The following is a 144,179-nucleotide window of genomic DNA, read 5'->3' as shown; positions in this document are numbered from 1 at the left end:
AAAGTTTACTCGATGAAGATTTGAAACTTAAACCACCTGAGAGAACGCATTACCACTCAGTGTGCTGAAATAGACGGCAATTCAGACCTATTCCATCGAGTTCACCTTAATCTTGCAAAGCGAATCAAATTATGCATTAAACAGCACGTAAATCATGTTGAAAATATTCATTAACATTAAATTAAATAAATGTGCTTTCTTCCATGTACCCATACTTGATGGACACCCTGTATATATGCATAACTTAATAACTGTTATCTTCATTTACAATTAAACGGCTCGGGCTAACATAACAATACGTCACATTTCTAACTTTTGAGTAAACTTGTAACTTTCGAGTAACTTTCGAGTTGAAAAGAAGGTTGACCATTCCCATGTAATTCAGTATAATGACATACACCAAACTAGCTCATCCTGTCTTCTGCAGATTCATTTGTGAAATTAAACTACCTACATACTTTTTTCTGGTTTGATCACAATCCATCTCACCTAATAACTAAATTTTACCATAAGTGATAGTTATAATTATATTTCAAGTGAATCATAACGTTCTCTTTCTACTACAGTTCCTGAAGTAATCACTGAATCATAATGTATCCCTTCCAAAATAATTTTTGAGACCATATAAGTGTAGCAAGGTATGCAATTATGCTCTACTAAACTTTGAGACAGGTAGGTGCACAACGGTAACATGTTCTGTTCAAGACAGTGAATCCAAGGATATGTTGCAATGAAACTTCACCTTGGAGAACAAATTAGGACAACACTCGGTCGTATGATAGAACATATTCCATACGTTGATATTTTAGGCAATTCTTCTTACCCATGAAAGTTGGAAACCCAAATTTACAGAGAGATATATTTAGTTCTATAGAACAATTACCAACTTCTATTTTTGTTTTTGACAATTTCCAAATTTGAGGGTGGCCCAATGTACTTCTATCAAATTTTAAGATGTGATGCACTAAGATACAACTGTTTTATATGAAAGAAAGCCTGTATCCAATTATACGAAAGTATCCCTTGACCGAGGGCAGTGGTTCAAGGTACATAGAATCCCTCTCAATTTTGGCATATGTGCATTGGTTTTCCCCTTAAATTTTCGGGAGTGGTGTGTAGGAATTGCCAAAATTTAAATTTTGGAAATTGCTGAAACTGAAAAATGGTAGGGTGGTGTAGGTGGTATGTACAGTCTTGCTCATAAAATATTGACCACAAATCTTGTTTTATAAGTTGATATTCTGACAACAACACGTCAGACATTCTAATACATTAGTTTTAATCAAAGATTCAATTGGCCAAAGAAAGTCCACATTTGTTTGATTTAATTCGAACTGTGAGGAACAAGACTTTCGAAGTGAGATGAGTGACCAGTTTTTTTTTTTTTTTTTTTTTAAATTCTGATAGTTTGGATGGGCTATTTCGTTTCCGTCTATCGATAAAAAAAATCAAAATAGAAATTTGAAAGATTGCATGTTTCATTATTTGTTCCCTAAGATGAGATTTTATTGCATCATTTGATCCTAGGATAGACACATGGATCAATTTTCTTTATTATAACAGGTATACCTTGGTGCACCGTTCCTGAAAATTCATAATGCGGTCCTATATAACTTGAGCCATTGCTCCAGGGTCAGAGACTACTGCTTTTTGTTTTTCTTTCTTTCTTCTTTCTTTTTCTTTTTCTTTTTTCCTTTTTTTTTTTTTTTGAGTAATCAACCAACGGCAGGTGAATACTACTACCTTTTAGAACAGTAATGACGAAAATAAGACTATCAGATCAATGCACATACAAAGTTCCTTGGTATTGAATGATTCGATCACTACATGACTATTTCAAATATATATATTGTAATGATTTTTTTAGAGTCAATAATGGACCGAGATTTCCCTTCACCAATTTAATATAAAATTTGATAAATACAAAACGTCTTTGATTACAAAGAGAATAATGCTGTTTCCTCGTTAATGTCAAAGTAGAGGAGTATAGGTGTTTTGCACGGTGCCCCTTCTCTCAAGGCAGTCTCCAAGGCACCTGCCGGTTCGGCGAGTTTGGAAGAATAGCCCCTTCAGCTCAAGGCAGCTTCGCAAGGCTTTGTTGTTGAGTGGATTCCTAGTAGTGCGACCTCGGGAAGAATGGGTGTACCCCTAGTCCAGTGCGACCTCAGGGCGGTGTAGATGATTTGATCAGTTAGACGACTGATGCTGGGTCCCTCGATGTTCCTCCTTTTATTTGTCCTCTTCGGGTCCTTCCGTGAGGTCCGTCTGCTTTCGGCGTTCCTCGGTGTTCCTCTGCGTTGGCTTGCTATCTGCTATGTTGTTTATAAATAATAGCACGTGTTGAGTTGACACGTGCGTCTGTTGTGATGTAGGGATTCTTGCAATATTAATAAAGTTACAAGGAACTGCATACTTATTATTTTTCATAAATCTTTACTTCAAAAAATTGTTTAGGTAAGTAACATGCCATAACGCAGATTGTTTTTCAAAGATGTAAATATCATAATGATGTTTACAACAATTTAATTTTTCAAACCGTTCCATTAGTAAAGTTTGCAACGCATATTTAAAATACGTGGCCGTTATTTCTTTAATACATTTTTTTCGGGGTACACTGGAAGTGTTGAAATTTTAAAACAAAATAAAGCATCATTCCCTATGAGTTATACTTTCCAACACAACGCAGTTGTGTACAACGGTTGTATATCTCTCAGGAATTTGTGTTATGGTCAAATGATAACGAAATACGAAGGATAACCATTTCTTCAGGCTTTGTCCAATGAACACCATATACCATTGACATTATAGTAAATTGCGTGTGTAATGTATTTGCTTATTATATGCGGCATGCAAACAAGAAAGAAAACACTGATCATACATGAATTAGAAACTCCAACCGGAAGTAGACTCAATCTTGCAAACGTTGCGATATTGAAAAAAAATAATCGAAAAATCTCCCATTTGTGGTACTCTTTGCCGATTTTTATGAAGACGCCTTTCCCTTGTGTCTGTAAAGGGACATGTACAGATGTTGTGAGAAATGATAGTGAGATTCATGCTCATATGTGAATAATACGCTGTGTAGAGAGCGCTGGTTCAACTAGTCATTTTTAAAATTCCATACAAATTCGCCATTTAAAGCTAAATAGTACTTGTTACAGATGATAAACTATATTTAGGCCCATATTAATGCATGGGACACAAGGGCATATATACTCAAAGCGGCATACTTTAAAAAAAATCGAGAAAGAAATATACTTTAAGGAAAAAGGAAGCTGTCCATAGGAGAGAAATTCAAGAGAGATCTTGTATTCTTATTATGCAGCTACTGGCGTCAGAAGGAGCTGGGTTATTGCTTATTGTGTGTTAGTGTAATCCATGCATTTGCATCTGTACGCCCCACCCTGTTGCCGCTGGATCAATTGTAAGAAGATGAGTCCACATTGTTTAAGACTACACTGAATGCAAACGATTGAGGAGAGGTGAATGCCAAATTTTCTTGAGCCGAGGCACATAAAATCCGCTCATACAGGCCTGTCTACAGTAATATTATTTTTCTTACCTCACACAAACCACAGAGCAGAAGAATATTGCAAACAAACGAAACGCCTGCTGCAACCGCAGATATACCAAGTATTATCGACATACCTGAAACAATTAATACATGTCAATTATTAGAGTTGCATAACTTAAGAAAATATAAATATTTATATTTGTGGTTCTGTTAAACAACTAAAACAAAATTCTTGGAGAAGGTTGATAATTCTTAAACTTTATCACACGGACCACTGTAAATGGAAAAATGTATAGTCAACACATTATCAGTAGTGGTATGTGTCAAGTTGTTTCCCAACTGTTCTTACGACCCTGGGTGCACGCAACACTGCTGCTATATTTCTCCAATGGTAAATCCAAATTCCGACCAGACCCATCGCTGATTGACTTTCCTGATCTTACAAGTGATACTCGCAAAAATATTGAATTTCTGTTTCCACGAAATGTTAACAAGCTTGCAGTATTTATTTATCATATATAATACAAACTGTGGTAAAGTGTTCCTACTTTACAGGTTTCTTGTTATCAGTAATGCCAAAATAATGATCGTCAAGATAAGATCTGTTAGGTGCGTCGTTACCATATTATTGAAGTTATGTCACTTCAGTCAACATTGTGTAACAAGTGAAAATTTGCCTCTAAAAGCATCAGATTTTCGCCATTTCTTATCTTTCCCTCTTCATCAGTGAATCGATTTGTTACATTTACTCAAGTAGATATCTCTCAAGTGTAGAAGTTTATGCAGGATGGGTGTGAATTGAATAGGCAATAAACATTTGATGTTCGCTTTTATAATGATAACAATCATAACGAAAGTAATATATGCAAGAGTGGTCAAGGTATACTTGCCTCATATTGTATATTGTAAATGCATCCAAAACTTGAGGTCGCTTGGGACACCATTTCATATTATTCAATTGAGTTAATTTTTCTCATGGGTTACTTTGGGCTGATATGGAATCATTTTATGAAGTGAAACAGAAAAAAAAAACTTTGAAGATGAAAAATAAGGACTACTGTTGTGCTTATGTACGTTACTAAGTAGAATTTCATCATGCTCTGTTCTGGTGAGAAACAGCAAATAAACATGGCGGACTGACTGACAATTCATGATTAAATTTACATTGTTTTACGTTAGATAAGTATGCGAATCAATGATCAATCTATTAAAATGCTACAATAGCAATTATAAGCGCCTGAGCTCCAACCTATAACTTTGGCTTTCAAATATTTCATTTACGGTTATGTGTGATTTCACGTTTAACAGAGACAAACATTTTAAGTATTTGTACTTTAAATAGTCTAAATTAGTTAAGTATATATTTTTCCTAAAGTTTATGATATAAAATTATTGTTCAAAGCCTATGTATTTTAATAAGCCTTCTCTAAAATCAATGCATGTAAACTGTGCTTCCACCTTTTGAGTTCTTTTAAACTATGTTTATATGTTTGTGGTCAATCCTCTCGACAATGAGATCTCGGAAACTACAGGCTCTAGAAAGATGACGTTTTCACTGATCAATTGGAAATTTTGCGTAGATTGTCCAGTTCTAGTTGAATATTTAAAAAAACAAAGCCATTATTTTTTATTACATTTTTTAGAGTACGCTGGAAGCATTGAAATTAAAAAAAAACTAAAGCATCATACTCTATGCGTTATACATTCCAGCATCACAGTGTTGTATATTGGGATTGTATATGTCTCAGGCGTTTGTTCCATGGCCAAATAATAGAGAAAAAGGAAGGAGAACCATTTCTCGAGTCTTAAGATAAATCTTTATTTTTTGAGTGTTTTGCCCCATGAACACCATATATAACTGACATTATAATTAATTGTATATGTAATGTATTTGCTTATTACATACTGCATACAAGAAGAAAGAAAACACTGGCCATACATGAATTAGAAACTCCAACCGGAAGTAGGCTCAAATCTTGCAAACGGTGCGAGATATTAGAAAAAAATAATCGAAAAAATCTACCCTTTATGATACCCCTTGCCGATTTTTTTAAAACAAGACGTCTTTCACTTGTGTCTGTAAAGGGGCATGTATATACGCTGTGAGGAATGAGAAGGAGATTTATGCTCATATGCGAATGATGCGCTGTGTAGAGAACGCAGGTTCAGCTAGTTAGTGTTAAAAAATTGTAGGGTACATTGCGGGGTAGAAAAGCAGTAATCCATGTAGGGACACTAAGTCTTGTTCAAGACAGTGGCAAAGTTATTTAGCGCCTCTTTTGTGACGCTTACTACAAACAAACAAAAGAATTGAGTGAGATGTTTCTTGATCTTAACAAATTAACAAATATGTGAGAAGGATAATTCTCCATCCTGTTCATTCAATGCTTACAGCAAAGCATTCCATTGCACATGTTATTTCTTAAAGTTATTAATCCAAGTTTCTATAAGGGATTATTTATTAGTGAAAAACTAAGTTAAGTCTTACTGCACTGTGGAGAAGAGGAGTTATAATTTTTGTCTGATTCGGGAGGCAGATTGTTAATTAGAGAGTACAACAACTATAGTGCTAGAGCGTTGTGTTGTTACGTAACAGGTAATAGTGTTTTTGTTTTTTTTATGTAAACCACAAATATTCCAGAAATTTCTCTCCAAGTGAAAGTATAATAGCACAGCTCCGAATTTATAAAAGTGATAGTAGCTATGGTAAGAGTAGGTATGGTATTCCGTTTCTACCGTTTTATCTGTAACGTAAGTAGTGATAAATAAATGGAATATTAGATTGTCTTTCAGAAATGACTGTTATTTATTATATTCTTCTTTCTTATTGTAATAACTGTTGTTCAGATTTATAAAAAAGGTGCCCTGTAGTGTCGAAATTATAATAGTTCAGGTCCCGAAGCAGGAGCAGCGAACCTAAACATGTGGATGCTTGAAAGAAAATGAGTTACTTGGTAAGGATTCTTCGTTTAATAAGAAGTAGCGACCCATGCTAAAGGTATAAAGTGTGTTTTATGTTTGAGATAGAACGTTCACATACACTAAGGAAGGCAATGCAACACAGAATATTGTCAAGCATTTTCCAACATATAAATACCATTTCACTACAGGTTTCTGCATTTTCTTCTATGTTTGGCTGTGATATTTATTTGTTTCCTTTACCCTAAACGACATAATGAGAGGACGTTATAAGGATCTTATTTCGTTTCCTTAAAATATTTTCAGTTTTCTGAAGATGATCTTATGTGACTATTTGGAAACAGTCAAATAAAATTTAAAATTCTATGTAAATTGTATTTGAAAGTATATGAGAAAATGCCTATCTACGATTTTATTGGCTTAATTTCTGGCACAGATAAGACTGTATATACTTTCTTAAAGTTTCCTATGACATTCAAACATTGTGACGTAGAAGTTCCTGATCCAATCCCAGTGATGTGAGTTTATGATGGAGAACCTAAATGAAATATATTTTGTTTCGTTCAATTTCTTACAACAAATAAACAATAAAATGGATGAAATCATAAAACTATTTTCTCCCCATTTTTTCTCTTACAACTTAAAGGTATAAATATCCCATTTCTAATGTCATTTTCGTTTTCAGCACTCAAAGTATATACGTCTTCGTATCATGGCCTATGTAGAACAGCTATTGGAAAATCCATACACTTAACTTACCATACACAATTGTCAACTCCTCAGGAGGGTTAGTTGTAGCTGATAGTGCTGCTGCTGTTCCGATAATAACAACTAGGGATAAAACCTAAAAAAAAAAAAAAACCATATATATATATATATATATATATATATATATATATATATATATATATACACTGGCGTACAGACCTTAAGGATACGATAGATAAAGTAATATAAAATATTGCGTAGTCGTAGAGAAGGAATGAGAGCCAGGTAGCATGATGTCACGTGCGAAGAGAGCAAAACGTTGGATAGTATGACGCAGTGTGACTGTAGTGTCGGATGGTTCTGCTTCCCAGCACGAAGCAATTGAATTAAAGGGGTGAGACGTTGTGTGCCGGTCACTGATCTCATAAGGTGTACTGTGGTAGTGATACTCATAACAATATGGTCCGGATACAACATTTGGATGATTTTACACAAGGAAGAATGATCAGGAAAACTGGAAGAAGGATGATGTGAGACAAGCGGTGTTCCTTTATGTAGCTGGAACGTGTCAACGGAAAAAAGCAGCAGGGTATCACAGGCGTCATCCAATTCAGGAAGCACCATCCCATCAAAACAATTCAATATTCATCGCACAATTCAAAGCCACAGGTACCGTGGCGGACAGGACCAGTAATGGACGACCATGTTGTGCAACTTCATGCGCCGTGAGTATTGATGTGATTGAGCAGATGATAGTTTGTCCGGAACGATCAATATGGAAGGTTGCACAAGAGGTTGGCTTGATAAATATGTCTGTCTCCAGAATTTTATCACCTGAACAACATTATCGTTCACCTGAAGATACATTTGGTAGAAGAGTTACATAGGAATGACATAAACAGAAGAAGAGTTCTGTGTATGGTTCCAGTAGACACGAATACAACATCCTAATTTAGAGATTAACATTCTATTCAGGGCTGAGGCTACTTTTCATCTTAATGGTGCAGTCAACAGGCGCAATGCTGTCTACTGGTCTATTGATAACCCGCATATAGTTGTGGAAGCTCACTATCAAATTGATCGTCGAGTGACTGTGTGGTGTGGGATATACGGTAATGTTTTATTAGACCCTGTTTCCTGCTTGACAGGTTAACATTAGACCAATAGCTATATCACCTGGAGACAACATTGCAGCCGTATCTGATTGACGCCCTTGACGTCGAGTCGTTTATTTTATTTCCAGCACGATAGAGCAGCACCACATTACTGTCGTGCAGTACGATAGTAGCTACAAGATGTGTTTCCTGGTCAATGGATTGGTCGCAGGAGTTCTCTGGAATTACCACCCAGGTCACCTGACCTAATGCCACTAAATTCTTACTTGTTAAGATATCTAAAGTGAGCTGTGTATCGAACCAGGCCCAGAAACATGAATCACCTAACGAAAAATGCCAGGCACGTGCGTAGAGAAATAACACCTGAAAAACTGCAGAATGTAAGTGGTAGTGTACGACACTGTGTCTATGTACTACCAGCAGGAGGGGAAAAAAATTAACACAAGTTGCAATAGTGTCCAGGAGTTTTGTGTCTGGAAGTGTGTACTGTGTGTACTTGAGGTACGTAGTATAATTTTATTTTCAGTAACATGTCAGTCTGTTCACTAATCTTGAAAGCAACAGTATGAGATGTAGTTTAACTGCATCATGTATTTCGCATCTTAAACGATTTTCACAACCAACTTTTAACTCGTTACGAACTTTGTTCCCCTAACCCTGCCCCGCCCCTACATCCCAAGATGCTAATTGTTACAACCAGGATTTGTAACATTCTTGTTTCTTTCCCTACGGCATAATTTTTTGCTTATTTTCCGTTCAATTATTGCGTGAACTAATGCTTCTATTATAACACTATAACTGGCAATGTTGCTTTTTCAATTACTATTGGGGTGACTACGAGTGTAGATCCAAACCTGTTGTCTGATATAAAAGGAAATCCAACGATCCAACACTTTAGATTGAAAACTTAGCATTTACAGCAACTTTGCTCGTTTTTCGTATCTGTACTCATAACAAAGTTGGCCTATGGTAAAGAACATTTGAAATCTAACATCTGTCGCTGTAGAAAATTTGATTATTGTATGACGTCGGGAAATGAGGAAATAAGGTAAACCAAGGTTTCAAAAGATGAAAAACATGGTCTGTATGATCCATCCGGTCCAACTAAAATTATTCTTACTTAATCCTTTTAGGATTCATGGTAGTTTTTCGTACCACATTGCAGTGTTGTCTTTATCCGCTTGTTTAGGTCCTATATAAGCCGGTTTTCTTTTATTGGTCAAGTCAGACATGGACCAAAGAATACCCCCAGATGCGTTTTGGAACCAGATAGTCAACTTGGTGGCACCTAAGAGAGCGAGGGACGTGACATCACCTTTTTTCTTGAGGGAATTTTCAAAACTTTCTCCCGCCATTAGCTTTCAAGATATTATATTAAAATTTTGCATACGCATAGTGCACACCTCTAACTATTTATCAATTTCTTTAAGATCTCTACGTCAACCCTGGCTTGGGCCTGAGGAATTCAAAGGTTTCCAAAACGGGATATTTTAGGAAATTTTCCCGGATTTCACCTAATTTTCAGATTCTGGTGTGTGATATTGGAATGTGAGTGGTGCTCTGTAAAAGTTTGCATTATTCTGAAGACTTTCTGCATTATTCACCACCCTGCGCTATTAATTAAAATCAAACAGAACAATAAGGTAAAGATAAAAAGTTAAAGTAAAGTAATGGGTTATAATTTCAGTAAGGCAAACTACAATCAACTATATCACGAATTGGGAAAGGTAGAGTGGGAGGTACTGGGTGAACATACTGACGTTGATTGCGCTGTTGAAAAGTTTTATTCCACCTTATATAATATATTTGACAAATGCATTCCGAAAAAGAAACAGAGCACGGGAAACTATCCTAGCTGGTTCACGCTAGACATTATAAATAAAATTAAAATGAAAGCTCGTCACCGCAAAGCGATAAGACTCGGAAAGTCAAATATAGATTTACATAAACGCGAATTTAATGAACTTCGAAAAAGGATTAAGAAAGATATACAAGTCGCTTATACAAACTTCGTTAAGGGAGCGGAATATTTAATACAAGAGGACCCATCTACGTTTTGGAACTTTATTAAGAGTAAAACAAAACATTTAAATGGTAATGTATTGTGTTATGAGGGTAAAGAGTTAGCATGTGATAAAGATATAGTAAACGCATTTGCAACCTACTTTAAATCAGTGTATACAGACGGAGCACCACTGCTAGTTGAAACAGATGATTCGACATTAGTTGAATTGTATGAAAAAATTGATATGTTGCAAATAGCGGTAATAGAAGTGGACGAGATTCGAATGGCAATCAGAAAACTAAAATCAAAGTGTTCGATAGGTATCGATGATGTACCATCATATGTAATAAAAGGTTGTGAAGAGAGTTTCTTATTACCTTTACACATGCTATTTAACCTAATACTCCAAACCAGCACGTTTCCAGCAAAATGGAAACTTACAAAAGTTTGCCCTATTCCTAAAAATAATGACAGTAAAGAAATTCAAAATTATAGGCCGGTTTGTATTCTAAACTCATTTGCAAAGATATTTGAAAGCATAATTTATAAGCGTATTGAAAATCACATTAAACCAGTAATATCGGATTATCAACATGGATTCGTTCCTGGCAGATCCACCGTAACAAATCTCGCTGTCTTCACTGACCATCTAGTGAATACATTGGAGAGTAATAATCAAATAGATGTAGTTTATACAGATATTGCGAAAGCATTTGATAAGGTAAACCACACGTTGTTAGTAAATAAACTTAAATTTCTCAACTTTTCTGATCAGTTAATTGCTCTTATGAAGTCATATTTGATGGACAGAAAACAATATGTGGTTTATAAATCCTGTAGATCATTTGAATATATTCAATTTTCTGGAGTCCCACAAGGATCTAATTTAGGGCCGTTGCTTTTTATAATATTCATTAATGACCTTCCTAATTGTATTAAAACATCACATAAACTACTCTATGCAGACGATTTAAAATTATATAGGAGAATTACAACAGCACAGGACTGTGTCAGTTTGCAGGAGGATCTAGACAGAGTAAATGAATGGTGCAAGAGCAACTTGTTAAACATAAATTCAGATAAATGCAAAACCTTGTCCTTCACTAAGAAACGGAATGTTGTTAAATTTCAATATAAGATAGGTGGTAAAGAATTAAAGGGGGAACAAACTATCAAAGATTTGGGTGTAATATATGATAACAAACTATCGTTTGAGCATCATATAAATCAAATTGTAAATGACGCAAACAAAAATCTTGGATTTATTTTGAGAATGGGAAGGGAATTTAATAAGTCGAATGTTTTACTGAAATTATATTTTTCATTTGTTAGATCAAAATTAGAATATGCGTCTATTATATGGAACCCTCACACGAAGAAAGACTCTATTAGAATAGAAAGAGTTCAAAATAAATTTCTGCGGTTTCTGGTGTACAAGAGAACAGGCATCTTCCCCACATATGAAAATAGTACTTCTCTTAATGAAAATTTTAACACAATGTCTCTCAATCACAGAAGAGTGTTAAATGACATGATATTCTTATACAAAATATTAAATAACAAATTAAATAGTAAGGATTTGGTCTCTGCCTTTCATCTCAGGGTACCCAATGGAAACATACGTGTGAGCAATGGAAATTTCTTTTATTCTAAGAAATCTCGAACAAATGCAACAAAACAGTCACCAACGTGGAGGATGGGTGCAGTCTACAACAAACTGAGTAAATGTAAAAAAGTTCTGGATATACACAGTATGAGTCAGAATAGATTTCGCAAATATATTATAGATATTCTATGTAACTCTGATATGAACACTGTAATTGGGTAGAATAACCTGTTGTGTTCTTCTTCTTAAATAAATAAATAAATAAATAAAAGAGAATGGGGTACGAACCATGACCCAGGGACAAATAGTCTTGTTTTACGAAAATTTTACATTACGTGATATATATATATATATATATATATATATATATATATATATATATATATATATATATATATATATATATATATATATATATATATATCGGGTGTTGCAAAATAAGTGTTACAACTCTTGGGAGGTGACTCCGGCCATTGAGACAAGAAAAAAATTCTCTTGAACTTTCGGCTATCGGATATAGTTTCGGATCTACAAGGTGCCGAAAACGTGGGAAATCGACATTCAGACGCCAATAGTTCGGAAACTATCCAACGTAAAGAGGGCGGGTAAAAATTCACTGAAGAAGTCATACCTGCTGTATTGAATTTTGGATGTTTCACAATCCTACCATGCACGCGCAAGGGATTCCCCAAAGGAACGTAGGGACTCCCGCATAATCTGCCAAATAAAAATTGGTCTAAATGGATATGAATTGATAAGGTTTCTACTAGGTAACAATAATTCGCTTGTATTAAGTCAATATCTGGAACAAATACAAAATGGCGGACACCTTCATGGCCGTTGTGTGTGGTTGCATAATCGCCAGGTATGGATGCTGGCCAACAGTGACGTTCTGAGTATTAAGTGTGGCGAATTTGTACTCAAATGCTCTAGAAAGACGTCTGGAGTGTCGGTAGAGCATAACAGATGATGCAGGGTGATTCACATGTGTGGAAACACTTAACGAAAATTGCCCAGAAATGCACTCACACTCAGTAAACGTGAGTTCAAAGCGTCGGAAATGTAAGGATTAGCGTCAAGAACATGAAAGCCATTGCCAATTCACCAATAACATTCCTTCAAACCAATGTAATATGATGTGCACTGTTGCATACCAATAAGGATGCAACAACTGAAGCCAAGTTGAAATTGTGCAATTGGAATCACTAAGAAACTGGGTAAACTAAAGGAATATCACTAGTGGGATCGCATGATCGATATTGAAACGTGGCCAATGAGTGTGTTGATATCGGCATGTAGCCAATGGACAAATGTCAACATGTCCCACTACTGCTGCACACTGTCCCACGTGCGAAAAATAGGAAAATAAATACTCGGGTCTTGAATCTGAGGCCGTTGGCTCCCAGTAGGATTGGAAACTGCGAGCACGCGAGCGAAAGCGAGCGCTCTAGCCCTGAGACTCGAGGGATCCTCACTTTCTCTGTATTAATTTCTTTGAGGAGTACCCATTTTGTTTTGCAAGCGCACTTGTACAGCCTCCCGACATGCTTATGTGTTTCATTTTGTTACTCCTATGCACAGTTGTAAACAGTCAGAGCTTTAAGACGTTTTTTCCTATTTCTCATGTCGTTTTATTTTCCATATGTATTGTTTTCCAGCTGTAGTGTTACATGTGCCAAATTGGTTCATTTTCGTATTTGTTGAGTTGAGTTGATTTTAACGTCCCGTTCAGCAGCCAGGCTATATAAGACGTGGACCTACTGATTAACGTAGAATCCGAACCACATGAGCTCCCGCCGGGAATCGAACCCGGACCTCCCACGCCAAAATCGCGTACGCTAACTGCTTAGCCACGGAGGAGCTCTATTTTCGTATTTGTCTTGGTATGTGCACTGTGTGTAGGATACGAATTTCTGGAGGTATTTTCCTATATTTTGAGTACGTAATATGTCCTAGAATACGTGGGACATGATACAAGTTTGTTACCTTCACGCTATATCAGAATTTGAACTATGGATTAAGAGATTTCTATTCATATGTGTCGACTGTGGGACAATGTCCCAAACAAAGAGGGACATTGATAAAATCGTGTTCTAGTTACGTTCTACCGAAAAGTGCACCAGATGTAACAGCAGAATAAACAACATTATTTTCCTAGTTTTCGCACGTGAGACGGTGTCCCAGTAGTAGTGGGACATGTTGACATTTGTCCATTAGCTACATGTCGATATCAATACACACATTGGCCACATTTCAATATCGATCATGCGATCGCACTAGTGACATTCCTTTAGTTTACCCAGTTTCTTAGTGAGTCCCCTTGCACAATTTCAACTTGGCTTCAGTTGTTGCATCCTTATTGGTATGCAATCGTGCACATCATATTGCATCGGATTGATGAAATATTATTGGTGAATTGGGAATGGCTTTCTGTTCTTGATGCTATTCCTTACATTTCCGACGCTTTGAACTCACGTTTTCTGAGTATGAGTGCAATTTTTATGGGCATTTTCCGTTAAGTGTTTCCACACAAGTGAAACTTCTTGCTTCACCTGTTGTTCTCTACCGACACTTTAGAAGTCCTTCTAGAGCATTTGAGTACAAATTCGCCACACTTAATACTCAAAACGTCACTGTTGGCCAGCATCCGTACCTGGCGATTGTGCAACCACACACAACGGGCATGAAGGTGTCCGCTATTTTGTATTTGTTCCAGATATGGACTTAATACAAACGAATTACTGTTAGCTTGTAGAAACCCTATCAATTCATAACCATTTAGACCAATTTTCATTTGGCAGATTATGCGGGAGTCCCTATGTTCCTTTGGGGAATCCCTTGCGCGTGCATGGTAGGATTGTGAAACATCCAAAATTCAATACGGCAGGTATGACTTCTTCAGTGAATTTTTACCCGCCCTCTTTACGTTGGATAGTTTCCGAACTATTGGCGTCCGAAAGTCATTTTCCCACGTTCTCGGCACCTTGTAGATCCGAAACTATGTCCGATAGCCGAAAGTTCAAGAGAACTTTTTTTCTTGTCTCAGTGGCAGGAGTCACCTCCCAAGAGTTGTAACACTTATTTTGCAACACCCGATATATATATAAGATTGGTCACCTTGAGATTTTAAAAATAATTCTCCGCCCTTGGCTTTAAAGATATCACATTGAAAGTTTGCACACGTATTATGTGTATAACTACGTATATTCCAGTGATTTTGAGATCCATACATCAACCCAGGCCCGACCCAGAAAAGCGCAAAATTTTTGAAAAAGTTATTTTCGAAAAACTCATGCTTTTTCCAGATTTTCCCGTTTCAGGTGTGCATTGGAAACGTTGGTCTATTGAGAAAAAAGAAAAACGAGGTATGTACCACTATTCAACGAAATAGCAATAAGCAGTATCTGCTTAACTGAAAGTGTAAAATTTACCTCCAAAAGCCAAGATCGTAAAAGGGTTAAAAATATATGCAGGGTGTTTCAAAAGAACACCGACAACGTTTGGGAGGTGATTCCTGACACAAAGATAAGATGAAAAAGTGTAAACACACCTGGGTGCACAAATGCATCCTTTCAAAGTAATAGGCTGCCGAAACCATAAAACAATGAAGTTTAAAGGTCCAGAGTTCCAAAACTACGGGACCTATCAAAGTCGAGTCAAGAATTCTCTTAGGAACTAATATGCGCTATCCAAAAATACATGTTTCTGAACCCTAAGGTACTCATGCAACAATTTTTATAGAAACAGTTTCGCTACGGGCATATAATTTGAAGAGCTCACCAACTACTTCTATAAAAATTGGTTCGGAAGTACCTCAGGATTCTGAAACATGAATATTTGGATAGGACACATACTACTTTCTAAATAAAGTCTTGACCCGCCTACGGTAGGTTCCATAGTATTGCAGCTATAGACTTTTAAAGTTCATTTTTTCATGTTTTCGGCAGCCTGTAACTCCGAAAGGAAGCATTTGTGCACTCAAGTTGGTCTATAATTTTCGTCTTATCTTAGTGTCAGGAATCACCTCCGAAACGTTGTCGGTGTTGTTTTGAAACACCCTGTATATAAATATTTAGAAGTATCTGAAAGTCATAATGGAATATTGTATTGTTATCCGATTTCTATCACAGTGCTAAGACTCATTATTCTATACCGTCGGGAAATGAGTTAAATCAACGTTGCAAGGTTTGAGGACATTCTTCAACCATCGTGAGTTAAAGAAAAGTGCGTAGAAAGAAATTAAAAGAGAAAGTTGTACTAGGCATTGCAAGGTCCACACGGTATGAGAAACTCGAGTTTTGGCATCAACAGTCAGATATATTTAGTCAGTTCATACGGCTTTGACTGATATCGTATAATTGTGTAAGCAGCATTGATCATGCACGTTTTGTCTTGATCAGTCAAGTTTGCCGTTATACGAAGATTATTCTTGCTTCGTACAGATAATATGGTTCTTGTGCAAAGAAATGAACTTGCCTATGTCCTGGAAATCCTTCCGTTGAAAGTATGTGGGTACTCTTAAAGGATTCAGACTGTGTATGTATAAATTGGAGATATTGAAGAAAGATCGATTAACCCATGGTCTAGAAACTTGCAAAACAGGTAAAAAGTCAGTAATATTGTAATAGTACCTTGATCAAAAAGTTCCCGGAATTCACTCACAAAATTAAAAATACAAGTGTATTCCTGAAAATTGATGTTGCCCCCTGTGAAGTAATCCCCATCGACTGCAACGCACTTATGCAAGCGCTTGATCCAGTTCTCAAAACATTTGTGTTAGTCGATTTTCGGTATGTCCATCAGAGCCATCTTCGATTTTCGTATTATCTCCTCTCGGCTGCTAAAAGCGTGTTTCGCGTAATGGTTATTTGAGTCGATCAAACGGTAAATGTAGTACGACGGTAAATGCAGTCCGGTGAATTCCGCGCCTGCGGAATGGTATTTGTTACGTTTTTGGTGAGAAACTCGCGGATAAGTGTAGCATTTGTCGACGCTCCGTTATCATGGTGCAAAATCCACGAGTTATTTTTCCAGAGATCTTTTCTTTTTCGGCAGATTGCTTCATGCAAACGCTTCATAATTCCTAAATAATACTCCTTGATGGCTGCCTGACGTTCTGGCATGAATTTATGACGTACAACACCATTGTAACTCATGAAAACCCTGAACATAACCTTTTACGACAGAGTTTTTCTCCTGGCTCATTGGGTGCTCTCCACTAGTAAAACACTGTTTTGTTTAGAGCATCATTGTCGAAGCACTTTTGCAACATTTCCAAGCTCTTTGCACTATTGAATCAAATTTTAACACAAAATTTAATACACGCTCGTTCTTGGGAAAATTAACTCCATTGCAAAAATCGAAACAACCACTCAAACAGATGTATTCAACACTGCGTTACTTACACCAGGGCCGGATTAAGGGAGGGACTTAGGGCGGCTATAGCTCCGGGCCTCCAGTGGATAGGGGCCTGCAAACTGATCAAAATCTCGACTGTCTATCTAAAACAAATCATGAAGATACAATCATCAACATAAAATAAAATATGACCAAAAATATGAAACATATTCCCTTAACTTTTCTATTGTACTTTGACAGAAATATAGTAGGTGAAGTCAGCAGGCGCCACATATTTTTTCTACCCCGGACCTCCAGATGGGTTAATCCAGCCCTGGCTTACACAAATGGCAAACTACGATGTTCAAATTGGGAGCGCATATCACTGATACATGTGGCAACCACAGAAAAAGAAAATATCAAGTCATGTGACTGAGAGCACCACACGGTGGTGATTTCGGGAAGTTCTTTATCAAGGTAGTATGTATAAATTTTACTCTACAGTATAAATAGTTCTCTCGCAATTCTTTTCGAGAACAATTCGTCTAGGTTTAACACCATTTTGATACAGTAAACGGAAGCAGAAGAGGAATGTTTCCTTAGTAAGATTTATATTTGGAAATTGTAAATCTTTTTGCTCGTATATATATATATAGAACTCTTGAGTATTTTCCAAGTGACCGACAAGGATGATATACAAATGTTTTAATAGTTTATTCCTGTTTGACCCACAGTCCTGAAAGTAATTTATATGAGTATCTATGCCTCATCTAAGATGTAGACGAAATAGGAAATTAATGTTTGCCCTTTTCGTAACTTGGTTAATCCTTTGGCATAGAAAATGTTCAGTATTCATTTTTTTCTGTTAATTTTTTTTACTGAACTTCTGGTACTCAGTTTCCAAATGAAAGATACCACAGATTAAAACAAAAATAAAACATATTCCCTGTGCAGAAAAAAAAATTCAATATGTCTCACTCGCTACGAAGAGTCACCATTATGGTAAAACAACTCTTCAAATGTCTTCTTAAATTTGCTCCTACACAGGTCTATGCATAGTGGAAATATAACCAAACGCAATCACACAAAGCAAAATATTATAATCAGCAACTTCTTGGGAGTCAGTTGGTGCAGTTCGATTTTAGCTGATACCCATGAAGATGTTGGAAGTAAAGTTATCGGACAAGGTGTTAAAAGTTAGTAGAACGATTATATAAACAAATAAAGAATGTAACTAGGTTGCTAAGCTTAAAACAAGAATTGATGGTGAGTTCCGCGGTGCACGTGTTAGTGTCAACATCTCTTAAAGTGAGGTGCAGAACAGGAAGTGGATAAATCGAACATTTCTCATCGTACACTTTTAATACACTTTTACAAATACTCATGAAAACATCTGCATTCTTCTACAACTACTTTACAGGTATTAATTTCATTGATTTTTCACTTTTTCCAACTGTTACACCCTGACCATCTGGGTAACTTGCCCTCTTCTTCCCGTTGGAACTCCTTCACAATTTTGACCATTATTACTAAAGCCCGGAATTAATGGCAAAATAAAAGTCCGTAAATGGCTGGCAAAATTGCAAAATAAACACCCAAAAATGGCAGGTAAAATGGCAAAATAAAATAAACAAACAATCACAAACTTAGGGGAAAAATAGATACTGAAATATGTAAAAGCTATAATAGGCTATAATTCGTTTACTAATCGAATAAAATCTTTCATTTTGCACTTTGTACTTACCACTTAAAATTCTGAAAATTTGCGCAAATCGTGAAGGGACATCTAACAATTCATTCGCCATTCTTCAGTAGTAACAATGAAACAATAACTTGAAAACACAATCACATTTTATTCACACGCGGTTACATTAGCACAAACATTCAAAGCACAAGAAATACTAAAGTGAAGTCATTTTACACTACACCATCAGTTATTTTTCACTTACGAAAGGTGTTTCATATTTTTGTCCTCTGAAATTATTAAGATTTTTTTTAAGATTTTCAAAGGAAAGACTTTGTCTCCTGTCAGAAAGAATTTGCTTTAGATGTGAAAATGATCTTTCCACATCTTCAGATGTCACTGGAGCATACTTGAAACATGTAATTTGGGAAGGATCCATGTCCCTATCAACAGTTGTATCAGCATCACCTTCCATAACACTAGCGATGTCCTTCAAGTTTCCCAAATCTGGATTAGCACTTACAACACGATCACACTTACGCCAAATGCACTCGCCCTTGTCACCAGGTACAATACTCAGATCGTAGGGAGTATCTTTGAGGATTTTCAGAGAACTAGCGAGAGTCTGTTCCTTTTTTTCAAGATTGTCAATAGGATCTGGTAACTTTGCAAAATGTGTTGCAATGAAGACTAAGTCCTTTTTTAAGGAATTCTTCTCAAGCAAACTTTGAGCAACCTTAATTGAAGACGCATCATCCTCATCAAAAGTATCAATGATTCGTTTGATGGATTCAACTCTTGTTAGCATAATAGATAACAGCTGTAGTCCATGTACCCCATTTCGTTAAGACAGGCTGTGGTGGAAGCGGAAGTTCAGTGGCTAATTCGCGAAACGGACATGTTCGCGAGGGACCTTTCAGAAATACCTTTTTCACATTTGCACAAGGTCAACGTCAGGAATATGAGAACGAACTTCTTCTGCAATTCTATGTAGCGCGTGTGCTTGACAGGTGACATGAAGCATACGTGGAAATAGAACCTTAAGGGCTTTTGCTGCACTTTTCATGTGTGCAGCTCCGTCTGTGACAAAAAGGGACCTTATCGTATTTTACACATTCTGGCCACAGAATACTCAGCGATTTTGTAAAAACCTGTGAAATTGCCGTGCCATTTACTTTTTCCAGAACTTTTGATGCAATTAAAAATGTTTGTGTGCCTTCTTCCTTTCCCAAAGTTCCAATTACAACTTTGGCAATGGAACGTCCTAGAATATCGCAAGTTTCATAAATTGAAATCGATATATTTTTGTCAGCAACACTTTTATGGATATCGTCAATAGTTCTGCTGTACGCGCTATCAACGTAAGTCTTTCTCGAAGATGATTCACTTGGAACTTCTTGTTTTGTGTATTTCTCGAGAAAGTTTCTAAAGGAAACATTTTCTAACTTCCATAAAGGAATTTCCGCGTTAATTAGAGATTCACACAGATCATTCGCAAAATTGTTTGTAAGTGAAGCGGGGTTCGTGACTGTTCCAAGAAGATTTTGATCCTTTTCCTCAACTGATTTGCGTGTCCTTGCAGAATTGAGTTTTATAGTGCTTATATGGTGTGTTACAAAATAACGCTTTTCAGCGGAAACTACTTACAAAACAGTACATAACCGTCTGTTGAAAACACAGTACGCTCAAACTCACTCACAAATTTTTCCAACTTCTGTTGTCTAGGGAGACCAACTTTCGACATCTTGAAATTCTGAAACGCACATAAACACCTGTTCTGTATCACGCATGCCTAAGATTCATAATAACTGCCCACCTGGCTATTTTTTGAAAGTAAGCATCTTCGTTTGTCATTCCAAGAACCGAACACTGCTTCAAAATTCCAAGAACTGGATACGCACTAGCATCCCCGACCCTCTACTTGTCACATTCCAATGGGAATAGACCAGTTAGTATTATCAGACACCGAGATCGCTTGGCCAGATAAGAGCAACTCAGATCTGTGGTATGCTGTCATTCATGAGTAAATAAAGAGTAGTGGAAGAGAAAACCTGTGACAATAGCAATAAATTGTTTCTAAATTGTGAAACTGCACTTTTCTTGAAAATATCATGAAAATTGCAATAATGGCATTATGGCATTTTGCCATTAATTCCGGATTTTAATCATTACACCCCATTGTGACTATATATTTCTTTAGCTGACTTTTACAAACTGTTTTTCCTGATCTTGAACTTGCACAATTACAATTTTTACTCTACTACATTCTCCTTACTACATATTACAGGAAATTCGACTCGAAAGTCGACCCAAAAAATGCAAATGGTGTATCCGTCATTTGTAGACTTCTTTACAATTTTTAATCCAAGTAATTCAATTTTCGAATAAGTAATTCAAGTTACAATTATAGCATACTTAGCCAATAAGGCTGATGCGCCTATTAATTAAAAACACCGTTGGTGAAGAAAACAAGACGAGAATTGGTGGAATGAAAGAATTTTATGTTCAGAGAATTCATGTGCTGCGGACAGATTGTCCAAGAGTTATGGGATAAAATGATGGAAGGAGATCAGAGATTACGAAGATTAGAGTTAAAGAAAAGGTCAAAAAGGAACAGAGATTTCTAAAGGTGAAGAGAGAAAAAAAGGTTGTTAAGTTATTATCGTAGTAAGTTATGGGAAGTTGTTTACTTCCAAGTTATTTATTGTCAATTGAATGTTAGGTTAGGCTTTTTCAGTTTGCCGATTGAATGTTAGCTTAAGCTTTTTCAGTTTTTTTATTTTAAAGATGTACCTCGGAGGATGTTGGAGTCAGTTTGTACAACTCGTTTTTAAGTGATACTCAGGAAGATGTTGGAAGTGGAATAATCGGACAAGGTGTTAAAACAGTATAGCGATTATATAAACAAATGAAGAACATAATTAGGTTCAAGGATGTTATAAATAGAGGATCTGCCCATATGTATCTTCATCCTATTAAATCGATGAAGCCAAAAAACAATCGAGCATCAGCACGTCTGATTGGCTACTCTCGTTTCTCCCATCGTCTGATTGGCTACTTTCGTTTCCGACATGATTGTTGGCTCAAAACATTGCGATCCAACATTATTGGGCGGAGTGGGCAGAGTAGGGGTGGAGAAACTGTAACGTATGGCTTCAAGATTTTGTTGTAAGAGCAGATCCTCTATTTTATAAGATCCTTGATTAGGTTGCTGTTTTTGTATATGAAAGAGTTTGGAATATACTAATGCCAAGAGTGGCTTAAGCTAATTAAATAATGTTTTTAATATAGGAAGGTTCAGGATCATGTTGACAGCTATATTTATAGGTGATTGGTATATAGTAGCTCTAAAGTACAAATAAAATTGGAGTGAAAAGAAACTGGATTGACATTCTTGCGTGAACTCTAGTAGTTAGGAAAAGTTTAACACACTGGCATCATTTTTTAATGTCAAACCTTAAAACCGAAGCATACGAAAAGGCAATATTCTCATTAGAAGCATAAATAGCCTACTTCCATTTCCATTACCTCAAGAAAGCTAAATTGTTAATATTTAAATATAGATATCTAACATAAATAATTTCGCTAACGAAAAATCTAAGAAGAATCCGGTTATTTGGATTTTCATTACGTCATTGCTTGTAAACGACGGAGAAACATTCAAAATAATAATTCATATAATATTGGATACACATCTCCCGGAAGATTAAGTGGAAAAGGAATAGGTCAAATAGAAATTCCGGTTTCGCCTACATCTAAAATGGCAACAGATAAATGTATAAATTTGCTTGTAGAACTACAGGCGAAACAGGAGTAAATTAATCAGAAAAACGCAATTTCAAATGTGGATAAATAAATATATTTCAATATACGTACCAAGCACAAGCATCCAGTCGTGATACTTCCTGCTCTCAAAAGACAGCAACAACATCTCCCAACAGTACATACCATCTCCGTCTACAATCACACATTCTTGATATGAAGTACTTGTATCTTATGCATGATTCCTGTGAAAGTATTAATAAATTTTGCATCATTATTATTAAAATAATGTGTTTCGTTTTGCACAAAGCATTTATGAAACTATGATAACAAATTGAAAGGGAGATTGATAGCTCTCATCGAAACAACTAAAACTAGTATTTTGAGTTTTATTTTACTGAATTTAACAAATGTTTCCTTTTGTTCCTCTTAGCCTAGTTGACTACTGTGTCTAAGGAACTTTGAAGGCAATCTACAACATTATAATTTCTAAAACCTAGTCGGATTTTAGATCATAAGAGTAGAAGAGGATATCTACATAATTTATTAATCTAGGCGAATTGTTCATTAATATATATATTATTAAAGGTCCCGATGGAGGTCCTTCTGGAATACCTTTCTGAAGTGTACTGAGTTCGAAAATGTAACTATTTGTACTTTAGAAGTTCCTCCTGTCAATAAAGTCACAAATTATTTATGAAACCTTCGAGACAACTCTAGATAATAAAGTTCAGATGTGGCATCGAACCCCTTTCAGTAAGTGTTAGATGAAATGAAATGAAATGAAATCTTTGAGTTTTACGTCCCACGGTTATGCCGGTTAGGCTAAAGGAGACGGTGATGATGAGTGATGAATGAAATGGTGGAATGAAGAAAGTGGGAGGAAACGGGAGAACCCCGAGAGAACCCACGCACACGGTGTTTGTCCACCACAAAGTTCACTTGGCGGGGGCTGGGATCGAACCCGGGACCCCAAGCACCAGAGGTGAACTCTCTATCACTGAGCCACCGCGCACCCCTAAGTGTTAGATATCAGTAATGCATTAATAGGTGAAAAAAAAACATACATTGAAATTATTTCATAGTTCCTCAAAGTGTAAAGTATTAAAAACACATTAAACAAATGCGGCACTTGGAATCCAATTGGTGTAACTCTAAAATTGAAAATTTGAAGGAGAGAACTTGGAACTTGAAAGTCTCATAAAAATCGCATAAAGAGAATGTTGAACTTTCTAAGTTCCTTACTGAAAATTATGCATTTTTGAAGTTACACCACTCACGGTAACACATCGCCTATCTGTAATTCCAATGGACACCACCAAAAACGTTTTTGAGTTTATGTAACTACTGCGAAAGTTTGAGCAGAAGAGAAATTTTGGTATTAAAAAGTTATCGTATGCCCTTTTCAAATCCGGGATTGTTTTCGTGCTCACCCTGCATGATGTGTGAAAAACAGGCCAATTTATTATTATTAACACTTAATCTGTAACAATTTATTTCGTCTCAACGAAAAAAAAAAAAAATACTTAAGCAGAATATACACATTTCAATTTAACGATTTGGTATTTTACTCGCACTGTTTCTCGAAAAGAAGGTGACAGGTTATTTATTTATTAATTTATTTATTTTTAACTTGATGAATTGTGGAGGTTTCTGTTCTTATCAGCTTAGACCAGTGGTTCTCAAACTTGTTGTTACTGCGACCCACATTAAATAATAAAAAGTATTCTATAGCCCACCTACTTTTATTCAAATACACATTCACATTCTAAAAACAGGAAAAAAATATACATGATGTACAAAAAGTTATTGTATAGCAAAATATTTGTACTGCTGTTCATCATGAGACGCATACGATGCATGTACTTGTCTTCGATATTTATTAATAACTGCATTGACATGCACGCTGATACAAGTTACTTTCAGCCGCAAGGAATTGGACACTTGCAGTCGGTTTCTCTATTTAGTCTTTATCCCCACCATTGCTGAAGACCCAGCTTCAAATAAATAGGAAGAACTAAATAGGAGTAGCACTTTCAAAGCTTTAGTAGAAAGTTGTGGATAGGTTTGCCGAACGGACAGCCAAAACAGTGCCAGCTTCTTGGGGTTGAAATTCATATGAAGTGAGCTATCTTGTGATAGGACGATTAGTTTCTCATCAGCCTTGACTGATATTCAAGTTGAAATGCCACTGACAAATGGATTTGCAATCCTCTTCTGTTGCTTACATTTTTCCATATCTTCAAGGAAGTAACATTCAAAATTTTCCTTCAATGCCTGCAAATGTGCGGGTACTACAGAAATGACGGAATCGTCTGGATTCACTTCTTTTTTGATTACGAATCTTTGATATGTTTAGAAACAGTCGTAATTGTTGTTTTCAACCTTACTCTTCCACAAGACTTCTCCAGGAAATTAAAGAACATTGAACTACTCATTTTAAAAATTAAAAGTATTTTGTTTTTAGAAACGTATCAGGAGGTACAAGGAGACAGCTGTATTTATTCCAGTTAGTTCAATAACAGTCCGTATGAAAGATTAACATGAAATTTATTTTGGAATGTTGTAAAAACCCCGAGCAACCACGAATGTTACAAAATTAAGATCAATGCTTATTTTACTAAAGCAAAATTTAGTTGGTTTCTTTTATCATATTGTAATATAAATTTTTGAATATAGTGGCCATGTTGGTGGGAGAATATCAGTCGGGGATGGTAGAGCAAGTGTAACGTAAATTTCTTTTTCAATAACTTTATCTATTATATGAAATTATACTCATGCGCATAGATGGTTAAAGTGTTTCCATGGAAAGACCTAACACTACTTCCGACGCAATGCCCTTCCATGTGACAGATTTTGACTCACCCACTTTCTTTCCATCCTAACACAGCATGTCTACTGACTATACAATAGGGCAGGGCTTTGAGTAACCACTTACTCTACAACTCATTAACAAGTAGTTCCAATTATCATTTTCTAAGTAGTACTTTACAACATATGTTTCTCCATCAAAATAAGATTTTCATCATTGAAAGGAAAAACTTCTCGCGATCCACTAAAAAAACAACACGCGACCCACCAATGAGTCGCGACCCACACTTTGAGAAACACTGGCTTACACAATGATTCTTGGCAACACTAAAAGAGGGAATGGGATGCATTTAGTCATTTCTCGTTTTCGGAATTTCAAATATTTTGTCGGAAGCGACGTTTTGTTCATTCTGCTAGTATGACAGCTTCAGTTTTTTTTTTTTAATTATCTTTTTGTTTTATTTTGAGAACACGGTAGTAAAGTGGTAGAGCGTTTAGTTCTGGTGAATATGGTCTCTGGTTCAATCCTGGCTAAGTAAGATTGTGGTGGACAACATCGTGTCCTCGGGTTTCCTCCCACATTTTCATTCTACCAATTCTTCCATCATCATCATCATCATCATCAATTTGCGTTAATCATCCGCCTCCCTTAGCCTAACAGGAAAAATCATGGGACGTTAAACTGAAAGATTTTATTTCATGTACTTTACTTAAAAAAAAAAAATGGAAATTCCGGATGATACTGTCTTGTGCAATTAAGCATGCTTTACATTTAGTTGATAGACTTAATCATTAATTTTGAAATCAATTTTCAATTTTCAAAACCTGCTAAAGTCACATTAAAGTGTGCTCCTTGTTTAATTTGCTTTAAATGTTCTTGTTTCTACGCAGCTTATTTAGTAAAATTTGTATTTCTTAATAGTAGTAGACAGGTCTATAGGGGCTATAGCCCCCCTTGACGCTCAGGTATACACTGGATAAAATGAACTTCAACCCTGCTTTACACTGGATAAAGCGGCAAATTATGGTTTAGCCCCTCCCTTTATAATATCCTGGATCCGCCACTGGTAGTAGGCATACTGATTACTAAGAAACTAAGAGGGTAAAGTGAATTCAAGTTTTAAGATTTACTCTATGGTTTTGTTTGTTTTCAAAAATATAGCTTTCCGAAATCGGTTGATTCTCTTTTGACACACCCTGTAGGTCTACACTTCTATTTTCGTTAATTATACACCAATAAACAAACTGACCAATGTTTGCAACTCAAGTTAATATCGTCGATTTTTGAGTTTAGGCCTACTTTCTACAGTTATACCGACTGGGCTAAAGGAGACGGTCATGATGAGAATTAAATGAAATGATGGAATGAATAAGTGGGAGGAAACCTAAGAATCGCGAGAAAACCCATGCAGATGTTTGTCTACTACAAGGTCCACTTGATCCAATTTGGGATTGAACCAGGAACCTCAAGCACCAGAGGTGAACGATCCACCACTGTGCCACCGCGGCCCCTGCTGTATCGTCGAGTCAAAATATTTATTGCCTCACTTGTAATTTGGTCATGACAACTCCTAGTTCTAATAATAATAATAATCGATTAAAAGTATAAAGCTAGTAATTACTATCTTGATTCCATAATCTTCAATTGTTAGCGCCAGAATATGTCAATCAGGAAATATCAATCACTTGAATTTTTCTCCATGGACTACGAGCTTGCTCCAAGCGTGGCATTGCAAATCACATTGCAGATCACGTGAGTTTTTGATTTCACGTCCCTGCTGTATGATTATGTAAACAGTCGGTTGACAGCGAAGTTCCTAGTCGTTAAATAGATAGTATTCGTGATTTTCTATATCTGAAATCCGGCAACAGGCTAGAAACTAGAACATTAAGATAAGGGTAAGGCGAGATAATTTTGGGCGAGTTAGCTTCAATTAACCTAATCTTCGTACATAATTATCAGTGCTGTGTAGTAAAAAATCAGCGCCCGGGGGAGAGTATACGACGGCGCTCCCGTACATATGAGTGAGGTCGACAAAGCAGCGGCGAAGCGTAAGAAAATTTTCAAAAATAAACCCTGCTTTTTCTTGATTTTGAGCACTTTTTAGTACTTTTTCCTTCCATTTTATATATATATATATATATATCTTTTCTTTTCCCTCCCGAATTTTGCATACTTAGGCGCCCGGGACCATCGCCCCACTCGCTCCCCACGGCGCGGCACTAATAGTTATCAACAAGTAACTGGAAAACGTGTGTGGGTTTTCCCGTTTCCACTCACTGTCATCATTTCACCATTTCACCATTTCACCATTTCGTTATCACCAACCCATAACCTCGGAGCGCAAACGTGGGACGTTAAACTAAAATAACAATAAACAAAGTTTCAGGGAGCTGAAGTTGCTTGCAAAAGGGCTGAGCATCCCTGGCCACCCGTAGCTACGGACTTACCCGGCAGTTCGAGTACTAATGGTTTGGGTCATATGTTATATTGTGACTCCATAGCCTAAAAAAAAGATTTATAATAAGTAAAAAAAAAAAAAAAAGTAGCAAAGTTACCACTAACCTCTCATATTGACAAAATTTGCAGTTATTATATTCCTTGTATATAAAACATAGCCTAGTTGGAATTTGTTTTGAGCAGCAGCCAGCACGTGTGAGTGATATAACTGTGCGTAGTGTGTGATTTCTATTTATAACATGGAGAAGTGAACATGTACACTAAGGACACTTGGTATATTTTTGTTTTCAAACTTTTATACGTTACTACGGAAACCGTCTAGCCTACCTTGTTTACTAAAAGCAATAACAAGTTTCATATCCTAATTTGTGCTATTTTTTTAATTCTCTAAGCTATTAGTTGTTGCATGCTAGTGCAACGGTTTTCGTGTCATACACAGCACGTGCTATTTCTATTTTGAAGGCATTAACTTCGAATGTTGGATTGAAGGACATGTAAACAGTGGTGATGGTTAGATGTTTTACCATTAGAGAAAGATGCTTAGATTTCCTTGTTCCAGCCTTACTAGCTCTACACTAGATGGCAGGGGCATCATTTAAGGGAAGTAGAGAATTAACTTTCTCTCCTCTATATTTTAATCAATAATTAAAATAGTAATGAAAAATATGACTGTACTTACGTTATTGAAAGATTTTGCCTCTTCCTGGTGACGAAACCAAATGGGGGCAAGTGAACAAACGTCCCCTGTGGCTGTGCCTGCTTCTTGATTGTCTCTCCACGCATGGTATCGTAATAAAGGGCAACTAGTATAAAATTATCCTTTACGATATATAGAAAATAGCTGTCAGTCAAAAATATTATGTGCTCCTCCGTTTGCCTTCCCCCAAAATTAAAGATGGCGTTGTCACTCATAAGCAAAAACCTGAAATGACGTTCTTGCTACAGATCAGGACCTTAAATCAAACGTAGGAAAGAATTCATATGAGAGCTCCACATGTATACCAATATTCTTAAAACACTTTGACAAATGTTTCAACTCGATTCTTTTAATGGACCATAGTGGCTCAGTGGTAGAGCGTTCACCTCTGATGCATGAGGTCCTTGGTTTGATTCTAGCTCGCGCCGCCAAATGAACTTTGTGGTGGACAAACACCGTCTGCGTGGGTTTTCTTGGGTCTCTCCCGTTTCCTTCCACTTTATTAATTCCTTCATTTCCTCCATGTCTCATCATCACCGTCTCCTTTAGCCTAGCCGGCATAACCATGGCATAAACGATTTTATTTTGTTTCTTTTACCTCTTAAACAGGGTTTGCCAAAAAATGTATAGCACTCCTCGTATTTACATCTGTCGTCGTCAGCAATACTACAGATATGTATACAGGGCGTTCAGAGCAGAAGAGAATCGAGTTCCAGCACTTGAGTTGTGAGAAAAAGAAATGAAATTTGTACAATGTACTTAAGCCATAGGAAAGTTAATTATTTTTTTTTACATTTAAAAGTTATGTATAATATCTGGACATCAATCTTTTAAAGATATCAGAGATCTTAAAGATGAGTTCCCACGTCGCTACGCGCCTTTGGTGTGCGAGACCCGGGTTCGATTCCCTGCGGGAACTCATGTGGTTCGGATTCCACATTACGCTGTAAGTCCACGTCTCATATAGACTAGCTACTGTAGAAGACCTAACTCAAAATCAAATCAAATTAAATTAAAGATGTCCAAAATAATTTTAAAAAATAAACTTGATTCTCTTGTGCATTGAACACACTATATATGGCAAAACCTACAGTTTAGAGTGAAGTCTGAATAACTGTCACGAGTTTGATACTTTTTTCGCCCGTAATTGAACCTGGGGTCACACACACCGGACATATGAGTAATTATATCAGGGGTAATTCTATAATTAGAGAAGTTTTCGAAGTCAAAGGATTATTATTATTATTCTCTACATAAAGGCAATTTGTCCAGCATTACATTTCTTTTTCACGTACTCTATATGAGTAATGCACACGGTAGACATCTAGATAAACATATACAGGTTGTCCGAGAAGTCACCATGTCCCTAGTTTTGAGGGAACAATGTTAATTTTAATTGTGATTTGGGTAACACTGCTTTCATAGATGCAGACAGCACTGTCTAGTATCCGTATTGCGGCCCATACACGTAAACACATGCCTGAAGAAACAGCCCGACTTGCATGAAAAATGATAAAACCACAGGCAAGTTAATCGTGTATGGCCTCGTTCATTCATGTTGAAAGTTTGCAAAATCTTCTGAAAACATGCTTGATGTTTTTGCCTTTCTGCATGCATGTTTACCGTGTATGGGCTCGCTCATGCAAGGTGGTGGTTTTATATTTTGGTCCGCCAATCACGACAGTGGAAGAAATCACGTGACTCTCTCCTCCGTCGCATGCCAAGGTCGTTGAAGATGAATGGTCTGCGTTGACAAGGTCGTTGAAGATGGATGATCTGCGTTATATAACAAGCGATTCTGTGCGTGAATTTATTCAGGTATACAAAGAACTACCATGTTTGTGGAAAGTAAAATAAAAAAAAGACTATCTCTGAGCTGTATCTGGTGATTATTAATAAAAAAAAATTAAAAACAAAAAATCACTCAATTTCTTTAAGATTTCCTGACAAAAAATATTTATTTATTATTCTTGACTAAAAACACCATAATTATTTTATTAACAGCTATATCTCACTTTCTGTTTCACACCAAGTAGAAAAAAAGCAAATGAAATCCAAACTGAAAAACTGAATAAAAATTTTTTTCACCATATTTTCCACCTGATAAAAAATGTATTTTTTTAAAAACACTTGACAGCATATAAAAATATAATGTACTTACAAATCAGTTTAGTGCCATTGTTTTGTAGCAGTATTTATAGTACATTGTTAAAATGTTTGTCTTCAAACTGACAAATATAAATCACAGTAGATTGTGTAATTTGCTGTTAAAAATTCGAAGTCCATTTGTTTATGTAGTTTATATTGACACAAATCTAAAGAAGAATCACACACACAAAATATTATAAATGGTGTATAATAATATAGTTCCATTATCGAAACCTTTTTAATTCAATTTGGACATGATCCGCACAGGAGCACTAGAACAATCGGTTGTAGCATACGTGGTAGCAAGGTTGTACATTTGGTTATTCCTTACACGGGTAAGAGAGCACATTCGATAGGTAAAAAATTTACCGTAAATTATTAATTATTGTAAACTTATTTGGTCTAGGAATTAATTCGTGCGGGTGGACAAGAGATGGCGCAACGAACGGAGCGTCCCACAGTTCCGTGTATCCACACATGTGTTGCAAACCCCTGTCATCGCGTATCGTTCGCAGTATAGGGCAGTGGATTAAAGCGTCAACAACACCAGTTTGTAGTTAAGTGAACATGGCGCAATTTGTGCCTGATAAAGTGTTTTTGTGGGGTGTCCTGCTGCATTACTTTAACATGAAGAAAAGTGCGACTGAAAGTCATCGTATTTTGGTGGAAGTGTATGGTGACCATGCTCTAGCTGAGCGAACGTGTCAGAAGTGGTTTGCACGGTTTAGAAGTGGTGATTTCGGCTTGGCAGACCAAGAGCGAGCTGGACAGCCAAAAAATTTCAAGACGAAGAATTGACAGCATTGCTCGAGCAGGATTCGTGTCAAACGCAGGAACAACTTGCAGCAGCATTAGGCGTTGATCAAACAACAGTCTCCAAACGCTTGAAAGCCATGGGAATGATTCAAAAGATGTCACATTGGGTTCCACATGAATTGAAAGACAGAGACGTTGAAAGACGAAAAACCATTTGCGAATTGCTGCTTCAACGACAGAGCAGAAAGGGGTTTCTGCATCGAATTATTACGGGTGATGAGAAGTGGATCCATTACGAGAACCCTAAACGAAAAAAGGCCTGGGTGAAACCAGGTGAACCAGGTCCATCACAACCAAAACGAGATATTCACTGTGCAAAGGTTATGCTGTGCATATGGTGGGATATGAAAGGTGTGGTGTACTATGAGCTGCTGCAACCGGGTGAAACTATGAATGGAGAACGTTATCGACGACAATTAATGCGTTTGAAGCAAGCTCTGGCCAGAACACGACCAGAATGGGAGAACAGACATGATAAACTTATTGTTCAACATGATAACGCTCGCCCACATGTCGCAAAACCGGTCAAAACCTATTTAGAAAATGTCGGATGGGAAGTTTTACCCCACCCGCCGTATTCACCAGACGTTGCTCCTTCGGACTACTACTTGTTCGATTGCATGAACAACGATTTGATTGGACAGCGGTTTACTTCTTCAGAAGATATCGAAACATGGGTCTCTGACTGGATCGCTTCCAAGGATGAGGACTTCTTTCGCCACGGAATCCGTACATTGCCTGACAGATGGGCGAAAGTGGTGGCTAGCGATGGACAATATTTTTCTTAAGGTATTTATGTATTTTGTGTTTGTACTACAGCTTCAATGTGTGCGTACCAACCGCACGAATTAATTCCTAGACCAAATAGTTGGTTTTAAATGTCTGAAGTGAGGTAGTCTTGCGATGTTTTAAAAGCTGGTCATTTACTGAATCATTTTTTGAGGGACTAGCCCTGATGGGTTCCCCGTGGCTACACCTCTGTGGTACTGCGATGAACTTTCATTTTTGTCGGATCAGGAAGAAACACAGAAGCAATCTATAAGCGAGAGAGAGAGAGAGAGAATCATTATTCCAACTACGTTTTCACACTTATTCCTGTGTACTGGCATGTAGAATTAACAGACCTCGATGGTTACCACTTGTTGATAGAATCATATTGTCTTGCCATTCGACTCTTTCTGGTCCTCCACATTTCTCTAACTACTAGTAAGTCGGACAGCATGTTGGTACGTGTGTGGGCAAAAAATTCTTCCAACATGTATGATGAAACAAATCTTTCATGCATGTTGGTCATGCAAGTGTGTACGTGTATGGCCCCCTTATGTTCTAGATCACCCGAAGCATTTCAGTTGTAAGACCATAGCTGATGTGAATGATTCCAGTTACATAGTTGAGGAACCGTTAGTGTATGGCTCCCACGGAGCACGAACCTTACAACACCAGATAAGGCATTGTGGGAAATAGTGAAGTCACATGTCTCTCATCGTCGGTGCAGGACAGACGAAGAATTGTGCGAAAGGGTGGAGGAAACCTTTCGAACGATTACTTCAAAAATGTTGCGCAACATGTCAAGCAGAGCATGGAGACGCATACGTCTGTGTGTACAGCATGATGCAGATTCACTGGTTCGTATTTGTAAGTACTATACTTTAATATAGTAATATGATACTAATATTGTTCTTGTGGGCCTGCGTAGCGTAATCGCTAATTCTCTCGCCTTCGGTGCGAGCGGTCTCGGATTCGATTCCCGGAGGGAAACTCGGTCGAAAAATTGTAAAAAGCTTTTTCAGATCAGCTATTCTGAATGAGGTTTTCCTCATTTACACCAGGCAAATGCCGGGGTAGTATCCAACATACAGGTCCAACTTTAGACGTTTTCATATAATTCCATAACATAGTAATACATTTCACCATCGATTTACTATAGAAACAGGTAAGCAATAGCACAATTTCACCGGTTGTGTAATAACAATCTTCTATTATACAAAACCATGGAATCAGGAATATACAGAAAATACCTTGGACATAACCCTTCAGTATGGGTAGTTGAAAAGAACGGGAAAAATAATAATTAATCATTTTACTCTAATAATTCCTTATTTATTCACCGAATAATAAACACCTATCTTTTACTTCACTTTTGTTTACTTATATGCAAGCGGAATGATTTCAATTTGTATATCAACCACTCTCTACTCGCGCTTATTTTTTTTTGAGAATAACTGTTTATCTGATTCACTATATACTTGGTATGCCCAGAAGGGTACTTTGGCCCATCGTTATACTATTTGTCGGTGCCATAGATGTTTGGCACTGTTTTACGTCATTTCTAACTAGAACTTTTAGACGTCATCCCCACCAGTTTCATATACCTTATTTCCTGATTTCCGTTATTTGCCATCCACTAAACATCTTGCTGTTCTTTTTCTTTTTGCATGTACGATTGTAGGGCAGACCAGGAGACCAAGCAACAAAAACTAAATTCCGAGAAATCGAAAGGTAAGGTTGAGAACAAATAACTGCAAATTTTCCCTTGTGAAGGTAATTGTTTTATTTCTGCATACCATTCTACAGACATCTTTGCAACTTTTAATCTGTAATACATGATGAAAAGTGTGTTATATTAACAGTAATAAACGAATATTACTAATGTAAAGGAAATATTTTGAAGTGATGATATCTGACAGTTTGGTTAATACAATAGGTTAGGTTAGCTTTCTAACCTAACCTAACCAAATTGTCCATGTTATGGTCTGATTTCAGATTTCAGTAGAATGGCTGTTACACGTGGAACAAATGTCATCATTTTTATCAGATCACTAGACTTCAAGTCGTTGATCTTCCTATCATCAGGAAAGTTGATCTCTCATCCATCCAAGCTGTCCAACAGAGGCCATAAGATCATCCGTAGTGAATACAATACATTTGCGTCCTGTGCTTGGAGTTTTTGGAACACATGAATATTTTTCCATACCTCAACAGATGAGTAGATGAACTTAACCAAGATGAACCCAGGTTCAGTAGCCTACAACGATAACATCATGTATATTTGGGCAGAAAGTGCTTTAATGTATGCACTGTCCCAAGAAAAGAAGAAAAAGAAAAGAAATAGTTAATAATGTATAACTTACTTGCTTATACAGATAATTACAAAGGAAAGCTGAGATGGTGATGGAAAATAAACGTTTCCTGTCTACAAAACGAGGTTTGATTAATTTAGATAATACGAACCAGGTAAATAAAACGAACATTAGCAATTGTTTTCGTTTTATATGGTGCCTTATTACCGGGAAATGGATAATCTGAAGTTTAGTATAGATTACCAATATAACTTTGTGTGATTTCTTTAAATAAATTCCGTCAGCACGGATTATATATTATTAAGAAATAAAGAGAAAATATATGTTAAAGTGGATGGTAATCGTCAATCTGCGCCAACAGGTGCTGAATGTGTAGAAAGTGCTTTAATGTATGCTCTGTCCCAAGAAAAGAAGAAAAAAAAAAGAAATAGTTAATAATGTATAACTTACTTGTTTATACAGATAATTACGAAGGAAAGCTGAGATGGTGATGGAAAATAAACGTTTCCTGTTTACAAAATGAGGTTTGATTAATTTAGATAATACGAACCAGGTAAATAAAACGAACATTAGCAATTGTTTTCGTTTTATATGGGAACCATATACAACGATAACATCATGTATATTTGGGCAGAAAGTGCTTTAATGTATGCACTGTCCCAAGAAAAGAAGAAAAAGAAAAGAAATAGTTAATAATGTATGACTTACTTGTTTATACAGATAATTACAAAGGAAAGTTGAGATGGTGATGGAAAATAAACGTTTCCTGTTTACAAACTGAGGTTTGATTAATTTAGATAATACGAACCAGATAAATAAAACGAACATTAGCAATTGTTTTCGTTTTAAGCCGATAGTCTGACAGCCGTCATCTTTTGCATTTTCACCTTGCTGCCAGTTCCATTCACTGTGTTCTTTTTATAACGCTTTGGAAATGGACTGTACATCTTTCATATCAGATGACATGCGTATTACATAAAATGGATCCTGCACTCTGGCTTTTCCAACAAGATCACACCAGTGTTCAGGCATGTATATATTATGACTTGTTTTCCTAATTTTTCCCCATAACCCTAAAATCAGATCACACGGCATAAAGGTGTGGCTTGGAACCGGATAGTAGGAACATATTTTGGATATAGTATACGTAAGACCGTCTGAGTTCCAGAAGAAGCTGGACGCTCATACTTTTAGGGATTATTCATTGAGTATCTACGAACTTAGAAAGGGGGTAACAAACCCACTTTCATTTACTTATCCACTGATACGAAAATAAAAAAGAACGTACCTATTTGCCCTTGTACTTTATATGCTATAGCGCATTACATTATATGCAACAAGGATTTTGGTCTGCATCATGATATAAATTTAAAAATATTTAACATTTTTCGAATCGAAATCAACAAAATTTATTCTAGAAAGTAAAAATAAAATGTTAAGCACATATAATGAAGACAACGCAGTGATTTAATTTGGTAACGTATAAATATATAATATGAAGTATCCTCGCGCACGGAAGACAGGGGGTTCTCATGTATACTATTACCCATATTTTTTTCAAACTTGTGTGAATGAACCAGAATGTAATACAACAAGAAAATGGTAAAGTTCTTGTTTTGTACAAAACAGCAGTCTGAAAAGAAACATAGTTCTGTCTTGTGTAGAACATGTCCCAGATTCAGAAGAAATTCCAGCAAGCAGGATCCGATTTCAAGTGAACCAGGGGATGCTACTGTTTCTAGCCACATACACATGTATACATTTTTCATATTGCATTGCTATCCACTATTTCATTCCTTTTTAGCAACATTTCGTTTCCGCATTTAATACATGTTTACGAACTTTTGTTGCCGTTGTGTTTGGTAGCGTGCTACCAGGCTACGCCATCTTTGTTTATAAGCAGACTTGTCTTCTGATTGGCCGTTCTAGCTGGACTGTGGTTTGAACCCTTCTCCCAGGACACTAGTTGTTATGCCGCAAACCGTCACATATTTTCATTCCTATTTTTGAAGACACAGAGAACAAACCACATACACACTTAGTTCGGAATCTGATAGACAGATGACAAAGCAATGCATTTCGACCATAATTTCATTTTTCGTCGGCGTGTGGGTTGCCCCCGCCCCCTATCTCGGTCAGCCCTTCATATATACATCGAAATGCCTTCTTGATCTATGCTCATAGCTATTTGGACTTTCTGAAACGCACCCGTCGTAGGTTATTTTCCCGTATATAGAAATACGGTATATTAGCCGATTATTAGAAGTAGTGTTGCAGTGAGCTCTCTCTTCCTCGCAATTTCTAGCAGAGGGATGGCACTTTAGCCTGATGCCGATTTTTGTTTTCCCTTAATTCTTTGTGTTTTGTCTCTCAATGTGTTGGTGAACACATTGTAACACTCGGTTAGAAAATCACTCCAGGCGAATTTCTCTTTCTATGAAAGGAGTGTATTACGTCACGCTAGCATTGAGTTGAGAAAGGCTGCTTTATACAAGGCAAGGATAACAGAAGGAATTGAAAATCAGGCGCAATTAATCACTCTAGGACGAAAGTTGGGTTACCTAAGCACCTGCAAAACAACATGTTGCACCAGTTTAAATGGCAGTCTTCTATCATTTTCAGTGGAACTGTCTGTGTTCAAATTCCTAATCAAAAAAGTTTTGTTTTGTGAAATAGTTTAGGAACCTCCTTTTGTTTCAAGAGATCTTGGGTTTGATTCGTGGTATATGCAGTAAAGATCCACTTTAATAATGTTTCAAATAGTAAACATTAAACATTGGTAAAGCTTGCAACGTTGTTTAAAATTATGTAATAGCGCGAACTTGTAATTACAGCCACCGAAAGCTATAGCTGTAATATTATAAAAGCAAAGGAAAGCCACAATCGTGTTTTAACATTTTCCATAAATACGTCTTTTTATGTAGTGTTGGAAACTTCACCAATACCCATCATATATCCATAACGGATTGAGATTTCAAATTGTTGTAAACAGCAAAATTGTTTGTTCGTTCGTCTATTGAAAACCCTGCTTATTAAAATTTTTCGTTCGAAACCTTTCTGAAATGTTCTAGTCTTTAGCAATGTTTGGTAATACATTTCATTGTTTATGTCTTCCAGAAAATTAAATTCCAACACACTTGTGATTTTAAAATTTAAAAAAAGTTATCACGGTTTTGACAATTGATTTCAAAGTTACGAGAGCTTCTTTCAAAAAGGACGGTTTCTGTTTACCACTTAATTGGCAATTTTTTAAAATAAAAAAACACAAAGAAGAAATATTTCATGATTTGGAATTATATAGGAAAAAAGAAAGGTAACCACATCATGGTCTTCACTATTACTTAAGAGGAACTTGAAACGATATTCTGCACCAAAAATATTTTTTGACTAAAGGAATATATAGCTCAAATCTTGAGCTCCTTTGTGGCTAAACAGTTAGTCTACGCGCCTTTGGCGTGGGAGACCCGGTTCCGATTCCCTGCTCGAGCTCATGTGGCTCGGATTCCACGTTAATCAGTAGGTCTCATCTGATATAGCTTCTCTGCTGAAAGGGACTTTAAACTCAAAATCAACTCCTCTTGTACACAAATAGCAATCACGTGATTTATATATATAAAATGGATTACGGAAGCACCGATCCTTTCATTTGATTCAAAGAATCAAATAAAATATACAACTTCATTATTTCATATTATTATTTTTCAGTTTCTTCTCAAAATAAGACTTTGCTTTCGCTGTTTCAATAAACTTATCATTTAAACATAATTTACAGTTCAATTGATTAATTAAGTAAATAAATATTCTTACAAAAATTCAAGTCTTCTTTATTTTCCTTGAAAACCAATTCATTTTCTTACATTTCGAACAAAAAGTTTCAGTCCTTTGTTCTTTAAAAAATATGACAAACACGAGAACAAATAAACACAAATACTTACACGATAAATATGTTAAAAATTAGCAAGTTTTGTTAATTTATTCAAGTTCTTGTTGTCTCACAACTTGTGACATTTTGTCACTTGAAATTTTAATGATGGACTACATCAAAATATAATAAAATTAATGCTTTTAACAGAAAATACATTTAAAAGTCTATTTCCACTTAAAACACTTACTTTTTCTGAATTTCGTGTTAAATTATAATGTTTCCAAGGTACTGCTTTTATTTCATTTTCTAACATATTCATTTTATTACCATTTGCAGTTAATCCAAATTTCCCAACTTAAATTGTATTAACTCTATCTTTTAGTTTTAACTATATTGTTTCAACGTTAATCTTTATGGTCTTTATAATTCCAATCTGATTTTCTTAATTATAAATTTCATAACATATTTGATTTTTCTCATTTTCTTGTCTATCGACACAATGAATATTTTTTTTCCTATTACAACAACAAATTCTTCAATTATTTATCCGTCACATTTATTTTCCATTTAAAAAAAAAACTTTATTGCTTATTGGTGTTACACAATAATTAGTATCTTCAGAATCATTTGTATGAAATGTACGTGTAATAAGTTTTTCATATCTACATCAAAATATCCAGTCTTCATATAATGAATTATTGTTTCGTTATCTATTTAGGAACTTCAAGTTTGTAATTATTGTATATCTTGGTTTCAGAATATTGCAGTGAAAACGTATATTATATAGTACTTTTCGATGTGTATATATATTATATTGATATTCCAATGTGAATGAGTTCAGTAGAGAGAACTTTAGTTTCATTCGTACAAGTAGCAATCAAGTTTGCATTAAATTTTATTCTGGTGGCTCAGTGCTAGAGCGTTCGTCTCTGGTGCATCGGGTCTCGGGTTCAAACCCTGCTCCTGCCAAGTGAACTTTGAGGTGGACAAACACCGTGTGCGTAGGTTCCCTGGTGGTTCTTCCGTCTCCTCCCACTTTCTTCATTCCATCATTTCATTCATTGCTCATCATCATCGTCTGCTTTAGCCTAGCCGGCATAATCGAGGGACGTAAAACTCAACAATTTCATTTCATTTTGATTTTTAAATACCTAGGTATTATTCTGGTTTTATAATTCCAATTTACCACACTTTTTTCTCACAAGAAATTAACTCTATATCACCTATTGTTAGTGTAAATAAAGTTGTTTATTAATTTGTTAAAAAAGTCTCTTACGAAATAATTCTTTACTATACAGTAGTAACGGTACCTGCTGTCGTCACTAAACTGTAATCAATCAATTAATCTTTTACTTTCATACTCATTTTATTATTCAACTTATGTTCCTTTGTAGCCAGTGAGAAGCTTTAAATTTTAAATTTGTGATCTGTAGTAAATTTAAAATCTAAGGATTAATACAGGTTGCACGTAAACTCTCTCCCTGATAACAAACATTAGTAACAAGAAAAAAAAAAGAATGATAGAAGCATGCGGTCTGAAAAAGTCGCTTGTTTGATAGTTTAAGATTTTGCCACAGCCTCTGCTGCCATCTACTGCAGCCGACCGCAGCGCGACAGTTATTTGTTTAAAAATGGCGTCAGCATAGCTGAAATCGAAGTGTATGTTGTGGTATCATTAAAAAATCTACGTCACAGTGCAACGAACATTCAGGAGGGAGTATGGGCAGCAGTCGCCAGATGTTAAGTGCATAAAGGAATGTTATAGAGAGCTTATTGCAACAGGTAGTGTCTTAGATCATGATAGAAGCGGTAGACCGAGTGTTAGTGAGGAATATGTGGAAGCTGTTTGTGTTGCTTCAACTTCACGATCCCCAGGCATAATTCCCCTTGACTTCTTCCTGTGGGATTTTGTTAAAGACAGAGTTTACGCAACACCTGCCCATGATAATCCAACTCTCAAAAACATAATAAGGGTCGCAATAGATACAGTGACTCCTGAAATGTTGAGTAACACATGAATGGAAATTGAATATTGCTTGGATGTCTTGAGGGCAACTAATGGGGCACATGTGGAAATTCTCTAAATCAGGTGTAAAACGTTATGAGTTTTCCTATTATTTACTGCAAACAGTATGCTTCTATCATTCTTAGTTTTTTTTTTTTTTTGTTATTAATGTTTGTTATCAGAGAGATACTTTATGTCCATCCTATATTGATTTCAATTATGTAATGCAATACTGATGCATCTTTATGGTAGAAAGTTTGTAATAATTTTGACACATTTATTGCATGAGTTAACTTAGTGTGTGGTGTTAGTAACATTTTTAAGTAAGTTATGAAATTGTATTTTTTTTAGATACTATAAATTACCTTTTAATACAAATCCTATTTGAGAATGTAGTTAGCATATACTTCTGTCGACGTAATATCATCCAAATTATTCAATAAAAGTTCATTTATTTTTCTTCATGTATCAATTCAAACTCCCTTTATGCTAATTATTGCTAAAATATGTGCATCTAAATGCATTAAGTAATTTTATTCTTAACTTTTATAAAATTATTCTAAGCATTATTTATTTTTGCATACTTTTAAAATGCTGAAAATTTTACTCATTCATATTTCAATAAATAAAACCATACCATAATCACATAATTAATCTAATTTTACTTACATTATTTTTCACATTAATTTCCAACTTAAGCTTGAAAGTATCAGATTAAATTTCATGTTTCATAATTACCATTAAAGTTTCCTTTATAGGTACGAAAACTGTAAAATTTCACTTTGGATGATGGCTTACATTCTTAAAATTTGTTCAGTTATTTACGAAATTTACAAGAGTAAACATTACTATTATAATAAAATTAGCCTTGCTTTGTAGAAAGATTTTTTGAAAAATGGCTTTCCTTTGGTATTTCTTTAAATTTTATAAATAACACCCAAACTACTAGCTCATAAATTTAAGAGCATCTATAAATTGCACTTTCAAATAATTAATTGATTTTAACTAATATATTTCTCTTCATTATTTGGAACTAATTTCATATTCTTAACATATCGTAGTTCTTATAGAAATAAATGTAAAACATAACCAAGTGTGTAAATGAATTCTGACAAAATATCGAGTTCTAATTTTTACGTTACTCTAATTGTCAAAGCACAATACATAATCCATAAATGTATATTATAACATTCAACTTTTTTCCTATGCTTTTAGGTTTTCTTATTTTTCAGTAGGTCTAATATCTAAATTCCTAAATTCTTAAAATAATACCTTTTAGAAAGGTTTTTGTTTTTTTTAAGATTTTGAGTCTCCTTTCATTTGTAACATTTCTGAATAAATACTTCTAAATCTAAAACTCCAGAAAATTCTTCATAATTTTGTTTACAAATATTCAATTTCAAAATAAATTCAAATTCTGCATAAATTTGAATTTTAATTGAAAATTGGTAATTTTTGCTAAATTTACATGTAATAGATGTAATAGATTTGAATTTTGTATCATTTGTGCTGTAAGGTATTACCAAAGAAAAAAATCAAAAGAGCGTGACAGCTAACTGATCGGTTATTAAAATGATAACCAACCGTCTCAGGGTTATTAAAAGTGAAGCACTACACGAAAAAAGAACGTGTCTTCATTGCTCATTAATATTTTTAAAATAATGAAGGTTTAGCAGCTACGGTTTGCAATTATCGTATAAAATTTAGTCAAAACACTGATTTACCTTAATCAACTCTGAAGATATTAATTTTAAAATTTAGGGAGACTGGATCAATTTGTGATCTTAAACGTTCTGACCGTCTTTCAACAAGTCATTCAACACAAAACAGCGAAGCAGTTTGTGAGGGTGTTGTTGCTGGGAGTCCAGGGATATCAATTCGGCACCGTGTTCAGGAAATGGACATTTCAAGAAACTCTCTACAGCGTATTCTCACGAAAAATTTGCTTTCTTGATGCTTACAAAGTTCAATTTACTCAAGAACTGAAGCCTATTGGCCACGTACAGGGAATGGACTCTGGTGCAACAAGTGGATGCTGATGGTATATACCATACAACCCGAGAAATAATTCAGTTACTGCGTGAGTCAAGTAATTTCCCGTTATGGTAATCAGATTGGGCCGAGCAGATTATATGATTTAGCTGTTTTTTTTTTTAAGTCTAAGGTTTATGCCTACAAGCCCACGACCACCTACATTTTGAAGAAGATATTGAGTGATGTATCAACGAAATTCAGCCATATTTATGCAAAACAGCCACCGAAAATTTCAACCAAAGATTGCGTATGTGCCAGCAAATCCGTGGAGGCCATTTACCCGATATCCTGTATACTGTATAATTTATTAATCAATAAAAAGAAATTACAATTTTTAATTATAAACCTGTGTTTTCTATCAAAATTACTTCTTGCAAGAATTTTGGAACATCCTTTTAATATGTACGTAACCGTTAGGAGTATCGACTATAAACAGAAATGAAAATTTAAGAACTAATGATAGTTTTGGGCTCATTCTTATTAACCATACTGTATACTGTCCTGTTACATAAAGAACAGTATGATAAGGATCAAGGGCGCCGATCCTGGCGGGCCGAGGGGGCCTGGGCCTCCCCAAAGCTGATGTGCGTCCCCCTTTTGTATTTAAGAATATACAATATTTGGCTTAATTTGAATGCAATTTGTCTTAAAATACTCATATATGCCTTCTGCGTCTGAATGGGCCCCTCCAAATTTACAGAGAAATCGGCGCCTTTGATGAGGGTAGACTTCAGTGTTCGTACCGTTTAATAAATTGAGTATTTTCTTCCGTTTTCTCGGAAACCACACATGTGCTTTTATACTCACCAATGACATTTTGTTGTGTTTAATAGGATCTACCACATTGGTATATATTACATCTTTGGACAGGTTTTTATTTTTTTGTTAAATGCTAATAATATTCTGGAATTTTTTCTTTACCTTTGGTAAAACAATTTTTAATATATATATAGTTATAGAAGAATCCTCTAGTTGTTTGAACCTATGAGCCATTGAAGTGCAATACATAAAGCTCACAGATCACGAGAAGAACCCTGAAACATGGGAAGAAGGGAAAGGTCAACGACACGGTCAAGTCCATTTTCGATTTTTGAGGTGTGGTCTATACTTAGATGTCGTCTGCTACTCCGGGTAGTTATGTATGTGTTATTCTGTGGTGTCATTTAAAACCCCTATGCGAAAAGTGGGCGAGCCCACACTACTTATGCTAGGGCTGTTCTCGTCATGTGTGAGCTGTACTCGTATATACAAATTTTCAAAGTTATTAGTACAGGTGAAATGGGTCCCTTTCTTTTTATATTAAAAGCAAATGTCCGTTTTTGTTCAGAACATGATACGGTGTCGCAGTGAGTCACATAACATTATTAATTCTCCAATGCAGTGTTCATAGGTTTCCTTAAGAAAATTTCCGTTTTCTTATCAAATCTTCCCGATTGTTGAGTGGAATTCATTTTAATTTATCTTTCAGCAGCAAGGCTATATGAGACGAGACCTACTGATTAATGTGGAATCCGAATCACATGAGCTCCCGCCGGGAATAGAACCTGAGTCTCCCACACCAAAGGCCCTAGATTCTTGAGTATCCAAGTCCTATGGCAGAAGTTATGTGATAAGATCAATTAAGATGTATTAAAGGAAGTGCTAAGCTCATTTGTTTTATTCATTTGCCTTCCAATTCCATTTTTTTAAAAAAAATTTCCTTCACTTTTTTCACTTAAAAAATAATACAAATTCATCCAACCACCAATGGGTGATAATTATGCTACTTTCAACAGATACACACGAATTATCTCTCAAAACGAATGAGAAATTTAAGCATTTATATTGGTCAATCAGTCAGCAGAAAAATTTCCTTCAATTTTCACGTTTTATAAAAAAAAATCACTTTTTCCCTTTTGGGGGAAATTTCCCTAGATTAGCGAAATTTCCCCCAAACTACGAACACAGCTCCAATGTCTATATTCTATGATGAAAACCCTTTCAACATCATTTGTAATCATTTTACATGTTTAATGTTTTGCATAATTAAAAAATGTAGTCATGCTTTATCTATTAGTGCCTTTAGAGACAACAATTACCCCATCTTTGTCTGTCTGCTGTATTATTTGATCGTGATCAATGTTAATCCGTGAATAACAAGGAAAACAGCACAATATTTCAAAATTACTTAAATGTAAAATATCAACACTTAAAATACAGTCTTCTTTCTCTGTGAGTCGTTGAAAATCTTGAGGCTTCAATTCGTGTAAGGTAGATTCTGAAGTGAAATAAAAGCTGCTATTCATCGAGAGGCGCTGTTCTCACTAGAGGCCCTTTTAATTCCCTGTAATGACTGTAGACTACTAATATACAGTAGGTACTGAAAACTGTAAAAATAATTTAGTAAAAAAATATATTAAATATTTAAACTTTTTATATACGGATATAAAACATATGAATCATAAAACAATATACGTAATAGTTATGTGGAGTGCTGTAACTTGTTGAGGCAAGGGGAAATTACTTCCTCAATTGAGTCCACGCCTCTCGAATGGGACCACTTCAACATTTTATTCTATACGATAAGATACGAAGTTAATGTGTAAATGAAGGATGGAAAATATATACCCTTCCCCTAAAGAAACTTATTAACCCTTTAATTGCCAAGCATTGATATACCATTACCATTAAAACATTTAGTTGGCTTTTATGGTTGAACCATGTCTTTCTGATCATAATTTCGTAATGTTTAAAGTGTTTTTGTACTTTGGTTACAAAATAAAGGATGTTTATTTCAAAGCAACATTGCCATAAAATAGGTCTTATGTGTTGCTACTGAGCAGCATTGCCCTAGTATGGTCAAATACCATAAGAATACTTTCAATAATTAGCAGCAGTTTCGTTGAAATATCTTCCTACAGAGCAAGAAACTACAAATTAAAAAAAATAAATTTCGCGGAATGTAGGAGATAAAGCTTCTACAATATTAAGTTTGTCTGTCCCCTGTTGACGAAGATTAGAAGTATCTAAACAAGCAACCCGTAAATCATGTATATGAATATTGTATGAAAGCAATAATGCCAATTAAATGATCAGTAAAGTTATAATTCGTGCGGATAACGCAATAGAATGTGATGTTGCTTGAGAGCAAACGTGTCAAATAAAGGGTTAAGTGAAATAAAAATGTAACCTGAGGCCCTTTCAACAAAATGTCAAGTATTAGGAATCCCAGAAATAAGATATATATTTCTTAACACTTTCAGTTGTATCAAATATTGACTCCTAAATTTAACTTGTGAAGCATGGAATTGGCCCACTATAGCAATTCATAAAAAAACTTAAAATAATTTAATGTAATATTGCTCAGAAGCGGATCCAGAAGCTAAGAACTGGGTGGACCAGCCAGATCTCAAACTATGATAGGTATATCATGAATTTATTATAAATTTCCAAAAATACATAAATATTAGCTTAAATTATTTTTGTTACTGTAAAAACTGGGGAAAACAAGGCCCCCCAGGCCCCGGGCTAGATCCGGCTCTGCTACTGCTGCCCACTATCTGAACAAAATCTATTTTCCTATGTTGTAGCATAAATGTAATTTGCACACTAAATTAGTAAAATTCTAACAGGCCTCTAGAAGTAATAAAATATTTATTTAGGATTTTAAATTCTAGGGGTTCCGAATTTCATAGTTTTCTAGTAGGGGCAACTTCATATTTTTCTAGGATGGTACAAATATAAAATGCTTGTCCTTACAGGCAAAGTTCCAAGTTGTGGCACTGGTTTTGGGAGACACTTTAACCAATATGGTAGCCAAAAAGGAATGATAGAATGGTCTATAGTAATTGAACTAATTAAACAAGGCTTTTTAAGTTTCACTTGCGTCTTTCTTGGGACAAGGCTCCTTCTAGGCCTTTTTAAAGGTGGACAAAAAACTCCTTCGTATACTTATAAGGTAACATTTGAATGTATTGAGAAAAGTGGAGGAAAAACTCTCTCGTACATTTATAAGGTAATATTTGAATGCATTGAGAAAGTGGACGAAAAACTCTCTTGTACACTTATAAGGTAACATTTGAATGTATTGAGAAAAGTGGAGGAAAAACTCTCTCGTACACTTATAAGGTAACATTTGAATGCATTCAATCTGGGTATCATTAGTTAACCAAAATCTTAGCTTGTCAGGTCATATAAGAGAAATATCCAGAAAAGTTTATTCAGCCTAACATTCACTACAGTAATTCAAAACAATGCTATTTAGACACATATACATTACACTAGTCCACACGTTACTTCCGTAGTCTTATCTCATGTTAACTATTACGGTACTGTCTATCAAGACTTCACGGAAGTACTTGGGATTCGAATACAGAGAACTTAAAACCACTGGTTACAATTTATATTATTTAACACTAGATCCAATACCCGTTCGTCGTATGGGAAGGACAAGATTTACAAAAAATATTTTATTGTAGAGTATAAATAGCGAAGAGCAACACTTTCGGTGTTGTTCCTATAAATATAAGTTAAATAAACAAATAACGAAGTGCAATGACAACAGAATAAATAATTCTCAGGCCAGCTTACGTGTCCCTTCTTGCAACGGGACTATTACCAATCTGCTTAACGACCAAAAACGTATAAATTTGACACTAATGCCGTCATTTTGGACATTACTTTTTACCTGGCCCTCGTGACCATGAGGGCTAAATTTGGACTTGAACGATGTCGAGAATGTCACTATTCATCTCTGCGTCACCAAAAACTATGGGACTTGACACTAATACCAGTCAAATTGCTAACGCTCTTGTCTTTGGTGTGAATGGTCCTGGGTTCGATTCCCGGTGGGGACACTCGGTCGAAAAATATAGGAAGCCTTTTCAGGCTTGTCATTCTGAGAGAGGTTTCTGGTTTTCGTCATTCATATCAGGAAAATGCCGGAATGGTACGTACCAGAATGGTCCCTTAGGTCACTTTCTCCTTATCTATTTCTTCCTTCTTTTCCAGTTCCCCGGGTAGTGTGATCACCGAGGGATGTTACCCGACAGATATGACACGCCGAAGGTCCAGAAATTTATTTCCTAATTCTAATCCAAATATCCGTCGTTCTATGTATTTGAATCATTTTTTGTAAAACGACACATGTCAGAAAAACCAAAATTTGAGAAAAATTAGGAAAACTATACTTCATAGTATAGTTTCTCCAAAAGCGTCTATTTATTTATACTATACCAAGTGTGCAGCTTGACCTAAGACAACAGTTTGACAGGTGCAGATATCTCAAAAAATGTGTATCTACGCGTAAGAAACACAATATTGTTAATTTCGTGTCTGACAAAACCTGACATATGTTTTGAAAAAAAAAAGAAAGAAAGTAGTATAGCATTCACATCTGGTGCATCCTACGTTCAATTCCAGCTCGCGCCAAGTGAGCTTTGTGGTGGGCAAACACCGGGGCATGGATTTTCTTGAAGTTCCCTCGTTTTCGATTTCCTCGATTTTCTTTAGCCTAGCCGGCATAAGCGTGTGACGTAAAAGTTAAAGATCTCTCTCTCTCTTCTGTTATTTAAGCCCGCATGTCCAGTATATTATGTTGATTGCATACCGTACTTTCTATTGTTCTTAGAAACTATGAGAAACGCGCTTACGTTTCGATATGCTGCAAACCCCCAGAACGGAATATAAAAAGGTTTTGTACGCAATTATATATATGAAAATGAAATGAAATTTTTGAGTGTTAGCATACCATACCCGTTGATACAAGGGAAGTGCGCGTGGTTTATCTGCTTGACTTTGTATACGCATTTGGGTTATGATCGGGTTCCATATATGCTGCTGTTGATTTTTGGCATCATTAGTGAAAGTAATACCAAGAATTTTAAGAAAGGAGACCGACTGCACGTTCCAAGGGTTCGGCGGGGAATCCGGACATTGCCAATTATGAAACAATAATTGCTTAGATCTATGTGTATTGAGCATTTGTCCACTGAGCAAGGAATACCGCTCAATATGTTGCATTGCTTTCTGAAGATGAGAAAATTCAGTACAGAGTAGTGTAACATCATCTGCGTATGCTTGGATATTAAGCTTGTGAAAAGCATGTAATAGTGGATCTTGATCCCTCGCAATTTTTTGTAGTAGAGGGTCAAGTCCGAGACTGAATAAATACACCGAAAGTGCGCAGCCTTATCTGATACCACGTTTAAGGTCTATAGCAGGTGACAAATGACCATTTAAATGAATTTTGGAGAATGCATTGTTGTATAACGTAGTAACAAGGCTGATGAAGAATGGAGGAAATGCATATGCCTTAAGTACCGCGTAGATATATTGATGGGTCATACTGTCAAAAGCTTTCCGAAAGTCAAGTGAGACTACACAGGCTGGGAGACGTTTAAACGGTAATATGAAATAATATCTCGCAGTTTGGATAGTGCTGCTTGCATATTATACGTAGGATTGAGTGCAGCTTGATAGGGGCTGATGAGCTGACTACAGATGGCTTTTAAGCGGCTAGCAATCATTTTGGTCAATATTTTAAGATCGGTATTCAGAAGCGTAATGGGACGAAAGTTCTCAAGAGAAAATCGTCCGGATTTTTTAGGAAGGAGTATTAAGATACCATCATTTTGTGGAATATTAGAGGCGTGCAATAATTCATTCATTATTTCAAGTACTGTCTGACCCACAATATCCCAATATTGCTTATAGAATAGGTACGGGAGTCCATCAGGCCCAGGGCTGGAGATATTATGAGATTTCTTCAAAACACTCATCAATTCCTCGATCGAAAAGGGGTGTATGAGGGAATCCAAGGCGTCGGGAGGGGCATGCGGTAAAGGAAAATCTATAAAGTCTTGTATGTCCATCAACGTATCCTGAGGTGTGTCATACATTTGCTGATAATAACGAACAAACCCATTTTGAATATCATCAAAATTGTAGAGGGTTTGTTCCCCACCTACATTAAGACAATCTATATATTTGGAGGTATTACGGTACACATTACGCATATAATGATAAAAGGTGGTCTTTTCATTTTCCAGTTGTTCACCAAGATGTGTGTGGCTGTACAACTTAGAAAAAAGTTGATGTTCCACTTGACGTAATTTTGCTTTAATGTGATTCATGAGAGTAAAATTTTCCGGTGTGCTCGGTTGTGACCATATGTCATGCAGAATTTTGTAATAATATTCCTGGGTATGGAGAAGATCGGTCTTTGTTTCGCGAGCTTGCCATTGAAAGAATGAACGAATTTTATGTTTTGCGTAAGCTACCTACCACTGATTAAGGCTGTGATAATAGCGCTGTTGTTTACACCAATACTGCCACTTACGAAGGAACAAGTTTTTAATATCAGCGCGGTTTAAAAGTCGAGATGGCAATTTCCAATATGAGCGACCAACAGATCGACTCACAGCTTGTGGGAACTTGCAGGTAATGTAGACGGCTACATGATCAGAAAAAGAGGGGATGCGCAAGGCCGCTTCTGTAATATGTTGCCGGCTTTCTTCTGATATATAGATCCTATCTAAACGTGATTGTACTCGGGCGGAGCGGTACGTCATTTGTCGTTCTGCATGACATAATAACCAAACGTCTCGTAGGTGAAGCTGTGAGATAAGAGTTTGCATAGCCTTACATGGTATATATTGTCCTGACGTGTCTAATGGTGATTCCACCGCATTCCAGTCTCCTGCCATGATAAGTTTGTCTGGTACTACTGGTAAAAACGGCACTATGTCTTCATTATAAAACTGTTCCCTGCGTAAGCGGTTTTGCGTCCCAGATGTTGAATAAATGTTAATAATTGTGAACCCCTTTGAGCGGCAACGAATTGCCCGCCCGGAAGGTAAACATCTTACGTCGTCCACTTGTATACCTTTCTTGTACAAAATAGCAGTTCCCGTTGATGTTCACCTTGATTAATAATAGCAGTATATGCCGGTAAAAAGGAAAATGAGGAGAATGCCACTTCTTGAAACAGAAGAAAATCGGCATCAATTTGTGTTACAAATTGTTGCAGTAAGCACTGATTCGAGAAGAAGCATATAGCATTTAAATTGAGTGTACAAAATGACCGCGCATTAGGCAGAGGCATATTACTGTTGGAAAGAATAATACTACAACTGCAGAAAAAACGATAAAGGCAGACAAATGTCTGAGGGAAAGAAAGTACAAGGCCAATCAACATATCGATGCACAATACTTAGAAATATGCTATGGAACTGACTCTGGACCCAGACTATTTTGTCGAGTAGGTAAATTCAACAGGCAACTGATTGGCATGTTTTTCTATTGTTTCCACTGATGATACTGTTTCTACTTGGTCATTAGATGTTATGGAGGAAGTATCTAAATCATAACAAAAAGTTCGGTTACAGTTTCACACACACATCACTCGAATGGGGGAATCAGCAAGATTTGGCTTTCGTTTCTTACCTAAAGGCAGCGAATCAGCTTTCTCGTCTAATACATGCGTGGCACTTAATTGCTGTTCGTGAGTTTTACTATTTACTTTGTTTACTCGCTGGGAAGACGACTCACACATTTCACTTGTTTCAGAAGCGCGCACTGGCGAAGGTAGTTCTTGAGTAGGACTAGAGATAGCAGAAGGCGTCACTTCACTCGCTATCGCTGGAGATGCTAGGGACGAATGAGATGCATCAACGGGTTTGAATAAAGCCGGAAATGCAACTTCATCATTAAGAGGAGGCACACTATTATCACTTCTCGGCAGTTCATTTGGCGGGGTTCTCATTGGCGGTAGAGTCTCAGCAACTTGCACATTCGCATATCGCCTAGTAGATGGAAGTGTTCCTTTAAATATTTCCGTCATCCGGAGTTCCTCAGCATATTGCGATGCGGGTGGTTTTACATTTCTCTTCTTTGGGCAAAAGGACTGCCGGGGGAGGCACATATCCAACACGTTGTTTGTTGCCCCTGGTACATCACCGTGGCTTTCTGGTTGTCAAAAAACACTTTGCAGGGAACGGGTTTTTTCAGTTCCATGGAAATAATACGCACTCCATTATAAATAGAGTATGGGAGATATGCAGGCCATTTTTCATGAGTAACGTTATGTACAGTTTCATATTCATTTAATACATTCACTACCATCTCATCCGGCAATTCCATAGGCAAATCCAAAACGCGTACACGAGTCAAAGCAGAGGCGGCGTCTGTAATTCGTACTTCACTTATCATTCCATCACTGTGGCGGAAATTCACTGTTCCTGGATTATTCGACATAAATACGTTAAACTTATGCACATCATCTATTTTCATATATATACAATATTCCTCATTATGCAGTTGTATGGCCGTTGCCTCAGTTAATAAGGGTGCGAAGTTCTCACTTAGCCATTTATGTATCTCAAGTACTAATGGCCGCCTGGATCTTGTACTCTTATCGAATTCGAATTTCACAGTATTCGTACGAATATTCTGGGCCATATTGATATCAATGCAAAAAATGAAATCTTTGAGTTTTACGTCCCACGATTATGCCGGTTAGGCTAAAGGAGACGGTGATGATGAGTAATGAATGAAATGGTGGAATGAAGAAAGTGGGAGGAAACGGGAGAACCCCGAGAAAACCCACGCACACGGTGTTTGTCCACCACAAAGTTCACTTGGCGGGGGCTGGATATCAATGCAGTATATGCAGTATCAACACAGAAACAAATCTATATATCACTTCTATTTATCTATCTATCTATCTATCTATCTATCTATCTATCTATCTATCTATCTATCTATATATATATATATATATATATATATATATATATATATATATATATATATATATATATATATATATATATACAGATAGTGAAAGGCACTAATAGTATATCAATAACCAGTACTACGTAGTTCAAACACTCACACCACAAAAACCGCACCAGCGACAAAGCACGTTCTCGCGGTATGAAGGCTCGTAGCGAACTCCCCACTGAGCCACCGCTAATATATATTAGTAGGGCTATTATTAATAATAATAAAGCCATATGATCATTTGCTTTTTTAGAGGAATTAATTAAGTTAACTTGGCAACAATTTAGTCTTACCAGAGTTGAACTACGTTATACAAAGGACTGAAAGTGAACAAACCTTAGTATTTTTGTAATTGATTGCAATTCTTAGGGACCTCTCACTTAAAAATAGACACTTTTTTTATGAGTCTTTAAATTTACATTATATAAAACATTTTTCTAGGCAAATACTTTCATACGAATACAGGTAGACAACTTAGTCCTTGATACTATCAAAAATAAGCCAGTTATTTTCTATTTGAAAGAAAAATGAAAACTTTTTAATAATGAAACAAATTACCAGTTATCAGCACTACGTAACTTATTCCTTTGTGCATTTTCTTCTTTATTTTTTTTGTCTTTCCCTTTCATCTTAGTTATAATCTTTTTCTTCTGTGTATTTTATATACTATTTTTCTTGAATTTGCTGCCAGTTAGTTCAGAATGTAATCACAAGAGGTCACTAATAGTCTCAATGTATTTTCTCCACTCAAACTCTTGTCAAATACCTTTGTATCTTTACCACTAGATGGCAGCATGTTTCCCACTATTTTTCCAATATATTTTGTAAGGAATAAAAATATTCACAATAATTCATTCAAATTCAAGAGATAAATATTCAAACTGTTTGCAAAGATAACTTGAATATACAGTATATTCAGAGTTTATTTCGTGCAATTTTTATTATTTTTATTTTATTAATAGTTGAGAGAGTTATTACTGGGAGCATGTTTCTCAATGCTCTAAACCAGTGGTTCTCAAAGTGGGGTCCGTGGGACGTAGCCAGGGGGTCCGCGACGCATAAAAATTGAAATATGGTATAATAAAATGGAACTCACAGCTGTTTTGCAAGAAGTTTTTTTTTTTTCCAGTTACTAAAAAAACAATTAGAAATTATACTTAGGTTTGTAAATTTAAATGTTTTCCTACTTTTCTAAATTTCTGCCGTGTGAGTATGAAGAGTTGTCTAAAAAAGCATTGCAACATTTGATGCCTTTCCTTATCACTTACTTATGTGAACAGACCTTTTCTGCTCTTTGCAGTATTAAAGCCTGAATAGAAAGCGAAATCGTCTTAATGTGGAATCGGACCTAAGATGACAAAATTTATTCCGGATTTCAGTGCAATTATGGGAAAACAGAAAAAATTTCATTCCTCATATTAGTGACCCCACATTTGAGAATATTGTTTATCAAGAGTTTTTTTTTTTTTTAAGTACATTGATTTTCAGTCTTGAAAGTTACTGTATTTTCATTTGGAATTTCGTTCACTAGGAAACAATCATATATCTTCTTTAGAATAAATTATTTATTGCAATATTTTTCTTGTCAGTCGTAATTCTAATCAGTATAGTTTTTAATACCATGTGAAATTTCAGATAGCATTGCAAGGGGGTCCGCGGATCACTTTCCGAATGAACAGGGGGTCCGCGGATCACTTTCCGAATGCACAAGGGGTCCGCGTTATCGGAAAGTTTGAGTACCACTGCTCTAAACGATTAGAACGGTGATGCCATGTGTTGGTGATAATAGAGCCTTTATAGTCGTTTAAAGGAATGCAATCTTATAACGATAGTTATGCAAGCCCGCCTAAATAATAATAATAATAATAATAATAATAATAATAATAATAATAATAATAATAATAATAATAATAATAATTTCTTACCCCTTAACAATATAATAGTAACTAACATGAAATAAATGAGTTACAACTAGATGTGTCATCTTGGAAGTTAAAACATGCAAGTTAAATGCAGACAAAAATGCAAGTTAATACATTCTTTATGATTACTAGCTTACATTAGCATCAACATTAGTTGCTAATCGAAACTTTTACACTGAATTTGAAGAATTTACTATGTGTTATCAGGAACATGAAATCAATCATCCTTGTGGGGAAACATGACGTTGATTTGATCGTGAATATCATATCGTCCCTCTCGAGACAAAGGGGCGTATCTCATTTTTTCATCTTTCCCACGAGACAAGTTTAAAGATTATCGTGTTCTGTCAAAATGTGATTTGATCTCGTAAGTTACATATCTGACACGAAGGACATCAAACTAAATTTTAAAATAAGAACGATAGAATAAAGAATAAGAAATAGTTCAAGCTTGTCTCCTGGAAAAGTTAAGAAAATGAGATACGCCCTTTTGTCTCGGAAGGGGCGATATGATCGCCCATATCAAACGTTCAGAAATCGAATCATAGATTTTCTCTACAAGTTGCGATAGTTTCAATCTTTTTTTCTTTTCTTTTCTTTTGTAATCAAATTTTTACTGAAACAAGAAAACATTGATCCCGACAAAGAAAATAAAAACATTGTTGTACATAGTGAATAAACTAACTACTGAACAGCTTGTTCTGTACCAGCTTTCAAAAAAAAAAAAAAAAAAAAAATTGCATAACGTAATGCAAGGCAGAATTTGCAACCTCAATTATAACTTCTATGGCTATTATCGCAAACTAAAACGCAGATTTTGCGTTGTACCGACGCAAACCGTTACGGAATGGGGGTATTGGTGATCACGAAGAGTCGTGAAGCTTGATCTAGATTTACTAATTTTATCACCCAATAGAACGCAAGAGTGTGTCGCGGTCGTCAACCACCAACCATGAAGTTTTGCCAGTGCCGTTTCTCGCGCTGTACGGAGAACATCTGATTGTAGTGTTGTAGGAATGCTGCTAAGTTTCATTTTGTTCTTATTCTTATTGCCATTATTTTATATGTTTGCTATTATTATTGTTAGCATTTAATTCGAATAATTGTTAAGGGTTCTTATTATAGTTCGTTACGTAAATGTTTAAAGCTCGTTTTTTATGTTTTCTAAATTTGGTAACATTACTGGTGCACTTCTCCTGTTTCATTTATTCTCAAGTGTGCGTCCGGAAGACTGCTTCAGGAATCGTCCCGAATTCTTCTGAGGTACCACACCTACGAGAAATAAGCTATATGATTTGTGCAGAGTCCAGACTTCAGAAGTCGTCGCTATCACTATAGTAAACAATGAATGGTAGCTTCTAGAGCGACCTGAGTTTCCATATGGTGCGACAGTGGCGTATTTGGCGTATTTAGGGGAGCTTCCGGGCTTAAGCTCCCACCGAAATCTTACTTACTATAGTAAAGTATATGAAATATCTTGCAGAATTTTCATATTTTCAGGCAAAGCCCACCCCCCACGAAACAAAATCGTAAATACGCCACTGTGGTGCGAATAAGTACTACTTTTCAGAGATAGTCGAATCAAAATGCGGTTTGACCTGGGCAAAATTGCAACCTTTAATTTTACACCTGTATTTTGTTTAGGTACCTCACCTGATGAAAATATCCAAAATCCGACAAAATCGGACCACGGGAACACCCCCAAAAACGGTTTCAAAATGGCCGACCATGTTTTTTTTGAAAAAATCGTAGACCTTTACGTTGGCGGCTCTAGTAGTCCTCTTAATTGACACAGAGACATGAATGATACCTCATTGGAACGCTCATAGACCACAAATTCCAACGAAGTGACTTTTGTACTCATCGTGCCAAACCCGTAGAAGAAAAAGAAGAAGAAAGTTGATTTTTGTTTTTTAATTGATATTTCTTGGACCCTGGCAACACTGTACGTCCTCATACGCCGGCAGAAAAATTCCCACGCGCAGACCAGACATCGGTAACAATAATATAAAAAATGAAGGACGTAGGTTCAACAGTAAGGGAGATAAAAATTCGGAACCGCGGACAAAGAAGGGTCACTGTGTATATTTTTTACTGTGGTCTAACTTCTGTTCCTTAGATCTAGCATCCTCCCTAATTGTCACAGAGACATGAAGCATACCGCGTTGGAAAGCTTATGGAACCCCCTTGCTCCCTGTGCCCAAGCTGTAGAAAAAGAAGAAGAAGAAATCTTTAAAAATTGGGAAAATCTACACTTTTACCTTTCTTGGGCTCTGGCAACCCTGATAATCGTTCTACGCATGAAAAAATCTTGTTTCTTTCTTTAAATCAAAGGTCGCTTTAATATAAGTACTATACATAAAACAAAAATATTCTTAAGGAAAAGAATGGGAATAACGAAAGACTTTAAGAGGCAAATTACACATCGACATCGTCATTGCCTACGCTAACACTGTCCTCACCATTTTCATTTAAACAGTTAAGACATTCAGTTTCTTGGCATACGCCACAAGCAATAGCAAATAGAAGGTCATACCATAATACAGTGTACAAGGCAATTCGTTTTATAGAAACATAACACCTATATATAAAGCAAAAATATTCTAAGGCAAAAGAATGGGAAGACGAAATACTTTGGGAGGCAAATTACACATCTACATCGTCATCGCCTATGCTAACACTGTCCTCACCATATTCATTTAAAGAGTTAGAACATTCAGTTTCTTTGCACACACCACTAGCAATAGTACATGGAAGGGCATGCTTTCTGCAAGTATAATACGTTCTTGCACACCCGAAATTACAGTTGCAATGAACAATGGTGAGCAAATTCCATACCCATCAAACACGACGGTTGATGTGCCATATTTACGAACCGTATACTCAGCAAATGATGCAGCGATATTGTCGTACGAACTGCCTTTACACCATGGTAGTCTATGTAACAGAGATCCTCCGTCTAAGACATACAGAATATTGTCTGGCTCCGTTCACTCAAACTGTGCGCTCTGCTGCTTGCTGAACTCTCGTATCGCATAGGCCAGTGGGGCTTTGTCTGCCTTACGCATCATGCTGGGTGACTCAAATAAAGCCGGTGGGTAGGCACATAATTCATGCGCTTAGGTCTCCTCTAAAGATGTGCTGCCTGCATTAGCGACAACTAACAGTCTTTGAAACAAAATATTCGAATCGACGGAGATATTGCTGTTGCTTTTAACACTGCTCGCGGATGCTAGAGTTTTGACTTTATCTGCACGTTTCCCCTTCACAGTGAACAGGTCTTTACAAGATAGTTTCTTCGCATGGTCTGCCCCAACTGAAAATAAATTATGAACGTTGACCGAGGAATCCGGTGTGACGCCAGTGGCAATGTTTCTCAACGATTTGTCTCCGTCAAATGGTGAAATGGGCTGCAGTCGTGCAAGCATGCGACGTGTGTCCTTGATATCACGTGACATTCTTGACATTTCGGCTCCTTTATGTTGTTCGCTAGTGACATATGCTGTATGAGTAAGAGTTTGCATCGCCAGATTGTACTCGGAGCATGCTGGCATTGAGAGCATCCACAAAGATCGTTGCATCTCCGACATTCCACTCCCATGGGTTAGATAAACCTCCAGTGGATTTTAGCGATCTCATCAGAACCTGCTCTCTGACTAGATCAGAGGACAACCCAGCCCAATAACGGTTGCTTCTTCTAATAACTCCGAACCCATTTTGAAAGCTTTCGTGAACGTTGGATTAAGCGATGGCAGCGTTAACATTGTTTGCAGGTACAAGCAAGTCGACTTCAAATAATTGAAGTGTCCTGCTGCAGCGAAAATGGGAATGCACTCTGCTATAGCATCAAGCTGATCCTCCCAGCTTCCTATTAGGTCTGCTGCCACAAGTTTCCTTGCTGTAGTCAACATGCGCTGGTATGCAAGAAACAACTGACTTTTTTTGATGTGTTAATAAGTTCTGACTTTCGTGCTTCTATTTTTTCTCGGGCTTCTTGAAGAAGATGTGAAGAACTAGCTCCAGTTACAGTAATCTCACTCGACATCAGACTCTGATAGAGAGAGTAAGCATCGTTGATAGTTCTGTGTGTTCCGTTATCGGTCTCCAGAAAAACATTCTGCACAAGCAATGCACTTAATGCGAGGTCAACCATCATGTGCGCACGGAAGGCTCTTGCTACGGACTTGCCACTTAACATATGTACAACCGAATTTTCTCCATAAAACCTCATGCAAGATTTCAAATAAGCCTGAACCATCTATCAGGGAACCAATTGCTCCTAGAAGGTTCATGAGAGTATGAAATAAGCCCAACAGGACAACCGTGCCCTTAATACTGGTGTTATGTGCTCTGTCATGCAGGATACGTGAAGCTTTCCTAAACAGTGGTTGGTCTAAGATGATGATTGGTGTGACTTCATATTTTCTCGCAAGATTATTCAGGTACACTAAAGTGGAATAGATGCATGGCATATAAGATGGATGGAGGTCAAGAATCGGTAAGCAGAGAACAGTGGATTTCCCTAGATGATGAAGAGATGGATCTGCGTGAATGGCCTGCATCATTCCTGACCAGTTTGGTGTGCGTGACGGAAAGTGCCAGGAAAGTTTCCACAAAATATCCAGGGAGCTTTCTTTCGGTGATGGTGCTGTTACCAGTTCACAGTTGACCTTTTCAAGAATAGCCCTGGCTTCAGTGTAGGCGTGAATGGGAACACTGGCAAGGGACTTCACATCAGCATCAGAGACGGGCTTCCGAAGAATGGTTAGACTGGTAGTGGTGGATGGAGTAATGGCCGCCAACATTTCTATACCATGGAATGTGCCTAAACCACTCAGCGTTTGGAGATTATGGTCTACATTATCCGCTTCAAAGAGGAGAGTCTGGTCTGCTGGCATTTCGATCACACGATTACCAAATGTACTTGCAGCACAGCGTTCAAACCGCTGCACTTCCGCATATGAAGAGCAAAATCCCAGGTGATGCAGCCTGTCAATCAGGTGTTTCTATCGATAGTGGTGGTGCAGCTGCACAGCAACACCTAACTGCAGAGGAGCTAACATATCTCTTGGTCTGGCTGTTTGCATCAAACACTGGCCAATCGATGTTATTTTGGTTTCATTGCCCTTTCCGGCAAAAAGTATGGCATAGAATAGTTTAAGGCTAGGTGGAATGTACTGAAGAAATTCCTGAATGCTCAAGTCGCTGGGTGAACGATATGTAGTTTGGATTTTATGTCGCTTTTGATCAGTCGAGCTACGGTTTCTATTATTCTATTTTTTTCCTTTTCTTCATCATATTCTCGTGGTAAATCACGATATGCCCGTAGAATGTGATTGGCAGTTTCTCGAAGTGTAATGAAGTCGTTTTTTCCACTGTCAATAGAAATTATATTTTTTTCACCGAATTACTCCATTAGTTGACGCTTCATGTGTCGTCCGTCATATGCAATGTGATTAGTCCCTACAAGAAATGTGCCCATTTCTGTAACAAGTTCTCCCACAGTTAGTTTCTCATCATCGTGCTCTTCCAAATAACTACAGATGCGCTGAAATGCTCGGATTCTCTCATCATTTGTAGGTCGGCCAGCCCGAAATTTTTTTGATGCTGACTGATTGTCGGTGCAGTATTGTTGAGGAATTGATTTACCTGTTCGAAAGTTGATACTACATGATCTGTGATAGACACAATCTCCAGCATGAAGATCAGATGAGAAGTACTCAATTCGACCTCGGACAGTTTATGACCCGGTATCGTTTCGTTCATTGGAACACTTTAAAATGTTGTGTGGCAATGCTTGTGTTTTCACTCGCACATTTTCTGATTTCAACACGTGACGGTCATCAAATAAGACAGGCGTTCCGCAAAACAGGCAGTCACTGTTGCTGTTGAAAGACCCATCCGACGAGCGAGTAACTCGTTTTTGCATTGGCGATGACGTTTTTCTTTTTAGGGCAATCGCTATATCTTTTTATCAATGTAACGTTTGCGATAAGAGACATGAACCACCATACTTGTAGCGGCGAGAATGTTACTACCGCGAGCCTTACTGGCATTGTTCACACCTTCAGCTCCCTTTTCTTGAAGTGTGATGAGGTTATCGTCAGGATCTAGGCTTCAGTTCACACAAACAGATGATACACAAACGTGTAAGGGAATCAGCCATGGCTCTTCAGTGTCTAGGTTCATGCAAGACTATGATATGTAGAAAAGCTTACGGAACCCCATTTCCAACGACGTATCGTTTGTGCCACCTATACGCAACGATTATCAGGGTTGTCAGAGCCCAAGAAAGGTAAAAGTGTAGATTTTCCCAATTTTTAAAGATTTCTTCTTCTTCTTTTTCTACAGCTTGGGCACAGGGAGCACAAACGATACGTCACTGCAAGGGGGTTCCATAAGCTTTCCAACGCGGTATGCTTCATGTCTCTGTGACAATTAGGGAGGATGCTAGATCTAAGGAACAGAAGTTAGACCACAGTAAAAAATATACACAGTGACCCTTCTTTGTCCGCGGTTCCGAATTTTTATCTCCCTTACTGTTGAACCTACGTCCTTCATTTTTTATATTATTGTTACCGATGTCTGGTCTACGCGTGGGAATTTTTCTGCCGGCGTATGAGGACGTACAGTGTTGCCAGGGTCCAAGAAATATCAATTAAAAAACAAAAATCAACTTTCTTCTTCTTTTTCTTCTACGGGTTGGGCATGATGAGTACAAAAGTCACTTCGTTGGAATTTGTGGTCTATGAGCGTTCCAATGAGGTATTATTCATGTCTCTGTGTCAATTAAGAGGACTACTAGAGCCGCCAACGTAAAGGTCTACGATTTTTTCAAAAAAACATGGTCGGCCATTTTGAAACCGTTTTTGGGGGTGTTCCCGTGGTCCGATTTTGTCGGGTTTTGGATATTTTTATCAGGTGAGGTACCTAAACAAAATACAGGTGTAAAATTAAAGGTTGCAATTTTTCCCAGGTTGAGGGTAAAATTGCTCTAGATTTCCTGGACTAATAGCGTATGTAAATAGTATTTATCTTCCTAAAAAGCTAAACTTAATTATTATGACTATTTAACATTGTAAATAGATGTAATACTCACTGGTAGTTTAGCTTTAATAAGTTTTTTATTTTTTATTTTCATTATTATTATTATTATTATTATTAGGTATTATTATTATTATTATTATTATTATTATTATTATTATTATTATTATTATTTCACTATGCAATTTTAGTTTTAACTCTCGAGTCCACTTTCCGTAATCAACTAGCACAACCCCCCTTTTTGGGATCCAAATTCTTCCTAGTTGCAGAGTAGAGCTTAGCTCTGGTTTTTAAATAAAATGTTTTATTTTGTTATTTTTGTATAGAAAAATGTTTTATAACTGTGGTATGATACCTACGTTATCTGTTTTTATTTTCTTTAAACAAATAGTATAAATATTGTTTTTTTTACAATAAACAAAAAATTTTTACAAAATACGTGTTAAGATTTTAAATACTTTACAATACTATTACTACTACTTTGGCTTCCACATCCCTATAATGGGGCCGACAAGCGAACCTATAAGATTTGATTTCAGATATGAGCTTATTACGTATGTTCTTGTACCCTTTTGTTTTACAATTAATTAGCATTTCTCAAAAATACTGTAAGTTGTGAAATTGGTTTGAAGAAGAGGTCTTTTAATTTATTACATCTGGAATTCAACGTTAAACTTTAATCATAGCAAACAAAATAATGAACTCACTCTGGATAATAGACAGTGTAAGGCATGCTATACACTATGAGACGAATCCTAGGAAATCTCTTACGATTTTTCCTAGAGTCAAAATCGCAACGTGTATAGCATTAGATCGTATGTTAAATCGTATGTTCTGAACGATCTTATGAGATTTCTGTTGTTTATAGCACGCTGTATTTCGGGAAGATTTCGATTTAAGCGATATCAGGTGAGAAAAAGTTAAAACAAATTTGTTTTCTCCCCGCCAGCAAGGATGCCATTTGAGCACTTACTTATGCATACGAGGAGCACACATTTTTATATAATACAAAGTCAACGCTATATCACAACAGACATGCAAGGCATAAGACACTATAAAACATTGCTGGCCGTTGTGTGACCTGGCACATCTTCGGAGTATTTGAAACAGAATTTTAATAATCCTCGGCCATCATATGTGGGTGAAACAACAAAAATGAAGAGTGGTACAAGGGCTGTCCCCCTGTATTGCTAATTTATATTGTGATTTTTTGTTTTTCTTTTTTTGAGAGGAGTGTAATTTAACAATTCAGACAGGGAAAATTTTCACAAAAGAGTAGGATTTCCTACGAGATATGTCGTAACATTTTTCCGAAGATAAATCCGAAGATATTTTCTAGGATGTATCTCAGTGTATAGCATGCTTAATTCGCTCTTTATTGAACTTCCTCGTTGCTACGTGGTTAGTGTATGTGCTTTCGATAGGGAGACCTGGGTTTAATTTCCAATGGAAGTTTACGTGGTTCGGACTTCACGTTAAGCTCTAGATCAACATCTCATAAAACCTCGGTGTTGAAACAAATGCTACTCTCCAATCTCACTATCCAATCGCTCTTTGCTTCAGCACAATCTACATAGAATATACGATTCTAATAAGTAAAATCAAATAGGACTTACCATCAATTAATAACATAATGATTATAAAGACAACCCCTGCTGCTTTGTATCCCTGATTGAAGACAATCACAGCCAAGATAATTAAAAGAAGATCGGCAATCACAACAACCATCAAATGCCAAGCGAGCCAAGGAAGAATTAAAAATAGCAGTTCCTATATAAAAAAAAATCATTCATAAATATAGGCTACAATAACGAACAATAATATTTAATTTGCATATTGTAAAATTCATTTAGTTTATAAGGGTAGAGCAATTAACACAGTCGGGATTTTGGACTTTCCCTTCACCTTTTATTACAAAAAGTCTTTCTTAAATACAAAATTATAATAAGTAGTTCCTCTAATATATTGGGTAAAATTAAGATAGGAACCCGGTGACCAAGCGTCGTGGGTTTTTGCAGGTGAGTTTTCTCTCGATGACCAAGCGTCGTGAGAGGGGTTAAGATGAGGTCTCTCTCTCGGTGACCAGGTGTCGTGAGAGAGGGCAGGAACCCGGTGACCAAGTGTCGTGGGCTTAAGGATAGGTACCTGTCGGTGACCAAGCGTCGTGAGAGGGGTTTTAGGTGGTTCGATCAACCTGGGCAGATTGATGCTCGATGAGCAATGAGCAATGTTGTGGCTTGTAGGTCAGAAGTACCGGGCCGAAGCCCTTGCCTCCCATCTGAAGTGTGTGTTTGTTAATGGTGTTGCAGCGTTTCTGATGTTGGAGTCTGCTGCTGTCGCAGACTTTGGCTTGTGAAGATATGCTCAATTACTGGGGTTGAGGCATCCTGTGGGATCTCCTGGCTGGAGGCAGTGGTCTCGCTAGGTCGGTGACTGCAGGGTTTTCGTGCTGTCGTGTTTGGGCCCAGAAGGTTGCTGAAAGCTTTCGTCGGGTTTCGCTGAGGAGCGGTAGATTGAGGTCCTCGTGGATCTGGTCGATTCTTGTATAAATCGTGTGTCCTGTTATTGCCATTGCTGCCCTATTCTGGACAACTTGTAGTGGTCTATGATGGCATTGCGTTACGTGTTCCCATGCTTGGTGGGCGTAGAGCAGGAGTGGGCGTATGTATACTATGTACACATTCCTTCTCGCCTCATGGGACAGTTGTCTGGTGAGGAAGATAGGCAGCAGGGCACGGAATCTCCGGTTCGCCCTGTCTGTGGTATCTGTCAGGTGCTGCCGGAAGGTGAGTTTCTGGTCGAGTACCCAGGTATCTGGCACTTTGCTGCAGTTGGAACGGTGTCCCTTGGTACCCAATGTTGTATTCCTTCGGGGCACGTTTCCTGTTGAAGTCCACCAGGGCAGTTTTGTCCGTATTGATCTTTATCTTCCAGTTCCGCGTCCATGTCTCCAGGAGAGTAATGTGTCTCCTAAGAGCTATTTCCGCGTACCTGTGGTTCTTGTTGCTGGCCAACAATGCAGTGTCGTCCGCAAACGTCGCTGTCATCTTTGCGGTCGTAGTGGGCAGGTCTGCTGTGTAGATGTTTACAGCAATGGTGAAATTCATGACCCTTGTGGTACTCCTGCTCGTATTAGCCTCGGATCAGTGTTTGCTCTGGAATGACAAACTCGGAAGCTCCTGTTAGAGAGGTAGCTCTTCACTATTCGGGTGAGGTATCTCGGAATGCCAGCTGAGGTCATCTTATGCAGAAGTTCATCATGCCACACCCGGTCGAAGGCTTTTTCCACGCCCAAAACCAAGCCTAGCCTATATCCACCTTCGTTGAATTGGTGGGTGATTGTTTCTACTGCTCAGACCAGCTGCAGCGTGGAACTGTGACCAGCTCGAAAACCGAACTGGTGGTGAGGGATGATGTTCTGGTCTGCGACGCACTGTCTCAGTTTCTTCTGGAGGATACGCTCCACAACCTTGCTGAGATGACTAAGCAAGCTTATGGGACGGTGGTTTCTGAGGCCCGTTTTTGTCCCTTTCCATTTCGGAATCATGATCAGGCGAGCTTCTCTCTAGCTGGTAGGATAGTGGCCTGTTTGTAGTATTGCGTTGGTGATATGACACAGGAGTACCATGACTTTGCGCGGAGCGTATTTGATTGTTGCTGGTGGAATTCGATTAGGACCTGATGTTCACCGTGTGTTGAGCTTCCTGACAAACTTCTGGACTTCTCTGGGTGTCACTAGTTGGTCTGCTGGGCACGGGGTAGGTTGTTCTAGCTCCTGTATGCTTCTTTCCACGATTTCTACTGTGCGTCGGTCGGGCTGTATATTGTGCTCCTGGAAGATATTCTCCCAATGTGTTGCAAATAGGTCTGCCTGTTCCTGAGGTGAGTACACCATTCCTTGAGGTCCGCGTAGAGGCTGAGCACGGGGTGGTCCTGAGGGTCTGCTCAATGAGCGAAGGAGTCTCCAGAACTCTGGAAATGGCGTACCCATTTCTAGGATTTTCTGGTGCCACTTTTCCATGTTTCTCCTCTGGAGTCTCTTCTTGACTCTGGTGGTAAGGTCGTTCCAGAGAGCCTTGTATTGTAGGTTTCGAGTTGTTTGCCACCTCCATCTGACCCAGCGCTTCATATGGATGAGGGCTGTGGTCCTCAAGTCACCAGGATCCGGCTGGGTTTGGGGTCTGTCCCTTGTGGTGGTAGCCAGAGTAAAGGCAGATTTCATCGCAACAGTTGTAACGTTCCTCTTTGAGCGTTACATTTTCTCAAAGAGATTATTTGTGGAAATGTTTAATCAGCTCTTAGTTAATGTTATTTCTTTTATATTTCTCAATTCTCGACTCTCATGAAGGATTCAAGATGGTCGACAATTGGGCCAGTGTGTGTAGCTATAGTGTGCTACTTTTCTTTGTATGTCTATGTTTTGCGTTGAGCGGCTTTTGAGAATAGCTCTGACTGTTTAAAAATAATTTGAATTTCGTGTTTGTTTAAACAGAGGGATTAATTATAAACATACATATATAAACGTTTATTTATATAATTTTTATTCCCACTTAGTTATATGTGTTTTATTATTAAAGTTGTCGTTTCCATACTATGCTCTGATGCGCAGTATGGAATGAACAATCAGGAAGCGAGCGGGCTGCGGAGCCCTCCCTCCTTTTGTCTTAGCTTCTTGTAACGAACATGGCGGAAGTTTAGTGAGAAGAATAATTTGTCCATGTCTTTGGACATAAATTTACAGCGAGTTGTGCAGTAAGCGGTCGTTCTTTCTATTATCAATGCCCTCTTAAGCATTGCTGTGGTCGAGTAGTGTGTTGGGGGAGTGAACATGTAGTGGACTATAAAGACTTCATCTAAACCTGCTCAGCATGTGCGTGTCTGACGTATTACTGGGATTGGTGTAATACTTGTTAATCACTGCTGTGATGAGAGTTGAAGTTCAGCGAGCTCTCCAAGTTCGTCTCTAGGACTACATTTAGTCGTGCGTAGCCTCGTCCTTTGATGTAGTGATTCTGTGGCATCAGATTTCTTAATAAGGGACTCCGTCCTATGTTACTGGTTATTGGTCATACCTGCTTCTGTGGAATTTAAACGTCCCTGGACTGCCAATGGACAAATGGTCCTCCTCCAATTTTGTTGAAGTTTCTTGAGTGATTCGTCGCCTATTCACTCACCAACAGTGTTGTGGCGGCTTCGTAGCGAACTTCTGTCTATCTGGCGAAAGTAGCGGTGAAATGTGCTTACTTGGCATTAACTAAGGAGGTTTCATCCTTTGGTCAACCTGCGCCGAAGTTATGGTTATGACTGCTATATGGTGAGATGTTGGAGAAGTCATTGGGACCGGTCTGGTAAGGAGATATTGGTCACTGTTTCCAGGTAACTATGTTTACTGTTCTTTATTCCGTCCTGTGAAGAAACCGATATCGTCCAGGAAGTTAAAAAAGAAATTTGTCCACCGTTTATACATTTGTTCAAGTCGCTTTTGATCACAATATCTAATGTCATAATATTATTATCTTCGTGTGTTCATTTTATTGCTACAGATCGTTATAAGCAAACAATAATATACATTATAAATTTCTTGGTTCTCCAGTGCATTCACATATTATCTGTGTGAATTCACAATGTCTATAATATTGTCAAAAATGAGTCTTGTCAATAACATGTCCGAGTAAACGAAAGTGAGTCTCTATCCAGTAAGTCGAACCATACGCCGGCGGGGTAGTCTGATGTCAACACCGTTTCTTTCTTGCTTTGAATAAAATCATTTTCCAGAGTTGCCTAGGTATATAATGTATTACTCGCTACCATCTAGCTCATGTTTGTCCAGTAGCGGGCATTCCGTATTGTTTATTTTCTTAAATGCTCCGTTTGATAAAGTAAAGAGAGATTAGTGATGGCTAGCTCATGTCTGTCCAGTAGCGGGCATTCCATATTGTCTATTAATATATATATATATATATATCACAATTCAAGTATTAAGTCGCCGCACTATAAATTTTGTGTAAATCCTCTAGTTGTTTTCGTGTTATGTTTAGCTGTAATGCTGCTCACTAGTTCAGTGAGGCTCGCCAAGACGGTGGGTATACGATACCGCTCGTACTTCGATGCGATAGTGTCAGGAGTTGAGTCTAAATTTCATTGGCTGGTCTTGTACTTCCCATAATGTTCCTACAGTGTGTATTGTTATTACCGCCGCTGTTGATTGTAAATTATGTTGAGGGACATGCCCTCCAAACAGCTGGGTGCGGACGAAGTGGAAATGTTATGTACAAAAAGGGGGAAGGTCAATCGACACAGCCGTAGGTCTACTCTCTCTCTGCAATGAGATGTTTACGAGCAATAATGTAATTGGTAATTTTCTCTCTGTGAAGTAACCTACCGAGGATCTTGTGCTAATATTAAATTGGAAAATGTAAACAACTCTCTCACTGTTATTAAGGGTACTGTTTAAACCTTGTTATTACTCATCTTTGAGTTGTGTTGGCGTTAGAAGTTTGTAGAGTCCTTTAACTGAATACAGATGATTTTTTTTCCAACTGAGTCTAGCTATCCATGTTCATTAATTTTAACGAGAGTTTCAATATTATACGTTATTACAGGAGAGCTAAATAAACAGAGTTGCAAGATATGTGGTGTTGTCCTGAATTATTTTTTTCTTTCCTCCTCTTCCTCGTAATCGGCGATGCCATTAGTGTGCAAGAGTCTGGAGTTGAATAGCGTTGTGTTTACTGGTCTATAATTATAGCGTAAGAAAGGAATAATATCGGCGACCCAATTTTTTTTCCTTCCTTTCTTTTCAAGCTGGCGATACCAGCCAAAATTCTAAGGTAACGTAAAAGTAGGACGTTTCACAGTTATGTCCTGGACTGCGGTGCCGATGTCCTCGGGAGTTTGTAGAGGATGCCTGGGGTCAACCATCTCTGCTAGCAGTCTGGTGTACTCGTGCCAGTTTATTTCCTTGACCGTTGAAATCCTGCGGGATGAGACGTGATGCCTTGTCGCTAGAGTGAGTACCACCGGAATGTGGTCTGATTGGAGATCGTCTGTCAGATCCGGGCCCTCCGTGATGGCTGCGTTAGCTGTGAGCGTCATGTCAAGGACATCAGGGAGTCCCCTATTCCTTGGGAAGTGCGTTGGCTCCCTCTGTGCTGCTGATAGGAGGTCAATCTGCCTGAGGAGCTGGTGGAGGCGCCGGCCGTTTTGATTGGAGACTCTCGAGTTCCACGTCGGGTGTTTGCAGTTCAAGTCCCCTCCCAGGAATACTCGATGGCCAAAGTCTTCTTAACAGCTGCAGATCTTGAGCAGTAATTTGCCTATCCGATGGACCGTATACTGACAGGATGTATAAGGGGCCATCTGGGGAATGGATTGTGATCCCTGATGCCTCAATGGATTGCAGCGCAGGAAGTTGGAGTTTGTCATGTGGTATGTGCTGCTTGATGATCACTGCTGTTCTTCCTTTGGCTCAACCCACTCGGTCGTTGCGGCACACAGCATAATTCCGGATGCGTAGCAGGTCGGGTGGTTTGAGGAATGTCTCCGAGAGGAGAGCCACATCAATGTTTTCTCTGGTGAGGAAGTCATTGAGCTAAGCTCGCTGTTTTTGTAGTCCTTCTGCGTTGAAGCAGGCAATTCGGATGTCTCGAATCAGCCTCATATTAGTCGGTACCATCATCCAGGAGTGAAGTAGCGACTTGGAGGAGGTTGATCATCTTGGTGGTAGGATCGGTAGCTTGGGGTATCTGGCGAAGTCCGGTTTTCAGCCGGCGAGGAAGCGATTGAGGTTGAGTCATGCTAGCAGGTCCTGGATTTCACCCAGTGTGCCTAGTAGTGAGACGAGTTCACCTCCGGTTTGTGGATGTTTGGTTGTGTGCATGCTGCTCTCTTTTATCCTGGAGTGTCGGCTGCGATCGGTGATCTCCGTCTTGCCGACTGCTGGCGAATGTGGGCGACTCCTCTTCGGGTCCGTCGTCTGCGTTGTTTTGTTTGCCATTAGCATGTTTTAGTACACATGGTTATCGTATGTTATGGGGAAATGCGGAACTTTACAATACTTTAGAAACATATGTAAGGTTTTAGTAACACAGAGTGGATGTAAAGTTCAATACTAACGACAAAACTAGTGTTGCCCAGAAGACAAGGAATTTCATAAGTCTCGTGAGCAACACTAGTTTACCCTAGACTTAAATTTAAAAAATTGTTTTAGAGTTACATAATTCATATTAACAAGATCATCTTCTATTGTTAGTTATATTATTGGTTTCGTCTTTTCTTGGATGATTTTTTATATATTTTATATGTAATAGCCTATACGAATGATGCCATATACAGGGTGTTTCAAAACAACACCGACAATTTTTAGGACGTGATTCCTGACACCAAGATAAGAAAAACTATAGAACAACCCCCGACTCGTGCTAAGTGCACAAATGCTTCCTTTCGGAGTTATAGGCTGCCGAAAACATGAAAAATGAACTTTAAAAGTCCATAGCTCCAAAACTATGGGACCTACCATAGTCGGGTCAAGACTTCAGTTAGGAACTAGCATATATGCTATCCAAAAATACATGTTTCAGAATCCTAAGATACTCACGCAACATTTTTTATAGAAAGAGTTTGGATACGGACATACAATTTGCAGTACTCACCAAGAACCTCTACAAAAATTGTCGCGGAAGTACCATAGGATTCTGAAACTTGTACAGTTGAATAGAACACATACTAGTTCCTAAGAGAAGTTTTGACCCGACTGCAGTAAGTCCCATAGTTTAAGAGCTATTGGTCTTTAAAGTTCATTTTTTCATGTTTTCAGTAACCTATAACTCCGAAAGGAAGCATTTGTGCACCCAGGTTGTTATAAACTTTTTGTCTCATCTTGGTGGCAGGAATCACCACCCAAACGTTGTCTGTGTTGTTTTGAAACACCCTGTATATGTAACTGTTTCGAGAATACATTAAAGGTTTTTGTTATTAGTTTAGTTTAAAATGTTAGCTTAATTTCAGTACAACATATAGTATAACAATCAATTGTAAAACGCGTGGTCAAATTGATCCCCCCATTAGAAATATACATAACAGATACAGGCTTGGTACTTCTAGAAGAAAGAAAGGAGGGGTTTATTGTTAAAACTGTTTTTAGTATGAAGAAGAAGAAGTAAAGAAAGAAAAAACCAAGGATGTCATAATATAGAGCAGCGTTTCCCAACCTTTTTCTAGTTGCGGCACACTACGGGTGTAACTTGAATTCTCTCGGTACACTTATAAATACATTATTATTATTATTTGTAAAAATGGGAAACCGTGATTTTTTTGTGATTACTAATTGTCTCCTCACAGAGAAGAAAACTCTATCACTGGTTTTCCCCCGTGGTAAATTATTATGCTTATTTTTCGTTCTAATTTAAAAACAGAAAACAAATGCAATGAATTATAGGACTCGTGTTTTTAAAAATACATTTTTTTTTCGAAAATGTATTCAACCTTTCACGAAGAAGGAATATCATTAAATGACGAACGACCAAACAAATCTATTGTACTTTTAAAACACAAATGTAGGTAATTTGTATGGATGTTTGCTTCTTCGAAAGGACTGAATGATATTTTAAAATTTCATGCTACGAAATAGTCTGCAACAATAAAGAGACAATAATGATCATAACAATGATAACAAATACTTTTTTTTCAACATTAAAGTCTACAGAAAAGTAACACATTATGAAACTTATAATTTAGTAACATGGTTAATTGAGTTAAATTACAATTGTTTAATATGTGAATGTTACAATTTTTCAAAAATAAGTAAAACAAGTTGGTGCACGAAGCAAAATTAATGTGCAACTTGAGCTTGATGTTCTTTCATAATCTTCTTCAATTCTGGACGGATAGTTGAAAAAAAAACTTATATCGTGTTTCGGAGTTAACAGTTGTGACCTGTTCTTACACTTAATTGTGTTCATTGAGAAAATCCTGCTTTACTTTAGTAGGATGTAGAAAAGGGAATGAGAACTTTCACAGCCTTTGTAAAAATATTCTCTCTGGAGAGAAATCCAGAATGATGCCATATCTTGCTGTGAGTACTTGAGCTTCAAACCTCGGCCATTTCTCACATCGACCAATTCACTTTCTTCCTGTACATTTAATTCTGTTGACTGTAAGACATAAGGCGCAAAGGAGTCCCAGTAAATTGAAGTCAATTGAAGGATAGGAAAATACTTCTCAACATTGGTGTGTATGAGGCTCCGACAAATAAAATTCTGTTTTCGAAATACTATTTGCTACACAATAATGTGTATATACAATAATGTATTCCAGTATTTTTTTCCGTTGTGGAAGTTCATAGCAATGTGAAATATAAATATACATTTTTCCTGTCTTGCAATTTGGTTGTTATAGAATTAATAATTTTGTTTCGATTTCCTAGCGGCCCACAAGCGCCTCATTCGCGGCACACCGGTTGGGAAACGCTGATATAGAGGATTTGCCCATAACTATACTTGCTCCCGTAACTCGATGGTCAGAAAACAAGCGACCATCGCTAAACTTGATTCGTTTCTCTCTTTCCCGCCATTAATGTTTGCTCAAAACATGTATATGAGCATGTGGTGTTTATTGCTTTTATTTTTATTTAAATTTTCGCTTTAACATTCAAATTGGTTACATAGGCAGCTTACGGGGTCGTGTTCATTACCTTCAATGGAGCTCGGGCTCACTACATTCAATGGAGGTGGGGCTCACTACCATCAATAGGCTCGTGCTCTATGACGCCAGTGGGGTGTGCACTCATTTGTGCTTGTGTTCATTATCTTCATTGGGGCAAACGCTCACTGTTCTCGTTGAGGTTCGCGCTTACTTCGGCTCGGCCACACATTTTTCAATCAGTTTCGCACTCACTTCTCAATTCCTTTCGGGTACGCATTTACTTGGGCTCAAGCTCTTACACTCAGCGGGACTCGAGCTCACTGATGTCAGTAAATATTGTACTCATTTGGCCCGCACTCACATCCCTCATTGAGGCTGTTCACTCGGGTTCGGGCTCACTAATCTCAATTGGGCTTGTGCTCATTCGCTTGGCTCAATTCCATCAACGACTCGAGCTCACTATCATTAATGGGGCTTGTTCTCACCTGAGCTAATTCTCGATTTTGTTCGAACACCGGTCATTACCTGTAATGAGCTCGGGCTCACTCAGGATGGCGTTCAGTAATTTCATTTGATCTCGCACTCGCTCAGGCTCGAGCTCCGTAGCCACAAATGGACTCATGTTTTAGCTTACTTCCCTCAACTGAGTTCGGACTTAATACCCTGAACGGAACTTTTCTCACTTCTCAGTTAGACTTGTTCTCACTTGGGTTTCCGCGCAATAATTTCGTTCAGGCTTGGAATCATTAACTATAATGAACCTCAGACTTATTACTAGCTGTGAAACTAACGCTCACTCGAGCACGGGTTTATTAACCTCAATTAGTTTCACGATAAGGTTCACTTCCGATTGACTGCTTAATTTCTAAGTAATAGCACGTAAGATATTTCAGTTTCTAACTTTAACTTACTGAACATAGGTTATAAGTTGAGTCAACAAAGATGGCGTGGGTAAACTGTGAAGTATGGCTTTGTGAGTTTGCAGTACGGGCACATCCTCTATGTTATAACGTCTTTGGAATAAAACACTGGCTTTATTCAAGGATGTATAAAATTAGAATCTGCCCATATGTATATTTTTCCTTTTAAATCAGTGAAACAAAAAAAACAACCGAGCATCGGCACTTCTGATTGACTACTCTCGTTTCCGCCATCGTCTGATTGACTACTTTCGTTTCCGCCATGATTGTAGGCTCAAATCATTGCGATCTTATTGGGCGAAATGGGCAGAGTAGGAGTGGCGAAACTGTGACGTATGGTTTCAAGATTTTATTGTAAGGGCAGATTCTGTATTTTATAACATCCTTGGCTTTATTATTAAAATTGTTTTAATCGGAAGAGAGGAAAAAGAAATAAAGAAAAACCGGTCGTTTTATTATCAAAATGTTTTTAGTCGTAAGAACTAGAATAAGTAAAGAAAGGAAAGACCTCGTACCTGTAGTACTCCAATCAGCATGAGAATATTGATCAGTATTGCAATCACACCAACGATTAAACCGACAATATTAATTGCTAAAACTGGGAAAGAAGAAAATATATTAGTATATTCGATTAAACATTGTTGAATATTGTGTACAGAAAAAAACATCATATATGACTTCTTGTAGATAATTGAGTTCATTTTGAGTTCAACGTCCCTTTCAGTAGCGAGGCTATATGAGACATGAACCTACTGATTAACGTGGAATCCGAACCACATGAGCTCCCGTCGGGAATCGAACACTGGTCTCCAACGCTAAAGGCACGTACGCTAACCGCTTAGCCACGAATGAGCTCTTCTTGTAGATAAGTTTGAGGTGCCGATATAAAATCAGCGAAAGGTTATTCATAATCTAAAGAATACTTTGTCTGTCGTATGAAAATCATCACCAAGATGCAGTTTAGAAGAAAAGTGCCAAAACTGGCGTGGGTAAGCAGACATACCCTTCTTTCTAAACTGCTAGGTGCTAAACCTTGCCGGAGATATAACAAACATATTTTACTATGTGCAGTCATAGCAAAGTTTGAAACCAATTAATATTGACTGCAGTTTTGTGTGTTTTATGTATGTTTGCTATGTGTGAAAGATTTTGTTAACATATCTTCACGAAAACAGCAGTACAACTAATGAGAAATAAGTTAGCACGTACAGTTTAAACTTTGAAGACCTGAAATCAATTTGATAATATTACTAACTGCGATTCTTTGGTGGAATGACATGTGTGGAATATAAGTATAGTATGTCATATCAACCGACATATTTATGTTCACTGGTCTGTAGTAGTAGTCCCCCCGTTATATTGCGCCGAGTCAGCAAAAATTTTCTCGATTCTGATTGGCTGAGAGAGGTCACGTGACTTTAGGCCCCGCCCACGCGGGAAATTCAAATTTTCAGGTCACGTGGTATGACGTCATGTCACCCTGCGGGGAAATCCCTCACCCTGGATTTTTGAAATTTGTTCCCTTTTACAGGTAAGATGTGTGTTTCTGATTGGTTGACAGAGGTCACGTGATTTTAGACCCTGCGATATTTGAAATTCGTTCCCTTTTATGGGTAACATGAATGCTTTGGTACCACGATGCTGATTGGTTGATAGAGGTCACGTGATCTTAGGCTCTGGGATTTTTTAAAAATCGTTCCCTTTTATGGGTAAGATGAGTGCTTTGGTACCACGATGCTGATTGGTTGACAGATGTCACGTGATCTTAGACCCTGGGATATTTGAAATTTGTTCCCTTTTACGGTTAAGATGAGTATGTTGGTACCACGATGATGATTGGCTGATAGAGGTTACATGATCTTAGACCCGCTACACGGTGAACAGGTCACATGGTATGACGTTATGTTTTACCCTTGCGGGGAAATCCATCACTAATTCGTTCCCTTTTACAGGTAAGATAAGTGCTTTGGTACCTTGATTCTGATTGGATGATAGAGATCACGTGATTTTAGGTCCTAGGATTTTTGAAATTAGGGTGTCCTTTCTGATGTATACTTTGGTATCTCGATTCTGATTGGTTGATAGAGGTCACATGATTTTAGACCCACCACACGGTGAACAGATTACATGGGAAAACCCCCTCACTCATTTGTTTCCATTTTACGGGTAAGATGGTTGCTTTGGTACCACGATGTTGATTGGTTGATAGAAATCGCATAATCTTACATCCCCACCCCAATGCTAGACATTCAGAGTGCTATGACGGCGATCCTGGATTTTAGAATTTTGTTCCCTTTTATGGTTATGCGTAAAGTTCCCATGGAGGGTTCAACCTCCTCCTTAAATAACACTTTTTGGTATCATGATATTGTACTGAAGTTTACATTAAATATTATCGTTCTCTTTGACAGATAAGATGATTATCAGCTTTCTTACCTTGATGGAGATCCTGTCCTTGAATTAGTAGCCTATGTCTCTGGAAGTAACAATGGTGAAAGAGGGGTGTCGCTTGTAGATTTCTTATAACACATTGTTGTGAGTTTAAGCGATTTTTTAAACGCTCAGTAAGCGCTTCATTAATAAAAACAGTGTTGCCAGATTTTTCTTACCTAAACTGCTCCGGTTCTTTTCGAAACGGTTCCACAGAGTGCAAAAAATTTAAACTAAAAATTTTTCGAACTAAAAAAAATTTCAAAACTAAAAAATTTTCAAACAAAAAATTTTCGAACTAAAAATTTTGAAACAAAAATTTCAAAAAAAATTTCGAACTAAAAAATTTGAAACAAAAAAGTTTCAAACAAAAAATTTTCGAACCCAAAAAAAATTTCGAACTAAAAAAAATTGAAACAAAATTTTGTCGAACTAAAACATTTTTTAAAAACAAAAGTTTCGAACTAAAGATGTAAATCACATCTAAAAATTTTCAAATCAAACTTTTTATCGAACTAAACTTTTAAAATTTTCGAACTAGAAATTTAAACCAAGTTTTAGAAAAACCCTAAGAAATGTTTCTCCAGGAATCGAACTCAGGTCTTTCAAACCAAAGATGTGTATGCTAACCGCTTAGCTATGAATGAATTCGGTTTTTAATCGATCTTGGTGGGTTTCGAACCATGGTTCTTGAAAAGGATACACATATACTTTAAGAAAATAAATCTGACAGTGCAACGTGGATTAAAATAAAATGCTGATAGACTTTTTTTTTTTGTTGACATAGAAGCACATATGATTGAAAATGCAAACGTCAGCGGATCGCATTACTTTAGTTTTACTACGAACGTGTCAGCATGATTCATGGAAAAAAAAGCAAACATTGACATTCTCGTATGGAATATGAGGAAAATGAAATGTCGTCACAGTTACGACAGGTAGTGACATGATCCTGGCAGAAGGGAATTGGCATCGGAATTGCGATACTATTGAGAAACGTGAATGACGTCACGATCGATTGTTACACATCGTTTTGGTTCGTGATTCATGACAAAAGCAGCGAGCGTTTTGATTGGTTCGTTGTGATGTCATTTTATAAATTTCCTCGTTTCTGATTGGTTGACGGTGACATCGTTTTCACAACGACCTAAATAAAAATCTAAATTTCATTTTTCAAATCTTACATCGCTCTCAACTATCGTGTGAGAAGGTCTGTTTTTTAAAAGTGTCTTTATTTAAGAAGCTTTACTGCACCGACTTTTTGTTCATTGAATTTGAGGTAAGTTCAGTGAGATTTTATTTTTCACACAAGATTCCAAAATCATTTTTATTTTATATTTGTGGGCGGATCACACATACACTGTTTTACTTTTAGTACGAAATATTTATGCTATGAAGGAATTAGTGGAATGGGAAAGTGGGAGTACGAATCAGGAACCTCCACACATTAAAACTAAGCACGATAAATGATATGGTTTAGCGTCCCTTTAGCGAGCACCCGTCGGGAATTGAACCATGGCCAGAAAATGTGTGCGCTTAGTTTTGAAAAGAATACATTACAAAATTTCAGAAACTATGCCTGAGAATAATATGGTTCGATACCCTTCAGCTTAACGTGATATTCGAGCAATCACCCGGGATTGAACCAGGGCCAGAGGTGTGTACGTCAACCATTTAGCTTAGTTTTGAAAAGAATGTATGATAACGCATGAGAATATTAAATTTCAAAAAAGGCTTGACAGCGATCCGATGTGAAAAGCAAACCCCACCGAGGATTGAACCAGGGCCTTCCACATCCGAATCATGTACGCTAACCGTTTAAATAAAAAAGAGTGCATGAATATTTGGTTAAAAGATTTACGCTATACAGATTTTGTTTTGACAATTACGTATGTGTAACGTTAATGGTTGGTGAATCTCTTCAACTTGCAAACGTATCATTTAAAGGTCGTTGTGAGTAGAAAAAAAAATGCTTACGCGTGCTTTATCACATCTCAGTACTGTTGAAACATTCATTCATTCATGCATTCTTTTTATCACTATAGAATGATAGGTCAGTTACATGCTGATGTAATGGTCTCGAGTTTGACAGCAATAAAATACACATTTCAGTAACATAATTATTTTAAAAAAAACTTTAATTTCTAGTACACGTGCTTTCATAATGAGATTCTGAACGTCACCGCCAGGGAATCAAACTCAGGACCTTTACATGAATTGCTTAGTTAAGAATTTATCATGAATGTTATGATTTCCTGTTTATCAGATGATTAAGATTTTTCTTTCTTCTTTTCTTTTGTAGTAAATTCACGCTGCTCAATTCCTTTTTTCCCATTACATATTTGTTTTACCGTACCTGTTTGTTGTTTTCATTTTTAACCATGACCGAATCGGGTTTTACTGTTTGTAATGAAATCACTCGTCATTATAGACGATTTATGTACGTTTATGTATTATGAGGTGTGCACGTCAACCATTTAGCTTAGTTTTGAAAAGAATGTATGATAACGCGTGAGAATATTAAATTTCAGAAAAGGCTTGACATGCCCCGACGTGGAAAGCAAACCCACCGAGGATTGAACCAGGGACTTCCACGTCCGAACCATGTACGCTAACCGCTTAGTCACAATAATAAAAAAAAATACGCTATACAGATTTTGTTTTGACAATTACGCATGGGTATCGTTAATGTTTGATGAATCTCTTCAACTTGCAAACGCATCATTTAAAGGTCGTTGTGAGTGGAAAAAAAAATGCTTACGCGTACTTTATCACATCTCAGTACTGATGAAACATTCATTCATTTCATGCATTCTTTTTATCACTATAGAATGGTAGGTCAGTTAAATGCTGATGCAATGGTCTCGAGTTTGACAGCAATAAAATACTCATTTCAGTAACATAATTATTTTTTTAAAAAAACTTTGATTTCTAGTACGTGTGCTTTCATAATGGGATTCTGAACGTCACCGCCAGGGAATCAAACTCAGGACCTTTACATGAATTGCTTAGTTAAGAATTTATCATGAATGTTATGATTTCCTGTTTATCAGATGATTAAGATTTTTCTTTCTTCTTTTCTTTTGTAGTAAATTCACGCTGCACAATTCCTTTTTTCCCCACATTACATATTTGTTTTACCGTACCTGTTTGTTTGTTTTCTCCTTTTATTAACCATGGCCGAATCGGGTTTTACTGTTCGCAATGAAATCACTCGTCATTATAGACGATTTAACATTGAGGGCAGAATGCTCGAAATTCAATTCAACGCACCACCCGTAGGAACCGATATCATACAGTATGTACATAATAGTTTCCAAGCAATGCTGGACCATTTGTTAGCCAATGTCGACGATGAGGCGATGGTTGGTTTATCGGTAATATCGCCACGCAACACGAATAAACCATTTTGGGTGAGTTTTCGCCAAGCACGAAACCTGACACTGGAAACGATGTGGGCCTCGTTCGAAAGAGTGTTACAAAGTAACAATGCATTTCTCCTGCACGAGCCATTCACCGTTCATTTTCATCGTGTGGATATTCCAAGAGGATACGGATATGGAGATCGTTTAGCACAAGGAATACTTCAAAATGAAGAATTGTTACGTTGCAAGCGTGGGATTGTACGAGTAAAAAATCAAGATTCAAGGTGTCTGGCGTTCGCCCTTGTTATTGCTATTGGCCTGAGAAAATACAAGAATACAGATATGAAACGATATACACAGTATCAACATCAGAGAAAATGTATTGTGGACCAAGAAGTCGATGCGTTATGTTCAAATGCAGGAGTGAATTTGGATCATGGTGCCAGTGTAAATGAAATTCGACAATTCCAGGCATACCTCAAAGAATATAAAATTACAGTGTATACTAGTTTCACAGGTCGTGATATCATGTACGAGGGGCCCAACGACGAAAATCGCACTCCCATAAATTGGATTTGTTTGGTTGGCCATTTTGACATCATCCAATCCTTAACTGCTTGTTTTGCAACCAAGTTCTACTGTGAAGCGTGCCATAAAAAGTATAGTAAACGCAATGAACATGTGAAAAATTGTCCTGTAACGTGCTCCAAATGTCTACAGAGACCACTATGCGACAAGAATCAAACGCCGATATTATGCAACGACTGCAATCGTCAATTTTATGGGGAAAAATGTTTTAACAATCATCGTAATATTGTATATCATCGTGGGGAACCTGTATGCAAAATGGTGAAGCAATGTACTAGATGCTACAGAGTATATTCTTTTGTGCATACAGGACAACGACTTCATGATTGCAATGAGATCTTTTGCAATGTTTGTAAGAAGATTGTTCCGGGATCGCATCAATGTTTTATGCTTCCCGATCGACAATGCTTGAAACATGGTGTTCCTTCACTCATGCACGCAAAGAAAGCCTTGTTGATATTCTATGATATAGAATCTATGCAGGACACGAATATTGGCGATAATACGTATGTACACGTTCCAAATTTATTGGTTGCACAACAAGTGTGTTATGCATGTGTTGAAAACAATAATATCCAGCAGTCTTGCAGTACGTGTGGTCAGCGCCAGCATATTTTCCAAGGAGACGATCCAGTTTATAATTTTCTCCAGTACTTGCGGGAACGTCGTCCCAATATAAATAGGATTTTCTGTGTCGCACACAACGCGAAGGGATACGATGGACATTTTATCCTAAAGACCATGGTAGAACAATGCCAATGGAGACCTGACGTCATATTAAATGGAACCAAGATACTGAGTTTAACGTTGAATAATCTGACGTTCATTGACTCGTTGAACTTCCTACCTATGGCATTAAGTAAATTGTCAAAAGCGTTCAATTTACCCGCAACCAAAGGCTACTTCCCGCATTTCTTCAACACCAAGGAGAATCAATCGTATATTGGACCACTTCCAGAAACAAAGTATTATGGTGCAAATGAAATGGCCGTCGAAGACAGGAACAAGTTCATGCAGTGGTACAACGATCATCGTAATGACACGTTTGATTTCCAGAAAGAAATTATCAAGTATTGTATTCAAGATGTCAATGTACTGCGACAAGCATGCGTTTCGTTTGTGACGTCATTTGAAACAGAAACCAAAGTGAATCCCTTCTTGGAGACGATCACGATTGCCAGTGCTTCCAACTTAGTATTCCGCCGGAATTTCCTTAAACCCAACACTATTGGAATTCTACCGGCACATGGCTATCGATGGAGAAGTACCCAATCGATCGCTGCAATGCAATGGCTGGCCTACATTGAAAAAACCGAAGAAAAACAAATCTTACATGCGGCCCGACAAAAAGAAGTGTTTATTGCGGGATTCCATGTTGATGGCTACTACCAAGATCCTGAGACGTTAGAGGAGCACGTCTACGAGCATGCCGGCTGCTTTTATCACGGGTGTAAAGTATGTTTTACTACAGGCCGTAATCAGCCCATCTACAGCAATCCAGAAGACACCATGGAATTCCGTTATGAACGAACGCAACGAAAAAATGCAAGACTGCGTGAATTGGGGTACATTGTACATGAAATGTGGGAGTGCGAATTTAATCAGTTCTTAAAACAAAATCCTGCAATGGCGACGTATCTGAAGAATCACCCGTACATGAACCGCAGACCATTAAATCCAAGAGATAGCTTTTTTGGAGGAAGGACCAATTGCGTGAAATTGTACCACCAAGTCGACGAAAAAGCAGGAGAAGTAATAAAATATTTCGATATTGTCTCGCTTTATCCTTACATAAATAAGTGTGCTAAATACCCTGTAGGGCACCCACGAATTTATCTACAGGGTGATGAAAATATACCACCAATAAATAAAGTCAATGGTCTAATCAAAATGTCGATATTACCAAGTCGCCATCTTTATCATGGTCTCCTGCCTTACCGATGCAACAAGAAACTACTCTTTCCACTGTGTGCTGCGTGTGCCGAAGAAATGAACCCAGACGCTACAGCAACGTGTACACACAACGACCAGGAGCGATGCCTCACTGGAACATGGGTATCATATGAAATACAGAAAGCAGTAGAATTAGGATATCAACCAGTGGAAATTTTTGAAATTTGGGACTATGACATTGAACAATATGATCCCATCACGAAAACAGGTGGCTTGTTCACGGAATATATCAATACATTTTTAAAATCAAAAATGGAAGCGTCTGGCTGGCCCAGTTCCTGTGTCACCGAAGAAGACAAATCAAAATTCATACAAACCGTCCTGGAGCGTGAAGGTATTGCATTGGATCCGTCCAAAATTGAAAATAATCCTGCACGAAGAAGTTTATCTAAGCTTTGTGTGAACTCTCTATGGGGAAAGCTTTGCCAGCGTTCAAACTTTAGCCAGACCACAATTATTGATCGGCCGGAAGAATTTTATGAAAAACTCACTTCCCCCGACATTAAACTCCATCAAATTGTACCCATCAATGATACGATGTTGTATGCGTTCTGGGAGTACAATGAACATGTGCCTGTTCAAAACCGAAACACCAATGTCGTGTTAGGTGCATTTACAACATGTCAGGCACGTCTGGAACTGTACAAGTACCTGGAAATGTTGCAGGAACGTGTTTTATATTTCGACACGGATTCTGTGATTTTTACAGAAAAGCCCGGGGAGCCAACCATTGAACCTTCAACGTACTTGGGATGCTTATCGAATGAGATGGAATCTTACGGACCACGAGCATACATCAAGACATTTGTCAGTGGAGGACCAAAAAATTACAGCCTAGAAATATACAATCCGGATACCAACGTCACCAGCTACATATGTAAAATTAGAGGATTTACATTAACTACAATGCAGGACAACAATTAAATTTCAATACGCTAAAAGAAATGATAACAAATCAATGCCGTGGACAAGTCACCATCACTATCCCCCATAAGATATGCAGGACTAAAGACCATACCATCGTCACACGAAAGGAAGAAAAAATGTACAGCATGCGATACACAAAACGTCTATTTAAAGAACTCAATTCCTACGATACGGTTCCGTACGGGTATGTTAAAAAACAGAAGATGGAACTGGAAAAAGAAGAAGATGAAGAAAAAACTGTAAACACCCAATAAGGCCGTCATTTCTTTTTTCCTTTTCCTTTTTTTCCACTCCTTAATCACAAAACCAACACCAAGAAGAAAATGAAGTACCCACAAGAGTTCATAAACCATCAACAACACCATCAGTGGAAGAAATGCAGAATCTCATATTTCAACGGGGAACCTTGACCATAAAGCAGCAACACCTAGAAAAATGCAGTACCCAGAAAAAGTTCGTAAACCACCATTAGTAGAAGAAATGCTGTTATCTCGTACCCGAGGAGGAAGATGAGCCTAAACAGATCCATCATTTACGAGTAAGTTTTATTTCTCTCTTATCAATATTTACTCATTTTTTATTGTTTCAGGAAAAAAAAGAGAATTCATAAAGTAATCCGTCGTTTCTTCTTTTTCTTTACAGGATACGTCTACAACATTCGAAGATGATGATACGTCCAACATATTCATTAACTAGATCCTGTATTTATTATGTTAATAAACTTGTATGAGAAGAGCACATACCTTTCGTTAAAATACAACAAGTTGAAAAAAAATATGTTTTATTATTTCTTGAAACCCTGAACACTTGTTTTCAAATAAATGGTAATCTTGAAAATTTAAGGTGGAAAATATATCCAAGATTTGGTTTAAATGATTTTGTTCGAAAAATTAATTAATGAATTTTTTAGTGTCCAAAATTTGGTTTTTAATTTAGTTCAAAAAATTGATTTGAAAATATTCAAATGTGGTTTACAACTTTAGTTCGAAACTTGTTTTTAAAAATTGGTTCGAAAATTTTTTGTTTAAATTTTTTTCGTTCGAAAAATTTTTGTTTAATTTTTTTAGTTTGAAATTTATTTGTAATTTTTGTTTCGAAATTTTTTTGTTCGAAAATTTTTTGTTTGAAACTTTTTTGTTTCAAAATTTTTAGTAACAAACTTTTTTTTGGTTCGAAAATTTTTAGTTTTGAAATTTTTTTTTTAGTTCGAAAAATTTTTAGTTTAAATTTCTTGCACTCTGCGGAACCGTTTCGAAAAGAATAGGAGCAGTTTAGGTAAGAAAAATCTGGCAACACTGTTTCCATTAATGAAGCGCTTACTGAGCAATAAATCGCTTAAACTCACAACAATGTGTTATAAGAAATCTACAAGCGACACCCCTATTTCACCATTGTTACTTCCAGAGACATAGGCTACTAATTCAAGGACAGGATCTCCATCAAGGTAAGAAAGCTGATAATCATCTTATCTGTCAAAGAGAACGATAATATTTAATGTAAACTTCAGTACAATATCATGATACCAAAAAGTGTTATTTAAGGAGGAGGTTGAACCCTCCATGGGAACTTTACGCATAACCATAAAAGGGAACAAAATTCTAAAATCCAGGATCGCCGTCATAGCACTCTGAATGTCTAGCATTGGGGTGGGGATGTAAGATTATGCGATTTCTATCAACCAATCAACATCGTGGTACCAAAGCAACCATCTTACCCGTAAAATGGAAACAAATGAGTGAGGGGGTTTTCCCATGTAATCTGTTCACCGTGTGGTGGGTCTAAAATCATGTGACCTCTATCAACCAATCAGAATCGAGATACCAAAGTATACATCAGAAAGGACACCCTAATTTCAAAAATCCTAGGACCTAAAATCACGTGATTTCTATCATCCAATCAGAATCAAGGTACCAAAGCACTTATCTTACCTGTAAAAGGGAACGAATTAGTGATGGATTTCCCCGCAAGGGTAAAACATAACGTCATACCATGTGACCTGTTCACCGTGTAGCGGGTCTAAGATCATGTAACCTCTATCAGCCAATCATCATCGTGGTACCAAAATACTCATCTTAACCGTAAAGGGGAACAAATTTCAAATATCCCAGGGTCTAAGATCACGTGACATCTGTCAACCAATCAGCATCGTGGTACCAAAGCACTCATCTTACCCATAAAAGGGAACGATTTTTAAAAAATCCCAGAGCCTAAGATCACGTGACCTCTATCAACCAATCAGCATCGTGGTACCAAAGCATTCATGTTACCCATAAAAGGGAACGAATTTCAAATATCGCAGGGTCTAAAATCACGTGACCTCTGTCAACCAATCAGAAACACACATCTTACCTGTAAAAGGGAACAAATTTCAAAAATCCAGGGTGAGGGATTTCCCCGCAGGGTGACATGACGTCATACCACGTGACCTGAAAATTTGAATTTCCCGCGTGGGCGGGGCCTAAAGTCACGTGACCTCTCTCAGCCAATCAGAATCGAGAAAATTTTTGCTGACTCGGCGCAATATAACGGGGGGACTACTACTTCTGTAAACAAACATACCTAACTTTGACATAATATATGCAATCACAGAATGTAAGTGAAGTGTCGGATGATATTTTCTGGCGATAAAAGACAATCTGAGACAGGTATGGACCATCACGTAAAGCTACCTCAAGACTGAAGAAGAACCTACACTTTGGAACAGCAGACAATGAATTACTGTCAGTGCACCAGACTGATAATGTGGCATACATGTTTGATGAAAGTTCACATTCGTAAGACAACAGCGGAAAGGAATGAGTTTGGTGTATTATCTGAAGCATGGGCACACACAGACTGTGTCAGTGTTGAGAAAGACTTTAATATCTGCAATTGTTGCTAGTAGACAGCAGACAAATGTAATCAACTTACGCACAACCTATTTCAGTTACTTCAAGTCTTTCTATAGTGATCGACATTAATTTTCACTAGCATTTATTTGTGCTTCTTAGAATGGCTATGTAGACTAGTATATTATTCCGACTATTTACAGAAGCATATGTGAATACAGATAAGCTTGTAGGATAGTAATAAAATGTTTTAAGGCATTTATTTGCAGTACTTTACGTTATTATAATTATAATTATTATTATTATTATTATTATTATTATTATTATTATTATTATTATTATTATTATTATTATTATTTACAATATTCGGTTACTGTCTTTGTATGTCCGTGTTTCGACCTGCTTTCTAAACACGCCACTCTTCAAAAGTGTAAATAGTTTCTGTGAATTAGTATGAACTATATTCTATAAATTATCATATATTTCGGCAGAAGAGAGACTAACTTATAAAACCCTAGATAAATTTTCGTTCTGGACCTTTAGTTCGAATTTACTGCCCCAAACTAAAATAGTAAATCAGTTTTTGCGCTGTTCTCTATCAACTTCAAGAACTGCCAAAGTGCTTAGATCTTTATTTGTTTTTTAATTTCCACTACAAATTTCATCAAATGACATTATTTCTTTTTCAAATATAAGATTTTGAAAGTCTTTCCCTCAAACAAGAACTAAGTATTATATAACGCAGAGGAACTCTGGGAAATTATTAGACACTATTGGGTTATGTGATTGAAATGTTGGATTTTGCATCTGGTGGAAGACCATCCTCTGTAACGCAGCAAATTGATGGACCAAAGTCATGCATATGATGTCACAAACTGAGTACACGTCCAGAAAATAGGCTCTGGTGCCAAATCAGGCCGAAACCAATATACCTGTGAACATGGTCATGTAAAAGTGTACAATGAAGAATACACAATTGCGAATGATTATCTTTTACGAGTTCAAACTTGGACATTGTACACATCTAGCAGAGGAAAACATCACCAGTGCATTTGCGCAAGCTGGGTTGTGGAATTTCGTGCCGGTGGTACAACATTGAAAAGTGAGTCCCACGGGCGCTGATAAACAGTATGTTCTGATTACCTCCTCAACAACACGGTTGAAGCAGACACTCGGAAAAGTGTTCGTGCAATTGCAGCCAAATTAGGCATACACCATATTACTGTCATTTCTGCGTAATTGGTAAGATGAAGAAATAGGAGTAACAGCAAACAATAAGGATCGCTGTCTGGAAATATGAAGTTCTCTCAGTTTACTTCTGATGCAGAATGGGTCAGCTAAAACAACCATAACGGTCTAGACAGTGGTTGGATTGTGATCAACGTCCAGGATGGTTTCCAAAATCACTCTTCTATTTATACATTGTTCAGCGTAAGCTCTAAACTCCGATAAACAAAATATTTTTATCCTTCCGCTTGTCACAAATACGATTGGCTAGAGATGTATCACTCCCACTCCCCACGGGGAGGAGCAAATTATACACGTGCATTTTGACAATACTGTCTCGTGTTGTCCAGATACTTACAGCAGCAGCAGAAAAGAAAGAAAAGAAACTCGAAAGATTAAAAAAAAGTATTTGAATTTCGTTCGCAAACAATTGTTGCTTAGTGAGTAAAGGTTTGCCTTGTTGGTGTTTCACCACAACACTCGCGGAACCGGGATTCATGCCATGCGTATGCTTAATGTTTATTTCTTTTGTTTCATTAGCCACACTCGGTTGCAGTATTAGTAGATAATCCGTATTATATTTTTGTCATTTATAATAATACAGCAGTTTCATATGAAGCTTCATAGTAAAAGTAATAATCCAATCACATGAACTATTTTGCGGAGGAGTACAAGCGTCGGTAGGACAACAGCAAAACAGCGAGATTTAGTTTCACGTGGCTTTGTTTATTGCAGTTTAGAGCTTACGCCGAATAATGTATAGAGAAAGTGTTGTTGATAGTATGGTTGTCTATGTGTGTGTGGTGGAATGGGTGAGAGGAGGTGATCCATTATGACTTTCTCTGTCAAGGCGAAATCATCACTACGGGTCCTTACATTATTGAATTTAATGAAACTTGTCGGTAAGCATTCATCAATGGTCAATGAACATGGTATTCTCATATTGCATAACAAGGCAAGCCCACATTTCGCTGTTGGAACGTCCAATAGGTGTATCTATCTCAAAGTTTGCGATTTTCAGCTAACACTGATACCTTATGTGATTTTACGAGATCTAACACCGGTACCTTATATGATTTTACGAGATCTAACATCGATACATTATATGATTTTACGAGATATTACAGCGATACCTTATATGATTTTACCAGATGTAACACCGGTACCTTATATGATTTTACGAGATCTAACACCAGTACCTTACATGATTTTACGAAATCTGCTCCATCTTCTCATCAACTCTACATTCCAAGAATGAAATCTCCGTTGCCTATGATTCTTATAGATCCGTTCAGCGACCGATAGATCTCGTAAAATCATATAAGATATACAGGTGTTAATTTCGAAACGCTAAGTTTGGAAATACGTCTCTTGGTTATTACAATGACAGTATTCCTCAAAGGATACCCATGCGTTGTACCATGGAATACTTTCATACCCATCATATTCTTCTTCATAACTCCTTTGGCAGGCAGTCTCTTGTGACTGGACGGCACAACATGCGGTTGAGAATTTCTTCACATTTTAAACTTCAGACCTTTTGTCACAAAATCCAATATTTATATATTTGCTATAATCTTATGTGACCTATAAACGAATCAAAAACTCTTCCATCAGAAATGAGTGATGCAAAATTACCATTGTTTTAAGTTTGGATGATAGCTGCCGAAAAATTGTTAAAAACTGACAAAACCAAATTCTTCTCCACAAGACGAAATGGAACAGAATTTTTGTGACGGGGAGATGAAACAAGACAGTTCTGCTACGATAGAAACAGATATAGGCCTAAGTTTCGGAACGAGACGAGACAACACTTTCACTATACCTTTTTGCGACAAGATACTCCCCAATCTCGTCTCGCAATGTGCAACACTACCAACTAGACACAAAATCTATTAGTGAACATTTTCAGGTGTTAGAGAATTTACAAATCCTTAAGTAAAATGGAAAGTCATCAGGGGCGGACTGGCCCACCCTGCTACCCTGCAAATGCAGGGTGGGCCCCCCAAACAGGTGGGCCCCCTTCACCAATTTTGAAAAGATGTGCTCAATTAAACCTACCAGCATCAAAAATATGGCAGGGTAACTCCCGCAAACTTGTGTTTTGCATAAAAAAGATGTAAAGTTAAACTTTCATGAACAGATCTTATTCTTCTTCACGTTTATCGACTTGAAAAGGTTCCGCCTATGAGACAATCAGGCCCTAAAACATTGCGGGGTTTGTGATACAGCAGCTGTTAAAAACGAGCACGTTAACTACTACTTTTTTAAATATAAGAAACACAGTAGATTTCAGGCTGTTATTGGATTTGGATACCATTGCAAAATGAAATGAAATGAAATCTTTGAGTTTTACGTCCCACGGTTAGGCTAAAGGAGACGGTGATGATGAGTAATAAATGAAATGGTGGAATGAAGAAAGTGGGAGGAAACGGGAGAACCCCGAGAAAACACACGCACACGGTGTTTGTCCACCACAAGGTTCACTTGGCGGGGGTTGGGATCGAACCCAGGACCCCAAGCACCAGAGGTGAACGCTCTACCACTGAGCCACCGCGGACAAGGTAGTGGAGTAAAGATCGAGCTCTAAAGAGTATCTTTGATGATTTTTCGACACCGTTGCAAGATCGGAAGAGGTTCATGACGCTGCTTCAATGTCTACTCACTATTGCAAATATGAGTGATTTTCAAGCAGAAGTCACATTTAAAGCCAAGTGTTTGGTTCAGAACTGGTGTAAATTTGAAAACAGTCTTGTGGTTTCTGTTTTCAGCCAACTTTTTCACCTATGTACACCTACTTCGCAGTATTTGCAAAAATCTGGTTTGGATTATCTAAAGGCTACAAAAATGATTCGTATGTTACAATCAGACTTAAAACAAAAACGGAACGTGTTTTGTTATATTGAAACTAAAGCTATGGAGTTTGCAAAGGACTTGAAAAGGCAATTGAAGGATGCAGGATACGATGTTGCAGTTGAAACTTCTCTCCTTGCAAAGAGAATACCAGTAGCAACTCTTCAAGCAGACGAGCTTTCCCATGATGAAGCAAGAATTTTAGATTCTCCATCAAAAGTGTTTCAGATAAACGTTTACAATGTTATTTTCGATACTGCAATTGAGCAATTACATTCTCGGTTTATCTGCAATGATAGTCTCATGAAGGACATTGCATGGCTGGATCCTACCCGTTTCCATGAGATAAGTACTTTAGAAGAACTACCTGATTCAGCTCTCAATACTCTACCACATTATTGCAAAGTGGAAAGGGAACAAATTCAAGAGGAACTGCTCCAATTCGCTGGACATTATAGGAACTGTAATCCACCAATATGTAAAAAGCAGGATATTTTAAGAAATGAACATGGTAGCGAGCAATATGCTCATAGTAGTGAAAAAGAGGAAAATGAAGAAGAGAAAGATAATGAAACTGAAAGTGAGGAGGAAGATGAATGGAAATGCAAACCTGCAAGACAGTGTAAAGTGTGTCTAGTTTGTGCACTGCACCTGCTTCACGAATTAAATCTTTATGGTCCATTATATCCATCGTTGTATAAATCGTATAAGTATGTTCTAACTCTATCGTCTACCCAAGTATCATGTGAAAGAATTTTCTCGATTATGAAAGTGATCAAAAATCGGTTGCGTTCATCGCCTGGACAAGATTTGTTGGAAGACTTTATTCTTTTATAATAGAAAGATCATATACGTTTGATTACGACAAAGTGAGTGACGATCTTGTATCTAGCTCCAAAGAATTAGGTAGATATTTGAAATTGTGAGTGTAACTGGGGCATAATGAAGATGTTAATATTAGGATACATTTCTGGCATTAATATTAATATTATATTATATTAGGTTACAGTATGCAATTCAGTAGAAAATTTCAACCAATTTTATATTAGAACTGATTTATGAGGAAAGAAACTTACATTATTTCTGTTAGTGCTTTAATTATTTAGTGTTTCAAAGTTGACTTGAGATTAGTTTTTACTTATTGCACATGTTTATATTTTGGGTTTTCTAAAACATGACACTCATTTGTTTAAACAAATGGTTTAAATTCATTACATAAAAAAACAATAGCACTATATAAATAACTGAAAGCACCAATTCCGGTATTGTGTGTGTTTACAATAAAAAATGATAATGCCAATTACACACTGTATGAGTTACTATTAAAATGTTCCTACTTCAGATTTTTTGTAATTAATGTTTTGCTTTTGTATGAATATATGAGATACTATTTATGGGTTCGAAGATGGACTTTTATATGTAATACATATGAAGAATGCCAAGTACATTTTTTTTACATTTTTTATACAGTAGGCCCTCATTTCAGTTTAGCAGGGTGGGCCCTATGGTTGCCAGTCCGCCCCTGAAAGTCATATTTAAAGAAGTCACAAATCTACCACATCACACTCTTCTAATTATTCTGACTTGTCCTGACATGTTCTAATTCCCATCTCATGACTGTTTCAATAGGTCCGATTCTTTCCAGAATTGCTTGGACATCTCTAATTGATTCTAGTTTTAAACCACAACATATCTAGGTTTTATTTGTCTTCATAGTTTGTAGTATGTTTGTTTCGTTTTGAAATAGGGTGGCCACAAAGTACCGTTATCCCTTAATAAATGCTAATGTAAAGTTTCCCGTTATCCCTTAATAAATGCTAATGTAAAGTTTCCCGTTACCCCTTTATAAATGCTAATGTAAAGTTTTCCATTGTTTCAGATTGTGTGAATGATGCCTGATACTTCCAGTTAAAGTATTGAAGAACGTGTCATTGCAAGTTGTTTGGTGTCAGCACGAAGTCCACACCTCACCCACCTGTGACAATGCGCTATGCGGGTTCATACAGGGCATCATTGCACAAAACCGTTAAGATACCCCTGCCGAACTGACAGAAGGTGGGGAACAAGCTTTCACTCAAGTTACATCTGCAATGCTCCGCAAAATGTCGCACAGAATCTGGCGGCGCACTATCCTCTGTCATGAGAATGACGGTCGACAGACTGATCCTTTGATACTTAATGTTTCCTATCTCAATAAAACTTCTCGAAAGCATTGTTGTTCATGTCATTCAGTTCTTTCCGTGTAGCTATTTACGCACGTTTAGTGAATTATGTTACTTATTTTCAGGGGTAACGGGTCTTTGTGGCCACCCTGTATATTGTTATTTATGAACTAGAAATTACTGCATAATTAATGGCGTCAAAGGCAATATGACCTATGTTGACCTTACAACGTAAAAATAACCTAAGATTTTAGACTAACATCTTTCAACTAATTGTCCAAATGACTTGCGAAAGAAAAAACATATCTTGCAAAGCCAGCGACAAAAGTTGTTTCCGTTTGGTAAAATTTGTTTTGCTTATAACGGTGGAATGTACACGGTTTCCCCGAGTTTCAAGACTGGAACGTACAGAAAATTACAGTCTTTCTAATTTAATGAAAATATACTCCTTCCATTCTGAAGTTATTTACGAAACTAATTTCATCAAACGCAAAGAACTTTTGTCGCTGACTGTACACAATTATGAAGACTGTTACGTAGCTACTACCACCTTTCCTCTGCTTGGGAAGCGTGGGTATAACCGGAAAATTTTACAATAGTTTAATTACCTTTGACTTCTCCTGTAACAACTCCATTTTCCGATTGCTTGCTTCTGGAAACGGCATCGTCAATCTTGTAGATTTCATATCCTGTGCCTAGGATATCCAACACAGACAAGGACTGAAAACCAACGACGTGAATACTATATATTAAACAAGTATATTAATTGTATGACTTCTTCTTAAACTAAGTACAGCCACTGATTACCCTGTTGAACCACTCCCTATACTCCTAATAGAAATTCAAATCGTTCCCACAATGCAATGAAAGTGACTCGGCGACACTACCGGCTAGAGTTTAAACTGACTGCATCGTCTGCTTCTGGCAGTAGCTAAGTCTATCTATCATTGGCTAATTCTATCAGACTCACGTGCTCTGAATGATTTGATTCGTTCTTGCTTTTAGTAGTTCATGGCACCACACTCCCTTGAGTGGCGGCGCCACAGACTTCACAGTTTTAAGCGGGAAGAGCAGCTGAAACCACATATACTTATCATTAATTTTGCAGAAATTAAAAATACACTTCAATCGCTTAAGAGTCTTCATTCCGGCGAAATTAAAATACCGCTAATTTTACAGTAATTATGTGATATCTTCAAATAGATAAAAGATAATTGAAATATGGAACAAGAGCGCCCTAGACAATATTATTTTGCGTGAGGTACCGTTATCACAAGTCACATAGTGGCTTTCCGTTTTCAGCTGTTCACAAACGCGAAAATAAATGCCGTTTTCCAAAATGGCTCGAAATCGAAAGCAGATAAGTGAGTCGTGATAACGGTTCCTCATATAAAATAATATTGTCTAGGGCGCTCTTGTTCCACATTTCGATTATATTTTATCTATTTGAAGATATTACATAATTACTGTAAAATTAGCGGTATTTTAATTTCGCCGGGATGAAGACTCTTAAGGTATCCTTACTTATTATATCTTTAACAACATAAATGAAACAAGTTTAAACAAGTCTGGCCACAAGATTTGTTATCATAAGGTATCGCCCTATAACTAAATATACATAAACGTTACTTTTGCATAAGTTTTAACCATGCTTTAGCATTTTAAAGTTTCTTCGATCAAGTGATAAGTCACAAACTGACTACTTTAGCTTTCTTTTTAAAATATATTTTCCTTATCAACTCAAGGTGAACATTAGCGTGTTTTACTTAGAAACAGCTAGCGTTAAAAAAATTAAGAAACTTTGGCAGGCAAAATAAAAACAATTTTTAATTTTAAAAGCTCTGGTTTGTAATCTGCAGAGTGCGACACAATTAGAAATATTTGAAAATGAACCCAATACTATATATCACTTTGCGTCTGTCTCAAAGTTCAATAGTGTAAAGTTGCACGTGTCTCCACACCACGTGCTGACTGTAAACACATTTCAGGGAACACGTCAACTATTGCCAACGATCGGCAAATGACGAAGATTCAAATATTTAACAACATTTCCGCATAAAAAGGCGCTACAAGACACCAAAGAAGCCATCAATCTCCTCTGATTGATCAAACCACCAACTCTTTAAGACGCTTTTAGCGTATGCGCCTTTGGCGTGGGAGATTCGGGTTCGATTCCCGGCGGGAGCTCATGTGGTTCGGATCTCACGTTAATCAGTAGTTCCACGTATCATATAGCCTCGCTGCTGAAAGGGACGCTAAACTAATATCAACTCAACAACTCTTTAAGACGCTTGGTCACTGACCTTCTCGTTCCCCTCTCTGAGACGCTTGGTCATTGAGAGTCACCTATCCAACATGCCCTAAAACACATCGCCTGTTTATTTCAAGAATGATATAACTAAAATATCACTCTTATTGACTTATGGGCAGGAAACAAAAGCTAATCTTAATGTCTATCTCTGGTTTTTAAAAAAATCACAGATACGCTACCAAAACTGGGCGCAAGAGAGTGCTTTGTGTCGTTCTTTCGGCCATTTGTTTTCATTGCGTTTCGAAACTTTCAAACGCTTCTCCTGAAAAGTTAGGAATTTTGAATTATGTCGTTCTTCAAATAAACAGGGTTATCGGGCACCTATAATTCACGAACAAATCACAAAGTTATTTAGAGTAACTTATATTTATTTGTTTATTTATCACTATTGTATAGGTATACAGGAGGAAAGTTTTATAATAAAAAGTGACGGGGAAGTCCAATCTCCCATGTACAATCTCTTAGTTCTACTTTAAAAGACAAAATCTTTACAATAAATAATGGCATATTTACGATTATGTTTCGGGGGGTTTGCTAGCTTTCGGGGGGGTTGCCTGGAAATGTGAAAATTCTGCAAGATATTTCATTTACTTTACTATAATAAGTAAAATTTCGAGGGGGGTTTCAGACGCCACTGACAATAAATATCTTTTTTAGTATATTTTAAAACAACTTTTCTCAATTTATTCAAAACATTTTGTTTACCTTAACGATTAAGAACCAGATAATGATTTTGCCTTATAATTATCTTACCATAAACGTAGATCCAATTATGATACTTCCAGTCCTTAACGAGCATCCACAGCAACACTGATTTAGCATCAGAACCATCTTAATTACTTGTATTTATTAATCATTACTATGGTAGTATGCGATTGTTAAGAAATCCACATCGTAAATGGTTTCATAAATTTCAGGTCAGTTGGTTAAAGCAACATGTGTCCATCTATGACAGTTTCTAAGTCTGAAAAAAAAAAATAAAACTTTATTTGTATTCTGTTTATTTCAGAATTGCAGAATATTAAAGTTTATGTTTCTATTATCATATTCTCGCTTATTGGTGACTAACCCAAAATACGCTTGCCATTTCCTAAGTAACACGTCACAGGAAAAGTCGAGATTGGTTGGTAAATTAAAGAAAACTACAATTAAAACTTTTTAAAATGAAATTTAGTTTGACGTCACACAGTTATGCACCGAGGCTAAAGGAGATGTGATAATAATAATCAATTGAATGGTGGAATAAAGAAAGTGGGAGGAGGAAACAGCAGATTAAGCGAGAAAACCCACACACACAATAAAGTCTACTCTCTAGAGCTTGGATCAAACCTAGATAGGACCTGGAAAGTCACCACACAAGGTAAGCGCTCTACAGTGTTGGGTAAGTTACTTGTAAAAATATAACGCGTTAGGCCTACCGCTCACTGGCAACATTTTGTCGGGCAACTATCTTGTTGCTCTGGCTAAATGCATTGAGTCTTATGGGAGTCCGCTCACTGAGGCGACAGCGACAGAAAAGTTGCCGAGGTGTCGCCAAGCAGGGCGACAGCAGGGCAACAGCTCGGCGACGGAACAGTTGCGCAACATCTAAAAATGCATTGAGTCTTATGGGAGTCCGCTTACTGAGGCGACGGCGACAGAAAAGTTGCCGAGGTACCTCCAAACAGAAAGGTAAAAAATAAATGTTTTCTACATTTTTTTTTCACGTAACAGTTCGTTCCGTGTGTAGCGCGTGAAAAGAAGTGTTCGCAATGGAAACTAATACATTCTTTGATTAGTGGCTAGCATGTCTTTAGTGATAAAGACTATAAAAAATTAATTGAGGATATAGAGAAACGCTCAGCGTTAAAGATGAAATATATATATATAAAGAAGAAACTATGGAAGGAAGTGTGTTTCGCTGTTATAAGAAACTAGAATGAGGTTTCCAGCCAAGAAAAAACAACACAGGTAGGTACATTTTTCGATAATGACATATCGCTGTCATACTACACACTACTACTTTAATTAATTTCCCACAACTAGAAAAAAATACAGATAAAATTATCATTCTCAATTTTCTTTCCATTTCAAATATAAAAAAGAAAAAACTGTACTGTATAAAAATGGCCGATTTTAAAACGTGAAGAATACGCGGGAAGAACGAAGAAAGCCAATTTTTATTTTATGGCTATACGTAGAACATTGAGAGTACAGTTACGGTACAGTGTTGTCGGATTGCCGCTTTTGTTAGTTTCGATCTCTTAGTTATTTCCTGTCGTTTTATATTTTCGTTATTCTTGTTATCCTTTGATTCGAATAATTGTTCCCGTTCATATTAGCTTACACAATGCTGTTACTTTTGTCACTCATTGATGTTCAGGGACGTCATTTAGGGGGGGCAGGAGGTGCAATTGCTCCACAAGAGTTTGAGGAATACATATACTTTAATCAAGTGTTTACTAATATACTAGTACAAAACGTGAAAGTCTTATGTCGGTGGTGCTCTTGCCCCCCTGCCCCCCTCAAGTGAAGTCTGAAATAACGCACCTGTTGACGCTACCTTCGAAAGTTTATTTAAATTTATTTATTTAACCATTGGAATGGGCGGTAGTTTTTTTTCTTTTTTTAAATGTCCGAAACCAGCGATTATGTGAACTGTTCCGGTTGCCGATTATGTAAATTGTGATATCAAATGCTCGGCAACTTTTCTGTTGCCGTCGCCAGTGAGCGAGGGTATAGCAACAAAACTGTTTTGTCTCCGTGAAGTTGCTGACTGCAGGCGACAGCGACGAGATAGTTGCGCAACTGTTTTGTCGCCAGTGAGCGGTAGGCCTTAGAAGTTACTTTACTTTCTCTTAAAATGTAACGCGTTAGTAACGCGTTACTTGTCCCAAAAAAGTAACTGTTACTTTACTTCGAAAGTAGCGCGTTACTAAAGCGTTACTTTTAGGTCCGAAACTTTAAATATGTGAAAAAATTATAACTTCAATTTTCTGTACTACTATTACTACTGCTATAATAATAATAATAATAATAATAATAATAATAATAATAATAATAATAATAATAATAATAATAATAATAATAATAATAATAATAATAATAATAATAATAATAATTATTATTATTATTATTATTATTATTATTATTATTATTATTATTATTATTATTATTATTATTATTGTTATTGTTATTATTATTATTATTATTGCACGTTCTGAATCGCTATATGTAAATGCAAGGACAAATTTTTACTTGATATATAAACATTTTTATATAATGTAACATTGATAAAAATGCCATACTGCGTTACTCGTAGGGATGGGCACGAGGGAGTTCGAGCGAGTTTTCTTTGAAACTCGATTCGACTAGAAACAGACATCTTTGAGCTCGACCCGAGAGCTCGGCTCGAAAAATTTCCTCCAATTAACCTCGAATTGGGGTAGAGTTCCGAGTCGAGTCGAGCCAAATCTGGTGTGTGGTTTCGAGTACATTCTTCAAGTATATTACACAGACAATATAATTATTATCAATGAAACTACTACTACTACTACTACTTATTATTATTATTATTATTATTATTATTATTATTATTATTATTATTATTATTATTATTATTATTAATTATAACAACACTGTATATAAACATAAGCGGTTTGTATTTGAATACTAAAAAACTAGTTGATTGTCAGCCAACCTCGATAGTCGTGAAGTCTAGGAGTCAAATACATTGTTAACGAGCTTCTGAATTTGGCTTGAGGGTCTAGGTTGAGTATTCGGGCTCGAGCCAAACACTTAAAAGTTATAGGGCACTGGCCAAATATCTTCAAAACTGCTCGACCCGGGTTTAGAATTGTCAAAGACTCGAGCAGCTCGGCTCACAGCTCATTCACTATCGATCCGAATCGAGAAGTGAGCCGAGCCAACAGCTCACCCAACCGACTCGGGTAGAGCCCCCGGCTCAGTTGAGCCCAACCGAGCAAATGGCTCATCCCTACCAAACCAGCTCGAGCCGATGTTTACCCCAATCGAGCCAGCTCGAGAAAACTTCTCAGTTGAGCCGAGCTGAGCTGAACTTGTTATTAAAAAAAATCTCTTGTGGTCTCGCTATCAAGACGAGATGAGATGTGAGCAGTGTCCGCTCTCGTGAGCAACACTAAAAGTATTCCATATTACTGTTTAGCTTACATTGCTCATGGCTTTCGCTTTCCAGTGTAATCAGGCCATGATTTCAAGACAAGTTAAAACGAACGAGTCATTTATCAAACTTGACTGGACTTGAAACTCGACGCGATAAACTGAATCGGCTTGAAACTCGACTCGAGAATATTACCTTGGACTTGACTCGAAACGACTTGAATTCGAGTCGAGTCGAGTTTTAGCTTGACTCGTGCTCATCCCTATGCGTTAGAAAAAATAGTTGCTTATTATTATTCTGCTAAACTAATTATATAATAATAACAATGTTGTTATGTAAAATGAAAAATTCAGAATATAGACAAACATTACACTACAACTAATAAAATGAGTAGAGATGCAAGGGCTCGGAAAAAAACCGTTTTTTTTTTTTGGAAAAAACTCGGTTTTTTCTGCTTCGCTTTTTTGCTTGGGAAATTTTGGGCTTTTTTGAAAATTCTGCTTTAAAATGATAAACCAGATTTTGTTTCGCTTCTCTACAACACAGAATGTCATTTAATTAGTGGTTGATGCAGATGATAATATAAAACCTCAAAAATAAACCATGAATTTCGAAAAGATATTTCAAACAGTTTTACTTCTCAACATATTTACATTATGAATTCCAAAGCATTAACCAATGTATATAATAAGATTTTTTTAAACCTCCTACATACAAAAGTAAGCAGGGTTGGCAAGAACCATGGTTGTTTTTGAAAATGCCAAAAACCCATTTTTTGGGGGGAGTTTAAACTAGGCTTTTTTGGTTTAAACCAGGTTTTTTTGGGTTTAGATATTTTGCTTTATGTATTTATATTACATATTGACAGAAATAAGTTTGTTTCGCCTTGGTGTTATTATGCAACAACGGGGTTATGCTGGAAGAGGTCACATAAGCTTAAAGAAGTCCGGTCAGTAAATTTCTTAAATTGAGAAACTCCCGCCCTAGCCATCGGGAAAATCCCGCCATTACTCTAAATCCTGTTATTGCTTTGCATGTAAAATTTAAAGGTCAACGTATCATAATCAGTACGCTAAAACTGAGGTATTAAATTACAAATTTAGTGCGTACATATCATTGAAAGTACAATCCAAGCTAATGTTGGAAGCTACGTAGGCAATCAATAAATTTTGTCAATTTATATCAGTATATTTAAGCAACCTTGGCTTCTTTATAAAACAACAGGCATTCAGGCATGCAGAAATACACAATTTAGTTTCGTTTCGTATGTTCAGGCTTAACATCCTTACGTAATACCGAGGTTATCAAGGAGAAGACTTTCGCTTAAAGTGACATCCGAACCGCTACTTTGTTTACGCATGAAAGAAGGGTTGTGGTTCGACCGAGAATTGAACATGGGACACCTTGATTAAAAGGTGAAAAGGAAATAAAACTAATGCAGATGGTTTGATGTATGGAAACGTCACCATGAAGTTCACACGATTCGCATTTTTCGTTCTTTTTTATTTTTTCTTTTTAAACCAGTTGTTTATTCAAAAAAACAAGAAAAACAGCTGGTGTAAACCAGCCAACCCTAAAAGTAAATACTTCTTTTAAAAAAATACTCAAATAAGTAGCAAAATTCTATGTAGTATTTTTACTTCAAAATACTCCATACTCTCTTTTTGGAACAAAATAAAATTAAAATAAAACATAAGAAAAATACTTAGATTTATATGAGACACTTAAAGGCTGCACATCTAGAGCTTTTGGTTTTGTATATTCTTGAAATTCTACAGTTTTATATAAGCACCATCACGGTTTACTCAGTCCTCAGGTTTTCTGTATTTTTAACAAGAGGGATTCAACATATGAAGGGTGTGAGGTAAGAACATGGTAACCCACAATTTTACTATTTTAAGAAATTAGAAATTTTCTGCTGCACAATCCATTTTGAAAGTCGGGAAACTGATTTTTCACATAAGACTATACATCAGGGATTAAACGAAGCGGTATGCGTTGCTGTCTATCTGGTGCTGCATAACTCAGCAATTGAAAATTTGTTAGTTACCATGTTCTTGGCTCACACTCTTCATATCATTATGGAACTCTCCCCACCCCACCAATACCAAAAAAAAAGGACTACGGAATATATTTAAGTTAAGATAAATACAACTGCACAACAAACATGACTGAGTGGAGCTTTTGCGCTTCTATCGGGAAGTCCGGATTCAATTCAGCATTCGACCATTCTGACAAAACTTTTCTTCATTCCATCTATGAAATAGAAATAGTGCGTGTACTGTGAGTTGGCCGACTTCATTTCTTATTGTTTTTAAATCGTTATTATTACTAATTACCAGCAGTGACGGTTTTGCGAAGGTTAGGGGGGCGGTCTTTCGGACTGAAGCCTGTTCCCCAAAATTACGGAATGTCTAAAACAAACGAAATATCTATTAATTATGCCTTTACTCATAAACTTTAAGCTACCGTCAAATAAAAATTACGAATGTTTAGAAAAACTAAACATTAGTAAGAAAAAAACCTCCCAAAATACTTTTCTAAATCCGCCACTGATTCTCAGTATAAAATGATCTTCAAGGTTGTATCCGGAAGATTATCGCTAAATATATAAACGAAACGAAATACAGTGTTAGTTATGCCTGTACTAATAAACTTCAAGCTCCTCCCAAATAAAATTAAGACATTTCCGCTACTGATTGTATAAATTAGTATTCAAGGTTGTATCCGGAAAATCATTGCTAAATCGTTGCACAGCTACAGTATAACAGAAGTGTGGAAGTACGGTTAGACGTATGAAATGAAAAACGTACGCTTTGACGGATATACAGAAAAACGTAAGTTTCTTTTGCGCTAAAAACTAGAGTACTAAGCTCTTAGAAATGAAACACAGACGACAAACTGAAATGATCCCGAGAAGACAAAAATGTCGATAACTGAAAAGTTAAAATAAAGTTAAATAGCCTCTAAAATTGAGCTCAAATACTACATTCTTCATGTTAGCTTTAATTCGTAAAACATGTGCTCCATCCATCTTGATGGTGAATTTTAGAGCGAAATATGGCGTTCAGGTCATGGAATTCTTATCTAACTATAGAATATACTATAAGAAAGCTATTTAGATAGAAAAATCATGAAAATGAAAAAAGCCAAAATTTCCAAAATTCTCGTTTTTTTTTCAAAAAAGCCGGCTTTTTATGTGAAAAAGACCATCGATTCAAAAAAGCCGGCTTTTTTGCATCTCTAAAAATGAGAGCACATGAACTGGGGGTGAATCAAAACTTGCCAGTAACTCTAAAATCGATACATTTTAAAGCTAGTTTCAAACTCTATAATCAACGGGACTCTATGATAAGCAAACTGATCTGAAAGAACTCCAATATTGCATAACATCAGCAAACTATTTTCTAGTAATAAAGTAGGCCTGCTCATCAGAATACAGTTTATTCATATTAACCCCTTACTTTATATCGTTAATTGTGGCACCCTAGTTGTTGATAAATATTTTCCGCCGAGGCACTTCAGACACTTTATTTTTAATTTCTGTCCACCATCATCCTCAGCTCTTAAGAAAAAATATATTCGTTGAGATGTTCGAACGGTAAAATATTTTCATTCTCCATCTTTATAAAAACAAGACCAATCAAAGTAAAATAGACTACCCGTATCATTGCACTCCTAGTTCACTCACTGAATGTATTGATTTAGAGCTGTCAAAATCTACGACAAAACCTTCCAGGTGCTTGCAAACAGTACACGTGATTTCCCTAGGCTGTCCTCATCTTCCAAAAACAGCAAGTGTTACTACGAACTTAACTGTTTCTCTGTGTGTTGATGACTGTCGGCCACTGACATACGTAGTTCATGCTCGATTGTTTCATTCTGAGAAATTCACTTACAAGAAAGAAACATTTGTTTCCGAAAATTATATACATATATTGTAGTTATTCATCCGAAATGTAACGCGAAAAAAGTAACGCAAAGTAGGTACGTTACTTAAAAATTTGTAACACGTTACCGTTACAGTTACTTTGGAAAAAATGTAACGCTTTACTAGGAAACGTTACTTAAAAAGTAACGCGTTACTTGTGTTACGTTACTTCCCAAGACTGGCGCTCTACATTGAGCCACCTGAAGTATAGGATTCGACAGTGTATCCTTTTTTGTATACAGTAGGATTCGACAGTGTATAAATTGGACGTGGTGTAACGGATTTGCAACCCCTGATTTAGCTCAGTAGTAGCAATAGACGATTCGCGACTTCTAGGCATTCAACAAAAATAAGACTCTTATAGTATATAATTGTTCATTTATTTATACTATGTAAATGGTTCTATAGAATCACATTTTCAGTTGATCTGCATGATCATCGCTACCACTCTTTCAAGTTTATCATTATATGAAAGACTGAGAGCTAAAGTGTCCTATATCTGCTTTCGTATTAAGAAATCGAGGGTTAATATTCGCCTTCACATACATTTGGATTATACATCTCATTTTCTATATCCATCAAAATTGTTTCTCTCTTGTTGAAGAGATAGATACGTTAAAACACGATAGTAACAGTAAGCCTCGACAAGTACCCACATAAAAAAAAAAACAATTTTCTCATAAAGTTAAATAACGAACTCTGTACTGCTCCACTAAAGTGAATCTGTACAGGTGCTATTATATCAATTCAATTTTATATTGAATGTGGATAAGCAAGTTCAATTGCTAATTTCCATTTTATTTCATTTATTTTCATGTCTTAGTTGTTTAACTTTATTTCAATTTATACTTATGAGTTTGTTTTAGTTAATAAATTTGTTTGAAAATTAGACGATTCATGTCTAACCGATACACCTGAATAAGAAGAAGAGGAAGAAATTTGTGATATTATCAAGGATGTTATAAATAGAGGATCTGCCCATATGTATCTTCATCCTATTAAATCGATGAAGCCAAAAAACAACCGAGCATCGGCACGTCTGATTGGCTACTCTCGTTTCTTCCATCGTCTGATCGGCTACTTTCGTTTCCGCCATGATTGTTGGCTCAAAACATTGCGATCCTATTGGGCGGAGTGGGCAGAGTAAGGGTGGTGAAACTGTGACGTATGGCTTCAAGATTTTGTTGTAAGGGCAGATCCTCTATTTTATAAGATCCTTGGATATTATTTATATACGTGAAATTTTTCATCAAGTGAAAAAGTGTAATTTATTGATTTTTTAATTTTCTATGGTCTCTCTTTGGCATTAGGAATGACGGAGCACAATGTATTATAAATGGAATTAAATGTACTATCCGTTTATTTATTAATAGTATAGCACCGTCCTCGTCAGTTACCGAGGTCGCACGAAGTGCAGTCTTTTACAGATTATTCATTGACCATCTAGGAACTTGAAAATGGGGTAACAAAGCGAGTGTCATTCACTTTTCTTGTGATACGAATATAAAAAAGAACATACGTGTATGCACCTTTGTGATCGTACTCCTTTTTTTTTCACGGCGAACGCTCTTCAACTGTTTAAGAGTTTTTGTGGCTCTATCATATCTTTACATTGAGGACCGTTTATTCAAAACTTACTTTCTGCAGTAAAATCGAAATTCACTTTTTTTTTAAATCGATTTTCCTACTTAATAAATGACAGCTACATGGTAATGTGGTTTGTTTGAACAAAATCTGATTTTTCTCGTTTCTGTGGCATGCAAAAGTCGAAGCTTTTTTACAAAACTAGCATTCTACTACACAATAGTTTTATTAAAACTTGTTTTCTACATAAAATAATATATTTTCTTCAATAAAAATGGCATATTGATGGCAGCGTAGTAAGATATTTGGAAAGATCCAGAGTATTTTCTAAAGTTCAGCACTATTTCAACGTTCGAGGGCATACTTTTATGTCTCCAGATAAGAGTTTTCGGTAATTTGAATATCTATCTATCTATCTATCTATCTATCTATCTATCTATTTATATATATATATATATATATATATATATATATATATATATATATATATATATATATATATATATATATATATATATATATATATATATATATATATATAAACAAAAAGAAGAAATTCTTTCTTTCTCCATATGAATATTATGACACGATCAGAACTCTGAAAATATTAGGACAGGATTGAAACGTATATGATCTGAAGGAGAAATCGAATTCGGTTCTCAAAACAAGACTACCATTCAAACTTACTAACACTCGAATTATACATTACAACAAAGCAAACAAGACAGACACTGTGACACTTTCAGTAACATACACATTCTCAGGACCGATAACAGAGGTTGAAGTACTGAAGCCTGGGAAATCTGATTAAAAAGCTAATGCAATACTTTGATGTTCCAGAGAACGCCAGAAAATTCTATGAAGATGTGCTGAGAGGTACCGAAAACAGTTATACCAACAACATCTATGTTACTATCGAATTCTCTGATGGTAAAATTGAGTGGACATACACAAAAACATAAATACTATTGCTGAAGGGATTGTGGTTGCTCTGATTTTTTTTCTAACAAAATTATTCACAGAGGTTACAAAAGACCTAAGCATTCATATCGTGTTCATGTCGAGTTTATATATTGATTATATGTTGTCAACTTTTATAGAAGTAATCCCGACTGTACTTGTTACGGAAACATAGTAATAATTTGTAAAATACGTGTAATACAAATAAAATTAATTCCTTATGGTAAACCACCATAGATCACAAAATAATCTCGAAAACCAGGAGTAGCACGTCAGAAAATTTAATGTAGAAAGCACCTTTTGTAAAAAACAGCAAAAATGTAAACGCTTGTCCAAAGTGTAGTACAGCAATAAATTTACTTCACATTGACCCACATAATAGTCTCAATATGCAACATCAATTAACAAAAAACCAAGAGTGTTATAATTAACCTCGTCATAAAAAACAGTTTTTTGTTCCTACTGAAAAATTTCATTTTGTCACAAATTAAGTTTTCAAAAAACGGTCCTCATATGGATGGTCTCATTCCAAAGTGAACCAACCGCCAAAAACAGCTTTTCGAGAAATCGAGGCTTAAAGTTTTAGTTGTTTCAAAAAATCTACATAACACTTGAAAATATAGCTTTATTTCTATCTTTTGTTACAAATATTGATCTTTTAACTACGATGAATATTAAGTGGGTAACAACAAAATAATAGTGCAAAATACAATAATATTAATACAAATTGTAACTTAGTTCACTATGGCATAAGACTTTGGTATTTGATTTGCCATTGATACGAAGAGAGAACGCTGACAGTATTCTAGTTTGTGCGAGTTATATTTTCAAAAGTCTGTTGTAACTCGCAGAAAGTAGTGGGGGCGCGGTGGCTCAGTGGTAGAGCGTTCACCTCCGGTGCTTGCGGTCCCTGGTTCGAACCCAGGTCGCGCCGTGTGGACTTTGTGGTGGACAAACACCGTGCTCGTGGGTTTTCTCGGGGTTCTCTCGTTTCCTTCTACTTTCTTCATTCACTCATTTCTCATTATCACCGTCTCCTTTAGCCTAACCGGCATAACCGTGGGACGTTAAACTTAAAGATTTCATTTCATTTTCATTTTCGCAGAAAGTAGAATACTGTCAGCGTTCCCTGTGTACTATTAGTGCTTTCAAACGGGTCGAATCGGGTGAGGGAAACTCGGGTCACGGATCTGGTCTTTCTAACTCGGATCACGGGTTGGGTCACAGTAACTCGGGTTACGGGTCGGGTTGGGTCAGATGTACTCGTGTTACGGGTCAGGTCAAGCTTTTAAGCTCGAGTCGGGTCAAACAGCTACTCGGGTCATGGGTTGGGTTCAGCTTTGTAATACTCTTATTGTTTCGTCAGTTGCTCATACATCAGGATTCTGAGTAGGGGTGTTCGGAATTGAGATTTCAATTCCGGAATTCGGAATGTCGATAATTCCGGAATTTTTCGGAATTCCGTTTTTCGGAATCTCGGAATTTCGGAATTTTCGGAATCTCGGAATTCCGGAATTTTCGGAATCTCGGAATTCCGGAATTTCGAAATTCCGAGATCCCGGAATTCCGAAAATTCCGGAATTCCGATCTTTAGAAATTTCCGATGGAGTTTAAAAATTCCGGAATTCCGACCTTCCGAAATTTAGTATCGTGTTCTGGATTCCGGAATTCCGATCTTCCGAAATTTCAGATCTTGTTTCGAGATTCCGGAATTCCGATCTTCCGAAATTTCGGATCGTGTTCCAAGATTCCGGAATTCCGAACTTCCGATATTTGCGATAAAGTTCCGGAATTCCGATTTTCCGAAATCTAATCTATTAGAGGCTTTATATTTTAGTATAGATATGTCGGAAATACGAACTGAAAATGTTCGTTGTGTAACAACAGTAGTGCCAATATTGTAAAGGCCATTGTTGACTTGAGTGATTTCCAACATTTGAGCTGTTTCGGTCATACTTTAAATATTGGAGTGAACAAAGCCCTTGAGCTACATCCAGTCAATGAAGTTATTAGGTAACTTCGTAAACTTACTTGTTAGACAAATTACGAGTCGCAGCAGCAAAATGAGACGTGCGCTGCAAGAACAGCAAGATGCATTAGGCCTCCCGCGCAAAGTACTTCCGTCATGCACGCCAACAAGGTGGTGGTCTACTCTTCCTTTGATACAGGTAGCTTTAACAAATCAAGAAGCAATAGCAAAATTTCTGTCCCGAACAAAACATAAAAACCTTATCCTTCAGAACAAAGAAATAGAATTATTAAATATGATCATGACCCTATTATCGCCCTTACGAATGCTTTGTGACAGTATGTCAGCTGAAACATCGGTTACAGCGTCTGGCATATGGCCATTATATGAACAAATCTTAAAAGATTTTCAAATCGAAGAATCTCAACAGATAGAAGATACATCACAACAAGACGAAGCAAGTAAACAGGAAACACAAAATTTTTGGCTGTATGACTCTTTGACTGAAAAAGAAGATAGTGAACAGATGTTAGAAGCAGCACTCAAAGAAATTGAAAGAAGCATGAAAATGGAAATTTTATCTCCGTTGCAATCCCGATACGAGGAGGATGAAGAAAGCAGAATACTGTTGAAAATGTGTACATTCTTAGATCCCAGGTTTAAAGATCATTTGGGTGAAGATACTGAGATAATAAAAGGTAGAGTACTGAATGAGTTGAGATTTATTCCAGCAGGAAGTCCTAAAAAACATGATCGAGGGAATGTTGGTACTAAAGGATTTGACAGTTACCTAAAACGAAGGAAATTTGGTGACAGGAACGATAAAGAAGACAGTCAAATAGAAGAATTAAACCGATACCTAAGTCTTGGGGATGCAGATTTGGAGGAAGAGAAACTTGTTTGGTGGAATAGCCATTCCCACCATCTTCCAAGATTAACAAAATTAGCGAGAAAATATTTGTGTATTCCTGCTACGAGCGTGCCAAGTGAGAGAGTTTTCAACTGTGGTGGCAATGTAGTGACAGATTATAGAGCATCTCTTACCGCTGAGCATGCTGAACAGTTAATATTTCTGTCCATGAACAAAGCTATTGTCCCAAAATAATTTTAAAATGCTATTTAATATAAGCTAAATGTTCTCATTGTTTCACATTATTGACTTAGTATAACAGGGGATTCATAAATCAACACCTGACTTTTAAAGGTGCGATAAATTTAACTCTTTTAGGATTTCCCCTTTCTCAGGTAAATTTTATACTTTATACTTTATTTTATACTTTTACAGCTACTGCTTGCTTACTATTTATCGTAGGATCATGGTTCATACCTCGTTTTCTGTTTTAGGATAAAGCATACTTTCCAACGGTACCACTCGATTGTGCGTATTATACACCGGAAACGGAAAAAGCGGGGGACTTTTCGAAAAAAAATCGAAATTTTTGCGCCCCTCTGGCGCAAGCCTGGGTTCACGTAGGGATCTGAATTATTATTTTATAAAATACGTTGTTGTGTTCATAATACGTGTGCAAAATTTCAATCTTGTATCTTGAAAACTAAGGTCAGGAGAAATTTTTGAAAGTCTGAAGGTAATCCATTCTTTTCGTGTATATATATATATATATATATATATATATATATATATATATATATATATATATATATATATATATATATATATATATACAGAGGGTTGATTAATTCGTGTATCAATTTCATTTATTCACTGTGCAAAAGTGGTATGAGGTAAAGCCGTGCAATTTGGTGTAACTTTAGACGAAGGGCATAAGTTTTGTTTCGCTATAGAAGCATGTCACTTGTACTAAAGATTGAAGAGATATAAGGTCAAAGATCAAATTTCGATTTTTTCCTTATGGGATTGCAATGGTAAAGTCTGAAAGAGTCTGTAAAAACGTAATCGAAGTGATAACAAAGAAAAGGCTGTATGGTATGATTCTATGTCGCAAGCCGACCAAATATGCGTCAATTAAGTGTCAAGGTCAGAGGTCACGCTCAGATCAAGGTCACAGGTGATTTTGGGAACCCATTTGAATACACTGAAAACAACGCAATGTCCGTACCTCATCATGTCAAATGGGTTCTCAAGTGGCCTGTGACCTTGATCTGACAGTGACCTCTGACCATGACACTTGATTGACGCATATTTGATCAGCTTGCGACATAGAATCATACCATACAGTTTTTTTTGTTATCACTTCGATTTACGTTTTTTCAGGCTCTTTCAGAATTTACAATTGCAATCCCATAAGGAAGAAATCGAAATTTGACCTTTGACCCTATATCTCTTCAATCTTTAGTATAAGTGACATGCTTCTATTGCGAAACAAAACTCATGTCCTTCGTCTAAAGTTACACCAAATTGCAGGGCTTTACCTCATATCTCTTTTGCACAGTGAACAAATGAAATTGACACACGAATTAATCAACCCTCTGTATATATATATATATATATATATATATATATATATATATATATATATATATATATATACTGTACTTCAAAAATATACTGTTTATTACTACTTGACCAAGAGTCATGGTTCAAACGCCATTTTCTTCAGTATAATGAGCCCTTTCCAACGGTACCACTCACATGTTCGTATCATACACCTGAACCGTAAAATTCGGGAAAAACCCGCAATTTTTTTTTTTTTTTTTTGAAAAATCCAGCCAAAACACTTTGCCCCTCGGAACCGGGCCTGCGTTTATGTAGAGATCTGAAGCTTTTTTCTTATGTATATACATAATACGTGTGCAAAAGTTCAATCTTGTATCTTGAAAACAAAGGGCGGAAAAAATTGTTGAAAGTCTGAATTTATTCCCTATATAGGCCTATATTTACACACACACACACACACACACACACACACACACATATATATATATATATATATATATATATATATATTGTGCAACAGTCATGGCTCATTTTCTTTGGTATATCGAGCCCTTTCCAACGGTACGATTTACATGTCCGTATCATACACCTGAACCGGAAAAATCGGGGAAAACCGGAAATTTTTCATTAAAAAATCGCCCTCTCGGAACACTTGCTTCCCTCGGCCCCAGGCCCGGTTTCACGTAGGGATCTCAAAAAATATATATATTCAGAAGAAATTTGCAGAGGTACACATAATTCATATGTAAAGTTTCAATCTGATATCTTGAAAAATAAAGACGTGATTTTTTTTAACTTGCCTTAAGAAAAAAGGAAAAACGCCCCTCCGCCCCCACTTGGCGCCGCCAAGTTGATCATCCGGTTCCAAAACGCATCTGGGGTGTTCTTAGGGCCATCATTGACTTGACCAATAAGAAAACGGCTTAAATACTTATTATAGAACCTAAATAAACGGTCAAAGGCGATACTACGCCATAGTAACAGAAGTCGCTATAAATCTTAAAAGAGTTAAGCTACTGAGAAAGGTATAGTTACTAGTGTCATAACTGTATAGATGTATCTACATATTGTTAAAATAACATTTTTTTAGGTTTCATAACGTTAATAATACAAAAATGTTTCAACTAATACATTATTTGAACAAATGTTTCAATTGATATAGTTCATAAGATTCATAATATTTCGTATTTAAAATGTCGTTTGTACAGTATAACATTCCCTTAGTTTTCTAATGTTACATGTTAAATATGTGTAATGTATATTATTATTATTATGTTATTTGTATAAAATTTCCTTATGTTTAATAGTGATAAGTAGTTTTTATTTTAATTTGTAGTTAACGTACATTTTCATTCTATCTTTTATGTATATCCAAGTAAAATAACCAGACTGAAAAATGCTATTTGAATTTATTATTTTCAAAAGTAGAATTTTGTAGTAGAACTAATTTACACATACAATCAGATTTAATGGCAACCATCAAATATATACGATATTATTTCGTTCTATAACTGAGTACCATGTTCCGAAAAGCATTAAACAAGGTGTACAATGATAGTATTGGATTTGAGGTAATGCATTTTTTTTTTTTTTTTTTACCTTTTTGTAAATTAATTGTAATAATGTATATTTGAATCAATAATGATAGTATTGGATTTGAGGTAATGCATATTTTTTAATTTTTGTAAATTAATTGTAATAATGTATATTCTAATCAATGGAAATTTATACGAAATTTAAGTAGCATTGACCAATATCTTTAAACAGAATAAGGTTTTTTTTTTTTTTGTTTGTTTATTTGTTTTATTGATCATATGAACAGGTAGATTATAAGGGTAACAGTCCGCTACTATGTAAAGCTGTACGATTATGATAGTTTTTTTTTAAATGTAGAAACTAAAATTAAAGGTTTCTTTAAATTAAATTAAAGAAACATGAGAGGATTAAAATTCTATTGATATGGCATTTCATTATTACTTTGTGTTGAAACCTAGATTGTCTATTTCTCCACTGTTTTTTACAAATATTAATTACAATTATTATAAATATATGAATGTTTCTTATATTCTATTTTCAATTCTCCATTAATTTAGCTCTGTTATATTTTTATTTCTTCTTTATAGTAATACAAAATACATTTAACACTAAGGAAAGTTTATTTTTTATGTATTAAAAAAAGATAGCATTTCATAACAGTTAATATTTGTGTGTAATAGCATTATGCAAGGCTTACGTTATGAAAAACTATTTACTATCAGCTAGTTACGGAATCAACTATGTATGTGAGCTCCGAACCACGTTTTTATTGAAAAGTTTCCATTTTCCAAATACAAGAAATTAAAAACTAAGAAAGTTATGAGGGAGAAGAACTACATGCTTTATCTTATGAAAATGTATGTATGTATGTTTGTTCCAACATAACTCTGGAACGCCCGAAGCAATTTCAATTAAACTTCGCAATTTCAATTATTAAATTAAACATATAACTTTACAACCTGGAAACAAGAGAGACCCCCTAGCTTCCCAAGGAGGCGAGTTGAAAGAGCGTTAAATGCAAAAATAATGAGAAACGACCGGTATTACTGTCGAATTCATAGTTATTTTAGGTCGCTGAGTTGAACATTGACACTCGATGTCGTTTAAATTTCAGTTAAGCCCTCAAGACCCCCTAACACCCCTATGGTTGGAGTGGCAAGAGGTAACATGTAAAAATAACCGGAAACTACCGATATTAGTGTCGAATCCATAGTTTTCGTGGTAAACCGTGTAAACAATCGTTGAAATGTGTATCGTAAGGGGAATTGGGGGTTCAATTATTTTTCATAAACTTACTCTGACCGTGCGAAGAACGAGCATTTCAGCTACGTTTTGAAAACCTGGCTTCTAAACATCAAGGAGTACGAGGGTGGAATAATAGCAGAGGAATGTCAGTTTAAGTGTGCAAGTAAATATGTGGGTAACGAACATGAAACTCGCAACTTATGTATTCACCGTGGTTCTAAATTTTCCATTTTCTATATGTCATTTTGAAGCCAGACAGGGAAGAAACTAGTTGATACTCTTTCCGTATTGCACTGGTGGCCCAGCTAGCAACCATGTATAAATGTCATAGAACCTGCCTTTGGGGAACATTAAAAAGACAAGAACCAATAAATGAAGTGTTTAAATTTTGTTCAATGAGTACCATGGCTAAGAACTTTCCGCTCCGCAGAAGGACGGAGTATAGCCACCACTGACAACGTGTGAAAGGAAGTAAGTTTCATCATTATATCTGCCTGAGTTGATGTCTATCTCATAGTCATGTTATTTGAAGATTCTAGTTTCTGAACTTTTGTAATTATGAAATCAAGGAACTCTAAAATTTCAAAATCCAGTTACTTGGTTCTACAATTTCGATTGCCATGACTCAGAAATTTCAACATTCCGAGATTCTGATAGAAATTCCGGAATTACGAGTTTTCGAAATTCCGAAATTTCGGACTGAAGTTCCGGAATTCCGAGATTCATGCATTCTGAAATTTCGGGATGAAGTTCCGGAATTCCGAAATTCCGAGATTCCGCAATTCCGAGATTTCGAATTTTTCGGAGTGAACTTACAGAATTCCGGAATTCCAAAATTCCGAGATTCCGGAATTCCAAAATTCCGAGATTCCGGAATTCCGAAATTCCGAGATTCCGGAATTCCGAAATTCCGGAATTCCGTAATCTCGGAATTCCGGAATGAGAAAATTTTTAATTCCGATTCCGGAATTAAGATTTTCATTTCGAAATATTCCGGAATTCCGGAATCCGGAACACCCCTAATTCTGAGAGTTCTATTTATTGGTATGATCCATCTCTTTTCGTTCGAACTTATGAAAAGTGATAATACTCTTGACATGCCAAAATGAACTAAATACAAATTGCTCTGGAAATAAGTATACTATTCCGTATTTGGTCGCTAATACTCAATAATTTTAACATTTAGTGTGTAATATACTTGCAAGATTTGCCATACTGTTATACATCTAATATGTCACTCACACGAGCGTTCGCAAACTGTTTTTTAAAGTTAGTTCACTTTGGCATCTGAAGAGTTTAACTCGAATTCATAACACAGGATAAGAAACACAATATTACTCTGTTGATCTAATTTGACCAATAAACAAAATATGCCTGCCCGTCTCAGACGTCCCCGCATTAGAATCTGGTTTATAGACATCTGAGGATCCACAACTTATGTCAGAACCGTCTTCATCTACATAATTAACGCGAACATTTCTCAGCGTTCGTTTTGAACTAACTCCCGGAGAAGCCATTTTGTTTGTGTAGATAGTTCGTTCTGTCGCCCTAAACCCAGTGTTGTTAACCTCATGCCAAACAAAAATCCTATCGTAAAAAAATATCATTTTACAAAATAGCTTGGTTCATTTTGGCATAAGAAAGACTACATAATTTGCAACTTATTCCCATGTTTAACTCAAAAAATAGAAATTTGGAGTTAGTTCACTTTGGCGTGAGACCATCCATATGTTGTCATTAGTCAGTTCGCATCTTCAACTGTACACAGACAATTAGGTAACATACTTCACATAGTGAGGGAGACTCTCGATTCAGCTCCTTATTACTCTATGATTCAGTCTTTCTGCTCTCATTTTTCCCAGGATACTTTGGGGTCGGTCACGTCACGTGGAGGTATCGCAAGGATGTTATAAAATAGAGGATCTTCCCATACCACAAAACCGTGAAGCCATACGTCACAGCCATACGTATCCTATGATTGGTGATTTTCTTACTTGTGAAAGGTTATTCTGGGTAATTTCTTCTCACTTCTATTTGTACACCCATACGTGCAGCAAGTAACCATTATATAATATAAATCTGATGCAACGACTTAAATAAAAATAAACGACTGACACACTATGGGTCTTATGCAGAGACGCTCTGAAGTGTGATTAGTGCCATACTAAAGAGTCCTACTAACATATGTTTGCTGCAGTAGTCAAGCTTTTAGTACGACGCTAGTCTTATGTCAAAACGACTCTGCATAAGGCGGTATATGTCTACACATGAAGATCACAATGTTTTGAGCCAACATATATGTCGGTCATTTAGTAACCTAATAAGATGAAGATACATATGGGCAGATCCTCTATTTTATAACGTTCTTGGGCATTGCGAGGTATTGTTCAAAACAACAAGTAAAATACTGCATACGCAATTACGCTAGTTGGTATACTGTTTTATGGGCAAAAGTTCCTCCACAAGACGTCACGGACAGGGAGCCAATCAGAACGCTAAAGGTGAACTGGGGCTATCTGTTATTTTATATATATATCTTGTCGCATAGTAACATTCATATTAACATAATATACATTCTGAGGTCAATTCATCAGCTACAGCTCTGCTTCCACAGAAGACCGATTCTCTAGCATATAACATTACTCATAATAAACATAAAACAAATCGTTGTATTTTATGACGCAATTCATTATGTATATAATATTTCATTTATATTATATGAAATATTGTATAACTTGACTCCACTCCTAGACTTGATGAACGTAACAATGTTTGGTAAGCTATATAAACTACGCAATTCCTCGTTACGATGTTTCCTCCATTCCCAATTCCCGTTCCTCTTGGATCCGAATATTCGTTTCAAGATCTTGCTCTCAGACACTTCCAATCTATGTTCTTCCCTCAGAGTAGGCAATCATGTTTCACAACCTTACAGGACAATAGGCATTATTATCGATTTATATATTTTTTAAGCTTCAAATTCCTCGACAGAATTCGCAACGACAAAAGATTTTGAACTGAATATTAGCATGAATTACCTGATTTTAATCGACATTTAATTTCTTCGTGAATATGGTTTTCGTCTGTTAATATTGATTCTAGATATATAAAAATACCCACTTTACCGAAAGTATTATTTCGTATTTTAACTCATCCGTAATTTGCAGCATTACGAACTTCCGTGTATTTAGATTTCTCTGTATTTACTTCTAAACTCATGTCCCTGCATTTCTTTCTATTGTTCTCCTATCATCCCCTATTAAATTTACCTAATCAGAATACGCCATAACCTGGTGAATACCAATAAGCTCTACCATCGTTGCGGTCTTCGATTTTTCTTATAGCATATTTCAGAATAAAGTTGAATAAAAATGACAACAACACATCTCCTTGTTTCAGACCATTCTCGACGTGAAAGCTTGTGTACAAGAAGTTTGCTACTCGGACTTTACTTTCGGATTCATTTAAACTTCCCAATTAATCTAATTAGCTTTTTAAATTAATTAATCTAATTAGCTTTTTCGGTATTCCAAAATTCTGTAAGAATGTTGTACAATGTTTTCCTTCCAGCCGAGTCGTAGTTCTTTCTAAAATCAATAAATAAATGATGTACTGGGGTATTTGTGCTCCCATTTCTTTTCGACTATTTGTCGAATGGTACATATGTGTCGATAGTTGATCGATTTCGTCTAAATCTGCACTGATAATTTCCAATAATTTCATCTGCGTATGGGGTCAATCTTGCTAATAGAATGTTTGAGAGGATTTTATAGGATGTTAACAGAAGAGAAATGCCTCGATAATTATTGAAATGAAATGAAATCTTTACGTTTTACGTCCCACAGTTATGCCGGTTAGGCTAAAGGAAACTGTAATGATGAGAAATGAATGAAATAGTGGAAAGAAGAAAGTGGGCGGAAACTGGAGAACCCCAACAAAACCAACGAGCACGGTGTTTGCCCACCGCAAAGTCCACACGGTGCGAGCTGGGATCGAACCAGGGACCCCAAGCAACGGAGGTGAACGCTCTAACACTGAGCCCCGCCTCGATAATTATTAGAATCAGTTTTATCACCTTTCTTGTGAATTGGAACAATGTTTAATTCTTTCCAATATTGTGGCAATTCTTCCTTGTTCCAGATAAGGAGAATGTGTGTGTAGCTTGTTCCACATCTTTTCGCCACCAGCTAAAATTAACTCAGGCAAAATTTCTTCTAAAGCTGGAGATTTGTCTTTCTGTAATTTCTTTATAGCAATTTGTACTTCTATTCGGTTAGGCTTTGGAATATACGGTTCTGCTGTGTGCATTTCCCTTTCTCCACGAACATTTGTTTTTGGCTATGTGTTAAGCAAATTATCAAACAAATCTTTCCATGTATGCAAGATGCTATCTGTATCGTGAGAATTGTTCCGTCGGCTTTTATAAATATATAAGCTCCGAGTTGATAACCTTTTTTTAAATTCGATGATGCTCTTATACGTGTCCCGAATATTTTTGCTTTTACTATTATCTTCAAGTTCCTTAATTTTAGATTTTTTTAAACATTGTGTTTGTTTGTTTTAAAAGTTTTGGAAGCTTCCCATCTGTGTCAATGAAATTTTGTGTAGTTATCTCTTCTGAATTTTGTAGCCAAAGCAATTCTGTCTGTTTTCTCCTCTCTGCTATTTTAGTGCATTCCGGGTCGAATCATGGTTTGTTCCTACGCATTTCCGCGTGCTCCAATATTGCATATTCTGAAATTTTAATGCATTCTCCAATTCCAGCTCAAGTATCCTCAATACTAGTGCACTCGAAACCTTCTAAAACTGAGAATCTATTCGATACGTCAATAATTTGTTGCTGGATGAATGAAGTTTTTCATAATCATCATACATTTTCTTGTATTCAACACTACTCCTCTCTAATGAAAATTATTATTACTAATAAGTGACATGTATTTACAGAAAATAATTACTAAAAATACCTATTTTTTACATAATATACGAAAGAATAAATGTAAGTACTGACTTACCATTTTTAGCCTTGTAGAACTGCTGTATAAATATCCTTGAAAGAAATGCTACATATCCATAGCTTCTATAATTACTTTTCGTCCTTGCACATACGAAGGTTACAGTTCATGTGTTATAATAATAAACAAATGACATGCAGAATATTGAACCGAGTCTCGTACTTTGCGTGCATTACTATGGAAATTATCACAAAGTATATCAGTTTAACAGGATCGTGTCGTTATTACAGTCGCGACGTCCGTAGAGATACGTTGTTAGTGTCTTTGTTTTTTTTAAGGTTTATACATAGTATGAAGATCAATGACACGTATTTTCTTTGTTTCATTGAAACACTTCTTGTTTCTTTTTCTTCAGACGTCACTTATGAATATGAAGCAAAAATATACTTTTCATGGAGGAGAATGGATTTGCTTTACTTGAAATAAAACTAAACTAATCATTGAGCAAAGCAAACTAAGTTTTATATATATACAAGGGCGGATCCAAGGGAGGCTATGGGGGCTATAGCCCCCCTCCTTTACGGTCAGATATACACTGGATAAAATGGGCTTCAATCCTGCTTTACACTGGATAAAACGGCAAACTATGGTTTAGCCCCTCTTGAGCATATCCTGGATCCGCCACTGTATATATATATATACAGGGCCAGATTAAGGGGAGTTCAAAGGTGCACGTGCAACTCCCCTTTCGTTGTAAATATACACTACCTAAGGTGAGGAGCTAGCAGTGAGTTTTGAAAAATCAATAGTTTAAGTCAATTTTCTCAAGGTTGCAAAGAAAGAATTCATCGAGAGCAGACGCTTAGTATTTCCAAAGGAATTTCTCATTCACATCACAGATGCCTAAAGGCGTTTTAAAAAACTCAAATTTAATACAAATGTACTGGTAGTTATTGGTGCAACCCCCTCAGAGAATCCTTGATCCGGCCCTGTATATATATATATATATATATATATATATATATATATATATCTATATATATAAAAGAGAACGCACAAAATCCTTTGTCCGCTCATCACGCTAATACGGCTGAACCGATTTCTTTCATTTTTGGGGGGTTGTTAGGATTTGGACCCTAGATGGTTTTTATCATATCACTTTAATTTTCAATTAGCAGTGTCTTGAGATAATTGACCAATCAGGTGTCCATACGTACAAAAAATCCTTTGTCCGCTCATCACGCTAATACGGCTGAACCGATTTCTTTCATTTTTGGGGGGTTGTTAGGATGTGGACCCTAGATGGTTTTTATCATATCACTTTAATTTTCAATTACCAGTGTCTTGAGATAATTGACCATTCAGGTGTCCATACGTACAAATCCTTTGTTATTAGTTCATCATAGGTATAAAAATAAACGTATTTATATGCAACCCGCATGACCCTGTGACTCGGCGGGTTAACATAACTGACAGGCGCTATAAATCACTTGAAAGCGAAAAAGTAAAAATTATCTAAGTAACAAAGTTTAAATGACAGGCGATATAATGTTAACATTTACTGCAATCTTCTATGGTTTTTATCATATCACTTGAAAGCGAAAAAGTAAAAATTATCTAAGTAACAAAGTTTATTGCGTTCCGGGGTGACCGCAGCGAAGCGGGGTGAACGCTGCTAGTATATATATAAAAGAGAACGTACAAATCCTTTGTCCGCTCATCACGCTAATACGGCTGAACCAATTTCTTTTATTTTTGGGGGGTTATTAGGATTTGGACCCTAGATGGTTTTTATCATATCACTTTAATTTTCAATTACCAGTGTCTTGAGATAATTGACCATTCAGGTGTCCATTACGTACAAATCCTTTGTTAGTTCATCATAGGTATAAAAATAAACGTATTTATATGCAACCCGCATGACCGTGTCACTCGGCGGCTTAACATACATGACAGGCGTTATAATGGTTTTTATCATATCACTTGAAAGCGAAAAAGTAAAAATTATCTAAGTAACAAAGTTTATTGCGTTCGGGGGTGACCGCAGCGAAGCGGGGCGGGTTAACATAAATGACAGGCGATATAATGTTAACATTTACTGCAATCTTCTATGTTTTTTATCATATCACTTGAAAGCGAAAAAGTAAAAATTATCTAAGTAACAAAGTTTATTGCGTTCCGGGGTGACCGCAGCGAAGCGGGGTGAACGCTGCTAGTATATATATATATATATATATATATATATATATATATATATATATATATATATATAGATAGATAGATAGATAGATAGATAGATAGATAGATAGATAGAGGGACAGGTTATAGGTGCAAAATGTTAGACAAATTGGTGCTAATTTCAAATGTCAATATTCACACGAAGAGTACTAAAACTATTTACATCGTATGAATAAGGATTCAAAATCACTTGTGTATTAAAAGAGTCTGCCTAAAATAAGTTCCAGGACAGTTAAATTCACAAGTCTGAAAATATGTTAAAACATATGACATTTAATATTTCAATGTCTTTTAAAAAAAAAAAATCTCAATGTCTTTCTTTCTCCTTTGCCAACATTTAATATTTCAATGTCTTTTTTTTTTTTTTTTTGAAAATCTCTGTCTTTCTTTCTCCTTTGCATTACTGCTCAAAATAATTAATAAGTCTTTTATCTGACTTTGGTATGACATTCTATTCTAGAGGAGGACATGACTTTCTCTGTATTGTTCAGTTCTAATTTTCGGTGGCTATTGCTCCAAAATGACGCATTTATAGCTAACTCTCTCTCTCTCTACATATATATATACAGGGTGTTTCAGATAAAACGTCCAGTGCTTATAAATCCGAAACGGCTGAGAATAAAAAGATGAAACAAAAACTGAGATAGGAAAATATCATAGGGCGCATCACATAGTGTTGTTGTGGTGACCCCCAAGGCCCTCCTTCAAGGAGTCCCAGGGGCCAACTTCAAATTTTCAAATAGGAACATGTATTGAATCATACCTCATTCAATAGAACTTGAAAAAAGAAACAACTTTTGTAGGAAACAATTTTCGATTTGGGCCACCGTTTTCAAAATGGCCGCAAAAAGTCCTGTATCAATTTGAAGTTGGCACCTGGGCCCCCTTCACGGAGTTTCCTGAGAGTCACCACAAGAACACCACTTGATATGCTTTATCATCGTTTCTATATCAGTTTTTGTTTCATCTCTCTATTCTCAGCCGTTTCTGATTTAGGCCTATAAGCACTGGACGTTTTATCTGATACAGGACCCACTTTTTGCGGCTATTTTGAAACCGGTGGCCCAAATCGAAAATTATTTCCTACAAAAGTTGTTTCGTTTTTCAAGTACTATTGAATGAGGCATGACTCAATATGTGTTTCTATTTGAAAATTTAAAGTTGGCCCCTGGCCCCCCTTGAAAGAGGGTCCTGGGGGTCTCCACAACAACACCATGTGATGTGCCCTATGACATTTTCCTATCTCAGTTTTTGTTTCAGCTTTTAATTCTCAGCCATTTCGGATTTATAAGCACTGGACGTTTTATCTGATATAGGACCCACCTTTTGCGGCCATTAAAAACAGTGGCCTAAATCGAAAATTGTTTTCTACAAAAGTTGTTTCGTTTTTCAAGTACTATTGAATGAGGTATGATTCAATACGTGTTCCTATTTGAAAATTTGAAATTGGCCCCTGGGCCCCCTTGAAGGAGGGCCCTGGGGGTCACCACAACAACACCATGTGATGTGGCCTATGACATTTTCCTATCTCAGTTTTTATTTCATCTTTTTGTTCTCAGCCGTTTCAGATTTATAAGCACTGGACGTTTTATCTGAAACACCCTTATATATATATATATATATATATATATATATATATATATATATATATATATATATATACACCGGGTGTCCGGAAAAAAGAAAGTACCCTTTTAAAAATATATTCACGGCCTCCCTTGTTATGAAATTGGAATCCTTTTTATACCAAAAGCAGTCTAATATATCAAAGTTTCACTTTTTACCTACTTTACGAACATTCAATATGAGCGCCCTTCGTGACACGATAGGTACCTAGTACTCGATAGTCCATTTCCTCTCATACTCGAATCAACATGTCTCTTGTAACGGCAGCAAAGGCTTCTGTGATCCACTCTCGCAGCTCCGTCAGATCTCGTGGCAATTGTCGAACAAGGACATGCTCAATGATTCTCTGAGGGTGTTCTGAAAAAAAAAAAATTACTCCATCGAATACATCAGGCAACACTGCATGAATACTAATGAAATTCTATCCTTGTTACCTGGTTTAAAAATATTTAGATGAGCAATGTTTTATTTTGGTATAAGCATTATACTTCCGGTTCAAAAACTATACCATCCCCAACTCCGGTTTGCATTGTAAATTGAGCATTCTGTACTACGTCGTACAGGGAACTAAATAGACTTTTTTACAATACACTGTTACAAGTAGCAAAAAAATAGGAGGATCCACGCCTCGAATGAATTTCCTCACTACAGCCCTTTTCAGCAGGTATGTTTAAGACATTTACTGGGCTGCGGTGACTCAATAGTAGAGTGTTTAACTCTGGTAGGTGAGGTCCCTGGTTCGATCCCAGGATGAGGCTCTGTGGTGGGCAAATACTGTGTGCGTGTTTTTTCTCGGAATTCTCCCGTTTCCCTACATTTTTTTTCATTCCACCATTTCATTCATTTCTCTCATAGTCACCGCCTCCTTTAGATTATATGGCGTAGCTCTGAGATTAAAACTGAAACATTTCATTTCATTCTGAGACATTTTGTTTACAACAGTCATTTTCAAGAAGATGTTCTGTGACGTCACAGTTACTGCTTCTATTGACAGTAAATCACAAGAAGATGACAAGGAGTAGACAGAAAACTTCGGGTTAATAAAGGCAGAAAGGACAGGAAAACAAAAAGATCGATGGAGTAGTCGATGCTCTTACAGATACTACTCTGTAAACAGAAGAGGTCTGCACGGGCTCGGGCCAAACTCGGGCCTACAAAGCATCACTTCGAGTCCGGGCCGTAATTTTTTAAATAAACAACCATATATCTTGGGCCTAACTTTGTAAATATACTGTACAATGATATTTATTGCACTTCTTTCTGAAGAACTTATAAAGCACAACTTTAAAGTTAAACCTCTAATTGCTGTAAATAAAAATGAAATTTTTGCGTTCGTTATGAAGTTTCTGTAATTCGGGCTCATTTGATTATAGCAAAACCTCCAGTCGGGCTTAGGCCTAAATGCTAAAACATATTTCGGACTCGGGCCGAGCTTGGGCCTAAATGCTAAAACATATTTCGGACTCGGGTCGGGACTCACATTATAAATTCACGGACCGGGTCCGTCCAGACCTCTAGTACACAGCCAATAGTTGCTTATTCCACTCTCGTTCTCTTGTTTTCTTCTCTCTGGCTGTTACCCTATGTCTTTCTTTGGTCATACAAGGACGCTCCTCTGTTATACAACGGCCAGCTATGTATGTATATACAGTGTGGAAGAGAACAGGACCACAACAGTAAAGAACAGTAAAGAACAGTAAAGAAAGTCATACCCCACCAAAATGATGGTACAAATATAAAGGAGCAGAGCGAACTGGAGGACTCTCAAAGGCAAAGGGGGATTCACCAAGTCAGATGCAGTAAAGGACGTGAAAATGAATAATACAAACGTAAAATGATCTGGTTATGTTTAGCGTACGTACTGAATGATCGATTGGAATTTGCAAATGGAGGTTTCATGGGGCTGAACATACCGCTTACAGTTTTTAGCGAAGTAATGTGCAGTCGTACCTCCAAAATCTTAAGATGCCTTTCTGTCATGATCTGTACATTTTCACTTCCCTTCTCGTCACTCATACTGGTGCCTTACTGATAGCGCAATAATCAACACCCTTCTGCGATTCCGCCGCTTTTCTGTTTTGTACTTTGTCGCAAACAATAGTTGCGAGTGGTACCGTCGATCTAATAAACCACCCCGTTCGTGATGAGTTCTGTCATATACATTGCTCCCCGACGCTGCAGTAGGGAATCTTTATTTGCACGTTCCAATTGATCATTCAGTACGTACGCTAAACATAACCAGGTCATTTTACGTTTATATTATTCATTTTCACGTCCTTTACTACATCTCACTTGGTGAATCTCCTTTTGCCTTTGAGGAGTCCTCCAGTTCGCTCTGCTCCTTTCTATTCGCACCATGATTTTTTTGGGGTATAACTTTCTTTACATTCTTTTGATCCGATGTCAATATCTCTAGTTGTTCGGCAGATATTGCACTTAGAAGGAGGCCGGCGAAACGTCGCACGGCTGCTGCTTTCAAACGCCGCTGTGGTGGACCTATGTTTATTGGAATCTTTTTCCAAGTTTTTAGATATAGAATCATCTTCTGAAGTTTTTCGGTCTTGTTCCCTCCCACACTGTATAATTACTGTTGTCCACTTATAACTCTCACTAATATTAGCTGGACAATGAAACAAATGGTGCGTGATATACGTTGCGATCAAACCAACTACACCATGTTTTGAAGCAAAGAGTTTGATACAACGATGCTTACTTGGATGAGCAGCTTGTATTTTAATGTGCATGTCTATGCGTTGTTAGGGTTGCCAGACGTCCCGGTTTTCCGGGACAGTCCTGGTTTTCAATAAAAGAATTAACTAACCCGAAAAAGGCTTTCGGGACGCCTATTTGTTCCAGTTTTTGTTCTTCAGATTAAAAGAAAAAGTCTGCTAGAACTAGTACGTCTCAGCTAAAAACGTAAGGTTTGTGTAGTAGACAATTTTACCTAACAAACAACAAGAAGTCCGAAACTCACATCCATTCTTTCGTCCTATGGATTTTTCGGCTCCCGGAAGGGAAAAGCGTATTTTAAAAATATTCAAGAGGGGTCATATGTTATGTCTATAATTTCTTGAATATCACTATCAATAGAAAAGAACGTCTTTTCCTGGAGACGATGTTTAAATACTGCAGAGTATCCCAAAAGAAATGCAAAACAAACTTTGATCGAGTATATATATATTTTGTTGAAGTAAGAATGATAGAGACATGTTGTTTGTGACAAAAGTTAGCGTTGTGTATGGAGATATTTTAAGAATAAAACCAACGAGATAAATCATAACTCTGAATTTTAGTAATTGTTTAAATGGCCAGAAGTGTAATTCAGAAAATTTGCAAAGTGCTTATAATCAAATGCGCGTAACAGAAAAAAGAATTAATCGCAGTAATTCTTAACGTAAATGTTTAGTACGCATCAATATTTATTGGATGGGACAAAATTTACATATTGTTTTGCAGCATTGACAGTTGTAAACGCTACTTTTACGTATTCAAAAAAAGCACCTTTTTAAAATAAAACAGCGCGTTCTGGTAATAATGATCCAACAAAAATACTGCCACAGGTGCAACTCATCTTTGCACGTGTTGGGCAATGTGATTTATCCATAAAATAATAAATTTAATTTTTTGTTGCAAATTTGGAAACTTGTGAGTAGTAACCTGGAGAAAGACAGGTAATTAATTGATTCTGAGATAATGAGTAGGAACCGTGACCTTATATATACCCTGAGATTAGTGTCCCGGTTTTTCGTTTATAAAATCTGGCAACCGTATGCTTTGTCCACTAACACAAATGATACTTGTAAAGGTAAACACATATAAAACTTTAATTCACGACTCGTCTCAATTCTCAGAGAGTTTTCTCGTCTCATTTTATAAATTGATGTACAAAATGTATGCACTGATTTTTTTCTTAATTTGTTTCCAGAATCCTCCTTCGTCTCGAGAGGTGCACGAAGGGTGAGAAATTAGAACATTTAAAAAATATTCATTATTAGGGTATATTCTGTAATGACGTACGTATCTTTAACGTTGATAAATGCTCTTCGCTCTTCCTCATGTTTCTACAATCACTTTACCACTTTTACACTATGAATCCTGTAGCACTAGCGCAGTGTTTGAGACCTAATGCTTAGGTGAACTAGTGTTGCCCACGAGGATCGAGAAAGAACTCCGCACAATCTTTATGGAAATTGGATTTCGTTGGAATTTCTTGAAACCGTGATATGTTGTAGATATTATGTTCCTGATAAAAAGTTTCAATGAGCATAACCGCCAGGGCCAATTTTTTTGCAAGCAGCCGGAGATAGTGATATTCTGGATTTTCATGAAAATGATTGAAATCGTGATATGTTGCTGATATTGTAACCATGAGAAAAAGTCTCAATAGGCACAACTAGCTATCACTGATCGTTTGCCCACTACAGGGCCACTTTTTCGAAACCAACAGATGATAATGGTATTCTGGAGTTTGGTGAATGAAACTGTGATGTGTTTTAGATATTGAGATCCTGAGGAAAGGTCTTAATGGACAAATCTTCAATCACTGACCATTTTGCCAGTACGAAGCCACTTGTTTCAAACTAGCTGCATATAGTGATACTCTGGATTTCGGTGAAAACGAATGAAACGTTGATATGTTGTTGATCTTCTCATCGTGAAAAAAAGTCTTAATGGGCACAAGCATCAATTATTGATCGTTTGGTCACTATAGGTCCAGATTTTTGAAAACAGTCCAGTATAACGATATTTTGGATTTCGGTGAACATGAATGAAACTGTGATATGTTGTGTATGTCGTGATTCTCAGAAAAAGTACTAATTTGTGGCTACCGAGTAACGGTACGTCAGTTGGTAGAGAATTTGTTCTCATTCAGGGGGTTCGGCCATCCTGTCTAGGGTTTTCCAGGGCTTTCCATTATTCCCAAAGATGAACATCGAGATGTTATATATACTTAAATAGTGATGCCCGATACTCTTCCCATCCCTTTTCCGGGTTGTTAAGATCTAAACCTATCCAGGGTTTTATACAATATCACCAAAATTCTAGAATATCGTTTTACCTTTTGCTGTTTTTAATAAAAATGTGGCCCTGTAGTGGCCAAATGGTCAGTGATTGGTGGTTGTGCCCATTGAGACTTTTTCTCAGGATCACAATGTCTACAACATATCACAGTTTCAAGCATTTCCACAGAACTCTAAGCATTTCAAGCATTTGCATAAGGATTGTGCGGGATCCGTTCTCTACTTGTCTCGAATTGAACATGCTTTTGGGACGAGACGACAAATTCCTAGTCTCGTGTGCAGTACTAATACAAATACATTTGAAAACACTTAGGTCTATTGGTTTAGTTTTATTATATATGTCGTTGGTTCATGACCCGTGATTTACATTGTCTATTACAAATGGAGGATATATTATAAAAATAGTGTTACAGTATGTTTGTTGCATTATCTCTATATTACATTTTTCATGCATTTTTCCTTCTTCTTTGTACATATATACCTTTTTTCCGTGCAAAAAACTTGCATTTCACCTTTACTTTGTACCTTTTATGATCGACAGGGTAAATTGTGACTATTATTCAGAGTTGCCAATCTCAATAAGCAAAATTATCGGTGTTCATTTTTAAAATTATCGTATATTACAAAAATTATCATATATTTGTTATGCACATGATAATTGTAGAAAAGTGTACAATATTAGTAATAATAGCAATAATATATAATAAATTCAATCTAGTAAACTTCAGTTTCGAACTCCAAATCGACGTCACTATCCTCATTGTTTCTTCAAATCATTATTAGCAATACTCCCAACAACATTTCTACCTCCTCATAAACATAACTGAATTTAAAGAATAGATGAAGGGTTGTCCTTTGCCAATTCTCAAATCATTGTTGATTTATTTTAGAGTGAATGACAGTTACATATCTCAGTGTGTGTGAGTGTTGTAATTATCTATATATTAAAATGCCAGGTTTATATGTTTGTCTCCAAAGAAAAGTTTATATGTTTGTCTCCAATCCTTTCGACAATAAGATCTCGAAAACCACAAATGCTAGAAACGTGCCGTTTTCGCTGGTCGATTCCAAACTTTGTGTAGATTGTCCAGTTCTAATTGAATATTTAAAAAAAAACATGACCGTTATTTCTTTATTACATTTTTAGGGGTACACCGGAAATGTTGATTTTTTTTTAAAAAAAATCATCATATCCTACGAGTTATACATTCCAACAAAACATGGTTGTATGCAGGGGTTGCATGTCTCTTAGGCGTTTGTTTCATGGAAAATGATAATGAAAAACTGAAGATAACAATTTCTCTAGTCTAAGATGAACATTTTTTAAAGGGTGTTTTACCCAATGAACATTATATATCACTAACATTATAATTAAGGGTTAAGTTCCAAAGTTGGTCGTCCGTTTCTAGCAAAAGTTTGAAAATTTACCGGAAAGAAATGGACAATTTGCTCGTTTGTGTGCTTGATAATATGTAGGAAGAACGGAAGTTGTGTTTATTTTTTTTTATAAGCGGTTATAAACATGGAACTATATGACAGCGGAGGGAACTATTTCGCACAAGGTTACCGGATGATTGGATTGTGGGAAAGTAACGAGCATTTGTATATAAACATGGCTGCAGGTGTACAAAGACGCTTTAGTTGGTACTCTTACACAAAGATGAAAATGTATACTCTATTACTTTTAATAAAATGGGTTCAAACTTCCCTAACCCTAAGTTAACCCGACCCTACCCTAACCTGCTTATCCCTATCTTACTCAACTCTACCCTACCCTACTCTATTATATTCTTTTAAAGTGGCCCTGAAAATAGATGGTATTTAAATTTTCATTGCTGTTGTTACGCTTTTTGGCGAAAACCAGGTTCATTTAAAGGCTTGTTTGTAGATTTTTCTATTACAGCATTTTTAATCATTTGAACTGCCTACCGTGTGCTAATTTGTGCTAATTCCTGTAAACCAAATTCAAGTGCATTGTTGACACCAGTTTACCAATTACGTTCATTTTTTGCCTCACCCTCCGCCCTGAACCAAGCCTATTGTAAGGATTTGCTTGTGTTGTTATTTCTTAAATTTATCCGATATTTAAGTATATGTATTTTCGTAAATATACTGGTCGGCAAGCTGACTGTTTCTAAGAGTGCCGCGCACTTAGGAGCCGCTAGTGATTACCTTATGATATGTTTAGTACATTTATTATTTAATTTATTTAGTGCATTTTCTACGAAATTAGCTCACCAAGTGTCACTTCCATATGCTAATATAGGACGGATCATCCCTTTGTGTTCCTTTGTATCCCTATAGGGGTTCTCGCTAACATAGGTTGAGTTGATTTTAACTCAACCTATGTTCGCGAGAACCCCCATTGGTATAGTTAAATCGTCCGCATATAGGCTTCCTTTCAATATATGATGGGTGAATTTCAATTTCATTAAGCGAAAACTCTATATAATTTATAAATAAACTAAATAGTATAGGTGACAACTGACAACTTTCTTAAATCAATATATGATTCTATGGGTTTTGTTCTTTCGTTCTTACCTGCGTTGGGCTAAAATCTTCGTATAAATTTTGCTATTAATTGGTAGTAGAGCAATGCATCGATATTTATTTGGACGGACCTTTAATGTTACCTTTCTTTGTGTACATACGACATATAACCCCAATGTTCCAATTAGATGGTACATGTGCTGCATCCATTAACTTATTAAACCACTTTGACATCGTAGTTAGTTAGTAGTTTTCGTAGTTGGCTGAATATTTGAAGAATTCTGTGGGAACCTATGCTTGCTGTTTTTTTGTTTTTAATGGATTTGATAGCTACCTTTACCTCTTTCAGTGAAATTTTGTAGTCTAAAAGGTCGTCCTTTGTTACCGGCGTATACCAGGTTGAACTTAATTTTTTCCTAGTCATCTTTTACTCCTAATAAATTATTACATGTTGTACCCACTCCTCTGTACTTGTTTCTTGTTTTGAGAATTTCTGTTTATTTAAAAGCATTTTGTACATAGTATTGAATATCTATAAGGTCAAATTATTAATAAGCAATGTCTCTCCCCTGTAATAGTATACCTCGTTTATCATAGACAACCCTCTTTTAGCTGCTGCTACTAGTTGTTTCTGATGTTCTGTCCATTTACTGTTATACTATATGTTATTGTGACCTCCATGTATTTAAAATTGTTTATCGATTCAATTCTTTTGCCCTCATATGATAGAAGTCCCTTTTTGCACAGCTTATACCCATTTTTAAATGCTACGATTATTGTTTTATTAACATTTACTTTGAGCCTCCAGTCTTTGCAATATTCGTGAAGCGTATCGAGTGTCCTTTGTATCGCTACAGGGGCTCTCGCTAACATAGTTAAATCGTCTGCATATAGGCTATGATGGGTGAATTTCAATTTCATTAAGGGAAAACTCTACATAATTTATAAATAAACTAAATAGTACAGGTGATAACTGACAATTTTCTTAAATCAATATATGATTCTATGGGTTTTGTTCTTTCGTTCTTACCTGCTTTCTTTTCCGAAAAATTCTACATTTTTTGAATATTTGCTTAGTTCTTTCTATCATTTGCCGAGATATCCCCTGCATATGAGTTTATGATGTAACGCTTTTCTATTTATCTCATCAAATGTCTTCCCAAAACGACAAAATATCCATACATTTCCCCCTTTTCCTTGGTTGGTTCTTCGTCTACTATAGTCCATATTACCAATATATTGTCTACTATGCTGCTTTTGCGAAAACCCATTTCTGCCTGACATAATTCTGCCCATTTCTGTATGAGCTGGGCTAAAATCTTCTTATAAATTTTGCTATTAATTGGTAGTAGAGCAATGCATCGGTATTTATTCGGATCTATAATGTTATCTTTTTTGGGTACATACGACATATAACCCCAATGTTCCAAGTAGATGGTCCTTGTGCTGAGTCTATTAACATATTAAACCACTTTGTCATCGTAGTTAGTACGTTTTCGTAGTTGGCTGAATATTTGTAGAATTCTCCGGGAACCTATGCCTACTGCTTTGTTGCTATTAATGGATTTGATAGCTACCTTTGCCTTTTTGAGTGAAATTTTGTAGTCTAAAATTGCGTCCTTTGTTAACGGTGTACACCATGTTGAATTTATGTTTTCCCAGTCATCTTTTACTCCTAATAAATTACTAACATGTTGTACCCACTCCTCTGTACTTATTTCATGTTTTGAGAATTTCTGTTTACTTGAAAGCATTTTGTACATGTTAAATGACTTACATACAATTCAATTGAAGACTGTCAGTTATCGTATATGAGGACCCTTTATATCTCTAAATTGAATTTTCAATCAATAACATTGTCAACTCAACATTACATTCCGACTATTTTGTGCTATAATGCCCTCACCTCACCCCATTCTCTTATTTTAAGTAGTGGCTCAGAAGTAGAGCATTCACCTCTGGTGCATTGGGCCATCGGTTCTACCCCAGCTCGCGCCAAGTGAACTTTGTGGTGGCGTGGATTTTCTTGGAGTTCTGTCATTTCCTTCCACTTTCCTCATTCCACCATTTCATTCATTTCTCATCATCACCGTCTCTTTAGCCTAGTCGGCATAACCATGGGACGTTAACCTTAAACATTTCATTTCATTTTTCTCTCATTTTAAGGTTACAAAAAAATGAACAAGTAATTAAAAGAACCAGGAGAGGATACAGAAAATTATGAACTGTGTGAAAAGACCCAAGGCATAGTCTAACTATTTCTTCTCCATTAAATTAAGGTTAATACCTCTCAAATAAGAACATTTAATTTTCGTGGATAATTTTATCACAAAACTATATTTACAAATTGAAACATATATACATGCATGCATTGTATATAGATTTAAACAAAAGATGCCAATGACTTTTTGAAAACGTAATATTTTACTTCAAATTATAAAAAACAAGAAATTGCAAAAATGACCCGAGGCAAAGAACCTGGGAAGTAATATTTTCCAATTTCAGCAATATATATGACTTTAATATCCCAGAAATATAATAACGATAATTTTTAATATAGGTATAATGGAAAAATTTACAGAACTACCAGCTACACTAAAGCTGAATTTAACATAGTATACTTAGTTTTCCGACCTTCTTTCTTCGCAATAGAACATTTTCCTCCAGGCATGGGTTATATGACTCCCTATTACAACTTTTAAGGTTCACTATACCAATCTACCAAAATAATTTCATAGGAAAAGCAAAATTCCTCGGAAACTGACGTTAAGTGTTTTTTTTTTTTCAGCCATTGGCGTTCGAATGTTAATTGCGGGTCAGAGCTCCTGTATCAAGCAGAGACCTATTTGTTGAACGATCTCAGAAACTTTGGGTATCCATGCTCTAGAGCTCCTGTAGCTAGCAGAAAGCAGAGACCTATTTGTTGAACGATCTCAGAAACTTTGGTTATCCATGCTCTAGAGCTCCTGTAGCTAGCAGAAAGCAGAGACCTATTTGTTGAACGATCTCATAAACTTTGGTTATCCATGCTCTAGAGCTCCTGTAGCTAGCAGAAAGCAGAGACCTATTTGTTTAACGATCTCACAAAATTTGGTTATCCATGCTCTAATTCACCAAGAGTTAATAAAAAAATTAAAAATCGGGTCATATTTCTTTTTAGATAGCCACATAAAACCTTGTCCATTACTGTATCAAATTCTGCTCCCTTTTCGAACATATTGCTTAAATTATTGGTTCCCATCCTTTTTTGATTGAGAACACAGTTTACAAAACGTCAATGACATAGCAACAATTATTGAATTTTTAGTAACTATATCAGTGTGCATTGCTGTCCTCGTAGACGTTGGTTTGTACAGTCTGTCTCAAAAATTGATTTTAACTAATTTTAATTAAAGGTTTATATATAAAGTATAAACTTAATAAGTCTTGAGGATAAGATTTTTAAATTCAAAATTTTCGTTATACAGCACATGGGGTTGCGCGACAAACCGATTATGGAAGGCTACTTTAGGCTTCTATTTTGAATACTTTAGTTTTTATGGAGAAAATTGGAAAATTTGTGCATTTTTTGGCATATTGTCCAATCTTAAAAAAGTGAAACCCACAATCAATATAAATAAAATTAAAAGTGATCTCGCTTGTGATCACGCCATGAGAAAATTCGTTTGAGATGGATTTTGGAACTACTGTAATTTTATCATGTTACTTTGATTGAAGGGCGTGTCCTAGGGGTAAAAGGTTAAAACTTTCTACAAAGGTAGAGTACCTTATGGACTTTTATCAATACACTTTAAATGGAATGAGTATCCGAAAGAATGGAGGAAGAGTTGAAATATTTTTCAGTAACCTATTCGTCTTGTGCGAAGAACGGACATTTCAGATAGTTAAATATGAAAATTAATTGTTTAAGGCGTATTGTTTACATCTTTGTAACTCATACCATTGCGTTAATCCATACATATAAATAGTTCCTATTTAGTAAGTAAACTCCTTTCACTCTTTTCGGTTCATGCTCAAACTAATCATGGTCAGTTTGAGAAACAAAACAGATTCCCCTGAAACTCAGCAGCAAATATTCCTATGAGAAAGAATTAGTTGAATGAGTATGTGGGACAATATAACAGAATTGATAGAAAACCTATATAGACTTGATATTGTCCACCAGAAACTTAGAAGCCTGGAATCGAATTAGTGATTCCTTACACAAGAATCCAGTGTAAGGATTCTAGCTCTTAATACAATATTTCTTTGTAGATATTTACAGGGCAAACTAGATTAGCTTGGCCATTTTTTGAAAGAAAAAAAAAGTTACTCTAATTTTTCTTCGTTCGTACATATACAACGTTTTGAAATTTTCCTATTTCTTGAGGAAGCTGTTTTAAGACCAAATGCCTTAGCTCATGGGTGCCGTTTGCACTGTTGTCCATTTTAGTTCCAGGTAGAAGCTGTATACAACCAGCATGCAGTAAATTGCTATACCTGAAAGAGAAATAAAAAAGATTAGGAACTAGTGGTCTACCAAAAGGAATTAGCACACGCATGGAGGGCGTTCCCACGGCCGATTGGCCTATTTAATGTACCGGTTCCACCAAAAGAGACACCCAGCCCGTACTTGCTCATTCTTAGAGTAAGTGCTCGTGCACGTAGTACACCGTCAAGATTTGTTCCTTAACCTTGACTCACCTTGGCGATGTAACTCCTATTTTCTAAGGAACTGGGGTACTCACTACGCAGCCAGACCAAAGTCTGCATGCCCCCCAATTGCCTGCTTTGGAGGGGAACTACTAGCGAATCAGTCCTCCCATCCTCTGCAAACGTGGTACCCGAGCATTTCGAGCCAAACTCACCGCCGTCTATGCTTGCCGTTACCCAGATTCCTGGAATAAGCTCCCATGCGTTGCCGAGTTCCACGCGACGACTACAACCTGGCAGAGCCCAACTCCATCTGGGAGACGCAGGCATGCCCGAGGAGGTTTGTTTAATTCCAGCTCTGCCTACCTTTATCGTTCCACAGCAACCGCTTTCTCGTGTAGAGGTACCACACACACGTCGTCATACTCCTGTTTCTCATTCCGAATCCATTGGTACGCGTTGTCACCATTTTAGTTTGATGCCAGCTCTTATCCTACAGAGCTCTTATCCTTCCTTTTTCTGGGATTAGCAACCGTTACCCAGATATCTGGAATTGGCACTTTTTCCAGTCACCGTTCAGTCTCCCCGCAGGCAGGGATCTGACTTTCCCCTCCCGTTAGGATCGTCCAAGTAATATGGGACTTCCTCTAATTACAGTAGAGGTACACCGTACATTACCAGAGACAATGACTGATGTAGACCGTCTGCGAGCAGACATGTTAATTTGGGAGTTGTGTCTCCATAAGGAGCTATATCTCGACTGGCAGGCTCGCCCCGTGGGGCTTCCTTTAATTATAGTAGAAGTTCACTATACATTACCAGACCCAATGGCTGATGTTGGCTGTCTCCCTTTAAAGTCAATGGTCAATTGGGAACGACGGCTCCCCTGGCAGGGCCGTGGATAATGCACCCAGTAGAGGGAAATAACAAGGATTACTCCCACTACCTGAACACTTTTGAGTGTGGATTAGGATATTAACAAGGGAAGTTCGGGAGAAAGTACTCGCTTGCAGAGAAATTAAGCATGCCATTTGAAAGACCAATTCATGCTGATTACAACAAGCTAATAAAATTCCTGTGCGGTTGAGAACTTTTTGAGAGATTCAACGTTAAATGCACGATTGTGCCTCCTAGCGGCCTACCGTTATTATTCTCTCTCATGGCGAAACCTGATGGTTTGAACTTGCTACTGCTTGATCACTAGGGTCCATTCACAGACAAATTGTCCATTGCAAGCTGAATGACAGATAGCAAAGACGAAATGGTTGAGAATATACCAAGGAACTGCACACGATTAGTACAATAATTTGATGTGTTTGGATTCCGACCAATCAAAGATTATGGCAGGAGATTTGTACATAGAATGAAACTTTTTTATCCGGACGTTATTATGTACCAACGATACAATCAAATAAAGTTTGTGTCCATGCTAATGAATCAGATCCGATCACCGCAATACATTGGGTTGTTTCAGTTAGCGTTCCACAAGGCAGGTTACCGAACAAATTATGTACCATTTGAATCACCTGTCGTATTTGATTTTTGCTTTAGTTATGCACACTGTTTCCTTGACGGATGCAACACCATTGCACATATAAAATGTTCATGGTGCAAGGAAGTCTTTGCCTGCGTAATTTCTTCATAAAACAGAAGAATAACAGTTATCACGTTCATCTCTAACTTATCATTATTGTGAACAGTATAATGACTCACTTTAACTAACAACCGGTTAATTGTTGTTGCAAAACACTTTTTTCTGTTATCCCCGATAGATTTCAATTCGTATGTCAATATCCTTTGCTAATAATGTTGTACTTAACGCGTTTAAATGTGCATATATTAATTTTTTCATATAAACTTCCAAGTTGAACCTCTCCAATAGTTCTCAATCATACAGGAATTTTATTAGCTTGTAATACTAGTACTGGCAGGAGTTGATTTAACTTTTGGCACCCCTGGAGTGGGGCCCAGGTCAATGACCTAGGGGTATCAAGGGAGACCCTGTCTACATTTTGGCAGGAGAACCTTAACCCACCCCTAAATTTTGGCAGCAGTACATAGGACCACCAACTTAAATTTTGGAAATTGATAAAACAAAATTTGATAGGGTAGCCTAGGACCAGGGTATTACCTCTATAAGGTTTGGAGGTCCATCTCGTTCCCTCGCGTGGGTAAAAACTTACCAAAAATTCAAGTTTCGAAGGTTATTGACCTATTTTATCATCTTTGATACGGCTATATTACCTTATATGGTTATATGGACATATACAGGGGACCATTCCCTTTCATAAATTATATTTATATTGGTGCACCCTTTAAAAATTTGGGAGGGGCACCTTGGCTCACCGCTTAAATTTTGGAAATTGTCAAACTTAAATATTTGTTGTAATAGTACAGGACTCTATTATGTACCTCTATAAGTTTTGGGGGTCCATCTTGTTCCCTTTCTTGGGTAAAAAAATGCCAAAAATTCAAATTTCGGATCGTTTTTACCTAATTTATCCCCTTTGATTAAGTCTTGTTACCTGATATGATTATATGGGCGTGTACAGGGGTCAATTCTCTTTCTTAAGCTATAGGTACATTTGTGCACCCCTTTAAAAATTTGAGAGGGGTACATTGGTCCACCCTTTAAATTTTAGAAATTGTTCAATTTAAAAATTCGTTATAATAGTATAGGAACTTAATATGTATCACTATAAATTTAGGTGGTCAATTTCGTTCCCTTTCATGGTTAAATATTACCAAAATATAAATGTAAGCAATACGTTGTACCACCTGAAAGGTGTTCGATTGACATAATTTTTTTTGATTAGGTCGTATTATCTTATGTATGGTCCATTCCCATTCATAAGGCATGTGTGTATCCTTGGGAGGGGACTCCCTTTCAATTTAGGAATTGTCCAAACAAAAATTTGGGTGTCAAATATAATTACGGTCATGTGATCGATGATTTGTCTTTTGATGAGTGAGTATGGGAATCCATTCTCTTTGATGCGACCATGGTAAATTTTTGGGACCACCCTGGTCATAAAACAATAGCTGGTAAATGTTATCTAGGAAATTTGTTACGAGTCAGGTGGAAATTTTGAACAAGGTTCATGGCATTTAAAATGTTTTCAATGAATTAATAAACTTTCAGAATAAAAATTTTTAAAACTAAAAAATTCAGACCAAACAATTACAAGAGAAATTTTCCAAACAAAAATTTTTAAACTAAAAATTTAAAAACAAAATTTTCAAGCTACTCGATTAACAAATAAACGGCTTTCAACTATTCGATTAACAAATAAACGGTTTTCCGTTTCTTCGACATTTAACAGTGAGTGCAAGAAATGAAACGAAAATGTTCAAACTATAAAAATTCTGAAACAAAATTTTCAAATCAAATATTTTCCAAACAAAAAATTTTCAAATCATTGATATTCAATAATCACTTTACATACGCATCATATTTGAAACACAGTGTTAGTGTTCATCATGGATACACAGTGGAAACACCCATTTACTTGTTTTCTCGCAGGACATAGTGGGTGTGACAAAATGTATTTTGTGAAGCGATTACTGTCACATCTCCCAACCATGATCAATACAACATTTCGTAAGATATACAGGTATTATGCAGAATGACAAGACGTGTATGCAACAATGCCGGTTACTGTAGAATTTCACGAAGGACTTCCAGGAATGAAAGATTTTCTACTTCGAGATGGACCACATTTGATTATTATTGATGATCATATGTGAGAAGTGAATAGTGATATTGTTGATTTGTTTACAAATGGATCACATCATTGAAATATTAGTGTGATTTTTATAATACAAAATGTATTTCATCAAAGTAAAGCAAATAGAAATATGAGTTTAAAATGTTCGTACTTGGTGTTGTTTAAAGATCCACATGATGTCACAAATCAAACATATGAGTTATCAAATCATGCCTGAGCATCCATTGTTTCTACAAGAAAGTTATGCAGACGCAACAAGAAATCCACATGGCTATTTACTGATGGATCTTAGACAAGATACACTTCATGAAATCCAGTATTTTGTTTAAACGATGAACATCATGGAACAGCAAATAGATGGTTTTAGTGCCATCAGAAATGCTTTAATTAATGCATGCATCATCATCCAGTGTGAGTGAAAAACGTGAATCTAATCTCGATCGTAAAATACAATTTATATTGAATACATCGTATCCGAGTGATGATGAAAAATAGAATCAGTACAATAGAATATTACAGAAATACCTTTGTGTTATACGCAAACAAGAAGAACTAATACCACTTACAATTACATCAATTAAACATGGTGACGTTCCGAATGTTGACGATAGCATGAAGAAAGAAATCTTAGCCGCCATCCCACAAATGTATTGCAAGAAAGTCGAATTACTATTTCATCATTTAAAACAAGATGACGCAATTACGTGGGATCATAAACGAACAGTGTACAACCTCATTCAGGGTGGCTGGCCTGAAAAAGTGTTTTCACTTTTTCGACCAAGTGCCCTCACCAGAAATCGGTCCACTCGCACCGAAGGCAAAGGAGGAGATCTAATCAAGAACGCCAGCACAATACACAAAAATGTGTATCTGTGATGAAACGACATCTACATTAATTACAAACATTGTCAATACATTAGTGTACAAAGAAGAAGGAACCAGAAAAATGGAGAAAATACAATATTTATCCTTATCTGTGTATTTTTATTTTTCACTCCAATTCAAAGGTATACTGTCAATATGGTACACGAAACAAGAATGTTACCACGTTATGAAATTTAAGGTATTGTTTTCCTTAAGAAGTGTGCAATATAAGACGCTAACCCTGATCATGAACCTTGTTCAAACTTTCCAGTTGGCTCATAACAAATGTCCTAGAGAACATTTACCAACTATTGTTTTATGACCAGGAGTGGTCCCAACAATGTACCATGGTCGTATCAAAGAGAAGGAATCCCCATACTCACTCATCAAAAAACAGATCATCGATCACATGACCGTAATTATATTTGACACCCAAATTTTTGTTTGGACAATTCCTAAATTGAAAGGGAGTCCCCTCCCAAGGAAACACCTACGCCTTATGAAAGAGAATGGGCCCTATATAAGATAATATTACCTAATCAAAAAATAAAATTATGTCAATCGAGTACCTTCCAGGTGGTACAACGTATTGCTTACGTTTATATTTTGACAATATTTAACCATGAAATGGAACGAAATGAATCACCAAAATTTATAGTGATACATATTAAGTTCTTATACTATTATACCGAATTTTTAAATTCAACAATTTCTAAAGCTTAAAGAGTGGGCCAATGTACCCCTCTCAAATTTTCAAAGGGGTGCACAAATGTACCTATAGCTTAAGAAGGAGAACCGATTCCTGTGCACGTTCATATAATCATATAAGATAATAGGACTTCATCAAAGGGAATAAACTAGATCAAAAACATTCTAAATTTGAAGTTTTGGCAATTTTTTAACCATGAAAGGGAACGAGATGGACCCCTGAAATTTATAGAGATACATATTAGAGTTCTGCACTATTATACCAAAGATTTAAGTTTGACAATTTCCAAAATTTAAGCGGTGGGCCAAGGTACCCCTCCCAAATTTTAAAGGGGTGCACCAATATAAATATATCTTATAAAAGGGAATGGACCTCTGTACATGCCCATATAATCATATAAGGTAATAAACCCGCATCAAAGAAGATAAAATAGGTCAATAAGCTTCGAAATTTGAAATTTTGGCAACTTTTTAACCATGAAAGGGAATGAGATGGACCCTCAAAAACTATAGAGGTAATACCTTGGGTCTTAGGCTCCCATACCAAATTTTAAATTTGGCAATTTCCAAAATGTAAGGGTGTTGGTCCTATGTACTGCTACCAAAATTTAGGGGGTGGTCCAATCTACCCCATCCAAAATGTAGAGGGGTGGTCCTAGGTACCCCTAGGTCATTGACCTGGACGCCTGGGAGCCACTCCAGGGGGCGCCAAAAGTTAGATCAGCTGCTGCTAGTACTACTGCAATCAGCATGAATTAGTCCTTCAAATGGCATGCTTACTTCTTTGCAGGCGAGCGCATTCTTCCGAACTTCCCTTGTAAGTATCTCATCCCGGACTCAAGAATACACACCACACGTTCTTTGAGAGCATTACTACATCATCCTTCCGGCAAGGCATTGGAGCCGCCCTCCTGAGCACACCAACTATCCATCTTTCATACGTGTGTGGTACAACATAACTTATCCCCGGGACCCAGGGGCACGACCTAGTTGCCGATTTCGGAAGATAGCCGAAGCATCACTTTCGCCGGTAGGTTGTTGCCCTCTTGTCTCCTATCTCCATTCAAGGGGCATAGTGGGTGCACGGTCATGTGAGTCAGTACATGTTTCCATTGACTTTGCTACTATCAATCTTCCCCTTCGGAATTAGACTGGCACAATGCATGCAACTCCCATGCACCTAGAGGGGGTTTCTCCTCCTTTCTCAGCACAGGCTTAGGATCGCCCATGGCGGGATTTCACAGGGACAGCGAAAACATATTGCAAGTAAATTGAAAACTCGTTTACGTGTGCACTCATATTGGCCTCAACGGATCAACAATATCACGTAATCAAGGGAACCCTGGGTGCGACACCTAGGTGTTACAAGAGATTCAAAACCTACGGTAGGTCATATCATTATTTATAGTGGGATCGGTACTCAGAACGGTCATAGCATAACAAGTGCAGTAAGAAACCTACCTATAACTGAAACAGATCCTAAAACGGTAAAATAATAATAATAATAATAATAATAATAATAAAACACGTTTTATTTAGAATACCAGGATCCGTTGATCTGGTAGTATATAACCGTATAAATAGATAATATCATACATAAACAATTAAAGTGCTGTGTCAGCAATGTGCTATAAGTTTACAAGCGATTCCGCAGAAGACCTAAGGGATTTCCAGACATGCTCGGACGTAACGGTTTGTCCAAAGTATACAAGATATAAACTTTGAGGAATGCGTTAATGGGAAGTCGATCTAGAGGCCAGATGCGAAACATTGTGTCAATTCTGTTTGATTGAATAACAATAAAACATAAAATAACAATAACAATGAAATGATGACATCACTATATATATACAAGAAATAGCTCCATGCCCATTTCTAGAGAAGTTGCTCAAAACATTGTCCTCTGACGTCAATGCAGGCATTGCAATGCCGACGCAATGCGTCCCAAACACTTGTTAACATACGTGATGCCTCCATAATACTATGACTAACGGCAGCAATTCTTGCAACTAGCTCTTCTTCAGACAGAACAGATGTTTTGTAATTCCATTTGCCCCCAATCGAATTTTAAAAAAATATCGCCAGAAGCCGTTACAAGTAAATGCTTCGTGTAGTATGCCTTCGTGTAGACTCAGTATTGCCAAATCAGTGGATTTTCATCTGTTTGTAGTGGGTTTTAGTTTATATCAAGAAAGAAATAATAGTCTCAGAGGCAGCTTGTGAGGGAAGTCACAGCTATAAAATAATAGTTCTTCCGAGTGAAACTAAGGAAACAAATGTTACCTAATATATTAATTGTTGTAGAGAACTATTAGTAGATTAAGAAAGTTTTCCCCTTTAGTATCAAACGTTCAAACTTCAATTCTTACTAGCGTGAACTCCCTCACGAGCCTAGCGTAAACTTCCTCATGATTACAAAACGTGACTGACATCTGTCGTCGCCCAAAAGTGAAGATTCTGTCGCAAGCATTACAGCTACGCACGAAACACCTCTTTCGCCCCTGATCAAAGAATTTCATCAGTAACTTTTTTTTTAGATCATAGACCAATGAAACTAAATGCTCACCATTCTGAAATGTATCTTACTCTAAACATACCATCACCTATTATCAAGGAGATAATGAATAGCGCTCCTTGTCCAGAGTACGATGCCAGAAACATGTAAACTGCTGCTACTATCAAGAGCACATTACCGATTAATGTTCCTATCAGAGTCCATACAAGCCATGTAACCAGAAAGCAGGTATCTTCCTGAAAGAATAAATAAAAGTACATCTTCAATTTTAAGACACAGTAATCTTGATTTAGTTATTCGAATCGGTAGATGTTCTTCAACCAGCAAAACTTCCAACATTAGAAAGAGAAAATAATAACTCATAAAGTTACTTGAAATGGTAAGTTTTTGGTATTGTGGGAGGGTTTTCGTACTGAACAGCGTTAGAACCAAGCGCGCCCTATTTTGTTTCAGTAGGGGACAAAATACCAACACACAAGCGCAGTTACCATTATACATACACCTTAATGTACGCGTTCATATAACATTTCTTATAAAACAAATATATTTACGCACGTTATATAACTTTATTAACTATAGTTAATATACTATAGAATCAATTATAAATATGCTAAATATTTGGTCTAGGAATTAATTCGTGCGGGTGGACAAGAGATGGCGCAACGAACGGAGCGTCCCACAGTTCCGTGTATCCACACATGTGTTGCAAACCCCTGTCATCGCGTATCGTTCGTAGTATAGGGCAGTGGATTAAAGCGTCAACAACACCAGTTTGTAGTTAAGTGAACATGGCGCAATTTGTGCCTGATAAAGTGTTTTTGCGGGGTGTCCTGCTGCATTAATTTAACATGCAGAAACGTGCGACTGAAAGTCATCGTATTTTGGTGGAAGTGTATGGTGACCATGCTCTAGCTGAGCGAACGTGTCAGAAGTGGTTTGCACAGTTTAGAAGTGGTGATTTCGGCTTGGCAGACCAAGAGCGAGCTGGACAGCCAAAAAAATTTCAAGACGAAGAATTGACAGCATTGCTCGAGCAGGATTCGTGTCAAACGCAGGAACAACTTGCAGCAGCATTAGGCGTTGATCAAACACCAGTCTCCAAACGCTTGAAAGCCATGGGAATGATTCAAAAGATGTCACATTGGGTTCCACATGAATTGAAAGACAGAGACGTTGAAAGACGAAAAACCATTTGCTCAACGACAGAGCAGAAAGGGGTTTCTGCATCGAATTATTACGGGTGATGAGAAGTGGATCCATTACGAGAACCCTAAATGAAAAAAGGCCTGGGTGAAACCACGTCCATCACAACCAAAACGAGATATTCACTGTGCAAAGGTTATCCTGTGCATATGGTGGGATATGAAAGGTGTGGTGTACTATGAGCTGCTGCAACCGGGTGAAACTATGAATGGAGAACGTTATCGACGACAATTAATGCGTTTGAAGCAAGCTCTGGCCAGAACACGACCAGAATGGGAGAACAGACATGATAAACTTATTGTTCAACATGATAACGCTCGCCCACATGTCGCAAAACCGGTCAAAACCTATTTAGAAAATGTCGGATGGGAAGTTTTACCCCACCCGCCGTATTCACCAGACGTTGCTCCTTCGGACTACTACTTGTTCGATTGCATGCACAACGATTTGATTGGACAGCGGTTTACTTCTTCAGAAGATATCGAAACATGGGTCTCTGACTGGATCGCTTCCAAGGATGAGGACTTCTTTCGCCACGGAATCCGTACATTGCCTGACAGATGGGCGAAAGTGGTGGCTAGCGATGAACAATATTTTTCTTAAGGTATTTATGTATTTTGTGTTTGTACTACAGCTTCAATGTGTGCGTACCAACCGCACGAATTAATTCCTAGACCAAATACTATAGTATGTGAGTAAACAAATCCAATGTGTTTTGGAGTGTATTTCGAAGAAGTGAAACCCCTGAATTGCTCCCTGCTACAAACGGCCATGCTTAGAATGTCTTTTAAAACTAGATTAATGTATTCATTCTAACTGTTATGAACCTGATGCAGACATCACTTACTTATTCACTTTAAGACTTAGGAATAAGTATGTTTTAGCCGCAGAAACAAGAACTTGCAATTGGATGTCTTAGACAATCAGCCAAATAAGTGTCTGCACTTCTGCCTGCTTAACTTCAATAGGTCGAGTCCAGCGTTTTACATGGTATCACAAACACCTGAAGAAATCAAACCCAAATTACACCTAACATTACAACCAGGAGACGACAGTTGATAAGCCTGTAGATTACTAAAACATGCTTTTGGTGTTCACTTGATAAAAAAAGATTCTCCAATTTAAGGTTAATCTCTATTGTTTGGAGCATTTTATCCAATGAGTGCCAAATATCAAAGCATTATAAGGCTTGTGTATACAGTATAATGTCACTACATATTACATATGAAATGAAAGACAGAAAATGTGATTATACATGAGTTAAAAATGATTGAAATGAACTGGAAATGTCAAATCTGTAACAGTTGAAGGAAACAAGTTCGTACATTTTTGTCCGCAATAATGATACTGTTCCAATTCCCTGTCGTTCCAACATTTCTTTGCTTCTCCACAGAAGATCAAGCTTATCACACTAAGTAAGAATTGAAATTCAAATTCAAGCATGTTATAATTTTGGACCTGCTGAAATTCGAAACCCAGTCTTCTGCATTAAAATCCAATGAGCTAGTCACTTACCTCACTTTTTATTTCTTAACCATACTTTATTACCCATGCAAATCAGTCCCTTGAGTTCGCACAATAACTGTTAGCTAGTTAAAATCCTTTCGTGTAAGTCTCACCGAGCTACTAAAACCCTTCTATTAGTCAATCGTTAGTCGAGTAAGTTTCTTCATAAAATTCTATTGTTCAGGTAATTGTAATTGAAATTTTATTATTATTGCTGTAATATTATTAATGAAAATTCTAGCCCTAATCATTTCACAGATTCAAGCTGTTTAATATCAGTTAATATTACTTAAAAGGAAAACATGACTTCTGTTAATATATATATATATATATATATATATATATATATATATATATGTGTGTGTGTGTGTGTGTGTGTGTGTGTGTGTTTATATGTTGCATGACTGTAAACAAAATCTAGTGTGGAACAGAAATCCATTTGACACAAGACTTCATTCAGTTAGCGTACGGAATAGTTGAGCGGTTTGAGTGAGGTCTATTAATCGCCAAATATTCCTAGAAGCATGTGAGCTGCTTCAATGATATGTCGCTTTCTTTAAAGACCTCTTGATGGTTTGGTCCTTATAGTTGCACTCAGTCGTTTTAGTAAGTATGTATAATTAGTTGCAGTGGATTAATTATTTATGTAAAGTTGATCTAACTTACTTTACTATATTCGTAAATTTCATTTCACTTAATTACTTCATTCATTTGTACACTTACTGTAATTTACTTACCTGATAAACACCAAAAAGGAGAATTCCATTCATTAAGCAATTAAGTGATATAACGACCAACGATGCGATCAGTAGCGCCTTTTCTAAAAACACAAAAATCAAGGTAAAAGTTCAGTAGAATATTAGCGTTGATGCGTGTTTATTATATGTATATATGTAATATGCAATAATATGTAAACAAAAGTACTTTAAAAATTTATTTATTTTATTTATTTATTTAACAATCACCAGATACAGCTCAGAGGCCGTTTTAAACTGAATTATGTAACAATAACAGTGGAAAGGACTTGGGAAGGTATCGACCGGTGCCTGTATAGTAGGTACCTTCCCGGCATTTGCCTCTTAGGACTGAGGACAAACCACAGTCAGGATGGTCGGCAGCGGGAATTGAACCTACTATCTCCCGAATATGAAGCCAACGCTTTACCACTTGAGCTACTTCGCTCATAGCTAGGTAAAATACATTAAAAGGAATTCATTTTCAACAATTTTCACCACTGGTCTAATATATCATGTTGTAAAAGATTTTCTTGTCATATTCAAATTAAACTGAAGAATGATTGAACTTACTATTAGAAATTAAGTGTTGAGTGTCTGAATAAACCATCTATATTTCTAATAAAACCAGGAAATCGAAATTTGCTTGTATTTATCTGTTGGAAACATTTCTGAACATTTCGAATACATCAGCTGAGTCC

General features: G+C 36.6%; 2 protein-coding genes and 1 non-coding gene across 3 annotated transcripts; 2 read left to right on the top strand and 1 right to left on the bottom strand.

Annotated features, from left to right (window-relative positions):
• Positions 1–42,033: 42,033 nt before the first annotated feature.
• On the bottom strand, positions 42,034–116,359 carry LOC145684639 (uncharacterized). The gene is made up of 6 exons (XM_081757029.1): positions 116,274–116,359; positions 94,254–94,464; positions 91,798–91,909; positions 73,372–73,454; positions 62,912–63,065; positions 42,034–44,933 (listed from the first exon to the last, which is right to left on the bottom strand). The coding sequence occupies exons 2-6, from the start codon at positions 94,329–94,331 to the stop codon at positions 44,845–44,847; spliced, it is 516 nt and encodes a 171-aa protein (XP_081613155.1). The 5' UTR covers positions 94,332–94,464; positions 116,274–116,359; the 3' UTR covers positions 42,034–44,844.
• Positions 104,958–105,029, top strand: TRNAR-CCG (transfer RNA arginine (anticodon CCG)). Its single transcript has one exon. It is a non-coding gene; the product is annotated as a tRNA-Arg (tRNA).
• Positions 106,159–107,169, top strand: LOC145685058 (E3 SUMO-protein ligase ZBED1-like). Its single transcript, XM_081757402.1, has one exon. The coding sequence runs from the start codon at positions 106,159–106,161 to the stop codon at positions 107,167–107,169; it is 1,011 nt and encodes a 336-aa protein (XP_081613528.1).
• Positions 116,360–144,179: the final 27,820 nt, after the last annotated feature.

This window comes from Thermobia domestica, chromosome 5, assembly GCF_964235325.1.
Source record: "Thermobia domestica chromosome 5, izTheDome1.hap1.1, whole genome shotgun sequence".
NCBI lineage: Eukaryota > Metazoa > Arthropoda > Insecta > Zygentoma > Lepismatidae > Thermobia > Thermobia domestica.
This window is presented reverse-complemented; position numbering and strand designations above follow the sequence as displayed.

Excerpts from the sequence above, each read along its gene's own strand:
- LOC145684639 (XM_081757029.1), bottom strand. The coding sequence starts at position 94,331 with ATGGTTCTGATGCTAAATCAGTGTTGCTGTGGATGCTCGTTAAGGACT. Across the intron at positions 73,455-91,797 it reads TGTTACAGGAGAAGTCAAAG|TTTTAGCAATTAATATTGTC; the intron begins GTAATTAAACTA and ends CTTCTTTCCCAG. Across the intron at positions 63,066-73,371 it reads TGCTGATTGGAGTACTACAG|GAACTGCTATTTTTAATTCT; the intron begins GTACGAGGTCTT and ends TTTTTTATATAG.
- LOC145685058 (XM_081757402.1), top strand. The coding sequence starts at position 106,159 with ATGAGACGTGCGCTGCAAGAACAGCAAGATGCATTAGGCCTCCCGCGC.